The sequence below is a fragment of the Rutilus rutilus genome (assembly GCF_951802725.1).
Source record: "Rutilus rutilus genome assembly, chromosome: 1".
NCBI lineage: Eukaryota > Metazoa > Chordata > Actinopteri > Cypriniformes > Leuciscidae > Rutilus > Rutilus rutilus.
Window position 1 is genome coordinate 43,763,662 of NC_140209.1, and position 144,179 is coordinate 43,907,840.

Here is a 144,179-nt window from a genome sequence, read left to right on the forward strand (position 1 = left end):
GGGAACCAATGTCACATCTCCCCGGTTACCCTGGATACCGGAGTCTCTAAATGGCCCAACAATAACACAGATAACAATGGCAGCACTGTTTAAAGGAAAGCAGACAGGAGGAGGAGGAGGAGGAGGAGGACTGAGGAGAGGAAGATCAACAGCGAGAGAAGAGAGCGGAGGAGGAGGTGGAGGAGGAGTAAATACACAATTGGTGATCAGTGAAGTAGCATTAGCATTGTTCACACATCCCCAGCCAGCCTCATCTCTCCTTCTCCCCTCCTCCTCCCTCTCGCGGCCTCTCTTCCTTTCTTGCTGCAGCGTTACCATGGCGACCGAGAAATGTGGGAATACCTCTGTCCTTCAGAGAGAGGGAGCAAGAGGGAACGCGAGGCTCGGGAGAAAAGCGCGTGGGGGGTGAGAAACGGTTGAGGGGACCGTGAGCGAGAGAGATGCAAATAGACGCGGTCAGGGAAACGAGACCTGCCAACAGGCCGAAGAAGAACAGACGAAGTTGCGGGTCTCATCGCTCGCGCGCACGCAGAAAGAGAGTTGGAAGCGATGACATTTTGAGGAGAGTCATCGGCGTGACTCACGTAGGACACATTTTCTGAGCCCCAAAGCGCGCTGCTGCTATTTGTTTATCTCCCGTCACATTTCTCACACTACCTCCTCATGCTATGGCGAGGCTGTCGTTACTATGACGACTGGCGGCCTAAAATAGTTAGCGCTCACCCCCTGCTTTCTCTATGGCGCTGTTTTCTTCTCAGACATTCCCACCCCTCCAAACCTTCGCCGTACTGCTCACTTTACTGTGGGACGCAATTCCGGAGGGGCGCGCGCTTTCTCTCCCGTTCAGCCTCACTTTACCTTTCTCCTCCCTTCATCCCGTCTCTCCCTGCAAATATTGCGTTCAGATTCATTTTATTGGCAGCTTGAGTTTCCATGGCAACATCTTGAAACCATGGAAACTATTTGAACCGAGCCAAACGCTCTTTCAAAACTGCTGCATTCACCCCCCTCTCCCCCCCCCTCTCTCTCTCTCTCTCTCCGCGTCTAGTCAGCCAGTGAATGTGTATGCATGATGCGACTGAGGGTATAAATGAGCATGCGACTTGCATGTGAACGCTTGTTTCAATCTAACTTGTACGTGCAAACACATGCATGCAGAATCCACAGGTGCCACAATCGCGTCCCATGTGAACATACGCATGATAGGCTACAAGTGGAATTAGATTTAATATCATCAGGTGGGAAATGAGCAGTCATCCTTCTCTGAATGTGAACATTATCATCTAACAACATATGGCAGACATCGCACAGGTCAGAGTGGAAATTCAGTAGCTTCAGTAGTAAGACATTTCTAGGGTGGTTTATTCCCGCTCTGCGTTTGGGTGGACATTTATTCCAGGTTTAAATAATTTCCAGGTTAAAGGCATGTGCTATTTATCAGAACGATTAGGACGGTGATTAAGCAATCAATTTTTTTTTTTTTATATATATATATACTTTTTATTAAAACCACATCATATTTCCCCCCAAAAATAGTACATACAATAATACAGTAACAAAAGCATTACTGTATTTAAAATGATATTATTTTATTTTAATTTTTACTACTCTAACACTTTCCTAAAGCCAACAGATGTTCAGTAAACAATGTAATTAGGTTCTGCAGGCACTTTCCACCATTTTGAGCATCATTGTTATATTTAGTATTTTTTCCCTTTTTTGTACTATTAAATAGTTTATATTGTTGTTTAAAACAAATATTTTCTTCATTTTTGAAGTCTCCCTGAAGAAGCCACCGTAGGATTTACACGCATGTGTTTACCAGTTCTCATTTTGACGATGACCCAAAAGCCTGCAGTATGCATGTATGCAACCCTGTGTGTGTGTGTGTGTGTGTGTGCGTGTGGACATATCTGCTCACTCCTGTTGTTAATTACAGTTTGTGTAGTTTGTGTTTCTGTTTCAGCTCAGTCTGGATGTCTAGCGTTCATACATTGTACAGTCTCTGGAAAGATAAGAGGACCAGTAATGACCTTTCCACCTCTCTGCTAATTAGCATGTATGAACTCTTGCTCTTCTTCAGCATTAATGATTAAGCATGAATGTGTACTTGCTCACACTGTCCCAGAGCAGCAGGATAATGGATGGGGAACAAGAATGTCCCAAGAGCAATGTGTTTTGTTCTAGGACGATTACACAACCGTGTCTGAACTAACTAAATTTGGATTTTATAACTTCAAATATGTTGGAATGAAATGCACAGTTTGGTAAAGATCTCAGTTTCAGATTCATTTCAGGAATACATGGCCTCTCGGCCCATAGTTCCACAGAATCACGATAGCATGGCAGATGCTCTTTTCTTCATTCCATGGTATATATACAGTGCCAATCTCCATGCATACTCCAAATCACAAACATTCATTCAATATATCACATCAATATAAACATCACCAACAAGAGCGAGATCACCCAAATATTTCTTACGCAGATCCACATACAAAGAACAATCATACAAGAAATGCTTCTCGTCTTCAATCACAGAGGTATTCAAAGTTAACTTACAAGTTACAGATTCTCTCTGTCACTTGTATATTACTCCATCTGCCTGTTTCTAGCTAAATGATGACCTGAGCATCTGAACAGGAACAACGATCATACCAGCTGTACTGTATGTTATACACAGACGCAATGTAGCTCTCTTGTACCATCAAGGACTTGCATTGTGAATATATATTCAACTTATTGTTTTCTAGAACTGATGTGTACCATGCATTATGTGCTTTTTCTCTAAATCGCTGATTCAGAATAGATGTGAACGTTCTTAAATCACTGACACTTTGAGCCTCCTAGACACTTGAAAACCCATACAAATACAACAGAGCTGTAATGCAGGAAACTGAACATTTTCAATACACTTCACTAGCTGGTAAAGATCTCATTGAGTAATGAAGTGAAAAGTTGATTTGTGAATCTTGTCTTTTGTTAATAGGCTCACACCACTAATGGACTGTGCGCAGAGAAGATTCAGTGCAGATAAGCAGCTATATTTATTACTTCTTTTAAAAGAGAAATTGCAAATATAGATTTCTTTTTAACATCCCCTCATAGTATTTGCTCTGTGGGATAGTGTTCAGGGTGCTGAATGTTAAATACATTTGTTTTGCTGTGAAAGACTGCCCAATCATTCCAGATTAATAAATATTATTAAATTATTTCCAAAAAAGAAATAATCCAATTGCAGTAACTGATTAAAGGGTCGAGCACAACCATGGCTGCATCCGAAATCTTAAAGGAAGGCATCGAGGCTCGTCCGAATCCAATGTTAGCTTCGCTTCCCGTCTCCTGGTGGGATAACTTCATCTGATCGATTTTTGAAGGCAGCATAGATGTATCCTTCACTGCCTTAGAATGGAAAGCACAGGATTGTGGGATATCAGTGACAGTTTGCTAAAAAAAATAAAGATGGCGTCTGAAAGTTGCAGTTGGTGGTCAGTTTGTGTGTAAATGTAATTTTTTTTACCAATGTTTCCACTTCTGATGTCATTTCTAGTGAGAAATTAATTAAACATTCGCTTAGTGGTCACCAAAGATCATGCTATTTTGCTGTAGATCATTAAACCGTTTACGCAGGCTCAGAAGTCTGTTCGAAATCAGTTTTATGAGGTACCTTTGTGCGCAAACAAGTCAACTGCCTAAGCTTTCGGACGCATTCCCTGTTAATCTAGAAGTGTAACGAGCAAGTGTTAAAGGGATAGTTCACCCAAAAATGAAAATTCTGTCATTATTTACTCACCCTCAAGTTGTTCCAAACCTGTATGAGTTTCTTTGTTTTGCTGAACACAAAGGAAGATATTTGAAAGAATGTTTGTAATCAAACAGATCTCGGTCCCCATTGACTTCCATAGTAGGAAAAAGATATACTATGGTAGTCAATGGGGACCGAGATCTGTTTGGTTACAAACATTCTTCCAAATATCTTCCTTTGTGTTCAGCAGAACAAAGAAACTCATACAGGTTTGGAACAACTTGAGGGTGAGTAAATAATGACAGAATTTTCATTTTTGGGTGAACTATCCCTTTAACCAAGGGGTGACAAACTTGTATACAGATCCATATAAATCAGTTTAACATTTTTGAAAATAATGAATTCACCCTATTGAAATGTTTTAATGCTTTTTTGAGCTATATATTTTATTTTCAGGGCTTCAATAGACCCTCTATACTGTCAGCATAAAGAGATGTAATCAGTCTATTATAATGTTTAATTCAACTATCATACCTGGCTGAGGGTCTCCACATAGTCCTTTTTAATCTAAAGCAGTGATGGAAGTAGTGCAACAGACACATCTTCATCTGACATGTAATGACACATTTGTTTGTGAGTGAGTGGAATTGCTGAAACCAAAATAGACTCTCACAGCTGTAGTTGGTCTTCAAAACAGCCATGAGATAATGCATGAGTGGAAAGATGCAAATGCTTCCCTTTCTAACACACTGCCAGCATTTACAGCACAGTCCACATTTATAAATGGCCCATAAGAGCTGAAGAAATGTATTGCTCAGTGTAACGTGCTGAGATCAGTGAATGTTTGATCAAGAAAGCCAACCGTGTTTACTGGGACAAAAGTGAGCCAGAGAGACACTCATAAAGGATGTTAACTTGATGTTCTCTGTTTTCAGAGGTGGGGCACTCAAGATACATGACACAAATTTTAGGACTTGTGCCTCAGCTTGGTAGCACACAGCAAGTTTGCTGATCATGGTTGCATTCAAAACGGGAAAGCACTGGAAATCTCTATTCTGATTGGCTGAATTGACAGTCGTTCCAGGAGTCAAGACACACAGGCTATTTCATCGTCTTTATTAAAACAAAATCATGTTTACAGGTACCAGGTTGAGCACTTTTGAAAATCAATTAGTGGATCAGTGGATTTGCCAAAGTGTCTTTTGTTTGTAGCACATTAACTAGATCAGTGGTTCCCAACACTGGTCCTGTGATGCGTTCCACTCCAAATGTGTATGCCCTTCACTCGCAAACTTCCCTCCGTCTCGTGGAATGTGTGTCATTGCTTACGTTGCACGAGTGCCCACAACTGGCAGTACTCGTGCATAAGGTTTAAATGGAACGCACTAAGCCCTTGATCACTTGGAATTCACTATAGAGCTGATTTATTATTTAAACCCCTTTTTTACTTATGAATTTGTTTTATGCACCATTCTATATGCATACAAGTTGTTGGAGAAAATATATAAAATCCTATAGGTATATGAGCTGTCAGAGAAAAATAAAATAACTTTCAATAGTATAAGCTTTGACTGCAACATAACGTAGCTACAAGTATTATGCGATTAATTCTCAAAATAATTAATATATCATACACTTCAGTAAAGCATGATCTGCTGTGACGTCACAATCAAGTTGAATTGTGGGATATAGAGCTGCTTAAAGTGTATATCGGAGTAGTCTCGCTCCCTCAACGTCGAGGGGACAAGGGTCTATCCATATAAACTTCCCTCGTCCACTTCACGAAGTGGAATGCACTTCAAAATGGAAGTGCTTAGGGAAGTTTGCAGCCATAAAGGACCCCTAGATGTCTCCCTGATCAAACACACCTGATTCAACTCATCAGTTCATAAGTAAAGACTCCAAGACCTCAGATGGGTGTGTAAGATAAGAGAGACATAAAAAATGTGCAGTGTTGGAGATACTCCAGGACCCAGGGTTGGGAAACACTTAACTAGATTTCCACGAGTAGAATATTTCGCCCTCTCACAAAATTCCAGATTGCATGCATTCCTGGAATGACTGGATTTTGCCCATGAAAATCTGCTGAACAACAGTAAATGTGACCACCTAAAAAGTGTGCTATTCTTGGCCAGAATAAGCTTCTTAAGGGGAGGGGCTTACATGCACTTCTGTCAGGACCACTATCGTCAAATACGATTGACAATTAGCATACAGTTTGGATTGGCGGTATGGTTCCATTCTGGGTAAGAACTCCCTGTGCATCCATGCAGCCAAGCATGGATAAGAGCAGGGAGAGCAGCAATAACCCCCCTTAGGGTAAACAGAACAGAACCCAACATGACTGTATGCAGATATCATTAATTCAAGATTTTAATGTACAACATAATTCGAGAATTTATTCGGATTCAAGGGGAATCAGAATGCCAAATCCTGACTGATGAGAGGAGGAGCTGGGGATGGAGGAGGGTAATTAGCTCCTGAGAAACACGATAGCTGCTGATAATACTGAAGGAGCTTATATATGTATACAGTGATAGGCATCGTATTCGTATAGGTAGACGTGGATCAGCCGAAAGCTTGACTAACGTGACCTGCCAGAACTGACGCTACGCTTGATAAAATGCATAGCTTGAATTTTGCCTCACACTAAACAATTCATGAAAACAAAGATAAATCCAATCAATAATGTGTTTCTACATTATATTTTGTCATCTAATGCAATAAAATTAATCTTTCAAGTCTGGCTTCAGTTTTGAATTTTGTTAGGTTATATATATATTTCTATCATGACAACTCTGACAAGATTTTTAGCATGGTAATGGATATGCCAATGTTAATGTATTTGGTCTTGGCGGAAAGGATCTGCTACTCTGCTGCTGAATTGCTGCTGTTGATTATTTCTGCTGCTGCAGAGCAAGTACAGAAACTTGCTACTGTCAACACATACGCCAGTACGCTGCTGCAAGTAAGACATAGTGCTGCTGCACAAATACCATATTTCAGTAACCCATAGCAGATCTATACAGGTGGAGATGGGGAAGATGGAGGGTTTTAGAGGAACTCTGAAGCACTGCAACTGCTATAATGAATGTAACCAGCCATTTAAATGTGTTGAGCAAGAAGCTCATTGGCTGCAGATGCAACATGGATCAATCAGCTTGTGCCAAGTAGTTAACGCTGTAATTATCATTAGCTTGCATTAATGACCCATCAGTCGGCGCCATCTACAGTTTCATGACAGAACTGTGTATTTCTAGAAAGAGTTGTATTGATTTGTGTTTGTTTACTTCTACCTTCTAGAATTAGTAAGTTATCCACTAAGTTATCCAATGCTGACAGAATTAAATATTGTTTAAATATAAGTTTTCTTCTATTTCTAAGTTTATAAATATAAGTTTCCAGATAGTAATGTAATATAGAAGCAACATTAAGTTTCTTCTTAAATATATGTTATTCATTATTCAGAAAGTTCATAATTACTGGAGGGAAATTATAAACAACTACTGGTTTCTTTTTGGTACTTTGACTTAAATGACTCTTAGAGCACTATAGACTTGCTCGAGGTGACCGTGAGCCACTGACTTGACTTGTCTTGCTGGATTGATTGTGTTCCCTGCAAACCTAAGGACTTGAGACTTGCTTGTGACTTGCATATGTGCGACTCACTCCCACCTCTGTTTTCCCCACTGCGCCTGTGAGTGTGGATCTAAATTGGGTTCTGAGTCCCAGCATGATGCCGGCTGAAAATGAGGATGTGTTTGCCTGTCTCAGAGACATTTAAAGTTTTCCTTTTGTCTCTTAAAGCTGAGATAAAGTTATTTTATGTTTGTTCTGTTAAGACCAAGTCAGTGTACAATGCTGCCATCTCAAGAAAACAGAAATATAGATGATCCTCAGTGCATAAACAAACTTTTAGGTTGTAGAATTTGATCTTCCTTATAATCTATGGGGTAAATTAACCATAAATTGGATGTCAAGTCACTTGAGAGTAAAAATGTGCTTATGTGGTTATCTATTATCTTACAAAATAAAGAGCTCTGGGGTCCCAAGGATGTCAATGGATAACCATCAACAGCATATTTTCCCAACACACCTCTCTGTCTTAAGGCTTCCAGTGTGTGTTGTCTTTGTTCTCTACCATTTTCATCCAGAAATAAAAGGCTTTTTCCATCTCTCCCACAGCCACTAAACTGTAATTAGCGTAATTCTTTTAATTAAAAGACCTCAGAGCCTTTTTAGACAGTCTGTGATAGCAGATGAGCCCACACACCTACAGCAGAAGTGTCACTGACAATTAGCCAAACAGGGCAAAACCATGCAGTCTCCACAATTTGACGGCACTCAGATGGAAATTAAGAGGAATTTCATACGGCGGGTTGCGAAGCTTTTTCAATGGACCGATAAAAAATGACAGCCTTGCTCTATGTTAAATTTTAGATGTCTATAAGCTTAAAGTAACATTTCATGTATACCCAGTCAGTCTGTATTACTCTGAGATGAAATTAAGACTTATGTTATGAGTACACTCAATCTGATACAGTTAGCTCATTACACTGGTCATGAACAGAACAGCAGAGAGGATACAACACCACCACGCAGCAACCATCAAATATGTGGAAATTGTGTATTTACCTATTTTTTACAGTCTATGGTATTTACGCGTGTCGTAAATACAATCGTAACTATTTAATACTTTGGTGAATTCGTGGCTAAAGATGCAGTCATATTTACTGTTGCTGTACAAAATTTCACAGGCGAAAGTCATTCGAATAGGAATCTGCACACTTGGAAGATTTGAGTGAAGGCGAAAAAATCCCCCACACAGATTTCGCTGAAATTGTTTATGCGAATTTGCCGCCGTGACCACCGGAAAGCTACTTGGTTTGAAAGTGAATTCTGTATTAGCTGTGCTTCATACATCTCTACACTATTGCGAAATTATTGCGATTTTAACGGTAAAATACTGTAAAAATGCTATGGTAAAAAACAGTTAATTGGTTAAGATTAAGTTTCCTTACATACAGTGAATAACTATAATTGATCTAATATTAAATTTAATGTAATTTTACAGAAAAATACTGTTAAATTTAGTTTTTGGATTGTATATTGAAGGTGAATACTGTATTAGCTGTGCTTCATACATCTCTACGCTATTGACAATGGACATTTTTTAATTTCACTCATGTGAATGTAACTTTAATTCATATGAATTTGTAAGTTTTCGTATGATATGCTTTATGCCCTACTGATTAGGTTCAGGAAAGGTGTGAAGGGTGAAGCTTTATCCTTACTTTATTTTCGAAATATCACACATTTCTGAACAAATCACAGTATGAATTCACAGGAAAACACAGTTTTCTTATAAGATTGAGTTGGCGTGTCCATATTTGACTACAGACCGTTAAGAACAATTCGGTACATGCAAATGCAACACTCAAAAATTATTGTGATTTTAACGGTAAAATACTGTAAAAATGCTATGGTAAAAAACAGTTAATTGGTTAAGATTAAGTTTCCTTACATACAGTGAATAACTACAATTGATCTAATATTAAATTTAATGTAATTTTACAGAAAAATACTGTTAAATTTAGTTTTTGGATTGTATATTTAGTCATTGTATCATTTACAGTGAAAAAAACGTAAATTGCCATTCCCAGAATTCCCTGCGTGACATTTATTTTGCTTTATATTCGTTGAAAATCAGTTATGTACAACAAGGTTTTATGTTACATATAGATAACACATAACTTTAGTGTCATGTGTGTTACCATGATAGTGTTTTGTGTTTGTGTGAATGACACTGTGCGTGTTTTATATAGCCTATTTACCTTCTCAGTTTGTGGAAAAGCTATACTTGTGATGATCTTTGATTCCGGGTGACTTTCTCATCACCACCTGTTTTTGGTGGTTGTCTGTGTATTAAAGCAGATATTAGCACTTCAATAGGTAGGTTTATTAATATTATATCAGTTAAATACGCTTTTTTTACTGTAAATTTAAGATAAATCTGTAAATGTTGCTACCATATTTTTTACGGTAAAGTTCTGGCAACCACAGCTGCCGTTTTTTTTACCGTAAATTTCACTGAATTTTTACGGTGAAGAATATCTGTCTGTGTGCGATTGTTTGCCATAAATGAGGTTATGAGGTGGATAATGTTACAGAGTTTCACTCCTCTGCCTTCCCAAGTTTCTATACTGTAATTACATGCATGAAAATCTCCCTCTGTTCTCTCTCTCTCTCTCTCTCTCTCTCTCTCTCTCTCTCTCTCTCTCTCATGGAATTCATGCATAATTACTTGCATAATTATAGTTCTATCCATTCTGCCATTATGGTTTTGTCTTGCTCACCGTAGCTCTCTCTCTCTCTATTTCGCTCAGACTGAGAAACATATCGTAAAGGCTGTTGTATCGCTATGGTTATCGAGCGGCTCACAGTGCCTCTCCTGAGCACTGTCGAAATGGAGTATGTGAGAGGCCCTGCTGTGAAAAAGTGGCACACATTGCCTACTTGAACACTTGTACACAGTCCTTGTGCTCTGAAGTTAAAAGAGCTTGGTAAGAGAGACACAACTTTTCCCATTTAATTTTTATGAAGAGAATGAGAATGTGAATGTGACGTCCCAGCAGGTACAATCAGCAAGACTGATTAGAATGTCACTGATGAGGGAGTAAAAGAACATGGAAAATATAGTTGGCCAATATAGTGTTGGAGGTTTCACGCTTATGCGTGGCCTTGTGGCCAATCTTCACGGATTTCATATTCCATCAGTAAAAGCGGTGTGTGCAGGTTGAATTAGCAGAGCAATAGCACACGCTGTACATAAAATATTGCAATCCACACAACATAATGGGAGTTCAGAAGAGGACAAATTGTTGGTGCTCATCTCGCTAGCTCATCTGTGATTTGTGGTGTATCGAGAGCTATGGTATCCAGGGCAATGTCGGCATACCACCATCTAGGATGAACCCCATCCAACAGGAGTAACTGTCGACACAAGAGGAAGCTGTCTGAAAGGGATGTCCAGGTACTAACTCGGATTGTATCAAAAAAAAACACACAAAAAAACCACAGCTGCCCAACTCGATGCAGAATTAAATGCGCACATCAGCTCTCCCGTTTCCACCAAAACTGTACATCGGGAGTCAGTATTCATGCTCCGGCTGCTATAGCCAAAACTTTTGTCACTCATGCCGAGGTCAAATGTCGGTTTCAATGGTGCCAATAGTGCAAGTCTTGGGATGTGGACAATGTGAAACATGTATTGTTCACTGATGAGTGAGTCCACCTTTACTGTCTTTCCCACATCCATGGGAGTTACACAGTGTGGCGAAGCCCCAAAAAGGCTTAACACTCGGACTGCAGAGTGAAGCACGGGGGTGAAAATCGTGTATCAGCATTATTATGCACCAATACACACAACAAGACTTGTGACAGAATAGTATGATGGACATGAAAGTGAAGTTGAACATCTCCCATGGTCTGCACAGTCACCAGATCTAAATATTTTTGAGCCACTTTGTGGTATTTTGGAGGAGCGAGACAGAAACCGTTTTCCTCCACCTGAATCACATTAGTGACCTGCATTGTTCTGGAAGAAGAATGGCTCAAAGTCCCTCTGGCCAGTGGCCACTGTGCAGGACTTGTATCTCTCATTCCCAAGACAAATTGATGCTGTATATTGGCCGCAAAAGGAGGCCCTACACCATACTGACAAATTGTGGTCTAAAACCAGGTGTTTCAGTTTCATTGACCAACAGTGTATGTTTACACTGAAAATTTAAAAAAGAAATGTGCACTTAAAATACCCCAAATTATGCACTTTATTAACTGGGGAAAAAAAGAAGTGTTGGACACTTCATGCACTCAAAATCTGTCACAGCTTTTCATACTTAGCAGAGGGGGAGGGGCTATCAGACTCCACTGGATGACAAAATAATCTTAAAAAAATCATAAACTAGATGGTTTAGTACGTATAGTTCATAAGTGTATAGTGTATAATATGTCATTTGGGACACAACTCAAGCTAAAAGATAATTCAGATAGATAAGGGAGCAAAATATCTAAACAAAAAGATTAAAAATGCAACAATTTTTTTTTTTTTTTTATTATTTTAGTAGAATAGATGTGTTTATTAGGAGGAACAGCCAACAGAAACGGCTTAATAAACACTAAATAATGTATTGATGGAAACCTAAAAATGCAAAAATATGTGTGAGGGTTAAGTAGCCTAATAGCAATGTGATAGAAAATATAAAACAGTATCCTCTTAAATTCAATGCGTTTTCATTGCGACTTTCCTCGATTTATGAGATCACTGTACTGTAGCCTACATTATGTTCACATGTGAAAGATTGCGCATGTCTGTTGATGCTCTTATCATCACATCACACATTCTTTCTCAGCAAAGAGAAAGGCATGTAACACAGCGAGTGAGCCTTTAGTAGTAGAACCCTAAATGCTGTACTGTCAGCAAATTATTACAGCAAATCATTTGAATGTCCCGAAGCGATTGTTGAGTAAGTTAGGTGCGCTATCTGCTGGTCACTTCGAGAAGATTGTGTTAGTTTCGGTTGTTAGTTCAAAAACTTTCAAACTCTACGGTCTCCGCTTGTGTCCTCCTATAATAACGTGCGTGTTATTTTCCTTACGAAATTCATTTAATGTCTTTATGTTGCTGTTGAATACTGTTCAATTTTTAAGCCTACCTTCTGCCGCACGGATCATGGATTCAGAAACATTGTCCTGGATCGAGTGAACATCGGCGGGCAGCAGATTCTCCCAGCGGAGCTGCGGTGGTGTTTGTTTTACTGGTGTGTAAATTAGCCATAATTCGTTTGCTCAGTAATGACGTGGGAGAGAGCTAATTGGGGCAGTGTTGATGGGTGCGTAAATGAGTCTCTAGTGTGATATGCTAATGAGACCCTGATTCTCCAACTCTTCTGGATCAGCCAGCAGACATAGGGTATGAATGATATAATTTTCACAAACCTATAAACAAACGTTCATATGGTGGCTTTTACTTTAAATTAACTATAAAAGCATTAAAACATTTTAAGTTGTTTTCATGTGCTTTTATTTCAAGCAATTTAACTTGACATACAGACAAAGCATACTTGGAGAAGGAAAAAAACCCTACTTTATCACACTATATCTGATTACACTAACACAAAACAGTACAGGGATTACCATAGTTGTTTGTTTGGTGTTTTTAAGTGCCATGTAAATGCCAAGGTAAATGAGTGAGGGATATCCTTGAGTAGGCCTAACATCACAGTACTTTTTGTTAGTCAAAATGAAAAAGGCAGAGAAAGGACAGCGTTGTAACAATTGTGTTCTAATTTTAGTTTCAAATTTTGATTGCTTTTCGACACTCTCATGGTGTCTATATCCCTCTTTTACAGCCATCTTTAGGGCATCTTCATGCTTGTGCGTTCACTTCTTCACTTCCTCCTTTTCTGTTACAACTAAACAGGAAAAACAGAAAGTATTACATTTGGAAATAATTTTTATCTACAAACTAAATTGAGTTGTTTGAAATGGTGAGAGTGAGTTTAGGCATCTCAACATTATAATCTACAGTATGACAAAATTGGGATTTGTTAAAAATGACATCTATCAGTGTTATTAAGTGTTTTAGGACAGGCAAAGGTAATTGAAATGTAAAAATAGGGGAAATAATATCCACCATCAACAGATATCAGTATATTGTTCTTTCTAAAACATTGTTATAGTCAGTGTTGCACACTGGACAGGCTGGAGGCTTTTGGCCGTACCTCGAACTTCCAGCTTGCACTCCACTTCATCTGTTCCTAGGTCATTGATAGCTCTGCATGTATACTTCCCTCCATCAAACAAGCTGGGTTTACGGATGTTTAAAGTCAGCACACCCTGATTATTCTGCATGATAAACTTTGGATTGTCTCCAATAATCATCTTATTTTTCATCCATATAATTTTTGGCTGGGAGGAGAACAACAGAGAATGAGAAAGAGAGAACAATGTTGCTTAAATGGCTCAAAACAACTGCATTGGTAATTGCCATTGGTTTATATAGTCACGCAATACACTAACACGTACTTTAGGGAACCCACGGACAGCACAGCTGATGGCAGCGCTGTAACCTGCGACGACGGACCTGTCCACGAGAGGTGTGATGAATTTAGGAGAGCTGGTCATATCTTTTTCCTTGTAGGGTTGTGCTTTATTCTTAAGACCTAAGAGAAAGAGGCAGGAAGAGGATTACACATTACATATATCGCTTCAGCAGAGACACTCGTGCACTAATCGTCATGTAATGCAACATTAAGTGTTTCGAGATTAATTTTTAAACCGCCAGTATGCAGGTACCTGTTTTGCAGATGACAGCTGTGTTTTTGCTGATGCCAGCATCATCGCTCATGCCACAGATGTTCTCGCTGAACACACGGAAGGAGTACTCATTCCCCATCACCAGATCAGACACGGTGCAACTAGGTCTGCGATTGTGTTCAAGAACCGTGAACCACTCCTAAAACAAGTTAGAGACAGCAGCCATGCCAATTAAAGAACCTCTGAATTCAGAAACACTGAAGATACACCAAAAGTATTGTTGACAAACGAACAGTACATTTGTACGCTTGCTCTGTGCATTGCTTTCATGCTGTCATTGGCCTTGTGGGTAGATACAGACCTCCATTTCTCTATCCACCATCGGCTAGGATATCCCCTAAGTTGAATTTTAACACAAATGTTGTTTTATATATTTAATATAAACACATAATATTGCGAGATATTCCCTCGGTTTCACAGACAAGGCCTAGTCTCAGACTAAAATGCATGTTTGAGCTGTTTTATCTGAAAGCAACTTGCACTGATATATCTTAAAATATGTCAGTGCCATTGTTTTGTCTCAAGATGCACACCAGTAATGTTTTTTTTTCTAAGGCCCGTTTATAAAAGCTACTTAAAAATCCTAATTGAACTAAAACCTAATCCTGACTTAATATAAGCCCTGTCTGTGAAACCAGGCCATAGGGTATTCTTTTTTTTATCCATACTCTAGGCTACCTACAACCATTCAGGTGTGTTTATTTACTGATTTGAAACTTCTAACAGCCAAAAATATTTGGTGCAGGCTGGTCAAGTTCTTTTACACCAGACTATAAGCTCATTAAACCATTTCCTCATGGTGCTCGCGCTTTGTGTAGATGGAGCAGAAAACGGTCCTCTCTTAAACGATTGGAAATACACAATTCTCTATAATGTCACTGCATGCAATAGCATTAAGGTTTAGGGGCCTAATCAAACCTGCTAATTAGAAAGGAGTGTCCACATATATTTGGCCAAAACTTCCTGTTGCTGGTCTAGGTTTACCTTGGTTTTCATGTCAGCCTTTTGAATGGTATAGCCAGTGATCTCCGCGTTGCCATTGTCTTTTGGAGGCTTCCATTCCAAAGCAGCATTGAAACCCCAAACATCCGTTACAGTGACAGCCATCGGTGGCCCAGGCTTGTCTGTGAGTATGGGAATGAAAAGAAAAAAATGACTGTAGGTATTACTGTAGAGCTTGACACCGATACACTGTCCTAATTTTAACCATGAGACTAATTAATGTATGCTAATTGGAGAAGAAGCTACAAGTGAGTGAGCAGAGGAATGATAAAAATGAAAGAGGGATAAAATGAAATGGGGAAGAGGGTGAAAACATGAGCTTGAGGTAGAGATAGTGAGATCATGCTACAAAAAAAAGAGAAAAAAAGATTGAGAGCGGGAGAGTTCGAGTTTGCGGCTGGGAGCGGTTGGCATTAATCCTGGCCAAGCTGCTGGGATGCTGGCAGCAAACTGTGACTAAATGGCTGTCTGGCTCATCTGAAGGGTTTTTTCACTCTCATTAGCTTACCTCCCAGCGGGAACACCGAGTGAGTGTCCCCTAATCCTATCCTAATCCCGTTCAACACCAGGAATAATCCAAACAAAACCCTGCAGAATAATCCCTGCAACTGAACTGACCTATGACATCCTCAATTTTGATGAAAGTGTAAGTGTTTAATATGAAACCTTTCTGGCAGTTTAAGAGTTTGAAATTCAGCGTCACTTTTGAAAGTGATCCTCAAACAGTTTCCATGCGTTAACAAAATGAACCTGACTCACACTTCACTTCCGAAATGAACCTGACTCACACTTTGTAGGGAAATTAACTTTTTGAACAGTGCAGTTTAATCCTTTAATCTTATGTCATCACTGAATTTGTGGCCAACTGTGATGTTGATGTAAGTGATCTACAAATGAATTTGCAACATCTTCAACATCCTAAATAGTCAAGTAACCTATTAATATAGTGCTTTTATTCAATACAGATTGCTTGCTTTATAGCAGCTTCACAGTAATAAATAAGAAAATAACAATGAATTAAAAAATTTGCTGTAAAGCAGCTATACAGTCGTTATTCGGCTCGAGTTCAATGTTGATTCAATTCAGTTCAATGGTGTCAATGTTGCAAAATTCGTCAATTATGAAACAAAGACGATTTAGCGATAAAGCAGCTCTGCAAGAGTCAGTGGTATCATAAACCAGCTCAATTCAGTTTTATTCTCATCTGATAGTGTCAGTGCAGTCAAATCGACAATATAACTGAATATTAAGGGCCCTATTTTAACGATCTGAAACGCAAGTATCAAACAAACGCGAAACTCAAGTAACTTTGTGGGCGGATATCGACGCAAATCTAAAATGGGTTGGTCTGAAGTAGCTACATTACTCATAGGTGTGGTTTGGGCGTAACGTGCAATAAACCAATCAGAGCGTCATCTCACATTCCCTTTAAAAGCAGATGCGCTTGTTCCATGGCGGATTAATGGATCCATGGCTATTATAACGGCGGATTTGCCAGGCGCACGCCGGGAGCGGTTCACAGCCGAGGAGACCGACGTTCTCGTCAGGGCTGTAAAAGACAGAGAAGTGACATCGTATGGGGATGGGAGAAACCACTTTGTCAGGTGTCCTTATATACCTATGTGTCTTGCCACTATTGGTCAAACAGGTTTGATCTGTCATTACTACAATTAGCCTGAATAATTTGGGTAAATGTGTAAGCTAGATTTATGCCTTTTTTTTTACATCTTCATGGACACCACAATGATTTCCCTCGTGTGGTAATATTTTTCCTTGTAATTATGTATGGTTTGCAAAAATGGGAACTACTGCATCTGTGTAGATGAGAGAAGCAAAGTGTATGCGCGTTGTGCACATGCTACATTATGGCCAAGCATGCGCCCTTAAAATAGCATCTGAATAACGCGCCACTGACTTTAGACTAGGTTTTTCCTGGTCTGTGGTGGAATTGTTTTCTGAAACTGCAAAATAGCACCAGGGAACGTTTGCGCCGGAACACGCCTCCTCTTTTCGCTGAACCGTCCCCGTGAGCGCAAGTTCATTCCCTAATTTACTGACGTGCATCTGTGGAGGGAAAAGTCGGGTGCAAAACAGGAATGATATTGTACAAAGTCAATTGCACTGGGTGCAAGATAGGGCCCTAAGTGTCTTTTAAACCCCAGCTAAGCAAGCCAAAGGCGACAGTGGCAAGGAACCCAAACTCCATTAAGGTGTCAGAAATGGACAAAAATCCTTGGGAGAAACCAGCCTCAATACAACTTAAAAGTAGGAATGGCTCACCCAGATTTTTTTCTCATCTATTTTTGTATCTAAACTGTTGGCAAGGTAAAACACTCTGTGTCTTTAAATTCACCTTAATGTCACCTTTAAACCATCACCACTACTGCTATATACATTGTGACGGATGTCTTTAGCCATCGCATCACATCTCATGCTGTTTTTTGAGCATCGTGCCAAGAGCATTGCATCTTCATGACGGCATGTCAAGTTGAAAAAACTCAGAGAGAAGGCCTTGTGGGTATCACTCAACATAACTTTGGGAAGCTTGAGGTCATATCCCGATCCCATTCCACTTTCCCATCTCCTGCTGCTTTTCCTGTTTCTCCTCATGTGCTCTTATCAACTCAACTCAAAATTATCACAAATATAAAATTAATATTCATGTCTTTCAATTAAGACCAATTATTCAGGCAACCCACAACTCTCTAACTCTTGAATTTGAAATTATGTTGTTGTGCACATCCCTATTAAAACATTAACCAAATCACTTTGTTGGCACTAACCGACAATCTGGATTTCAATTGTGGCTTTCTCCTCCATGTTCTCAATCTGCACGGACAGGGTGTACTGGCCGGAGTGCTCTCTGACCGCCTGCCTGATAAACAGGATGGTGTCGACACCACTTGTGCGGATATTCACCAGCCCTGTGTCAAGAGGTCCGCCATCCTTGGACCAGGTCACCGTTGGACGTGGTTTGCCCTGATAACAGTTAACATGGTCTAAGTTAATAATTTTAACTGTTTGTAAAGACCAGTATCTGAATAGAAAAGTAGCACTACACAAGTACAGAGCAGAACAATGTACGTGCATGACTGACCTGGAAGGGAATGACAAGGTTGACCTTCTCACCCACTCGTTTGATGTACTTAGTCCTAAGCTGCCGAGGGAGGCGGATTTTAGGACGCTCTGAGAGGAGATTGAGAGGGGGAAAAGACAGAAGAAAACGTGCTGAAAATGACAACACACACAGTGGGGTGTTTATATACTTCATGCTCAGTGTGTCACAGACAAGTGTGTTGTGTCTGTGTTAAATCTGTATTTGAGTAGTTAAAGGGATAGTTCACCCAAAACTTAATATTCTCTCATCACTTACTCAAGAAGATCTTTTGAAAAATGTCTTTTTTTTTGTCCACACAATGAAAGTCAGTGAGATCCTATGTTGTTTTGAGCAAAATTTAGCTCAATTTTTTCTAAAGAAAGGAACTGTTTATTTTAAATGCATATATTTGGTTCATTTTCTCAATTTTCAGGAATTTGACATGAACTAAAAGCTACAAATGCCCATTGTGATTTCATTGAGCAATCTAGAGATACTCCTGAGAGTGTGTTGTATGTTGTTTGTGTATGTGTATGTATGTACGCGAGAGTCTCACCAACAATCTCCCGAATGGTGACAGCTTGCGCCAACACAGCTGGAGGGCTACGGCCAGCGATGTTCACAGCTGTCACCCTGAACAGCATCTTCTCTCCAACAGGCAGCCCTCTGACCCTGTAACTATTCTTCTCAACAGGGGTCTCGTTTGCCTGCACCCACTCAGTGGCTGTGAGTTCCACCAGGGGCAAAGTAAGCGGAAAACCAGCAAGATATGTAAACATGTCAAAAAATGATCAAAAAAGATTACTTCACTGTGATGGTTTGAAACTGAGATGGCACTCAATGTCAGCTCTATAGCAAAGTTGCGTTGTGCCTCACCTCCCTCAATGCAATATTCAATGATGTACCCGTCAATGCCACCAGCTCCAATCCTCTCAGGGGGAAGCCACTTTAAAGCACAGGTACCATCTGTAATGTCGTCCACCATCAGTCGTGTTGGTTCACTAGTTGGAGCTGTGAAGGAGTAGGAAAACAAAGAGAATGAATGCTGATTGAAATACGTTTGTTGAGAAAGCAGTACAATAAATCCAAAGTTGCAGCAGACAGTCTGATGAGAACTAACCAATGGGCATGAAAGGTTTGGAGTTGGCGCTGGGCTGGGAGATGCCAATGCCATTAACCGCAAACACCCTCATCTCATATAGCACGCCCTCAATCATCTTCTTAGCCTCATATGTTGTGGACTCGTGAATGTCAAAGTTCAGCTTTGTCCATCTAGAAGAGCCCTTTTTCTTCCTCTCCATTAGGTAACCTGGAAGTACAACTAAAGTAGTAAGTGGTATCCTACACATGTGAGAAGATTCATAACCTACTTAAATATTTTCTTATGTATTTCCAAGAAGCAAGACTGACAACATGTAATATTGGTAGGAATGCACAATATATCTGCCACCATATCGACATCGGCCGATATACATTCATTTAATTAATTAATTTAATTTGAGCGTTTCGGCCCGATAAGAAAATTTGCCCGATATCTTAAAGCCGATAGATAATGGATTATTTCCTTCAGCCGAGACACATCAGATGTGCACTGTTCGCCATAATGGTTTTGAATAGCTTGAAATATGATTGGAATCACTTCAAAAAGGAAAATACAGTTAAGTCTGTCATATAGGTTAAATGAAATTATAATGAGAACATTATAATTGTGAACTTGGGACATGGCTTTTAATGGTGAGACTTTTGTTTTTGTAATCAGGCTCTCAAAAATTATATAAAAATTTGGATTTAGATTTATCAGGCAATATATCAGTTATCGGCTTTCAAATATAAAGAATTATCGGTATTGGGCAAGATTTTCATATCAGTGCATCCCTAAATATTGCATGTCAAGTTCGAAAGAAACATAAATGGTAAGGATCGGTTTTACCTTTCACTGGAACTCCACCATCAAATTTGGGTGGATCCCACTGGATTGCAGCAGTGTCCTCACCCACTCCAGAGCATTTCACATTCTCAGGTGGATCAGGCACATCTGAACACAGCACAGAATAAATACAGGGATGAAGAGCCGTATGGAACAGATGGGACATAACAGATAGTGAGGACAGAAAGAAGAAGTTGCAGATGGTTAACATGTATGAACTCACCAACTATCTTAACCATGACATCAGCCTTGTCCTCTCCTGCTGGGTTGATTACAGTGATATGATAAAGGCCTTCATCGGATCTCTCTGCCCCTTCAATCACAAAGCAGCTTAGGCTCTTCCTGGTCTCCACTCTCACACGGCCTTCAGCCTCAGAGATCTCCTGCATCAAACAAACGTCATGTTTTCAAGCATGTGTAATATATTAGAGATGTTACATTTCAAAGTTGATTTTCATATCCTATGTGATGTAAGAAAATGAGAGAGAATGTGTTCCTGCTGGAAAGATCAGCCTGGATTTTGCTGGTCTATTTGAGTGAATGGGGTCATCCAGGATGGTCCTAATTAGCTATACTGGTTGACTATGGAAGTCTCGATGGTTAAGGTAGGCTAGTAGAGACTCAATTCGAAAAACATGCTGCTAGTCTTTTCAGCAGGGTTTTATCACTGAATCTGATATGAAAACAAGCCCATATGTGTTCTTGGCGTTGCTTCAGATGAGAGAATGTGACAGTTTGCCAGCAAGCTCTCACAGTATCTCCTTTTTTCCAGCAGACAGTGGGAGGTGGCTCCCCTGAAATGTCAACATCAAACCGGAGCTTGTTTCCTGCAACGACGATAATGGTGTTTTTGTTGACCATGCTGCCAGTAGTGTCCAGGTGGATTTTGGGTGGTTCTAGATGATAATAGAAAGAATTTTAAATAACATAACAAAACTGTCGCCTTACAAAACTTTAATGTTAAATTTGTTGATGCAGGTAAGACATTTACCTTGACGAGGAACATAATCAATCTTGATCTCTGGGAACAAAAATATAGATCTAGGTCAATGTTGAAATTTAAAGTCTGATTTAAAAAAAAATCTGATTCTCTCTCTTACCCAAAAAGTTGAGTTTGGCTGAAAGGGAAAGAGCGTATCCATCTGGTACGAAGGTGTAATCTCCTGCATCCTCAGGCTTCACATCATCTATCAACAGCTTGTGAGTCCTGAGATATCAGGATCAAAAATGTTACCACGACATAAGAAGTGTATGCCACATTATTGTCCCCCGAAAAAGCAATGATGGAGCAAAATGGACATTTCGATGACTAATCTGTTTTTGTGTCCAAACATAAAACAATATTAGTGAGGTCAGGGACAAGGTGAGCTTGCTTATGCATGAATCGATAAGGGTGACTGTCAGTGGACCAATATACCTGCCGATGTGTGTCATTTTGATGCGGTCACTGGGAATGACCTCCACCCCATCCTTGTACCACTTGCCAGTCACTTTCTCATCAGACACTTCACACTTGAAGACAGCCTGCTCTGCTGCCTTCACTGTTAGATCAGCTATACTCTGCAAAACCTCCAGTTCCTTCTCTATAATAGAGAAAAAGGGACCATGAGGCAATTAATACTAAAACTAAATACTGAAATATCAGCCAAACGGGGGAAGGGCTGAGAAGGGAGAGTTTTTACTCTTTCAAAAGAAGTACCTTCCACATCCAGCTCTCCCTTGGACTCCCCTCCGCTGGTGTACACATAGTATGTTCCTATGTCCTCTGTGGTCGCCTCATTGATGATGAGCCAGTGCTTTGTCCCATCTTTCTTAAAGCGATACTTTCCATCTCGGCTCAGTTCCACTCCATCCTTCATCCTGAGAGAGATGAAGAGAGACATTGGAAGAGCAAGACAGAGTGAGGCAAAGATGGAAATAATGTTCATAAGGAGAAACTGAGGAAGGCAATCTATGCCAAGATGACTGAAGATAAAATGGGAAAGATTGGGATGAGTACAAAGGAAACATGGATGGACAAAATGGGACATGACGGAAAGATGTACAGCAAGAAAAAAGAAACTTTGGATACAGCAGAAGACAGTAGTGATAAGAGGATCAATCTTGAAATATACTTATGATACTCATATTGTATCGAGAGGATTGATCCTTTTAGAGCTTTTATCATTTATTTAGCATGAGAACTTATTTACTATTAAACTTTAAAGTGGAGAAATTAATGTAGTGAAGAGTACAAGACTGGAAACCTTCCATCTGCTTGTCTGAACACGAGCAGAAATGTTGAAAAGCACAAGCAGTCAAAGACAGCGCTCAGCCACATTGCTCATTTAAACAGAGAGAGGTAATGACAGAGAAAAATGCATCATCTAAAACCAAATGTGCCATTTATTATAGGCTAATAGGTTTTTGTGGGGTTTGACATGACTATAATCATTGTTTAATTATTCATTGTGTTCTATAATTGTTGGTAATAAACTGAAAACAAAAAAAAATACAGTCAGATAATTTGCCGTTTAGTCCTATTTAATGTTAATAATAGCGTGTTAATACTAAATGACTATAATTAGCGATATTGACCTTGATAGTACTGGAATTAATTTAGTCAGCTAGTCATTTATTGAGCATTTCAAGTTGTGCAGCTGGCCAGTTTATTTGTAGGCCTGTTGACTGAACAAAATAAGCTGGTCACCGATTGACCAAGTCAGTGTCACCAGTTTGGTCCAGTATCTCACCATTTCACATTGGCTGCTTCTTCAGACACTTCAACCTCAAACTCCACCTTCTCCCCAACCACCACATGGATGTCATCCAACATCTTAGTGATGGTGACAGGGGGTTCTGGTCATATAAACACACAAATAAGTGGTTAATATATTCAAACACACAGTAGAACAAAAACACTTTTACAGCAGAATGAATATGAACCACATTACAGTTCTGTATCTGTATATTCTGTACAAGATAACAACAGGGGCAGATGGCAACTACAATCCATGAAGAAATCAAACAAAAAATTATACCTTACATGAAGTAAAATAGACAGAAGCAGAGACCTGGCTCAAAACAAATGGCTCGGTAAAAAAGGTAAGGACTGACAGAATAGACAGAGTTTTAAAATAATCAATAGGGCAGATGGCTACCACTCAAGGACAGACGGGACACAGGACGGCGACAGATAAGAAGACAGAACAAATGAGACAGCTGAATTTAAATAGAGGGGGTCTGCTAATGATCCCAGTGATGATGAAGAAGATGATGATTTTAATGACAGTGTACCTTGGACAAAGACCTCAGTGAAACTCTTCTCCTCTCCAACCACACATTCATACGCGGCATCATCAGCGAGGGTGCACTTGTTAATAGTGAGCTTACGGATACCACCCACACTCTCAAAGATATATCTAACAGGGAGAGAAATTCAACACAAACCTCATGTAAGGCATGGAGCGTCAACCTTCCCATCATGCCCTGCTGTGACATGCCCTGTCTTTTCCCCATCCTTACAATCATCATCAATGATGACCAGTGCTCCTTTTGGTCTCTCAAAGTGTTATACAAAATAGTAATTTTTTTAAACACACAAACACACAGGATCATACTTGGCTGAAGGTTTGATCTCCTGTCCATTTTTCAACCATTTGACTTGAGCGTTGGGGTCAGACAGCTCAACACTAAGCAGTATTCTCTTTCCTTTTTCCACAGAGTAAGCAGGTTCCATCTTCTTTAGAAAAGCTGAAACAGAAATAGCACTAACATATACAATCCTTACAATCCTCAACCACCAATTCCAAAACTTTTTTCCTTGGTTTGCCAACAAAATTATATATTAGGGTTATACTTGAACCCAGGGACCTTCGTATGTATGTATGTATGTATGTCTGTATGTCTGTGTGCATCCATCGGGTGTCTCACCATCACTCTTTTTGGGCTCCACCTTCCTCATCTTCTTAAGTCTTTTGAGCATGCCCCTGAGATCAGTGATGCCGTATTCAAAGGCGATCTTCTCATAGTCACATGGTTTGGCATTTTTCAGGATATCCCAGACATCCACATCCACCTCAGGCTCCTCCTTTTGCTTCCTCTCTCTGAAGTACATATGAATCAAAAATATGGTTAATCTTCACATTTGGTTGAGATTGACTGTTTTTATATTTGGAGTCCTAGTGACCCCAGTGATGCTGTGTTTCCTTCAAATTCTATTAATAAGTTCCTGTGAAACTTTGTTAATAATATGTTCTCATAAGATTTGGAATATTATTAAACCCCCATTGCAAATCAGGTTTATTGGCAAAATGTACAGACTTTCAGCTGTTTGCAGTGAACAAATCAAACAATAGTAATTGAAATAGCTCAACGTAAAACTGGTTGCAGCCGTTGATAGCTTTCTTTTTCTGCCCCGTCCAGGTAGTGTAACCACTGTTCCTTAAACTTTGAACGTGCAAACTATGCTTCCAATTGTGTCTCTAGGAACATTTAGTGCCTTCGCTATCTTTTTGCATCCTGTGCCTTGTTTGTGAAGGGCGATGATATCTTCTCTTTATCTTTGATAACTTTTTTTGACTTAGCCATATTTATAACATGCACTCAAACGTGACACTCAACAAACCTAGTCAGTTCAGATATTAGATGTGTTCTAGCCCAAGCACACCTGGTGCAACTAATGAAGCCCATGATTAGTTGCATCAGGTGTGCTTGAGACAACACCTGTTTTGCAGATTTGTGCTGTAGTGAGGGATTCTATTCAGGGGGTTGAATAATTTTGAGACTGCAGAAGCCAGTCGGACAAGACCATTAGCATCTCTCTCAAAAAAATGACCAAAGAGTTTCGATATTTTTCCTATTTAAAACTTGACTCTTCTGTAGTTACTAATGGTAATGATGCTAATGGTCTTGTCCGATTCAATGATCTATGCTAAGCTATGCTAAAAGTGGTACCGCCAGACCAGGAGTTCGGCTGAATGGATTCAAAAACGGTAAAACTCAACTGTTTAACTCTGGGGGAGTTGTAAAATGAGCCTATTTCCAAAAAAAGTGGAGTATCCCTTTAAGTTGAATTTGGGGTAACCAAATTGAAACATTTGTTGTGTTGAGTTATTTCAATTACTTTGTTTGATTTATATATGTGTGTGTGTGTGTGTACTTGTACAACTATCTTTGTGAGGACCAGTTTTGAGTTTTAGACCATTGGAGTGAGGACAAAGAGAGTAAAGTGAGGACATTTTGGCTGGTCCTCACTTTCTGAGACCCCTTTAAAGGCCTGTTTGAAGGTCAAGACTTGGTTTTAGGGATAAGGTTATAATTAGGTTAAGGGTAGGTTTAGGGTAAGGGTTCGGGTTAGGCACTTAGTTGGGATGGGTAAGGTTAGGGTAAGCGGCTATAGATTGCATTGTGTCAATGAATGTCCTCATAAAGATAGATGTACAAGAATGTGTGTGTGTGTGTGTGTGGTCTTACGTGGTCTTATAAGTTCTCTTACGACCTCAGACAGAACATAATGAATAAAGTTAAAATCTAAATCAGATTTCAACCGTGAATAAATGACACCATGCATCATGATGGTTAAAGTGAAAATTAATAACTTAATCTGCACATAAAGTAAACAGATTAAGATGAAAAAACATAGAGAGTCGAGAACATCGTACAAACCTTTTTTTGAGTAAACCACTGAAGTCCAGATCACCTGCATCCTCTCCTGCATCTCCCCTAGAGATGAACAAGATGCATACAGCATCTTAACCAACATTTAAATTTTTTTAATTTGGCAGACAGTTTTATCCAAAACAACTTTAAATTTTATAAATTGATCCCTGGGAGTCGAACCTATGACCTTGGTATTGCTAGCACCATGCTCAAATAGTAGATCAAGAAGTCTGGCTCAGGCCTAGGGCTAAACCTTTACCTCCCGGAGCTGGGACCTGGAACCAAACTCTCAGACATGAGGTAAAACACGTCTTAATCCATCTGTGAGATTATTACTGCTTAGAAGAGCAGCTTCTGGCAACAGACTGCTCCCTCAATCATATGCAAGAGCATATTATATTGCATGTATTAACATAAGGTGCATAAACCACTAAATCTGTAAGTACACTTACAGCAGTATCTAAACATAAAGTGACACTGACAATATGAACAAATATATGATAACAGTACATTGAAACAAATGTGAAATCAAGACATCTACAAGTTACTAATGAGTAAGAGACACATACATACAAACAAACTTACGATCGTTTGAATGCCTCCAAAATGTTTGTTTGCTTGGTCTCTTCAGCAGCTGAAGGAGGAGATGAAATTCATAATGATGATTAAAAACCATGTTTGATATGCTCCACAATCTGATTACTGTCAAAGCCAATAAATGTGTAGAGGTGATTTACTAAATGCTGCAAAACTAACAGGAGGATCTAATCAGCTAAATACCTACTGAATAATGAATCAGCTGTATAGACTTGACGTAAAGTCTGCTCACACACACCAGGTGTGTATAAACTGACTTTATTCATCTGAAAAAAGTATTATAAGCTTTATAAATGTCCAATGATGTACATGAGGATTTCCAACTCTCATTACCTAGAGGTACTAGACAGATTCACTGATAACTTGGGATTTTGTACCCATAACTGCGCAATATCCTACCGTCAACGGTGACTTCAAACGTGCAGACTTCACACTTGTCTTTAGATGTGACCTCACAACGATAACCTCCAGCATCCCCATCCACAGCCTTAACAATGGTCATCTCATAGGTGTATATCTGGTATCAAAAAATGTAAATAGTAACTCTGTGCTCTAGTAAACAAATCTCAAATAAAACACACTGTTCCTCACACACTTTAGTATTCCTATCGTAGGTTTCTTTGAACTGTAGGTGTTTTCCAGCCTTGCTGCCCAGATCCAACCATTTTCCCTTCAGCCACTTCATAGCTGGCTTCCTTAGCAACTGAGAGGAGTCCACCTTAGCCACAAATGTGACATTTTTCCCTGTTACCAATAAAATGAAGACATGAGTAACATTGCTGAACTAAATTATTCATTATTTATTATTCAATTATACATTAGTCATTATTACATTAATCTATATACAGTATGTATATAGTATATATGGTGTATGTGGACCATATATGTGACCATTTATGTTAATATATTAAGCAATATCACACAAGAAAGAGTACCACTGAGTATTGGTAATTTCAGCAAGATTGCATGTGATATTGTTTGTATATGACAGCTCAGTAATTAAGTAGTTAATAGTCTAAGACTAGTCTAGACATTAGACTACATATACATATTGCCAGTTACTTTGTGTATTTTTGCTCCATCAACAGAAATAGTTCCATAATAACTAAAAGCTGATCAACTGTTGGCCATCTCTGAGCAACACATAGCAGTAGCATTTTTTTCCAGAAGGAATGTTTATGAATGAATCGGTTGAGTGAATGATTACCTGATTTACCTGGACTGTGCCCTGCCTAACTCAACCCGAGCTGCTGAGTCTTTAGCCATTTTCAAGAAATTGCTGAAGACGCATTTCTTTTGGCAACACGTGACCCATTAATACTAACACTTACTATTCTATATATATAAAAATAAAAAATAACTTTGCTACGTGTACTGTGCTAGACTAACTGGGATTTATCACAGCACTTGCATATTGCTGCCCTATTGTTAGTTTGATTGCTTCTATTGCTCTCATTTGTAAGTCGCTTTGGATAAATATAAATGTAAAATGTAAATGATTAAATGACTCAATCATAATTAAAAGCTGGTTTCGTTCTCTAAAGCCCGGGACACAAAGCCGACATCAAAGAACAAGCACTGACGAAAGCTGACTGTGTTGTTGCCTCTCGTTGGCTGCGTCTCGGCCAAAAAACTGCGCTTGAACACACCAAAAGGACTAAAGGCTATACCGTCAACTAGCACGTGCATAGCGTCACGTGCATTTCGTCTGCATGTAAGTAAATATCTGTCTATATCAGCCGGTATCAATGGTACATTTTTGTCATTCAAAAAGGAAAACCGAAACTATGACTGTGCAACTAACAATGCAATGCCTGTTTATCATTTTGAATATCAATCACGCTGATTACTTTCTTCATTCCAATCGGCTCATGTTATTATGAAAATATCTGTGCGTTGAATGTTCATGTAAGATGAGAAAAATATAACAGCATTCTGTCTGTACCGTCTTGACTTCTTTGCTCTCTATCATCACTTTCGCTTATTCTCGTGCACTCGTTCTCTGAACGGCCAGAGTTTTCTCTCTCTCTCACGGACGGCGATTCAACAGCCAGAAACGGCCCAAAAAACCCAGATGGTGTCCGACTAGAGCCAACGTGCGGAACACACCGAAAGACCTAAGCCGACCGATGCTCAAAAACGGCCTGACATTGTCTGACGGCTGACCGTCGGCTTGGTGTGTCCCGGCCTTAAAAAGTCAGTTTTTTAAACAAATAAAATGAGTGAATGATTCAATGACACATTACCTACTGGCGTAACTGTTTAACCTGCAGAACAATTGACAAAAAAAAAAAAAAAAAATACCACTAATTTTCAATTTAAATTATAGACACAGCAGAGTGCATTCACCGGTGCAGATGTGGTTCAGAATCTCACCTTTATTGACAGTGACACTCTGAGGCTTCTCCACAAACAGGCCACTTGTCTCAGACATCTGAGGCTCTTCTCCTGGGACATGTTCTATCGGCAGAGTCAGAGAAACAGTGTAAACTGATATGAACTGCTGAAAGCTCACAGTAATGGACACTAAGACTGGCTAGTCAACGATGACTGACAAGAGGCTGAAAAGAGTAAATCAATTATGATATTTACTGTTCATATTGATGTGTAAGCAGCCTGGGGTAAAGCTTCCCTAAAACATTTAGCACCATCTAGCAAACCTATACCCATAATTACAAAACAAAAACAAAACAACTATTGATTATTGACTCTCACCTTTCAACCTTCCCAGATCCTTAAACCGATAGTTCACCCAAAAGTAAAACTTCTGTCATCATGTGTTTCCAAACTTTATGACTCTCTTTCTTTTGTGGAACAGTTTTTTTTAAGGAGGGTGAGTAAAAAAGGACAGAATTTTAATTGTTGTGTGAACTACAATTTTAGGATCTGCTCTGGGATGTGAAAGACACTTACAAAATTTCCTTTTGCATGAAAAATGAAGCAATTTTTTTTTTTCTCATGTATATGTCATTGACAATACATGCTAAAGGATTTGTGTGTCTTACCATCCTCAGGCAATTCTGTATTAAAGAAAAAGAGAGAGAAAGAGTGGGGGAAACCATTAGGAAGTTATATAGGGGACAACATCAGGGCTCTTCTAAGACATTCATATACACATACTATATAATAACACAAATACATGTAGAAACTGACATCCCTTTGTCCTTCAGTTTTTCAGAATGAAAAGGTGCATAGCTGTTATTTAAGTTATTTTCTCTACAAACCAGTCATTCCAATCCAAACAACTTAAGTGTCCTGAAACCCATTTTGATTGTAGTGGCACTGATGGGTGGGTGGGTTTTTTGGTCGGTTGATGCTGGTTAAACTCAAGTTATTTAGATTTGATGGCTGGTTATTTAAAACATATTTTGACATTCTTTTCCATCTTAACATCAGAATCAGTTAACATCTCTACAGAAAAGGCTGACATGAAACAGCAAATGGCCACATAAACTATCCATGGTGGGATCAGGCCCGGATGATGCATTTCCATTTCCATATATTCCAAAAAACCAGAGAACAAAACCATCACTCTCTGTTTTATGTTTATGCAAGTTATACCGAACAAGGATAAAAAGTCACAGTTCAATGCATAGTTTGGCTTATATTTCAAAACAGCATTGCATAAGGCTCTTACTGGAACTCTGGTTATATAGTTTAGACCCAACCATCCTTATAAAGATGATCTACCCATATACACTTAACCCAGATTAGATAGATGCAGAAATAGTATAACACCAATGTCAGTCACTAAACATACAGTGCTATGCATAAGTTTAGACACCCATACTAAAGTTGACTAAAAGGAGGAATAAAAAATCATCTTTTGGAAATTGAACTCAATGCCTTAATTAAAAAAAAATTGGAAAAATCCAACCTTTAAGGACACCAATTTTCTTTGTGAATGAATAATGTATCGTAAATAAATAAATGTTCTTCCTTAAAATACAGGGTGCATAAGTCTGGACACCCCTATGTTAAATTCCCATAGAGGCAGGCAGATTTTTATTTTTAAAGGCCAGTTACTTCATGGATCCAGGATACTATGCATCCTGATAAAGTTCCCTTGGCCTTTGGAAGTAAAATAGCCACACATCATCACATAGCCTTCACCATACCTAGAGATGGGCATGGTTTTATTTCAGTTAGCCTAATAGCTGGTTTGATTTGCATTGAGAGATGATCTTATGGAAAGTACTCTATGCCAATCTCTAGGTATGGTGAAGGCTATGTGATGATGTGGGGCTATTTTACTTCCAAAGGCCAAGGGAACTTTATCAGGATGCATAGTATCCTGGATCCATGAAGTAACTGGCCTTTAAAAATAAAAATCTGCCTGCCTCTATGGGAATTTAACATAGGGGTGTCCAGACTTATGCACCCTGTATTTTAAGGAAGAACATTTATTTATTTACGATACATTATTCATTCACAAAGAAAATTGGTGTCCTTAAAGGTTGGATTTTTCCTAATTTTTTAAATTAAGGCATTGAGTTCAATTTCCAAAAGATGATTTTTTATTCCTCTTTTTAGTTAACTTTAGCATGGGTGTATTCACTTATGCATAGCACTGTATACAACATTTACATTTTTACATTTATTCATTTAGCTGACGCTTTTATCCAAAGCGACTTACAATTGCTATATTTGTCAGAGGTCGCACGCCTCTGGAGCAACTAGGGTTAAGTGTCTTGCTCAGGGACACATTGGTGTCTCACAGTGGATTCGAACCCGGGTCTCTCACACCAAAGGCATGTGTCTTATCCATTGCGCCACACCACACCACCAGTGGAAACCACACAACAGTGGAAATGCTAGTCCAGCTCTGGGTGTCCTTACCTCATGTTGCTAAATGTCCTGATAATCACACTATCACACCCTAATGCTGGATCTCATACACAGATCCAGATATTTCCAATGATGAAACTTTTAGAGGGACAACCACTTCAGAGTATCAGTATACTGCATAACCTTGGCTTCTTGAACGGTCACCGAATTTCTATTCCAAGAGGTTAAATTAAAACAAGGTCGAAGACATCGAAGCAATGTCTGTCATCATAAATGATCCATAAAAGTAACACCAACCAAATTAGTGTGAATGAAATAGTATTACATTTCTTAAAATATAATGTAAAATGGTGGTCAGAGATTGAAATGAAATATCTTTTGGTTTATGCACTCAAGCACACATACACTGATATATACTCACTCTAATAAACAAAGTATATATCCAAATTTTCTCAAATTAACAACTAAGGGATATAGTTTAAGGTGCTGTAAACAATTTTAGCCACTCTGGAATTTTTTATGGACCTAACCTTTATGGAATTAGACGTTCCAAAACCCTGTTGAGACCAAAGAGCCAGCCACCCTCAGGTTGAGTCATCGCTGTCATTCCGTGCGGTATGTGGGCCAGAAGAATGTGGGAGATGTGGGCCACAACTGGGCCAGATGTCATTTGCTATCTGTGTAATACCTAAAGAAGCTATTCGCTAGCTTTTCCCCTTCAGTAGTGACCACCATCCTGAGCTGTGACATCAAGTCGATATCACACTTTTAAAAGACCTCCTAAAATGATGTGGCACTGGTAAAACATCTAAATTTACAACAATTAAATATTTTATTAAATATTTTTGAATGGTGGTCAATGGAGGAAGATGTTATTCGTAGCCAGGTGGCTGCAGGGCCATGCTAACTAGGTAAATCCTGACCGGTATTGGTGGCGTTAACTAAAACTAGAATTTCAGTATTTCAGTAATTGAAATAAAGCTGAAATAAAATATAAATATTTCATGAAAAACTTACACTGAACTGAAATTAGAAATATTGCTTTCCTACTTCCACTGGTTTGCCCTAAAAACACTCAAAATGTTTGACGTGAAGAAAGTAAAAAAAAGAACTTTAGTGATATCTGTCAGGTAATAGAGATTTATTTCCATTTGCCTAAAATCACTTACAGCACCTGCAGACGCTAAAATATTTATAACAAATTCTGGATGCCTTGGTGAAACAGACAACGGAGATTGTTTTCTGTTATTGTGAGTCTCGAAACACAATTTGTTCGCTAAAAGACTACTGACCAATGAATTAAAATGAATGAAAATCACTCTTGCTGGGATTCGCCAAGGCAATCTCAGATTCAAACCATTTGTTTGCTTGTTGGTCTTATTTTGGCCAGTCAGAACCCCTGTGACAGGCCTGTGGACCACCGACAGAGACAGTGACTGACATTTAGTCACATGCGCAGTCACAGATAAGCAACTAGCACATTGACAAATTTTCACACACACATAGCGAGCCAAGAGGAGTGTTTCTTTCCCTTACCGTCGCGGCCCTCATCATCTGAATTAAAAGAAACAATGGAAGCATAATGAGGTTAAGGCAGCACATACAAAGAGACGGGTTAAAACACCAACATTACTACAAACTACATCCGATGTCTTGTCCCTGGAGTCTAGAGCTGGAGAGAAAGTTTAAACAGAACTGGACAAATAAAAAAACAGCACCTGTAAACACTGCCAACAATTAATAAATGTCACCTGTTTTGATATTTAGTTGTATAAAGCAATGACATTTTAAGTGTCCACATACTATTTGGGGTCATTGTGGGCTGTTTGCACTGAAATATAAAACACATTTGAATAAAAAAGTGCCCTAATGACCACACATGTTAACACCATTAAACTGTGTACAGATCACATCTTTTTTGTACCCCAGTGCGGGTGTTAGTTTTAAGACGCCAAATGCACAATAACATGAACTGAGAAATGGAAACATGTACCATATATGCACATGTGCGCTGTGGTAATGGGCTGCATTATAATAATAGCCCACAATCAGATTCAGTGTTCAAAGGAATGCATACATTACATACACCAATAAATGCGCGCGTGTGCGCACACACACACACAAAATGCAGTCACACTTTTATCATAACGTATTTTGATCATAAATTAAATTCACTAACCAGTATAAATTATTTGATCTTCTGTCTTGTTTTCAAACTCACACTACAATTGTAAAAATAATAATAATTTTTCATAATATTTTTAATAATAATAATTTTTTTTATATATATATATATATATTTATATTGTCAAGTAGTATTACTTATATTTAAAGCAAATAGGAACCAGTAACAACACTGACACATTTCATGGTTATGTAGTTAGTGGTCAGTATAAAGGAAATAACAATGTTTATCACTGATATGAAGCATAATTCATAATTACTATCAAAAGTAGAATGACTGTAAATATTAATTCTAAGATCATATACTGTACTCTACTTACAGTTAAAAAGTGTTTTAAAACATTATTTTCCAGAGAAAACTGTTTACTGCATTCCCACATTCTGCCATCTAAACAGTAGTGACGGCATCTCCCACTCCCATTGGAAAAGGAGTCATATACGGTATATTTTCAAATAAATTGGCTTACATGTTTACTTAAAAAAAATTGCATGCAGCAAAGCAATAAGAAGTTGTCTTCTACAGCACAGCAAGCTCGGCTTTTGTTTCTAATGTATTTTCAGCAGTTAAGTATGCTATAATGTTATTTATGTATGTAGAAACAATATACTGTAATTTATGTAAATTGTATCATGTAGATACATAACAGTAAATAAATATGGTTCTGCATGTGAACATAGTTAGTTAAATTCACATTTATTAAAGCCGGCTGTGCTTCTACTTATAAAGGCAGGAGATCAAGTCAACCATATTAGTATGTCTTTATGCATTATGATGAATAATTATATTGTTGTTCGACTAAGCAATGCACTAGATACATGTGCCAATATGTAAGCAGAATGTTAAGTTAGAGCACTGCTAGTTGGTTTTAGGTATGATTCTTCATTGGCGTATTTGCTGTATCTAAAGATGAATTGGAACACATTCAATTGATGTGTAATTCAGCACACCTCTTACTTAATCCTAATCCTAACCCCCTGCAGCACTAGCACACACACACACACACACAGTCTGAGCAAAGCTCATCTGTAGAAGCAAAGCTACCCCTTGTACTCTTGGCAGACTGAATGAAGACATGGCGTTCATGACAAGATTCAGAGCAGTTCACCCACCTTCTGCAGGCTTATCTGTAAAATCAAAGATACCGAGAGTGAGCCCGACTGCTTTAAAATGACTCATTACATCAAAAAGATTACGAATATTTAGTAGAGTCAATGAAATGCATGTACAAACCAGCAGGGGGAGCTTCCTTCTCTCCCTTGGCACCTGAAAGAAATTACATTTATAATCACAGTATTCAATTGGGGTCATGTTAAAGTACAAGTTAAAACTCTTAAACTCATATTAGTTTTTGTAGATGTATATAACATGTAAATCATGAAACTGTCCGAGCAGGTTAACACCAAAAACTTCTACTTGACTTGAAATACACAGATTAGATATGCGCATACATCCTCATAACAAAACATTTTTAAAGTTGGCCAAACCTATTCTCAAGTCTTTTTTTTTTTTTTTTTTTCAGTATATTGAGTGAAGGCAGAAGGTATTTTGGAATACAGGCATCTGAGCCTCTCTGTCCGTTCCTCGGGTCAACGGTAGGTGTAAACAGCTTTGCTACATGGTACCACCGTCACCCTCCAAGTCACAATCTTGGCCTCGGATTGACTCCGAATCTGGAGGGTGCGGTAGGCTCTTCACTCTTTAGTGTTAAGGATATGAGACACCGAACTTGGCCTTGGTACTGAGGGTCAGATTGCGTGATCTGCTTGCATACTGAAGTTTTGACACGTCTATTTTTTGATTAGGTTTGTCTTTCAGAGCACAGTATGTTAATGGATCTCAGGCACTTCTGGTATATCTCCTCGTCCCAGAAGAGTTCGGTGGGGTACGGTGATCTGGCAAGTTATAAATGCTTTCCTTGCCTCAGGATCTAAGGAGCTGGCTGAGATGTTCTCCCAAAAAAGAACAGAGCACCGGGATCATCAGACAGCTGAAGGTCACGTCTATACACAAACAGGGACCTGTAACAACTCCACAGGGAAATGCTCAAATGCTCAGAGCAGCTCTCACCTTACCCATGATGAATTGGTCTGACGGCGTTAATTTGTTCAGCTGAAATGTAGTTAAAAATCTTTGCTGAGGTGAAGGACCCAGTCAGCTTTTTATTAAAATGGCTCTTTCCTCTTAAATCCATTGCTGAGCCAACTGCAATGCCGTGCAGGCAGTTTGCTGTCGCTATATGAAAACCAACATAATTCTCTTGCTCTCATCTTGAACCTCAAGTAAATATCTAATAATCATTGGTAAAATTCAGCTGATTAAGACAGTCTTGCTGGTTATGCTGGACATTCACTCACACATTTACATTGAGCAAAAACAGCATCCTAAAACATGTCCCAAAATTTGACTGAAGCTATATCATTTGTGTTATTGTTAAACAAAACTAAAGCTATTAAAATAGTTTTCATTAAACGAAACTTAAAAAAACTGAAATGTAAAATGAAAATGCTGCCTTGGCAGCTAAGTGAAAAAAGTACTAAAACTGAAATAAAAATAAAACAAAGCTAAATAGAATTAAAAAAACTGATGCACATGACAAAAGCATGTAACATAAAATTACTAAAATGAAAATGAAAACCGAACTTATAAAAATAAAAGCTAACACAAAGTATTAATAGATACTATAATAGTATATAAATGATCCTGATCTGTTGGGTCTTCTCTGGTTTCCAGTCGTCAGCACTCTCTCCGTCTTGCTAGTCTTGGTCCCTGTCACTGCTACATACAGCCACAGCGCAAAAAACTAACAGACACTCACTCACTCACAATCAACACACAAACACACGCGTTCTAAAAGTGTAGGTGTCATAAGAAGTCAAACGGAGGCCAGTGTAGCTCATGCTAAAACACTAATGCACAGAGATGTAACTAAACCGCCTTCACTGCCACAGTGTTATTATTGTTAAACCAAACCGTATTAACTTGTATTTGGTAGCTGAAATAAAGATATTATGAAAAAGTACAAATTGAAGTACACATTTTTTTATTAAAGCTAAATAGCTATAAATATATATAAAAAAATCTAATAATAATGACACAAAATGACTAAAACTTAAACTAAAATTAAAATGAAAACTGAAAATATAAAAATAAAAGCTAATTCAAAATATTAATAAATATTATAATAGTGTATAAATACTAAAATAACATTGCACATAACTAAGATAATTTTTTCTCTTTAAAAGGGATGTCGATAATGATATGTAGATGCCCATTTGGCAGCATATCAAAAAAAAAAATTTGTACCACTTTAGAAAAGTAAAATCTCACAATCTGACTGTATTTATTGCAGCTGCAACTTTATATCTCACAATTTGACTTTACTGATTATGTACAACTTTTTATTTTTTACTCTGAGGGAGGCAGAAATGGGCTTCCATAGAAGAGAGAAAGAGATCATGAGGTCAGTAAGAAGGACCCAGTTTAATGCGGTCATGTTAAATTAGCACGGAGAAGTCTCGGATATCTAAAAGTGCGTTGCATAAACATCATATGAGAAAAGTGTAAACGAGCGGTTTAATGCCCTCTCGTCTCCTATGCCTCTCTCTCTGTCGATAACGTGAATCCATTTCCATAAATACAACATCTATGATTACATATCTACTCCATATATAGGCTGGGGAATATTTCAGTTTTTACGTCCGTAATAGTTTCTGTCTGAAGGTCCTATTTTGCTAATCCATAGCTGTTTCAGATACGCCATCCCGCCCCCAGCCCTCAGGCAGCTATTCTGAAACCTAGAAAAAACAACCACACGATGCCCTGAAATTGAGTGCAGGCTGAAATGCCAGCATCAGCATTTGAAACTATATCATATACATGGCTGCACTCAGAATTTGCTCACTTTAGTTACATTAGCCTTCAGCGCTAGTACTCTCACGTTCACTTTGCTGACAAATCTCTTTCTACTCTCTGTTCCTCTCTCTTCGCTCCCTCACTCTGTTTGGCCGAGTCGAATGTTCACAAAGTTAATCTCTCATGACATTTACTCCACTACTTCTCTACATCTCTTTCATGTCAGTTACATGTCAGTTAATTTCCACCATTTTGACAGGCCAGTGGGGGGAGATTGTGAAGTCTCTCAGACACATCTCGGGATGTGATAACTGAAAGCGGGGGCCTCACTGCGTGTGGCCTTGAGTTAACATGTCTACCCACACCGCTATGCGTTAATGCCCTTCGCATATCACCACATATATGCTTCCAATGCACTCTGACCTGTCACATACAGTGTTGTACAAACAAAACCTAAAAGGATGTCTGAGTGTTTAGAGTCAAACTCAAATGTGTTTCGAGTGTGACAAAAAAAACCCCTCTGATCTCTGCCCTTGTATGTGTATGTGGCATACTGTTATGTCTGTCATGACAACTCGCAGAGAGATTGACATGGTAATGGATGTGGCACTGTTAATGTATTTGGTCTTGCTACTGTCAATACATTCACAGACACTGCTGTGAGCATGTAAGACATTCTGCTGCCTTACATATACATGAAATAACCTCCCGTAGCAGATCTATACAGGTGGAGCTGGGGAAGGTGGAGGGTTTCTGAAAGTGCGCTGCAGACTGCTAACAGCAAACAAAGTTTGAAATGTTCATATTTGAAATGTTGAGCAGCAGCTCATTGACCGCTGATGCCACAGCAACCAATCAGCCAGGGCTGCCAACTTTTGAGGTTAGCTTGGAGTGAGAATTATGGAGGGGGTGGGGGGTTGGGGGGGGGTATTGGATTGGGGATGTAAAAAAATGTCTTGCATCACAATAAGTGTATTGTGATTGTCAAAACATTTTAGTAACTAGAATTGTTTAGTGACAACGTGTTACAATGTTTACATGGTACAATTTCTGGTAAGCTATGGGTTTTTTTTTATTGCTTGACACAAATTTCACAATAAAGTTCAGATCTTGTGATTTGATTCAATATTGACTCAATCAGGCCTACACAAGATAGGCGTACATTTTTCTCAAGAAAAAAAAAACTCACCTAATGCTGTAAACATATAGAGAGCCCTATCTAGTTTTATTTAAGATTAAAAATAACTCAAATTAAATATAATGCGTTTTTTTTATTATAATAACAACCTTATTTAATGATATAAGTACAAATATAATAAATATGTAATAGTAGCCTACACATATTTAGCAAAATACTCTCTATAGCTCCTTTTTCTAGCTTAACTTTAACTAACGTGCTAGCCTATATTATGGTCATTAAATTGATTTCCTGAGGTAACTTAAATGTTATGTGACATAATTGTTCTCCAGCTGTTCAGTTGACCCTTTCCGCGGTTGAAAAACACTGATTGATCGATATTATGTATGAGGAAAATACATTTCGGTAAGTTGTAGGCTACTTTATCTTTCAATGTTGTTCATTCGTGTTTATTTACTATTAGCTAGTAGAGATGATCGTTCACGTGCCGCTAGGGATCTGTCACGTCACATTTACAAGCGCCAAAACGGTATTTATTGTTTGAATTTCGTAATAAAATTGACAGAATCTGAGAGCTGAGATTTTTTTATATCTTAAGTAACCTGCTCTGTCTAGTCTGTCGGTCTCCGTGTCTTTGCTTCGCGATTTTTCTGTGCGTGAGAAAATGTATGTGTGGCGTGAGAGCGTGTGAAAAGTGTCAATTGCGTGAGTCTCACGCTCAATGCGTGAGTTGGCAGCCCTGAATGTAGATAAGGATGTGATTGCTAACAGATTGAGTTAAGCAACTATCAGCCTGTGTCATCTAGAGTTTCATGACAGAACTTTGTATTCATTGTATACTGCCAATCCAGTATAATATTAATCAATACAAATAAGATGCATAATATTCAAAATGTATTGGTCTTGGGTCTGGGTCTCGGTTAATGTTCTCAGGCAAGAACAATTTTTCAACAATGCTAAATCTGACAGTGTAGTCGTAGCCTATTTACGCAGAAATGACTCTTCCAGTTCCTTTTAGCGAATCAAGAATAGAAAAGCACAACCAGTGCAGTTCCAGTGATAAAAACTTTATATGCGCTTTTTATGCGCATAAACCTTCTATGCGCTTTCATGGGAGTTTATAACTGAGTTTATCATTTTATTTATTTTTAGAGTATCATTTTTGACATTAGCTGAGAGATCAATTTCTTTCATGTGTAAGCAAAGTGGACATGATAACCGAAATTTGCCAAAATGAATTGATCAAAGTGAAACGGAATTGAATCAATTGGTTCGGAAAATCGTAAACAAACTGAGTCTGGAAATCTGTATCGATACCCAGTCCTACACTTTTCTGGGTCTTGCAGGGTCTGTGGTCTAGTTGCAACAAATGCGTTCAGTTAAGAAAACCTTCACTGTATTAATAACAAGGGTTTTTCTAATGTAAGGGGTCTGTTGCAACAGGCTGGTGGCCTCGACTTCAACTCTGATGTCTAATGAATTCCATTTAAAATATTTCAATTTTCTAAATAAACAGACACGGATGGGAACAGCCAAGTGATATATGTAGTGTTTCTAAGGATATCACACGAAAAAAAAGAGATGTGTTTTCCCCTCAGGCTTCATTCAGCTCCTCAGATCCAGATTGAAAGCAGCTATTTTTACAAGCTGTGTGTGTGATGGACTGACTTTGGCATTAGAAGCATTTGGAGTGGATACAAGTGCAGGGAGGGTCGGCCGCACATGATGAAGTTTCCCCATTTTATGAGGATGGAGAGAGTGATTCTTTTGGCAGCAAGAGGAAACACTTAAGAGAAACGTTACAATATCTATCAGTCTCATGCGTGACAGAACTGATGATTTGAGTTATGGATATAGATCGTAAATATCTCTCTCCTACATATATGGAAAGATGAGGGGGTGAGGATAAAAATGAAGATTAGGGAGATGGTGACTATGCATAAACAGTTTGATCATGATCATCTGATCTGAGAATAAAAATAAACTGGTTGCTATGGGTCATGCTGGGAATGTAATTACAACCTTTATAGTTTATAACAAGAATAGTTATAGTTTTACATGAATTACAATTAATTTTAATCTGAATATCACTTCAGCTTATTCAACAAAAATGATTTACATAAGCTGAAGTTCAAAACATGATTTAAAATGAAACATTTAATTAAAATGATTCTCTCCCCCAGTTTTTATTACGTAAAGACAGGGTATCATATATAATAACTGTCGAAAGGTGTGGTTTATGGTGTGATGATGTTGAGATTAATTATGGCCTCTTTACTTTCTGACAGTGATCTCTTTCTCTCTTCCACTCTCAGGATAGCACGTTGCATTTTTAATAAACCAAGCTAAATTTGAACTAATCTTGACAGGCAGTGATCACCATGAATTCTCCTTAAAAAAATAGTATTAGTAATTAGTAATTCTTTTTGTGTTTTTGTTATTTTTAATAGTTTTTGATTTTTTATATATATATATAGTCTCTTTCAAACTGGTCCCGGGCCAGTGGGCCATCCTTTTTGTTGAGCTATGCAAACACTTTCTTTATTACTTACAATACTCGCACATTTTAATTATTAAAGATAGACGGCATTTAAAATCACATCTAAACACGATCATTTGGTCACCTATACATCCTTATATAAAAAAAATCATACTGATGGAAGTGTATGTAAGATGATACAGTGGTCAATAAACATGTCAAGGTTGTAAACACAATTTTACACTGGTTTTTCCCAGTATTTTCCCCACCTTGTTTAAATGGACATGCCGCTTCTACGTGAATGGAAATGATTTATACTGCGGGTGCAGAGGAAGCAGGAGAAAAGGTTGACGTTTTAACACAATTAAATAAATACACATTAGCACAGTGGTTTTGACGGGGCGCTCGAGTAGATTTACCATCCTGCAGAGTTTAGTTAAAATCGAATCAAATACTCATGAACCAGCTAATCAAGGTCATTGGGTTCACTTGAATATTTCATGTCTCCAGATCTCCAGGAGGAGGACTGAGCGCAGCTGAGGTGTGCAATATGCAACAGCGGTTCATGAATACAGTCATAAAGCGATTTCAGGTCATGCAGTACATATCCCATTACGGTTAAGTTGGAGGACATATTCAGAAACACACCAAAAGTGAGCGCTCACACATCTGCGTGTAATCCATCATGAAGGAGATGCATGCCAAGGAGCGCGTTGTGATGTTAACGGTTATGAGGTAATGCTACACTATCCCAGCTGGAAATGAGACGTTGAATGTTAAGACACTGTCACTGTATGTGTGTGTGTGTGTGTGTCTGTGAGTGAGTGAGGGGATTACTTACTTTGAGCTATGCAAAACCTCCCTTTGGGAATGTCCAAGGATGCCCTCAGTTGGAAAAATAATTTATAGGCTACGTAAAATAAAGACTCTACACTATTATTTTTCATCGGATTATTCATTTTCTTTAACTGAATACCACGGTTAGACCTATACCTGGAAAAACTTAAAGCACTGTTTATTTCATTTGTATTTGTTATATTGTATTTTGTTTTAACCACTGGCCCAACTGGGCCAACAGAAAAAAATCTTTAGCCATGTATGGTAAAGTCTGTATGTGTTGCTCACATACAAACAAAATGGTAAAAAAAAAAAAAGAGGATAGAGCAAGAATCTGTCCATCCTGGACTGCAGAGTTCAAAGAGAGTGTTTGCGTCGTGATTTCTGTGCTCTGTTGTGGTGAAAATAGGGGGATTTGGGAAAAGGGGGCATCATGGTAATGACATTTCAGATGCCAAGTAAGAGGCTTAAACTTCACTAATACTCAATACTCTGGGTGTTTCATTAGTAGTGTTACAGGGAACCAAACTCTTGTTGTCCTGCCAGGACAGAAATGACATTATTACAGCATGGCAGGACATGCTTATAAAGAAGGAAAAGGAATCACAACATTGTCACAGAAGATGTTTAAACCACAACCAAATAATCAAAGAGCCATTTCAAAACATTTTAGGCCATTTTTAGAAATCCCAAGAAATCCTTCACCCATCTCAAACTGTCACAGGCCCGACATTTCCCTATTATGGTAAAGCTTGGATATTATATTAGACTCTTCGTAAAGTGATTTATATTAATGTGACATATCTCATAGGCTTTATTTCAGCCCCAATCCAATATTAATGCAAATGCACAATTTATAGCGCACAGCCTTGACTCACTATTACAGTACTATCATACAGAGTATGCATAATCATGGAGCAATATGCACAGACACACACTTCTCTGAACACTTTTCCACTGTCAACATGCCTGTTTGTAAAATTGCACACCCTCCTAAAAGCTGCTCGGGGCTATTCTGGAAGCTGTTTATTAAGGAATCGTGCTCTTTGCCAGTAACTAAGGCTTCAGGAGATCCAGACAGACTACAAGTGAGACTACACAAAGTGGCCCGTGTATGTGACTGGGGGACTTGAGTGGAGGGTGGTAAATCTGATCTTTAAGAAGCAATAAACTAAAAGAGGGGCTTTGTGTGTGGTCTGAAGTGTGAAGCTGGGATGAATGAGAAAACGAAAGGAGAGGGAGCAACAGATTACGCTCCAATAAAACGATCCAGTTATTTGACACTCGTGATGTCATGCTCTCAGACTGGGTTTAACACCAAGTCATGGGCCTGAGTTACAAGGAAAAACTGAATCATAACAGAGACAAGGCAGATCTCAAGAAGGCATGGTGACACTGATCTGACCTTGTGGTTTTTTTTTGAAAGGGTCGTTCCTTAGGAGACAGATTTGTTTGCTAAATGCGTTCCCATGACAAACAAATGATGTACTTAACTCAGTCACATTGTACAATGGTTTTAAATCTGTTTAATGTATAATGCAAAATAATAAAAATAAAACCTCTGTACATTTTAATGGGTTAGGCTATGTAAATATAAAATTTTAATTGTTTACTGCTATTGAAATCTCCATTTAAAATGCTCATGCAGACTTTTTATTTGTGTCAGTGCAATTAAACATGGTCAAATTATTTGTGCAAATTAGTTTTTAGTCAGTTTAACAAATAATTAAAATTAAAATAATATTTTATTTTTTAATTATTTTTATATTTTTAGCATAAATGGTTCCATTTCCTGAGAATGATTGTGGATTATTCCATCTTCCTACTTCTAAATATCTGTCATTTCCAGTTCCATTTCCAGTAATTACAAACATCCTGATCTGTTTTCCTTAACAGCGTCCACCGTTAAGCAGCTTAGCGCCACAATTACTTCCCTGTACATTAAATGCATTTTGAGACTATTACAGCATAAGTTTTGCTTATTATCCTGCTGTTGCTGGAGTAATGCCATTTCTGTGAGGATGACTTAGACTTCATCAGAGAAATTCAGCAGCAGCTCAAAACACTGCACAACCTTTGGTTTATTTTGCCCTCTTTCACCTGGAGATTTTTCAGGGTCTGTCAAATCTTTCAGATTTCTTTCTGTCTCAAGGCTGCGGACTCAACGGTGAAATTGAAGAAGGTCGTATTGCAGAACCCCAGTCAGATACACAAGTTCACAACATCACTACATAGATGAACATGGCTATCTTTTGACATCAACTTCTGATATTTGATGCTAATTCAATCCAATGCCTGCAATTATTCACTCCTTAAAAGCTCCATAAAAAGGTGTGGTAGCTAAAGCTTTTAGCTCTGTATCAGTGCCAGCAACTTAAATCACACTGTATGTTCAGAACTAACCCACTCCAAATATCAGCACTAATACTGTAAAGGACCACACACTTGATATGCTATTGATTTTAAATTGTGCACTACTTAAATCAATAGATTCATTTTCATAATGATCAGAATTTCACTTACAGGGTCCACTGAGCATTGAGCATTTGAATGAAGGTCTTTAAGAAAACATTCCTGCAGGCGAAACACCATATTCATGCAGTATTATGTGATATCCTCAGAGTATTCACATATAATGAGATTTGAATTTGATCATTTTTCCCTCTTGGAATGTGATTCTACCTCTCAGACGTTTACGTTTTGTTATAGGTGTATTGTCCACTGGTTGATGATTAGTGGTAAAAGGCTGGAATGCACTACACAAATATTTAATTTACAGTCTGGACGAGTGAATGCTAGATGTCGAAAGTCAGTCAGTCTGTAGATTTTGGGCAGTCAGAGTATTCCAGCCTTAGCAATCATCACCAAGACATATATAATTCAAACTGATGGGCATCAAGCTATAGAGTGTTTTCTCAGTCTACTCGTCTATACTGCCAAACCCCAAACTGAAAATTGACCTCTCACTCCTGCTGCTGCCAACCCAACCTCGAAAATTCATCTTTCAACACCTGTCACAGCCGAGGCGGTCTAAACGGCTCCTTACAATAATACATTCAGGCCTATGATTTACGTTTTAAGCAAAGAAAGCAATTTTTCTCCGCTTCAGCAGGTAGTTAGTTAGCTAACAAAAAGTGTGAGCCAATGATAAAGATTTATCTACTGATTGTCTTACACAGCTCGCTGAATGAAATGATCAACAAGTGGGTGTTATTATGAATGTTAAGTGTGGGCCAGACACTGATGCCTTCTGCCAGTCAGAGTATAAAAGCATCATTTACATTAACGTGTGAAATGACAAATTGCGATGATTAAAATATACACTGTAGGTTTAAATGTAAAATCGATGCTGAAAATGAACTTAAAGAAGCTTACCTGGCTTCTTCGGTTCAGGCATGGTGGTTTGTCATATGTCGGTCACCCTGACTTTTCTTTCTCCCACACTTTACTCATCTTTCATGCCTTTTATTCCCTCCTCCCTTGGCATGTCCTCCCCATCCTTGAGTAAGATAGAGAAGGGTGGGTGAGCAGAGAAAAAAGCGATACATGGAGAGAGAGCAACAGAACGAGTGTCACTTGAGACAACTTGGACAGGAGGAGCAGACGAAAGACAGCGACAAGGGTGAAAAAAGTTTAACATTATAACAAACATGGTGTCTCTATGGCAAACCTGTTAATTGGTAAACTTGTTAAAGCGTGCTGTAAACCAAGCTATTTGCTAATGGCATGATATATTTGTAGATAGATATTGATTGACAGCCTGTTTGAAGCATATTAAAGCGGAGCTGCTTGACATCTGTGATCATCTATGAAGTGATGGTTACCTCAGAAAATGAAAGAGAGACCTGGAAAGAACAGAATCAAGCCTGCTGATAGGCTGTCAGAGGTTAAGTACGTTTGACACGCTGACCTTTGACCTAACATCTCTCTAACCACCCCTATCTTTTCATCAAGTAAATGTGCTGACAATTCTGCTCATTCATTAGGCCAGTCATAAAGTCACACACTGAGTGTCAAAAGAAGTGTGACGTTTTACGAAGAACAAGGCTAAACTGTGAATGAAAGCGGTTAAACTTGAGCTAGTGGGTTAATTAACTCACCCAAACCCATTCGATACATGAGATAATTAGAACATAACTTAAAATCATAACTGCATCTGCACAAAATGACGTTGCATGCTAATCGGAATTTGCTCTTTCTGCAACAATGTGCTAAAACATGAAGAGTGAACAACTAAAACTTAACGAATTTACAACATTGAGAGTTTTTGCATGTTTTGCATAAGGGTTTAAATTAATACGATACCGTTCAAACACCGTTTGATGTCAGTAAGATTTTTTTAAATACTTTTATTCAGCAAGAATACATTAAATGGATCAAAATGTTTACATTGTTAGGGTCAAATAGGGTCAAATAAATTCTGTTCTTTTGGATTTTTTATTCATCAAAGAATCCTGAAAAATGTATAATTGTTTCCACAACAATATTAAGCAGCACAACTGTTTTTTTTTTATAGATAGTTGTAATAATATTTCACAATATTACTGATTTTACTGTAGCCATGGTGACTAAAAGAGATTCTTCTCAACTTTTGAATGGTAGTGTTTATAAAATGTTTGAATATCTGGCTTAAAATGACATTTTCCTCAACTAAACTTGCATGACATGTATGACAGTTTAATTAATATGACATGACATGACATGACATGACAAAACACTGAGTTAATAGGATATTTTGTTAAAAAAGTGTAACACTTCAATAAAGGTGTAAGACGTTGAACTCAACGGTCACAAGATGTCCGTTAAATAGCAAAATAGCAGAGATCAGAGTTTAGTCACGTCCCTGGTGTGAATGCTTGAAGTGTACCGTTCAATGACGCTCTGTTAAGCTTGACACACCAATAAACGCTCTTTTGAACTTTCATTTGGGGGAGAGAAGACTGGCCAGAGACTGTGCTATTTATAGAAAGTGCAACCTGAGAGGCAGGTGTCAAGGAGAAAAATGACACAATATTACGAAGGAGAGGATCGAGACAGAAGAGACTCGCGTACAGCCACAAGCACAAGACACATGCAGCAGAAGGGAAAGTGATATATTGAAGACAACAGCCAGGAAACAAGATACTTCATGCTTCACAGAGTGCTAATTTAATTTATTTGATTCAATTAAACGTAATATGGACTTGGTAAAGAAAATATAAATCATGTGTCACAATATAACAACTCTCATCATGAAATGTAAGCAGAAAATGTTATACTGCTTTATAATAAAATGTCACCCCTGGAGTTTAATGCCACATAGATGCCTTCACGGTGATGAGATGGCCAGGCTAATTATAGTTCTGCAGGGGTGTGGGGCTTCACTATTGTCTGGGGGCGTGATGACAGACAGCAATGACTTGATGGAAGAGATATATATTCATTTCAAAGTAGGAATGTCTTGGAAATCACATGGCAAGGGTGCATGGAAAACCCAAGCCCTTCTGCTGAAACAGTCCATTACTCACACAGGCTCTCTTAGCGATGTGTTCAGTTATGGAAATGCCAATACGCCACGCTGTATCACTTACCTCAGTGTCATCTGATTGATGTAATTGAAAGGGCGTGCGTCTGTTTGTTTTTTCTCATGCCTTGGATCTTAATGGCAGTCCATGGGGTCCCGTACTGAGTGGCGCAAATAGGTACACTATTGATTGGGGGGGAAAGAGTGTAAGATAATCAGTAACGTTGATTTACAGAACAATGTACAGGACAAAATGAGATTCTGGAACGCAAACACTGCGTGCTACTGTAATTGATTGTAATCGATCTAAGCTAAATTTGATTAACCTGAGGCCCTGATGGCCCATTCTGTTGTCGATGCGGTTATTATCATTATAGGCTCACTACAATGACAGATATTGAGGAAAAGGAGTAAGTTCTCAGGTGGTTGGGGAACATTGCAATATTTGCGTAGACATAACTTTGGTCATGTCTGTAACAGCTTAAACAGGAAAACATTTGATTGCATTATATGTCAGACCCAAGGACAACATCACAAATGATTACATTATACAGCAGAGTGTTTCTTTAATGGCCACTTCTGGCCCTGTGGACTTTTAGAAAATAAACTCTTTAAACATTTCCCACACTGCGACTAGTTTATTAAATTTGTCATTTTCCGCACTGCGACTGGATTATTATATTTATCATGTAAATATGCATCACTGAAGACTCCTTGTCATTTTTTCCCTGAAAGTTATGAACATTTTCACCACTCTGTGATTACTAACGCATCTCAAATTATGTAACGTGTTTAGCATTGAGTGGAGAAAATACATTTTTTTGGTCTAAATTAGACAGACAACGATTTTTTTTTAACACTTTCAGAGCTAGAATTGCATAAATACACACAATAAAATGTTTCACAATTTCTGCATGTTATATTTTCTTTGTTGTCTTCACACATTATATATCCCAAACATGCTCTTCACTGACACATCGCTGCCTGTAGGTTAACTTTTGGTGCCAAGTTGTTGGTTGGTTGTGATGGAATGCCATCATAACAGAGGGACAGTTATAATTTAGTAAAAAAAACTAACATATAATGAATATAAACGATACAAATTTATTTTTACTCTTTGTTAAGATTATTATAGTAATTGTTTTTGCCTATTTAAGATGGATTTTAATAGTTTAAGACAATCTGGGTCTGGTACAAGTAGGCTATAAGAAAATAAAATAAAATATATACCAAAAAAAAAAAAAAAAAGCATTAGAAAAGAAGGGTGGAAAGGGCGAGGTAAAACATTTTAATGGGAAAAAGTTTAAATCTGCGGTAAAATAAAAACCAAAGCTTTGGACATTAGGTGCCTCTGCTATTGAAGAAACACGCGTTTCAACATCTGAATATTGAAAATAAGGTAGTAGAATAAAATATTATAACAATAATGGTAAAGGTTTCATTGGTTGACATTAGTTAACTACTTAAGTTAACATGAACTAAGAATGAACAATACTACCACAGTCAAGTCACCTTCATTTTTAAAGCGCTTTTTACAATACAGATTGTTTCAATGGAGCTTTACAGTGATAATAGGAAGGTAATAGAACAACAGAGATTGTTTTGGCTGTACAGCAGCTCTAGAATAATTTATTAATCTTTGTTAATGTTAATTTCAACATTTACTAATACATTATTAAAAGCAAAAGTTGTTTTTGTTAACATTGGTTAATGCACCGTGAACTCACATGAACAAACCATGAACAACTGTATTTTTATTCATTTAACATTAACAAAGATTAGGCTAATAAATATGGTAGCAATTGTATTGCTCAATGTTAGTTCATACATTATCTAATGTTAACAAATTAGATCTTATTGTAAAGTGTTACCGTAATAATACTATGATTGGAGGCAGTTATTTGAGGTGAATATAAAGGTCTTGTTAACAATCAATTTAGCATGTGACTTGTGTTGAGCCATGTTAAAATTTGTTTTGTAGTGGGCACATTTTCCTGTTACTAAACTACTCTCTAGTGTCCAACTCCTGTCATTGCATTTTCTCTACTTGTGACAGCAGGTATAATGAAGTTAACCACAAACTTGTACACTGGCGCACACATTTACTGAACGTCAAGAGCTCTATGTCTTTCAAGCGTGTGTTTTTGTCCAGTTTACCCGTTAATGTCTTTTGGAAATCCGTCTTGGTCTCACAGTGAACCCTGTTGGTTGCAGACTCAATGTGATTAGTCAATCATACAGCGACATCTTTCCTAAAACACACAACAACAAAAACACTCAATTTGCAGAAAACTGGACCACTGAGTATGGATTAATTGTGGGGGAAAATCATTCTGTCATGAAATGAATTACAAAAATAAGCTGAAGATGGCGAACAGCGACTCCTATTGATTCAGTGATTCGTGTTGCACAAAATGCAGGTGTAATTCAAATTCGTAAACAGAGGGGGCAGTACATCATATATTTTCTGGGCACTATAATGGCACTAAAATGACCTTATTTTTGTCAAAAAATTTAAATTAATAGCATCCGTGAACATATTTTTTATTTTGGAGGCAGAAAATGTTTACTTCTGTACCCCCCAAAAAATTAAAAGTTCAACCAAAAAGGTTAATTTACAGCTATTCAATTAATTCAATTCAAATTTAAAATGAGAATCTGATAAAACACACAAAAGACTGAGTCCCGCTGTATTACTCAGGCTGCACTGCAGTGTCTATTCACAGGCGCGATCCCACTACTGATCGGCACGGGGGCTTTGACCTGCTCCGTCTCCGACCTGGGCCGGTTCACCCCTCCTTAGACGACCTGGTAGTCCCGGGCTCCCCCAGGAGCACCATATCGATACCGAACTTAGTGCGGACACCCGATCGGCATAGTCCACAGCAGCCCAGAACCCCTGAGCTCAAGCGGTCCGCCAGCCTCAGCCTCCCAGTAGCTTGGATTACAGGCGCACGCCACTGCACCCGGCGAGAGAAGAGCCGATTCTAGCAATACTTATACGTGACTGCGCTCCAGTGTGCAGCGCGCCCTCTAGTGGCTGCGAGGAGAAAATCATTCCAACGGCTAACCGAAACATAGCAAAAGTATCCGTTTTAGACATATATAGACATAATGATTTTAGAGCCTACATAAGACCGAGATAAATGAGGATAAAAAAAAATGTTTTAGTAAAGCAATAAAAAATAAATAAAATAAAAACTCTGAAGACTTTTAATGTGGTATCCAGTTGTATATTGTGAGAGACATATTAATGCTTTAAAAAGAAATACCACATAATGTTTTTATATGTTATATATATAATAAAAAAAAGATATATAATATATATATTTAGATGAATATACATTTCATAAGTGAATGGAGGAGTATCTTTAATGTTTTTACGACTTTTGTTTTGAAACGCCGTATTTCCGTTACACAGAGAGGAAGTCTCTCGTCTCAAGGCTTGCGACAAAATGGCCACGAAAAGAGTCTTGTCGCTTATTTTGTCCGTCCTGTCAACTGTTACGCTGTTATGGACACAATTTGGCGAATGCAATAATGGTCGAAGGGTAAGTTGAATATGTCCGTTAAACATCATTCTCGTCATGTGTATTCTGTGCGGATTTGCTGATTTCTTGCATGTGGAGCATGTTAGCATGTTAGGCTGCTGTCTGATGTGTCTGTATGCGGATTGAATGTAGGCTAAATGGTTTTGTTTGACAGTTAGGAGATGCGGTGGACACCGATTTTAGCGGATTCTCTGTGCCACTAGAGCACTCATTTGAAATAGGTGAGTATTAAGGTAAATATTTAATAGTTAGCCTGTCTATTAATGTGTCTTTTGGTAGTGTCGTGACTGCTTGGTTTTGTTTCAGATGATTTTCCCAGATTTCGCCTTCGTGGTGCCCTACAGTTCAGGGGTGGGAGGGAAAACGGTGTGTTTCTCGCACAAAACCAGCTCTCTGAGAAAGACAGGAATACAATGAAGGTGAGAACCTGCTTTATTTTTAGGAAAGCAAGGATATTTGTCATAAAGGATGAAATGTCGTAACCTTGTCCGCTGTCTCTCTGGCCTAAATGTGTATTTCTCTGCCTGTGTCCTTCAGGATGTGGCAGCAGTTGATGGTCTGTACAGGATCCGAGTGCCTAGAGTCTCTCTACAGGTGGACCGGCAGACAGAGAGACAGTCTGAAGGTTACATTACAGCGTTTGTTAGAGCTGTAAGTCAACCTCCTGCAAATATCAACATTAGATATATTTGAATTTAAATATCAGTATATACAGGGTCTGTAAGAATCTTATTTAAAGAAGTTAATTTATAATATTCGTTAAACTGATCAAAGTTGATTATAATGTCAAATACATGCTGTTCTTGTGCACTTATTATTCATCAAAGAATCCTGAAAAAAATGTATCATGGCTTCTACAAAATATCAAGGACAGCTGTTTTCAACATTGATAATATTAATAAATGTTTCTTGAGCAAATCAGCATATTAGAATGATTTCTGAAGGATCGTGTGAAACTGAAGACTGAAAATTCAGCTTTGCCATCCTAGGAATAAATTACATTTTATAATATATAAAAATAGAAAAAAAGTTATTTTAAATTGTACTATTCCACAGCGTATATTATATATTTTTATATAATATAAACTTTTATTAAAAATTAAATTTTTATAGATATTTTAGCTATAAATCTTGTCTCTGTCTTTCTTTTTTGCAGTGCTCGTTAGTGGAGTCCCACCTCAGTGATGTCATCACCCTTCACACTGATGTCAGTGGAAATGTCATCGGCATTTCCATAGTGACAATCCCCGGTTCATGTAGTGGAATAGAGGTGGAGGATGAGGTTGACCTGGAAGTTTTTAACACAACAATAAGTGTTGTGGCACCTGTCACTGCACCTGTGTGAGTGCACACACACACACACACACACACACACTCTTATGCTTTTACACTCAGACTGCTATTTCTGTTACCAGTGATTCTCAACATTTTTGACTCCAAAGTACCCCTTTTTTCCAAGACAATATTCAAATGCCCTCCTGTCTAAGCAGATATGTATCTCTGGTAAATCTGTATTAATATAATTAAATGATCTCAAAAATATGATGGCAGTTTAATGTTATACACTGAAATAATTGTAAGACATATTGGGCCCCTCTTGAAAGTCTGCAGGCCTCATAGTGGGTTGAGATCCACTGGTCTACACATTTACTTTATTATTTGAAGAGTATACAAACAGTGCACCCACAAATTGCACTGTATATGTTATTATCAGCTCCTTTGGAAATGAGTTTGTCTTGTGCCTCTTATTTAGACCCGAAACAGCACCCTACATTGAGAGGATGGAACAGGAAATGGAAAAGAAAGGCAAAAACCCACAAGAGCAGAAATCCTTCTTTGCCAAATATGTGAGTGTTTTTATTATATGTGTGAGACTGAAGACTCGTCACTGGTTTGAGTTGTGCCAGTTTTTACTTGACTTTTCTGTGAAAGTTAAGTTCACTCTAGTAATTGTGTTTGCATTTTGACTAATTATATCTAGGTCAGCGTTTCCCAACTGGGGGGTGCCGTTTGGCGAGAGCAGGGGTGTCCTGTAAAAACTCCATCAAACTTTTTTAAGTATTAAGAAGTATTATGTACCATCATTCTCGGATGTCTCTAATAACAACAAATAACGCACACAAATTTATAATAAAAAATGCTAATCTTAAGTTTCCGGCGGTCATTTGCGGGGGTAGCGCATGATTTCATTCCCCGTGCGTACACATAGAACGGCCTCTTTTTCATGGCTTGGTACGGTCAAATACACACGAAAATATTGTCACAACGTCCGCCTTGCCACTTAGCCTATTCACATAAACACATCGGTTATGTCCGTGCTGTCAATAGTAACGCATACGATGAATGTTTTTCAGTTTAACACGTTAAAAATATTTAACGCGATTAACGCAGCATCCGTTTTTATCTGTCATCCTTTGGCTGGCGTTACATTATATGATCACGTTCCTCTTCATGCAAAAGCTTTTAAACCATTCAAGCGCGACATGACAAAAGAGAACTTGAAAAAGTTCACTCTCAAAAGAGAGTGTGTGTCTGTGAATGACACACACGACGCACAGAACGACGCGCGCCAGAATAGACTTCTCTTTCGCGCTTGAACCAATAATAACACACAATTATGCCAAAATTTCCGTTTTGTTGAGTATCCTCATAAGAGCGGTCTTAAATTAGTTAAATAAAGTCTTAAATGAATGTAAAGAGTTGTGAGAAAAAGGGCACAGGTAAATATAACATTTATTATGGGCTTATGTGAAGATTGTTTTAACTTCACTTAAATTAAAAGTTGTTATTTTTTTGGAGCCTAATAAATGTTACAATTGATAGCTTTCAATTATACTGTAATGTTGAATGCCAATAATTAATGTTTAAAATAGAAAATAAATAAATAATTGAAGACATTTGGTATCAGTGATACCGGCCTTCATTCATTCAAAAGATGCCATTAAACAATTATTTAAAATAAACTGTCTTTATGTTGTTTCTACATTAATTTGGAGATTAACTGTCAAATTATTACATTATAAAATATATTAAAAACAAGCTATCTTGTGCAATTACAACAACATTATCCCAATATAAAAACACAAATACACTGAGTGAGCAAACATTTAGGTGAGATTTGCAATGGTAATTGAGTAATGTTTATATATATATGAATAAAAGCCTTATTAAATATGTCATCATATAAAGTGATCTCTTCAGAAGACTTTCAATGGATGGACAAAATGTGATAATATTAAAAATATGTATATGACAGTAGACGGCTCTTCCCTGTGGTATTGAAAATCGATACATTTCAAGGTATCGTATCGAAGTAGTTTCATAACAACACTAGTGTAGGGTGCCACAAATTTGAAAAAAGGGTGCCGTGGCTGAAAAAAGGTTGGGAAACACTGATCCAGGTAGTAAAAATGTGGAACCTTATGCACTATCATCACATTAATATTTTCTCATCTTTTATTTCACCTCCTTTTGTGTAATAACTCCTTTCCAAATGGCCTCTATTCCTGCTAATAGTTTTCTTTTTTTTTGTTCTACTGTGTCTCTTTAGAATTAGTTTGTGTATCAGTGGACTGCAATGCCCAAGATGATCGTTACTGTATTTCTTTTGCTGTATTTTGAGCTAACAGTCATTTCATGACTGAAGTTGCTGGTCTGTTCTGTCCTTTCCTAAATACAGCTACCAGTATTAATGTCCCTCTTTGTAACCGACCTCTAAACTCTCCTGCAGCGTGTGTCGTGGTTGGCTGTTCTGCATTCACAATGCTGTGACTGTGCTGTGTCTGTGTTGACTTTGTGCTGGTCTGTGCTGTGTTCCAGTGGTATTTGATTCTGGGAGGTGCAGTGTTCCTCATGGCCACCAGTTCAGCACAGACCCCACCAGGGGGCGCCAGAGAGCAGAGCTGATTTCCATTCATTTCAAGTACTGAAACTCATTTAAGCCTATTTGGTTACTCTGTCACTCCCGCTGCATTTCTCATTGTGTGTGTATATGGGTCTCTGAACAAGCACCCACATGCACACAAACTCAAATCCTCTGATCCTTCCTCTGTTTCAGCTTGGTGTTCAGTTGTTTGATGTGCTTTTTTCGTGTATGTTTCTTGCTGGGTCATGACCAAATCAGTGGTGTTTTGATCAAATAGGGTCTTTTGGCCAGTAATATTAGCAGGTGATGATAGTCTCAAGCTCAGAGATGTTCATGACCCACTCTGCTTGCTTCACTCTTTCCTGTTCTTTCAGTCTCATTTCTCCCTCATAGTGGAAAGTCATTTGTAAGAAGCAGTAAGTGGTGGAGGTTGGACAAAAAGAGAGCAAGGAAGGATGAAACTGAAAATGATTTGCTTAACTTGCCAATTAATCCAAAAGCCTGTGCCCTGCACCTAGTCATTGACTCCGGAGAGGAACCGTCATGTTGCATTTCAAACCGCTAACAGATATGTTTAAAACCTTCTTGTGTGTTTTTCTTTTCTCTTTCATCGCCAGTGGATGTATATTGTCCCTCTTGTTCTTTTCCTGATGATGTCTGGAGCTCAGGATCAGTCTGGAGGCGGAGCCGGAGGAGGGGCGGGCAATGGAGGAGGACGATGATCCCCGTGGCAGCAACAACTCCTGTGTTGTACATAATATTTTAAAGCAGATTTTGAGTTCACTGACACACATCATGACACGTACACATTTACAAACGAAGGATTGTTCTGGAGAAATAATAATTGAAAAGCTTAACTTATAACTGCATTCTTGGATTATGTTTTTACTACTGATTTAATAAAATAATTTGATGACCATTCGAAGTTGTCAGCATGGATGTTTACAAAAAGTACTGCCATTCATATTTATAAAACAAGCACTTCGAAAACTAAAGCCGCGTCACACTGGACTTTGAGCACGCTAAATTTCTACGGACAAAATGACATCCCATTCTGTGTTTTATTTTTTATTTTTTTAAAGACCGTACATCAAAAATGTCAAAATATGCAATCTAGTCCACTGTACTGCAATCTGCAGATTTAAAGTTTGCATCTTTTTACTGCAGCTAAAAAAAAATCACGTTATGGCATATCATTCTTCTACGGTGACGCATTGCTGCCACATACATATTATTTTTTCCCATCAATTATGTCGTAATAACGAGATCTTATGTCGTTTTAACGACATCTTTTCTCGTAATAACGAGATCTTATGTCGTTTTAACGACATCTTTTCTCGTAATAACGAGATCTTATGTCGTTAAAACATCTTTTTCTCGTAATAACGAGATCTTATGTCGTTAAAACGACATCTTTTTCTCGTAATAACGAGATCTTATGTCGTTAAAACGACATCTTTTTCTCGTAATAACGAGATGTTATGTCGTTAAAACGACATCTTTTTTTGCCCTTATAAGGACATGTGTAGTCATGTACAAAATATGCCTTTATCCACATAAAATTGACAGCCTATCGCGCCTTTATCACACGTTCAAAAAGCTTAAGCAAATATAGCAGCCCCCAATCATGCAAAATTAATCAATGAGGCCCTTTTTGGAAAATATTTTAAATAGGCCTATAAGTTTTTTTTTTGTATATATAATATATTATATATAAGATTTATTTTTGTTAATAGGCTATATCTTCATTCATTACCTAGAGATATAATTAACCAAAAAGTAGTCAAAACACAAAACAGAAAATTTTACAACATTGTGTTCTTATTTTGTTTAATTAACGAAATGTCGTCTTTATAACAGAAGATACAATACAATAAATACAAAAATCTTCAATATACAGCCTACAATATTCACATGTCACCTTATAAACAGTCCTTTGTGTGGTGGAATAAGCAATGCTATATAGAAATATATGGTTAGTATCTTAATTAAAATTTTATTTTATTATTTTATTAGTTCATTAATTATGCTAGCTCAACTAATTAAATGTGAAGAGCTGGATACTAATTACTAATGAAATAATGTCAAATATTAACTGTAGGCTATTGATTAGAGTTGCCATAGACTAAATGATTTTTCTAGACTAGTAGTCATTCATTTAAGCAATTAGGACTAATCGCACGTTTATATTCAATGCTGGGTGCATGTAGGTTATAGGCTATATTCCGCGCTCAAGCGCAAGCATTAAACTTGCCGCAAAAGTAGGCTAATGATATAATAAATGTAACCTATCTGAAAAAAATAACGAAGCATTTTAATTGTTTATTAATGAACTAGTCTTTTCAGTGTAGGCTGCCTGCACTGTATCTCCATACATCTCCGCTGTAATGTAGCCTAGATGCGCCTTTCATACAGACAGGATTACATTATCAGATGGTAGACTACCGTATTTGCTCCAATTCAGAGATCATGAAAGCGCGCCCTGTTTGTTTTATTTTATTTTACAAAAGCACACCGTTTTCTTGTTGTTGTGAGTTTACACAAATAAAAGTAGTTGCGACTGATGTATTATTATTTTCTGTATGACCAGAAATGATGGAGTATTTTAAGTTGTTTCCACTGTTGATAGGAAAATGCGAGTGATGGCACCGGCGCCTCCATCCATGTCATAGTGCGCGCTCCACACTCTGCACAAACACTCGGATATGCGCTTCATAATAGCAAACATTTATCTAGGTTAACGTTAGAGCGAGCGGCCATGCCAGACGGATAATCCTCTTCATGTTTAACTAATCAAATTTTGTTGCATTTTATTGCGGCAGTTTGAAAAGGGCGGCTGAAACTAGCCTATACAGATAAACGCCCAACGCTGGTGTTTTTCTTTAAACAAATTCATTTAGGCTTTAAAATAAATATTGTTTATGGGCTAATTAATGCCACAATAATTTGTTTATTTTATTGGCTACTTGTATTTTTCATTTTTGTTTTGCATTGAATACCATTGAATATTTGCATTGAATGCATTGAATATTTGCTATGCACCGCTATGCCATCCTCCCATAGAAAGACACGTTAAGAGCCACCTATTTTCTTTATAATAAAGGGTTTCTATGGAAGGAAAACGCTTAACGTATAATTAAATGCATTGCGTTCATATTCTTTATCACTGAAGCTTTTTCTTTATTATAAGGGTGTATTATTCCATTAAAAAATGACTGTTTATAAGGTGACAATCCGTTATCTTGAAGATTTTTGTATTGTATTGTATCTTCTGTTATAAAGACGAAGATTGACATTTCGTTAATTAAACAAAATAAGAACACAATGTTGTAAAAAATAAACAACTTAGGCTATGTTCTGTTAGATGTGTTTTGACTACTTTTTAATTATATCTCTAGGTAATGAAGATATAGCATATTAACAAAAATAAATCTTATTAGGCCTATATAATATATCATATTAAAAAAAACTTATATATAAAATATAAAACATCCTAGCCTATATAAAATATATTTTCAAAAAAGGGCCTCATTGATTAATTTTGCATGATTGGGGGCTTCTATATTTGCTTAAGCTTTTTGAACGTGTGATAAAGGCGCAATAGGCTGTCAATTTTATGTGGATAAAGGCATATTTTGTACATGACTACACATGTCCTTATAAGGGCAAAAAAATATGTTGTTTTAACGACATAACATCTCGTTATTACGAGAAAAAGATGTCGTTTTAACGACATAAGATCTCGTTATTACGAGAAAAGATGTCGTTAAAACGACATAAGATCTCGTTATTACGACATAAGATCTCGTTATTACGACATAAGATCTCGTTATTACGACATAATTGGGAGGAAAAAATAATATGTATGTGGCAGCAATGCGTCACCGTATTCTTCTGTTAGTCACACGTCTTCACGTGAAAGGAATTCGCTGGGCAGAGTTTCCCGAACTTGAACTTTGGAACACATCGACATATGCAAAAATGATTTGCTTGAGCTTGAGTTTCTTCTCTCCCTCATTCGCATGCGTATGAATGGAATTCAGTGGAATGAAGCGTGTAGTTTGTTCGCGCCTTAACAGGTGACCAGAGGATGGAGATCTTTACAACTCCATCTAATGCTCTTGTCTTTACCTCCTTTGTCTTGTATTCTGACCCAGTGCCATTTGGGTTTATTTTAAATGTTGATGCTGGAAATACCACTTCTCTTTGCACAATGATGCCATAAATAACTGAGCATAAGCCTGAGAAGTTTACTGGTAAAAAGTGAAGTGCGCTATGGGTTACAATGTATTCACAGTGTATATTACAGCTTCTTTATATATATATATATATATTTTAAAGAAATTAATACTTTTATTCAGCAAAGACACATTCAATTGAAATTAAAAAGACATGTATAATATTGCAAGAGATTCTGTTCTTTTGAACTTCATATTTATCCATCAGAGGTATTCCTTAAGCAGCACAACTGTTATCAACATTGATAATAAATGTTTCTTGGGCACCAAATCATCATATAAAAATAATTTCTGAAGGATCGTGTGACACTGAAGACTGGAGTAATGATGCTGAGGATTCAGCTTTACCATCACAGGAATAAAGTACACTTTAAAATATATAAAAAATATTTCACTTTATTTCCTGCTTGTACTGTATGTGTATTCACATAAATGTAGCAGTGGTAAACATAAGAAACTTCTCTCAAAAGCATGAAAAAATCCTACCAAACTTTTACTTTTGAATTATAATGTAGGTGATATGAAAGGGACTTTTTCCCCCCAGTTATATTCAGATAAAGGCAGCTCACGGCAACAGTTGGTTGAGATTAATCATCAAAGCTTGACTTTCAACAGACATGGCTCTTCTCTGAGATTTTATCCATTCTCTCATTGCTATTTCATAAGACGTTGCCAATGTGCGGCTAGTGGTTTGTTTGCTGTAAACAGAAGTGAACTTGGGGATAGAATGTTCTTGATCGACTCCCGCAGACCATATGCTCATGTCCCCTTTCTGTGGCTATCTTTGTCAGCTGTCAGTCATTCTCAGCTTGTGGGCCTGTTTGTCTTGGGTCCGTTCATGTATAACTTTGGCAGTGTGTGGTAAATCTGGATCTTACGAGGCTCAGCACAGACAACACTCTATCGTGTTCCCCTAAACCCTTGACCACACCACCCACCCATGTTCTCTGAAAGATTTTGTAGTCCCATGGAGCAGGAGAAGTCAATGACCTTAATCAATCACTGTCAGTCTCTTTGTGTCCAGGCCAAAGTCAAAGTCATGGTTAAACTCTGAAGCGAGCAAAACAGCTTGAATGAATTTTAAAGTCATTTGCAAGTAAAGGGATCTGCTGGTATGCCAAGGTCTGACATCTTTGTGCTTACTGGCCACTGTAAACAGCCCTGGTGGGCTCAAATGTACCAGGTAAACGACCAAGCAGGAGACCTTCATTTGTTTTCCCGGCTTTAACTGTTAAACCAATGAGAAGTAAAACATTGTACATTTGACTTTACAAATCTCAAGCGTTTAGCCCTCTCTAAATGTTTGGTATTAGGTAACTTGTGAATTTCTCTACAAATAGATCATTCAGTGAAGAACTATCATCACAGCCCTGATGAATGTGTGGATACCAAGAAGCACATGCTTGAAACTGAGACAGAACAGTAGTGTGTGTGGCGTCATAAGGGCATTTCTCTCTGGCTCACTCTTTCGCTCTCCGCCTGCCACTATTTGAACACACAGAGAAAGACACAAAAAGCCCAAAAAGAGAATAACAAACACAATTTGACATGCTAGTTTTAGTCAGTATTGCATTTAGGTCACAAAATATTTGTAAGTTATTCAGACTGAAATGTTGTTGTTGTTTATTCAGGGAATAAACATTTTGTTAATTTTTTCCCAGGAGAAATGTATCATGGTATGCGACTTGCTCAACTTTTGCTAATATAAAGTCTGATTCTGAACTCAATCCCACTTGAAATATGTCCACAAGAAGGACTGGCATATGAGAATAGAGCACATAAACATGGCAGGAAAAGGAAACAGAAACCTCTGTTTAGAAGAGGCCTCTGTCAGTGGACAGTCATAAATCTCACATCCTGTCACTGTCTGATCAGCTGTCGCCATGACTACCCATTACTCAGAGCGCCAGGGATGCTACTGTGATTTTAAGTATTCTGAGCTTGTGTTTACTGCAAAAGTTTAGTGAGGTCTCATCTCACGGTTTTGATTTTGCTATTGACACATTAACGTGATTATATATATATATATATATATATAAAGGTGACATTTAATCTGTGTATTTTACTTTATATTATATTATTTTAAATTATATTATATTAATCACAAATGGAATATTAAATGATATAAAATATTATAGTAATATATTCATAACTACTGAATAATATGTAATCATATATTTTGTATATATATATTTTTTATATTGTATATAACAATACACACACCTATATAATATGATATATCATATCATACTTAATATTGCATTTGTGCTACTATTTTTATTAGTTCTGTTATTATTGTTGTTAATTTATCTGTTCTGCTTAAACCACAAGTGTGTGTGTGTATATATATATATATATATATATATATATATATATATAATTGTCACACCTATTCAGTTGTGTTTGTTTTTAGTTTCGTTTCATAGACTTTTACTTTGTTTTCATTCATCACGTGTTCCTTTGTTTGAATTTCCCGCCACTCATCAGTTTCCATGGACACTATTCTTCACAGCTGTTTGTCATTTAGTTCATCACCATGTGTATTTAAGTTCCTCTCCTTCAGCCTGTGTGTGTTGGTTGATATTTATGTTTGCATTTGTTTAAAATTTTGTTTTGAATTTGTTTAAACACTCTGTATTTTACCAGAGTTTACATTATTAAGGACTTTTTATATTCGGCCCTGTGGAATCGTCTCCATCTTGTGACAGATCGACCAACCCAAAAGATTTCGCTGAAAACGTGTCGTCTTGTAGTGATGGGAAGTCCGTCTCTTTTCAAAGATTCGGCTCTTACGGCTCCCAAATGGCTCTTCATTTAGTATTACTCTGACTTCTATTTTAGCCTAATTTAGCAATTGTGAATGATTTTTATGTTGGTAAGCAATTTTTTTTTTATTCAGTGTTTTCATAAAAGCCTTTTTTATATATGTTTTTATATATATAAAAAAAAAAAAACAGTTCCTATTTAACATTTCAATAAAACTTCAATATCAGATGCCTCAGCTTGGATGGGCTGATGCGATTTCTCCTCTCTGTGACTATTTGTCCTGTTTTTGAGAAGTCTCCAATATCACTGAAGTGCAGCCAGATGCTGCTGCTTTTTCGGTTTTCGCTCAGTTCTTCACTTTCTCCCAACGCGGTTGCATTTATATCCGGCTCCCCTGCCTCTCTCTGTCGCTCTATGTACCTGGCTTGTACCACTATACTCGCTATGTTCGGAGCGTGTGTCCCCCTTCCTTCTTTCACATAATGGTATGATCCTAGTCTATCCTCCCATGTGATTGGCCACATGGTGTGCCCATCCAAAAAAAGTTGCGCCCCTGCCTGCGTCTGAAGATTCGGCTCTCCCCGAATGGGAGTCGGCTCTTCTCGTTTGGTACAAAGAACTGGCTCTTAGTGCCGACTCGTTCGAGAAAGACACATCACTGTCGTCTTGCCATCACCAGCCCCTTCGACGACAAGACCCTGAAGTCTTTGTTCTGGATCTGGGCTAACTACCTCTATACCATAGACCCCCCAGACACCTCTGGAATAAACTGGAGGGATGTCATCATCTGGTTTCTGGAGAGTGTCTACCCCCTGTCCAGAACACATCTGGATCCAGAGCCTGTTTCACCACCTGTGGCCATGGAGGAATCGTGAGCCCCCCTTAGACAGAGCTACCACCCGCTGCGATGCGTCAGCCAGAGCCCGATGATAAGTGGACAATGTTGACCCTCGCAAGAAAGAGGACCCTCCATCTGCTCAGCCAGTCCTCCAGCCCCGGCTCTGCTGGAAGTTTGCAGCCCTTCACCATGCATCTGTAAGGCAAAGCTGTGACGTCAAGCCTCAGGTCGAACAAACTCCATCAGTGCCTGAGCGAGAAGATTCTATGGGTCCACCCTCGGCCTTTCGACTCCACTGGGTTCCCTCGTCCCATCAGCTCCCCCTTGGTCAGTCGTCACCCCACCTCTGCCACGGACTTGCGGATCTTCCACTTCGCTCCTTTCCTCCAGCCCTATGGCTGCAGCGGGCTCCTGCTTCCCTTCGGGTATGCTTCAGTCCTCCATCACACCGGCATCGCCTCAGTCCTCGGGTAATCTGGCTCCACCTCAGATGCTCGTTGCCTATGCCAGTGATGCCGCTCTGCTCCATCGGCTCTCCTTCTGCGCCCTGTGATCCATCGGCTTTGCCTCCGGTCTTCCCCCAGTTGACGTCAGTCTCTACTCCACTTTGGCTCTTCCCTCCCTCGACTCCGCCGTGGGCTGTTGTGTCTCTAGGCTCTGGGTCTGTGCCATCGGATGTCCACCATCGCTGCCGGGGTCTCATCGCCGTCCTTCCATCACCATCCCTTCACCTCCTCCTCGTCCACCACGAGGTTGAGCCTTCCAGGATGGGGTGTTCTGTCGTGCTTATTCAGTTGCGTTTGTTCTTGGTTTCGCTTTCGTGAACTTTTAGTTTGTTTTCATTCATCACGTGTTCCTTTGTTTGAATTTCACACCACTAACCAGTTTCCATGGACACTAATCTTCACAGCTGTTTGTCATTTTAGTTCATGTGTATTTAATTCCTCTCCTTCACTTTGTTGGTCTGTTTGCGTTTAACGCACACCAGTTTACTATAATAATAATAAAAGACTTTTCGTATTGGAAACTGGAATCTTTATCTTGTGACAATATCTTTTGATAATAGTTACTTCTGATTTATGCAGAACAGACAAACATTGTGCTGGTTAACCTACATTGTCATTCCACCGACGCTATTTCGGTGGGAGGTATGGTTAGGGTGTCTCTTAAAGTGTCTTATACATTCACAAACCCACACAATGTACTGTGTTTTAGCTAAACATAGCTTACAGTTGCCACCTATTAAAATTCCACCGACTAACTTGCAGGTCTTCAAAGTGGAAGGGAAGCCGTTTTTTATTACCATGTTAAAGAGAACCGAGGTGCTAAGAGTGAAAAGAATGAGAGAGGAGGAATACACCTGTCTCATTTATCAGGAATGAAGATGGGCTAGATACTTACATAATCGACAGTCTGCTTTCAAGCATTAAAGTCGAAGATGAAGAAATGTCTCATTACGAAGCGATAATGTGCTGTAATACGGTTCAGTGGATCCACCTTAGATTAGTACATATTTGTTTTTTACGATCCTTTTGTTCCATTAAGGATATTATCGTTTTTGGTGGCCTTATATGAGGTGTGACAAGTTCTGCAGCCAAGTGTCAGCAATATCACTAAATCATTTATTTCAAACCGCATTGCTTTGAGGTGGTTTAAAGGTAAGATTAGTCTAAATCTTCGGCTTTTTATGACACCCTCCAGGTCCATTTGCAAGTCCAAAATCTCAGTATTGGCAAAGTTGCTGTGGATACATAACATTTCCCACAACATTTCGGGTTGCGTGTGAAGATGTCCTTCAGGCGTGACAGTAATGTGAGTGCAATGTCAGACGCCCTGCTGAATGCTGCGGTCAGAAAACCTTTTCTTTTCTTCTTTTTGTATAAACAAAAAAAAAGTAAACACTTTTTGCACAAAACACTTTCAGTGAAAGAAACTAAAATAACCTGCTATTTTCTTGAAACTTTTGCACTCTGCACTTTTTTTTCTGCTTCATATTCACAACTGTGTGTATGTGTGCGGTACTATATCCTTATATTGGCTCATTTCATGGTACACATGAACTACACATGGTTTAAGTGACAGGATCAACCTGGTGTTCACGACCTCGGCCACCTACAGACCCCCTCCCCATAGGCAGTGTCTTTTCCTCCCCCCTTTTTTCAGAGTGAATAAGAAGGGAACCCAGAGACTGAGAGACTCTGAGTCAAAAGACGCTCATCCACCCCTGCAATGCCCAGTAGTACCCCAAGCACCAACGGAATCATGCCTGAAGCAAAGAAATCAGGTAAGGACTGCTCTCATTGCCTCACCTATATCAATGTACTATTTTCCAAACAGGCTCACCTGTCTGCCAGGACACCTTGTTGTCACTTTCTGCCTCAATTAAGCTAAGAACTGTAACTTGCTACAAATGCACAATTGGATGTTGCTTGATATTTTTAATAATCTGGCACTCTAGAAGTAAATAAGTAAAACTTGTGCTTTAAATAAGTGAGAACAGAAGAAAATTAAGTTGCCTGAGGAAAAGCCCTAGTAAACAGTCTATATTTGTGGTTATGGTATAATTATATTTAGTTTGATAATTTTTTTTATTTTTTACGTTATTTAATTTATAAATATTTGTATTTATATATAATATAATATAATATAATATAATATAATATAATATAATATAATATAATATATATTATTGTGGTATATCACACAATTTAAAACATAAAATAACCTAACTGACAGGTATGATTGGAACAGAAGGGGAAAATTGTGTGTGTGCCTTAACCATTTTTGTGGACAACTTTGTAGTAAGCTAAATCTGACAACCTCCGTTTAGGGACGTCCTCATTTGTGTGTGTGTGACCGTAGTCTGAAATGTAAAGATAATAATTTATCTCAGACTATGGAATGCACCTGCATGCAAACACACATCATTCTAGACACTTCAAACCGAGTTTACATGCCTAGGACCTGCAGTATTTACAGCTCTGGTGACAGTACCCAAACTAAAAGTGTCACCACAATGCTGACTTGATGGAAGGTTATTCTGACAGTTTGTGTGAGTTGCATATACTCTGAGAAAGCCGAGATCATAGGTACACAAGAAAGACTAACGGTCGACAGCATGAGGAGAGGGCACCTTGGACATTATTGTCATACTGTTACTCTCCAGGCTCTTGTGCACAGCTTAACATCTCACAGTAAAATAATAATAGTCTTTACAGAGACAAAGAGTTTAGCAGCTGCTCTACTCAATCTTTCCACAACAAATTATAATAAGAGGAAAGATGCTCATACAAGACCACTCTCTCTCGGCCCCGCATATATTTTAAGATAAGCATGTTGTTAAAAATCCTCTAGACTCAAGCAGTCTTATCACTTACATACTATTTAAAGTGCTTTAAAGATGTCAAATGTGACATGTACACATAAACGAGGCTTTTACTCAGCATTTACAAATACTGTAAAGGTATACTGTGTATGCCCAACACTGTAAGTAAATAATTGCATCATAGGCTATATGTACAAAAGTAACCCGATCTGCATTCATCAGATGAATCTTCTTCAAAGTGTTAATATAGTTGCACGGTACCTCTTTCACCCTTCTACTTTAACACGTCGTCCTCATCTGTCATCTCAACAACTCTATCTCTTTCTCTTCCATCTTGCTCTTAATTTCATTTCAATTTTAGTTTGATTAAAATGTCTTGCTCATTTTAATTTGTAATATTTATATTGTATTAAAATGTAAAAATCTTATTCATCATTTTCAATTAAAACAATATAAAATAAGTAAACATGTCAAATTAAATATAATATAATATAATTTTTAGTATTGCCTTTCACCTTGTTAACACCTTATTAAAAGTTGAAAAGAGGCTTCCACTGATTTCTTAGGAACTTCTCAATGATGACATGCCGCCTTCTTGATCACAGGCGTAATGAAGTGTAAAACCCTCCACAGTAACTCATCTCCACCGCTCTACTGTCCTTGTATGCCTTCTGTGATTTAGCCAAGTTGGGTCTGACTTACTGGGCATGGCAATATTCGGCAAGATTAGTCACCACAAGCTCATGAGACACCATGAGCGTGTAATTCTCTGGAATCTAAGTCAGCATGGAAACCACCTCAATCAATGTTAAGAGAGATCTGATCTAACCAATACCCGAGAACGTCTCTTACCCAAGCGGGTAGAATGTCTTTCTCAGGACTGTAATGTGTCACACCTCCAAAATCTCCCTTTACAGACATTAATCCCTCTATTTGTGCATCTGTCTGTTCATGTTATTTTCCATCGGGCCTGTTTCAAGTAAGCAATCAACAGAAGGCCGACACTCAGCATGTGGTTTTCAACACTCGGGGGGCCACAAGATCATATCCATCGCCTTCCCTCTCAAATCATCATGCATAGCATCTCCTTGATCCATCCATCAAATATGAACCATCCCAGCATGCCCATAGTGGCTGGGTGCATGGAAGGGGTTGGCAAGACACGCTACGGACGTGTCCAACACAAACAACTCGCTTTCTGCACTGTCATCACCAACAAAAGACACCAAAGCCTAGCAAAGACCCTGAGGTCGACAACATAGCTGCTGATGCTAAGAAGAGGTGAAGCTCAAACTTACTCAACAGTAGAAGGTTGTTCCAGTTTATATGATGCCAGTTTTATTGTAAAGATTTAATAAAAGGACAAGGTTTCATGTAGTTTATAAATTATGTTGAAACTATAACATGGATGATATAGCAGGTTTTACCGTGATGCCATGCTCATGGTGTCCACAAGTGTGAATGACACAACCTTATCAATCTTCACTACTCTTACTACATGTTTGTAATTTCCTGTAATGCAAAGAAAAAAATCTTATTTTCCAGTTTTACAAAAAAATTGTGATTTTTCAAGTAAATGTATTATATTTTAAGAATATATATAAGTAGGCCTATATATAATACATTTACTTTAGAAGCACTATTTTTGTAAGACTGTTTAAGCTTTTTTTTTCACTATAGGCTACTGTCAAAAAGCAGCGTCCGTCGGATGAGACGTTAAACCGAAGTCTTCTCTGTGCTTTCACACTGGCAGTTTAGTTCGGAACGGGGCACGGTTTGCATGAAAAATCGCTAATGTGAACGCTGTCATGTGGACCCCGGTGCGCACTGGGGCACCGAACCCGAGACTACCTGGAAGAGGTGGTCTGAGGTCGGTTGCACTCGAACCGTGCCGCGGTTCGCGTGAATGTGAAAGCAACACGGACTCGGGTGCGCACTTGTTCTGAAAGTAAAGTAGCCTAACCCTGCGCATGCGTTTTAGCTGATTATGATGTATTTAATTAAATAAAACACAAGGGGTGATAGTGTTGATGATTTACCTTGGATACGAGCGAGAGTGAGCCTACAGTGTATTTGCGCATAGTATGGAATCAGGGCAACAAATTCCCAAATTCTCCTCAAAAGAGTCCGTTTGCAAGCAGCAGAAACCTTATGCGACACACACACACACACACACACACACACACACACACACACACACACACAAACATTGGCTTCATCACTCTGTCTCCTCTCCACCAGTAAGCTGGTGTGTGGTGAGCGTTCTGGCGCAATATGGCTGCCGTCCATCATCCAGGTGGATGCTGCACATTGGTGGTGGTTGAGGAGATTCCCCCCTTCCATATATGCTAAAGCACTCTGAATATCAATAAAAGCGCAATATATAGCCTACGTAACAAATTTATATAATTAGATATTGATTTTGCATATTTTACCCACATTTTGAATTAAGCATTGCATTCTGACGTAGGAAGTGGATCTTATCATCATAATATTAGCCTACCGCCCCCACTCATTTGGTTTTCGCAAGCGACAACATTGTAACCAGATATAACGCAATGGCAAAAGTTCGAGCAAAGCATGCAAATTGTTCTGTTGGCTGCACAGATGAGCACAGAACACATTTGACCAAAACATTTAACAGCTGTCTTATAAAGACCTCAGGGAACTGTGTCAACTCATGTAAAAGTTGAACATGACAGTACATTAAGTCAACGAGATGAATCAATTTAACTCCACTACAACTACATAAATTTGGCTATACACAAACCATTCAGAAACGTCCACAGGGCTGTTTCATAAAAGACGCTAAGAAAAGCGAGGATTAACTCCAACACCTGATTTGAATGAACATAAATAAATTTGGGCTAAAGCGGTTTCATAAAAGGGAATTGATATATGTGTGTGTGTATGTATGTATTTTTATGATAGCAATAACTGTAAAGGGACTATTGTAATGGGGCAAATCAAATGTAGGCTAATATACTGTTGGCCAATTACTAAGCTCAGATTAATCTTACTGGTTAAAATTTTGTATGTGCACATACTAAATTTTAACAAAAGCATGCTTTTGTAATTATTTATTTAATTTTGTGATTTTAACTTCTTTATAAAGCTTTTGTTAAAGATTGTAATGTTCTAATGTTCTTCTAATAACCATAAAAATGTACTACAGCTGCCAAACAAAACCAGAGAGGAATGTATTCATAAATCTTTAAAACAATCTAATTAAAACATGAGCACAAAAAATTTAACCAGTAAGGAAAGAACACCTGTAGGATGTATATGTATATGTATATGTATATGTATATGTATATGTATAAATGATAAATGATACAAGACTTACAAACGTGTTAAATTATATTGTATAATATCAATTGTCTATGGGAAAAAAAAATATTTATTTATTTATTTATTTATTTATTTATTTATTCATGTCTAAGTCAAATAATGGTATGAGAGTGTCAGTGGCAATATCATTGTGTTCCTGGTTGTCAGTGTTAGAGGAACGGTGTAACAACTCAGGCTTAGCCTGACAGTTAGCCTGCCCTGGACCAGGTTAGTTTCCCAACATAATTTGCCAGAGTAACTGAGTTTGAACTATTTTAAGTTTGCTTTATGAAACAGAATCCAACGACAATAAGTCTGACTAACCAAAATAAGCCTGGCTTGTATTCTAATCTTGTTTTATGGAACAGCCCTCAGGTTAGTTCCCCAGCATAAGTTGCCATATAACAACTTACTAATAACAATAACAAAACATGTGAATCTCACTCATCCAAAATCTTAGAAATAACCAGTAGCGGAGTGCAGCCTTACGGAGAGTTTCCGGAAGAGACTGCAACTTTTAGACGCACCAGAGGGCTGTTCCACAAAACAAGATTAGAATACAAGCCAGGCTTATTTTGGTTAGTCAGACTTACTGTCAGTTGATTCTGTTTCATAAAGCAAACTTATGGAGTGTTTTTGTGTGGGAAAATTTGACAAGCTATAATAAATGATCTGGGGGGTATTTTGAGCTGAAATTTCACAGACACATTCTTGGGACACTACAGATTCATATTATACCTTGTGAAAAGGGCATAATTTGTCACCTTTAATGGAAATGACCGTAAACTTGATGTCCGGGAAGAAAATGACCTTTTCCGGGGTTTTGTTGTTTATGTCTTCTGATCTGTGCCAAACCTTTCACAGCTGTGTGTTGATCTGGTGAAAGATGTGAATGAACGAAGCTTTCTGACCCCTCATTAGACATAAGGGATTTTGAAACAAGGTTGTCCCCCAGACCCCCTTAATGTACCTCTTGTTTACATAATTTTTCCACTCATGGTCGTTCTCCACCGAGTTACCACTCACAAAACACCAGGGTTGAATCTCACACCAGGGAGAAAACCCTAACTTGAAGAGCTGTCAGTGCGTCTTTAAATTGCGTGAACAGAGATTCACCGAGATCTTTCTGACTTGTTTTATTTTGGAGCTCTGCTTCATGACCATGGTTATAGTATAGTATGCTGGCTGTTCTGCTCGACCCCTCCCTCTTGTTCTTTCTGAGTCCCTCCATACCAGCCCCTATAAGGGAGAGGTCCCGAAGAGAGGGTGAAACAGGCTGTGACTGATGGAGTGAACTGTCAGCAGCAGTTGCTTATCTCTTGCCTTGATCCCTTTCAACCTCTGTTCCCTTCATTGCTCTACCATCCATTCCTCTATAACTGCCTCTTTAAGCCCAAAGTCATTGATGGAATTTATATGTGCACCTGGATTATTTCTAAGTTTCATTTCATGTGCTTAACATTAATAAGGATTAATGACTGCACCGCCATTTTTCATTATCCTCCATTTGTTCAAGCTTGTATCTCATAATTACTTGATGGCCTCAAGGGCCTGCTTGTGCATACAGCATGTTTGTCTTTGAGATGTATAACAATGATAATGTTGGCGATGATGGTGATTACTGAAATGATCTGTTTTCAGTGATTGTCAGCAAGATCACAAACAGTGGTGGGGGTCTTGAACAGGTGTACGGAAGTCCATGTCCTGTATGCATTGGTACACAGCTGACCCGATCATTTAGGGCTGCACGCTGTCACGAAGATCCATTATAGTGATGCCAGTCACCTCTGATGGTGATATCTGATGGTATCTGGTTTCGCTGAAAGTGAGACAAAAATTCTGCAAGGTGTCACTTTCAGACCTTTTTTTTTATCAGCCGACAGCAGAACCCTACACTGAAAATATGACATGGTTACATTTTATTTTAAGGTGTCCGTGTTACAGTGTAATTATACATTTAAATACTGAGTAATAATAATGAACTACATGTACTTACTATAGGGTTTGGTTGTAATTATATGCATATATAGTTATTATTACAGTAACTACATGTAATGTGTAACAAGGACATAGTAAAATAAAGTGTTAAAGTGTTAGTCTTTTGATGTACCGATATCTAAAAAATAAAGCATTCAAATATTTTAAAACATAAAAAAATATCTAAAATAAAATGGCTAAAAATATACCTTAAAATAAGATTCATTTATTTGAGAAGCAACACTGCAAACTGCATTCATATTTTAGTCAAAATCCAAGTGTATAGACTTTTTCACTAGTTTTGAAAAATTTTATACTTAAAAATGTATGTCAATGCAGTAAAACAAAGCACATTTGTATTTTGCCCAAATATTTTTTTTTTGTGGTAAAAGTGCAATTCTATAAAGATACATTCTCTGAAAACATAATACGCAGCCTTGCTTATTAAGTAAATTGATCTTCTCTTAAGAATTTGTAGATATTTAACTGAGGTCAGCGCTCTGACATACAACGCAACTGCGACTCCGCAGACCCGAGTTTGATTGCCAGCTCAAGGTCCTTTGCTGAACATGTGCCTCTTGCTCCACTATGTGGTTTCCTCTTTAATCTCTACTCTGTTCAGTCCAATGAAGCCATAAAAAGCCTAAATATAACCATATATATAGCCATGTAACTTTTTTTTAAAAAAGAGAGAGAGAGAATTGCAACTTGCAGGCCTCAAACCAGCAACCTTTCTGTTTTAACCACTACCACGCTCTTTTTCAGGACACTATGTGGAAGTCTAGTTGTACATTTCATTGTTACAGTGACCTTCTGGCCCTCTGGCACTTAACACTTAAACTGACAAACAAGTTGACCTAATACACTTAATGCCACTGAGCATTATGATAACCGAAGGGAGGGAGCAACTGATGTTAATGTCCACATTAACAAAAGAAGGCAAAAAATTTATGAGCCAGAAGACCTCAAATGGTTTTCTGAGAAGGTGCTTGTGAAAATCAACAATAGAGAGAAAAGTGTTAAACCCGCAAGCCCACTGCTGGACATAAACATGCCAACGCCACTAACACCATAGAAATGAAGTATTCTTAGAAACTGCTGTCAGAGCCTATGATGTGTGTCCATGGTGAATGTAAGTTTAGGTCTAGCATGCTTCTTAGATGTAACCTAAACCCTGACAGGCATGGGTAAACTATATGATTCAATGCTAACAACAGTGGGGGAAGATGAATGGCATACCATAGGCTGATAAATTGCACACAAGAGGTAAGGAAGGGGGATCAGAAAAGCAATGGATAGAAATGGAAGACTCTAGAAAATGCTTGTGTAGCGTCAGTGTAATGCTAAAACTGCCTATTGCTTCATTTAAAGTGGTTTGAGGTTAACCCCTGATGCTAATTGATGTCAATTTTCACTCCTACAGGAGGAAAAGGATCAAAAGCAGAAGCAAATCCTGCAGGTACTTGTGAACCATGCAATCCTACATTACTGTACTGTACTGTTTACTGTTAACTTCCATCACTTCATAAGAGCGCCCCCTATAGACCTTATTCAGAGTGGCGCCATGACAGGAATGAAAGGGAGACTGAGTGTGAGGGATAGACTCACAGGGTTTTTAATGGCATCTGCTGTAAAAATCTGTGTGACGCTCCTATCACTTATAATTTTCCACAGCACAAGTTGTTGGATCTTTTTTTTTTTTTTTGTCTAATGAAATTTCTTAAATATATTTTTGCAGTGCATGATTAGATTAGTTAGATTTCATGAGTGCTCACTAAAAACCATCTCACAAACAGATTGTTATTTCAGGTCTTTTAAAGTTTGGAGAACATTGTTTTCTTATAGTATAACAGATCTGGACACTCAGATCAAAATAGCATGTAAATCTGACAATATGATTTGCATATGTGATCATTACCGTGACATTTTCAAGGTGAGTTCTGCACAGCTGCTGTCTTTACACCTCTCTGTCTTAATTGTGTTAATGGGAGTGGATCATAATACAATGGAGATCACCTGAAGCCTGAGCCTCCATTAGACAGCTGACATTTAAGTAGGATTGTGCAGTCGTGGTAAATATTATAATGACCTCTTGCTCTTTCTTCTCCCTTCCATCACAGCAAAGGCACCACCGTATGAGCCCAACATCACCGAACCCAATACTAGAGCTGAGCTGATGAAGTGTACGCATCGGCATGGGACAGTCCTTTTATATATTCTTTATAGTACGTTTATAGCCGCTTGTCCTCTGAAATGTTATTTCCCTCTCAGATTGGATAAATCTTTCTCTGGATGACAGAACTTCTCAGAAAATGTTGTGGCTCTCAGAAGGTGGGACCAAAGTGTCACGTATGTCAGAGGAAGTGTGTCCTGTTCTGGACAGACCAGAGAGATATGAACATTCACCACAGGTATGTAAGTCAGTCTCCTCTATCTGTCTCTATGTTTTGTTGTTGTTGTTGTTGTTCAGATCTGTAGTATAATATAAAAATCAATTTTCTATCCACTCATGTAACTCTTTCTTTTAGTACTGTCTTTTTTATTTATGCTTTAAAAGGGCTTTGGTCACACAAAAATGTACATTTTGTCATCATTTAAGCCTCATGTCTTTCCAAACCTTTCATTCATCTTCAGAACAAAATGAACGTTCTCCCATTTTTTTTGTCCATCCATTACATAGTCAAAATGGTCAAGCTTCACATAGTACAGAAAGACATTGTAAAAGTAATTTATATGAATTTAGTGGTTTAATCCATTTCTTCTGAAGAGACACGATGTACACGATATATATACAATATGATTTGATCAGATTTAACTGAAGTGCTTATTTACATATAAACACTGATTAACGAAAAAACATGACTTAAAGTCATAATTATGACATAAAAGTTGAAATTATGAGATACTAAGTCATGATTATGAGAAAACTAGTCAGAATTATGACATATGAAATCAAAATTTACATTTTTTGTAAGAATTGTGACTGTCTCATAATGTTTTATGTTATAATTATTCTTTTTATTTCATAATTTTCATTTATTACTGAAATGCTATTTAAACTTTATTATTATTATTATCATTATTATTCTGAGACTAAAGTTTTCAACTCTTACTCCTCCTTGGGCTTTCAAGCTAGAACCACCAAACTCAGGCCAAACCTTCAGAGTGTTCTGACTTAGTGTGCTTCTTTTCTAACTGATCAAAACTAGGAAAAGTCCCATAGACTTTCATTCCGGGGGTCAAAACTTTTATACAAAACTCTAATAGAGTATTTAAGCTTCATCCACCAAATATCCATCACTAGCAAAAGCTAGCAACTACCTTAGGACATGCTAGTGACATGCTAAAAAATCCTAGCAACATGCTAATTCCTGCTAGCAATGTGCTAAAACATGCTAATTCGTGCTAGCAGTGTGTTAAAATACGCTATAGCAACATTAAACATTAAGCAGTAAGTCTGTCATCTATCTATCTATCTATCTATCTCTCTATGTCTGTTTTCTGTATTGCCTTCAAAACCTTCAACTTTAAGCTTTAAAATTACTTTAAACTTCAAACTACTTCAAATTGAAAACTCCAAAATCCAAGCTTTTAACACTTTTTCAAACTTTCAGGCTTTCTCAAGCCAACTTCAAAGTTTGTCTTGTTGTCAACTGTTTTTGTCATAATTATGACTTTTTCTCTCTCTCTTTTTTCATAATTACAATTTAATTCATAATTCAGTATATGTGATTGTATTGTGATTGTGAGTCTTATCTTTTCAATGAATCGGTCGATTTGCTTTACAAGACGAGTCTGAATGATCCGTTTGCAAATCAAACTGATCCAGTTCTCAAGTTCAACTCACAGTTCCACAGAAGAAAGAAAGTCATACGGGCTTGAAATGACATGAGGGTAACTAAATGATGACAGAATGTAATCTGTAAGACTGTCATGGTCAACATGCAGTAAGCATATAACTGACTTTGACAATATCCTCCTGAAGGTGCTGTGTAAGGAGGGTCTTCTGGGCAATCGTGGATACTGGGAGGTGGATTGTGAGGGCTGGGTGGTGATCGGGGCAGCGTGTGAAAGCGCAGGGAGAAAAGCTAAGGATGGCTCGTGTGGCCTGGGAGAGAATGACCTGTCATGGGGTGTTGGCTGGGCCGGATCCTGCTACCATGTCTGGCACAATGGAGAGAACACAGAATTCCAGGCTCCTCTCAGCCCCGTCATCGGCATCTACGCTGACCAGCCAGCTGGCATCATCAAGTTTTACCTTGTTGAAGAGGGAGAGAACGGCTCCAAGGAGGTCAAACTGGTTCATCGATTTACAGCCAAATTAAATGAGAAGCTCTTCCCTGGTTTCTGGGTAGGCAGGAACTCCTACTGCTGGATCCGAAAGAAGGACCAGTAAAGGGGGGAATACATGAAAAGAAGGAGAGGTTGGAAGAAAACAGGGTAAGGGTGGTGTAAGGAAAAGAAGAGGATAGCTATGCAGGAAAATGTTATTGGTAGGGAGTAAGAAGCAAAAAAAAAGGTCTCTAACTACAATAACGAAATAAAACTGTAAATGGAGATTTGCATTCTAAACCTGAATCTGCCTTTGTTACAAACCATTAGGTTGGTTAAAAAGTGTGCATCCTCATAATATATAATTTTAACCAGTAATTGAATTGGTGTAGCATTAATCTTTATACTAATGATTTTGAATAGTCACTGTTTTCATTTTATATTTCATGTGATGACAAATGCAGATTCTGTAGTGAATATTTATTTCCGTGCTCTAATAAACCAGTTCAAAATCATACTAATTTGTGTTTTATATGAGGGGTGTGTTGTTTTTATTGCTGACATGTCATTAAAACCAGGTACTGCCATTCAAACGTTTTTTTTTTTTGCTAGAAAAACAAACAAAAAATTCTATGTATGTGTTCTTATGGTACCATGCACCAGCCAGAGTAATTTACGCATTTATGTCTAACATTTTGTTTTACATTTGTTAAAGAAACTGTCAAGCAACTACCATTGAGATGAATGGGACTGACATTTGAAGTGGTAATGGGACTGCCTAAATTTATCAAAAGCCTAAATTGAATCTGTTCATTCGTCATATAAAGCGATCGAGTCTCTGCAGAAAATGCTGGACTAAACCGCTCAATTCATATGGATTCGTTTTAAGATCTCTTTATTAACTTTTTTAAGTGTCAATGTGGTAGTTGTGTAGCTGTCAATACAGGGACAGAAATCTCTCAAGATTTCGTCAAAAAGATCTTCATTTGTGTTCCGAAGATGAACGAAAGTCTTATGGGTTTGGAACAGCATGACGGTGAGTAATTAATGAACTTTAAAAAAAAAGAAAAGTGAATTGTCCCTTTAAGATGGATGGCTTTGTTGTATTAAGCCTGTTTTATACTTCTGCGTCGAACTGCCGCCGTAGCTACGTCGTAGGCTGTGTGTAGCGCGCGTACCCTTCGGCGTACCCTGACGTGCACCTCTCCAAAAATGTAACAACGCGTCAATTCTACGCGGACACAAGCGCTGTGATTGGTCTGCCAGAACCCCTCCCTCGGGGTTTCATGCTCCCCAGGTGCGCGTCAACGCGGACAACGACACAGAAGTATAAATTAAAACCAACACGTTGCCTACGGCGTATAGGCTCCGGCGTATGTCCGACGCAGAAGTATAATGAGGCCTTTAAGCCTGTTTTATGCTTCTGCGTCGAACTGCCGCCGTAGCTACGTCGTAGGCTGTGTGTAGCGCGCGTACCCTACGGCGTATCCTGACGTGCACCTCTCCAAAAATGTAACAACGCGTCAATTCTACGCGGACACAAGCGCTGTGATTGGTCTGCCAGAACCCCTCCCTCGGGGTTTCACACGCTCCCTAGGTTACGCGTCAACGCGGACAACGACACAGAAGTATAAATTAAAACCAACACGTTGCCTACGGCGTATAGGCTCCGGCGTAGGTCCGACGCAGAAGTATAATGAGGCCTTTAAGCCTGTTTTATGCTTCTGCGTCGAACTGCCGCCGTAGCTACGTCGTAGGCTGTGTGTAGCGCGCGTACCCTACGGCGTATCCTGACGTGCACCTCTCCAAAAATGTAACAACGCGTCAATTCTACGCGGACACAAGCGCTGTGATTGGTCTGCCAGAACCCCTCCCTCGGGGTTTCACACGCTCCCTAGGTTACGCGTCAACGCGGACAACGACACAGAAGTATAAATTAAAACCAACACGTTGCCTACGGCGTATAGGCTCCGGCGTAGGTCCGACGCAGAAGTATAATGAGGCCTTTAGGCTAAACTCATAAACGAACGCTAAGGATAGCTCGGAGTAACTGTGCACAACAAATATATGAAAAAGTCAACACCGCCCTCTGCTGGACACCGGAAGCATACCTTCCTCAGAGAGTATTCAGACTTCAGCTTACTCAACAACACCAAAACAAAAACTGAACTTTTAGAGGAAAATAAGACAAAAAAGGCAACAGGTTTCGACAACAAATAACTTTTATTCAAAACGGATTTACTTAACCATTGAACAGATGTGAAATGTTTAAGATGAACACAGCTGGTTGACATCTGTAGTGTTATAAACCCTCATTTTTGACATCCTTCAGTCTAGCAACATTTTTTTGAGAAGTTATCAAACTAATCAACAGTTATACAACACATATTCCTGCATTCATATCCATTATCAGCACATTAATCAGTTATAATGCAGAAACAAGTCATTTGTGGGTGAGAAATCCCAAACATTGGTGTTTTTTCAAAGCTTTGTCCTCTCATTGTCCTTTTGCTTTACAAAGCATTGATTTATAGAAAGTCTTCAGGACAGTATCGGAAATAAAAGTGAGCCCACACAGGCAGAGAATGACATCATTTGCAAGCATTCACATTAACATCTAGTCAGCTTTGGCAATCCTGCCATGGAATATACATTACTGAATTCACAGTAGTCTATATTTCCAAGAACATGTAGTGTTTGCTAATGTACAATGCTCCTCTGGTGATGGATGTGCGAGTGTCTCAGTGTGTAAATAGGCTCATATACTATCAGTAAATCCCACACTGCAGAGGACAGTTACAGGGCACGATTAGTAATGTAATGCAGTTATGACATTTGCTCTGTTAGTGTTTCTCAATGAAATGCACAAAAGTCTGCCACAACCATCATTCAAAGCCAGAAGAAACTCTTCAATTAAGACATGCTAATTAAATCCTCCTCCTCCTGCTGCAGATGTGAAGGTTTGGTAAAGGTTTTGCCACTTTCAACGCCATAGAAATACTAATGATATGCAGGAAAAGCTTCAGATTTGGCAACATCTTTGCTAAAAACATCCATCAAATCTTGTGTCTTTTAAACTCTCCAGTTCTGTTCAAATCACTTTCACACACAAACAAGCTCACGGCTCGTTCTCAAGCACGCTCAAACGCTCATACATACGCACACATTGGTCTTCTCTCAGTGCTTAAGAGAGAAGTCGCCCGTGTTAAGGCGAGGTCGCGGCAGTGCTCCAAACATCTCCGTTCCATCTGTCGCCCCTGGAACCAGCAGGGCTTTCATACTGGCAGCTATGTGGTCCAGATCGGCACAGCCCACCTAAAATAAAAGAGTCCTTTTAATCAAGCTGAACACAAATGTAAAAGTAATTATATATGACAAAAATATAAGAAGTGTAATAAACATTTTCTACAAAAGAAACCAAATATCTACGTGGATTTTATCACAATGTCAGCAAGGGTGGTAGTCAGAAAGGACCTGGCAACAAAACATTGTAACCATAACTAGGTCAATAATACAGTACAATAATATTGCACCCGTTTATGTTTAGTACATAGATTCAGCCCCCAAAATGTATTTAAATACAGCTTTAGTGAAAATTTTCCAGAGGGAAAATAAGTTTTCTGGCCGTTTTTTTTTTTTTTAAGGTAAAATTATCATAATACTACATAATAATATCCCTTCACCCCAAATGGGAAGTTGTCTAAATAAAATGGAGCCCAATAAGTGACTGATTTGTGACACTAAATAAAATGTTAGCATGTGGCAAAGCTAATGAGTCAATACAAAAATTTGTGGCACTGAAAATATTGGTTTACTATTGAAACAAACAAAACTATACTTATACTACCATTCAAAAGTTTAGGTCAGATAAAAATAAAATAAAATAAAAAAAGGCAAGGAAGGCATTCAATTTATCAATAGTAACAGTAAATACTTTTACATAGATAAATCTTTTGTAACATTCAAATAAATGCTCTTTCCAGAAAAATTTAAATGAAAAATCTCGCGTATGCGTCGTGGCACTTGCGTGAACTCACGTCAGAGGCCCACACGCCTTATTTTTTGGGGTTTTTGCACACAAAAAGTATTCTCGTCGCTTGATAAACTTAAGGTTGAGCCACTGTAGTCACTTGGACTATTTTAAACATTGTCTTTACTAACTTTCTGGGCTGGCAGATGCAATTACCAAGAAGCCTTTGAAGGAGTGAGCCAGCTCTCAGAGTTCATCAAAAATACCTTAATTTATGTTCCCAAGATGAACGAAAGTCTTACAGGGTTGGAACAACATGAGGGTGAGTAATTGCTGACAGAATTGTCATTTTTGGGTGAACTAACCCTTTAAGCAGCGCAACATTCATATAAAACATATTAAAATAGAAGTTATTTTAAATTCTAATAATATTTCACAATATTACTGTTTTCACTGTATCCTTGATTAAATAAATGCAGTTTTGATACACATTTCTTTCAAAAACATTAAAGGAATCTTACCAATCCCCAACCTTTGAAAGGTAGTGTATATTGGCAATAAACATTTCCTTCATCATTTTCCATTTTATATGAAATTGTTAAAAAATGGTGCATTGCATATTGGCCAAACGAGTTATCTAAGTTGGTGGCATAATTTTGCTACCTACAATTTAACACATATTTTGTACTAAAAGTGCATACATCATCTGCAAACAAATAAATAAAAAAAAGCTGTAGAAGAAGGGTATGTAGATGAGGGCATGTATGAAGCGGGTGTGTAACTGACCCGTTCTCCACTATGGGAGTCACCCTGATGGGCATGGTTGTTCCTGTAGCCCCACACAGGTACAGACACGGGCAGGGAACGAGCCATTGCCATGGGGTTAGACGAGCGAGATGCCAGGTGACCCATTGCCAAGCCACGGGGAGGGGGAGGGGCTTCTTCACTCAGAGAGCCTGACAGCAATAAAAACAGATATAAATGCATGAACAGCAATAAAAACACATTTATGTTCCAGTGTCAGACACAACTCAGATAATGATCTCTTTGAACAGCACTTAAAACATGGACAATCATTATATTTACTCACAGTTTCTCACACAGGGTTTCCATACTTTCCAATCGCATACATTACCAATCGCTTGTGATCACAGAATAAGGATTTTAAACTATGAATACATGTTATATTGGTAACATAGCCGGTTTTAGAGATTATAAGTCTCCTATGCTCAAGACTGTTCTTTGATCAAAAATACAGTAAAAACAGTAATATTGTGAAATATTACAATTTAAAATAAGTGTTTTCTATTTTAATATATTTTAAAAAGTCATTTATTCCTGTGATGGTAAAGCTGAATTTTCAGCATCTGAACTCCAGACTTCAGTCACATGATCCTTCAGAAATCATTATAAAATGCGGATTTGCTGCTTAAAAAAACTTTTCTTGTTCTTATTTAATGTTGAAACCAGTTGTGATGCTTAATATTTTTCTGTGAAAACTGTGATAAATTTGTATTCAGGATTCTTCGATGAAATTTTCTGTAACATTATAAATGTTTTATTGTCACTTTTGATTAATTTAATGTGTCCTTGCTGAATAAAAGTATTATTTTCTATTAAAAACAAAATGAGTACTGACACCAAACTTTTTAACTGTAGAGTTCCTGTATGAGCTGAAGATATTTTTGTGTATTATTTCCCCTATCTTTGCATTTAGATGACCTTCTAACACCCACTTAAAGTTAATCTTTTAAAACACCAATAATTAAATAACAAATCTATATTTAATGCTGCATATTATAATGCTGTAATGTCTAAACATGAGGAAATGTGCCATAACATGAAAGTTATTTTTGGCTTTTGTCAGAATTAGGTACATTCCCATTAAAATAATAATAATAAATAATAATAATAATAATTCACCATCAGTGCTCTCCTCCTCCCCATCAGACTCAAAGAAGGGCTCACAGTCCCGGGACAGAGAATCCTCATCCATTGAGAAGACACCTGAGGAATAGAGAGAGTTGTATTTGAATTCACAAATGACCTAAAGGAATGACAAACACCATCTCATCAACAGGTGAACTTACCTGCCGATTCATTCAGGTTACGTCTCCTTCCATCCAGATCTTCTTCCTCCTCCTCCTCCTCATCATCTTCATCATCATCATCCTCCTCCTCCTCTTCCTCTAAGTCCACAATTTCCGTTCTCTCTCTTGCCTTCTCACGTTCCTCCACCGCCGCTTTCTCCCTTTCACGCTCTCCATGCTGACCACCTGGCTGGCCAATGGCAGCAGCTGAGCTGTAGATGGACGGGTAGCTCTGAGAATAGAGCCTCATGTTGGGACTAACTGTCCCGACTCCATCTCCAGTCAAGCTCTTTGGAAAGAAGACACAGAAAGTCATGAGGTGTTGCAATCAAGGTGCACTTCTCGATGAAAGGTGCAACTCACCAGCCTGTCAGACGGCACATCCACGCCCAGTTTGGCTCCTACCTCCACTGTATTCAGGCGTTTGTGTCTCTGTGCCGTCAGTACAGTGGTGGAGTGCAGAACGGCGATGTCATCCATGTATCGCCGTGACGACTCAGCCAGTGCCCCTTGTCCCCAAACGTGATAGGCATAATCAAACTTTCTGCTTCCGGAAGTTCCGCCCCCGCCGTTATTCCTCGTTCCTTCCACTTCGATCCCGGAGGGACGGAACTTTTTATACGCGGTCAAAATAGCCAAATCACAACCGGACGTCTGGCTGTAAGCCTCAGCGGCAGCAAGCAGCGCCAGCCAGCTCTCCTTGTGATTATCAGGGATCTCGGGGTGAGAGGATTTGGTGACAGAGGCCATGATGCGTTTATGCAACAACCTATGGCTCTATTGAACGGTTTTTGGAATTCGTTGTTTTGGAATGCTGAAATGCTGGTGTGTGTGTGTGTGTGTTTATGAAATGTGTTTTTGTGGTAACAACTCTTTGGTAATGAGAACTTGGTTTAGTTGATGCTGACGGGACTGTTAGAAGAGGCACATTTGAAATGGGTGACGGTGTCTGCGAGCATGAGAGAACTAGGGGAGAGATGGAAGGACGCCACCACTTGCTGATGTTACCTAGAAAAGGAAAGATTATATGCATCAATCAAACATGCAATAAAAATATAGAATTATGCTTATTTAGGCAAAATAGACATGCATTTTTTATTTCGAATTGGCTCATCAAATGCTGTGCCACAAACCCCCCCACTCACTTTGAAGGGTACGCCTCCATTCACTCGCACGTGTAGCACACGTACTCGTCTGTTTGGGACGTTCTCGTTTAAACGAGGATCAGTCTTCGTGAAACGCAAAAAAATCATTTTCGAGGCCTGTTGTGCAGCTGCATGCAGCGGACTTGTCTGTCTCTCGCATTTTCTGGACAACATGACGTACAGCCAACCATTATTTCTGCTGCTTTCGTTTGTTTGTTTGTCACTGTAATATGTAACTGTCAAAATCTATGGCTAAAGAGCGGGGTATTTGCATTACGACATTAACTGATTTAGAGCTTGTTGATTAGTTCACTGGTAAGTGTCCAAGTGAAATACACAGACAGGCCAATGCGCTCCAGCGTTAGCAATGCAGCTAAAAATCTATTTAAACGTTTTGCATAATCAATCGGGTTGCTTCGAGGATAGAAATAAAATTAGTTGACTTACCCTCTTAATATCCTCCAGCCTCTGTCACAATCGTCCTTTACTTCCAACTTTATTCAGCCCTCTTTGTTCGGAGCCTATTACCCCTGTGCCTGCCTGTCTCTCTCTCTCTCTCTCCCCTAGACTCCAGTGCAGCGACGCGCACAGCGCTGTTTACAGTAGGAGCAGAACCGTGTTGCCAGATTGCGCATGAGAAACAAACAAATGGTCTGAAAAACATGCACAAAATAAGCGACCTATTTATTTTTACATGCGTTCTTTTCTTTGTCAATTAGCATAGAAAACTCAAAAAGTTTCTGACAATGACATTATTACATTTTTTACTCACTAGGCCTATTATGTATTATTTAAACTATTTATTTATCATTTATTCATCTTCATTTTATTACTGTATTCATAATTAAATTTTTAACGCTGTTTCTCTCTAGACTTTTCGACGGACCTTCTGGGAATAAGCCCCCCAAAACGCAATCCTCTACTTAATTTATCTGCAATCGCAAAGAACAATCCCCGGAATACTTGGGTGGACATGGCAACATTCGGAGCGAGATCATGCGTCAACACATAACGTGCAGAATGTACAAATAAATAAGAGAGCAGGTGTGACATTGAAGGAAGCTGATAATGATTTGAATGATGTATAATGATTTACCTGACTCAATGTGCAGTAATGCTTTTTGGCGCAGATTAAAGGACAACAGAGTTTAGCCTACTTATTTAAAATTCATAGTGGCACCCAGTAGGCCTATACAAAAATTAGTTAGTGTGTCATATCGCATAATCAACTTACAATTTTCATCAAAGCGAAAAAAAAAAATGATTGCAATTCTGGCATTACTCACTGACATGACTGTCTTTCTTAAAGATCATTCAGGACCTATTAGACCTTATTCAGAGCAGCGCCATGACAGGTGAGAGCGAGGCTGTGAGGGTGTTTTCTATGGAAGCAGAATAGTCTCAATTATAATTCACGCAAAAAACATGATTCACACATGCGTAGACAATTTCACATGCATGCAACCTAATTCACGTACACACAAAAAAAATTCACGTGCGTGAAAAAAATATACATTCACAAAAATCAATTCACATGCGCAAAATAAAAGTATATATTCATAAAATACATTTCACAAATGCAAAACATAATTTGTAGATATACAACTGTGTACAAAAACCTTTGAATGTTTAAAATGTACGAGTTTATCCTTGAACGTGAATGTACAAATCGTCATACACGTGTGAATCGCCTTGGATTTGTGTGTGTGTGTTTTTGAGACTTTCCTGGCAGCGAACTCCTCCTACACAGAGCAGTCGTACTCTTTAGCCAATCAGATTTAAGCTTATCAATCGACCAATCGGTATCACGTGAGGGCGGGCCTACCGGCATGTTACGTCATCAGCGTTCGACCAAGAAGAACCGGTTCGTGGCTGAGCAGAGGTAATGTATGTGCACTGCTGTTGATCGGTTCATTTCAGTGTTTACTGAAGTTAAAGTTGTTCGAGATCAGTTGAAGCAATAGTTTATGAACTATTAACTGATGTAAGCAAGTGCTGTGGTAATCAGATGTCCCATATCGTGTCAAAAATGAAGAAGAATGATAGGCCTACTTGTTTTGTTGTATTTTAGCCGCAGGTACAGACAGCTCTCTCAGCTACAACAATCACGCTAATGAGTGCAAAACAATCCTCTGTGGCCAATACCCACCTTAGCTCTCTTATCACTGGCCTCATCGAGATTGTTCTTTAAATAGTGAATATACCTATTTTAATGAGCACCCATTGTTTATTTGCCATTTGTGCAACTTGTGTATGTTGGTAAATTATTAAACACTTGTTGTTTCCCTGCATTTTTCAGGATTACTCCCCTTTGGCATGACATCTGGATAGCAGTCACAAACATCTTAATTCATGTTGTTTCTTTATTCTCTTTTATACTTTACTTTTTTTTTATTAATGTCTTAATTGGCGGTAACACTTTACAATAACATTTCATTAGTTAACATGAACTTATAATGAACTGCACGTATACAGTTTTGTTCATGTTAATTTCAACATTACTTCATAAAAATCTTAAAATTAGTTAATGCGCTGTGAACTAACAATGAACAGCTGTATTTTTAACTAACGTTAACAAAGATTTACAAACACAGCAACAAATGTATTGCATCATGGTTAGTTAATACATTAACTAATGTTAACTAATGAACCTTATTGTAAAGTGTTACCATTATATTCATCATTCATTTCCTTATGTTTTGTGCTGTATTGTCATCTCAAGTTTTTTAGTGTCACAGGACAATGTTGTGAAGCATTAATTTTATACAGGTATACATAGAGGCAATTAAGATTATGCAACTAAGATTACTCAGTAAACTCTATTCAAATACTATCACTTAGTCTCCCACGTCCTCTGTCCACACCTCTTGTACTATATAGGTTTTTACTATTTTAAATATCAGACCAAAATCTGATATGTCCTAACAGAGAGGTCTACTGATGACTGGATTGAACAATTAATTTGTTAACTTTTCATTTGATGTATTGCACTTATATTTATATACTTTAAAAGCAAAGAAGACTCTGACTGGATCTCATAACTCTGGAAGAGACGTATATTTATCTGTACTGAATGTTGTACTTCGTACTTAAGATTGTCAGTTCATGATCTTCATATGTAACAGGAACATTAATCATGATCAAGTCATTTTATATATATTTTATTCCCAAAGGATTCAGAAACTTTCAAATTAATAAAATGTCTACATAAAATGTAATTATGTATTTGAATCTTTTAATTCTGACAAGAACATTTAATAATGCATGCATAGCAGAGCTTTATTCATAGAGCATGTACATATAGTTCGCAGGAGACAAATGAATACAGTAACAATGCATCACTTTCAACCTCTTGTTGAAACAACTGTCAAAATGGATGGTTTGCAACATGACTGTTTTGAAAGAATTACAGTAGGAATGGTTAGATCACAATACTGGTTGTCTGCATCTTCATACATCATCTGTCTCGGAAATCTGAAACAATAATACTACATAATATATGCAGCTTAAAAAAAAGAGAGATGTCTCCATATGCACTTCATTTACATTATCATCAGTTGAATGTGTGGTGGACAGCACAGGACATGAAAATCCTTCAATACTAAAAATAAATGTTTATGTTCACATGTGGACTAAACAGCAGTTCATAAACTATTGCTTCAACTGATCTCGAACAACTTTAACTTCAGTAAACACTGAAATGAACCGATCAACAGCAGTGCACATACATTACCTCTGCTCAGCCACGATTCACGAACCGGTTCTTGGTCGAAAGCTGATGACGTAACATGCCAGTAGGCCCGCCCTCACGTGATACCGATTGGTCGATGATAAGCTTAAATCTGATTGGCTAAAGAGTACGACTGCTCTGTGTAGGAGGAGTTCGCTGCCAGGAAAGTCTCAAAAACACACACACACAAATCCAAGGCGATTCACACGTGAATGACGATTTGTACATTCACAATCAAGGATAGACTCGTACATTTTAAACATTCAAAGGTTTTTGTACACATTTGTATATCTACGAATTGTGTTTTGCATTTGTAAAACGTATTTTATGAATATATACTTTTATTTTGCGCATGTGAATTGCTTTTTGTGAATGTATATTTTTTTCACGCACGTGATTTTTTTTTGTGTGTACGTGAGTTAGGTTTCATGCATGTGAAATTGTCTACGCATTTGCGAATCATGTTTTTTGCGTGAATTATATTTGAGACTAATCTGCTTCCATAGTTTTCAAGCTAAGATCCTAGATCACTAATAATTTTCCACAGCTCATGTTATCTGGAGTTTTTTTTTTTTCTACTGAAATTACTTGGAAATATATATTTTTGCAGTGTTTCGTAAGCAGAACAATACAAAAAACACGTTAAATAGCTGAAGAGAGGCATGTCTGTCACTCAGCCTCGCTTTTATTCCCGTTAAGTTTGCACTGCCGTGAATAAGGTCTACCGTCTATGGATCACAAAATTGATCGAGACTGCTATCGGAGATTGCCTTATTATAGGGAGATGAGAGGGTCTGTATCTGTTACCATTGGAAAAAGCGTAACCGACCGGTTAACTTGGATCTTGTGAGGCACCTCAGCCTAGCCCGGGGGTCGGCAACCCGCGGCTCTTAAGCGCCGCCCTAGTGGCTCCCTGGAGCTTTATCAAAAATATGAAAATGGAAAAAATATTTTTTGTTTTAATATAATTTTTGTAGGAGGAAAACCATGACAAACATTTCGCACGTACGATCACATCGGTGTGATTAGAACGGTCAGTGCATGACGTGATCAACTGCTAAATTCAAATGTGCTCTCGCGCGCGTTGGCTGGCGCTGAGCCAGAGACAGGCGCGCTCAGAGCTGTCATATATCACAACTTTTCAGTGTTTTCAACCACATAATGTTTATTTTAGGTTTCAGACATATAAGTACTAAAAATACATTTAGAGTTTGTAAAATACACACTGATGTTAAAGGAAGAGGCAATAATAATCCTTTCCATTATAATTAGACACGTTTTATTCATATCAGATACACATTGTGTAAGTAACTTTAAAGTTTACTCTATTCTTCTCCCAGTTCACCAGCCACTTACTTTTATGTGTTGTAAATTCAACAGATCCGATTCTCTGAACTGCGTCTGCGGCACAAACTAAGATGGCGGCGCCCATCGCGCATACAGCTCAAATAAAGCGATCGTTATAAAGGTGTTTAAACAACAAAACACTTCCACTTGCATGTATTTGACAATCGGAATATCAGATATTTCATGCCATATCTAACAAATTTGTGAATATTTTGAATAGAAAAGGATAAATGACATAAAAGCAGATCATCATTCATTCAGCTCTGTTGTTGCTGCGGTGTGTCACGTGACACGCAATGACGCGTCACCATGGAAACCATAAAGTGATACATTCTAAATAACGGTCGCCTTGAAAAACGCTGGGGGGTCAGTCAGAATATTTTAAACTTACGTGTGAAAGGGTTAAAGTTTTTCAACGTTGTAAAAATAATACACGAATAAATAAAACGAAACATAATACATTAAAATTATAATGGAAGTTAAACTTAAAGCATGATCGTACAGCAGAGTAGTCACGTGGTGCGTCATTCTCTCCAGGATGCGCTTGCAGGGAAAATAAACATTTAATCATGAATGCTTATTATGTATTTATAGCCTACTTATCATTTTGATACTAGGGGGCTAATAAAGCTAATATAGACACTTACAGCATGTGTTGCCTTCATTATAAGGCTTATATAAGGCTTTTCATTTTTTGCGGCTCCAGACAGATTTATTTTTTTTTGGTCCAATATGGCTCTTTCAACATTTTGGGTTGCCGACCCCTGGCCTAGCCCATCAAATAATGGCAGTGACATCAGTGGCCAGAGTTTTATGACAGTCAGTTACAGTTTAGGTTACACACTGTTTCTTGAGGATTAGCGCGTTCGTCTTGTGAATGATGTTCTATATTTTGTTATATCGCTAGTAAACGTACAGTAGTAGCAGCCTACTGCAATGTTTGTGGAATATGTGCTTGACTGAAAAGAGCGCGAATTGCTCTGTTAGCTGCAGATTAGGCTACTTGGTCATATAGTGCGCATAAAACCACATTTAAGATTAGATTATTATTAGATTATAGATTACACAAAAAGTGTAATTTAGTTTATGGAAACCTGGAAACCATATAGAAAAAATAAATGTATTCATTAAAATCTTTCTATTTGTGTTTTTTACTACCTTCATTCGTTAAAAAGCGTTATCATTTTTATTAGGCATAGCCTACAGCAGACATAAAAAAATCATTACAATTAAAGTTTAATTTATTTGTTAAAACTTGGAAGCCATTGAGATAATTTTATTTATTAATTCATTAAACAACAACATAATACAATATTTATAATTACATTTTTTTTTCTATTTATTAATTAAAATGCACTATATCAACATAGTGCATGACAGTCGTAGTCATTGTAATAATAGTCCACTGAGGAGTCCACAGTTTTTTTAAACAAAATACAGATAAACAAAACAAGAAGATGACTAGAATTGGGCTTGACTAACATGAGCATAAACCCAGGGGCAGTTGCATAAACTGCTTAAGACTAGTCTTACAAGTTAGTCATCCAATTGTTTTTCTTAAGACTTTTAACTTTTTTTTGATACCGGACAGAAAGACTGATTACTAGTGATGGCAATTTCAAAACACTGCTTCATGAAGCAAATGTGTTTTTATGCATGTTTGGCCTGGGTTTTGTTGCATTTACACTGTTCTGACCACTAGGGGTCACCGTGGCAACGGGTGTCAGATTGTTTCGAAACCTATGGCACATTTGCTTCAACTGTTTCAGTGTTCCACGAAGCCTCGATGTGCCCACCACTGATTACGCCTAACTAATTGCTAGTTGGTCATACTTGTTCTTAAGACTCAGTTTTAACATAATGGCTATGTTTCTTCTTCTTCCTCTTCTTGCTTGTTTATGGCAGTTGGCATATGGCTGTTTATGCAACTGGCCCCTGAACATGACTCGATCTGACTCACCAAAAGCAGGTTGCAACAAATACAAAACTTGACAAGAGATTCTTCTTCTTCTTCTTTGGGTTTTTACGGCAGCTGGCATCCTTTGAGTTGCATTACTGCCACCTTTCGGTTTTATTTACCCTTTGTTTTCATTCATACTAAATCCGCCTATCTAATCCAGTCATCCTCAGAAAACCAAATATCCATTTCCTATACCCTCCACACTTTCTCCATACTCCAATAAACTTTTTACTGTATTATCTACCCGTCCTATTTTTTTTAACTGTGTTATCATTTCTTGTCTTTCCTGAGTAAATTTCCTGCATGTTGTAAGAATGTGTTCTACTGTTTCAGCCTCCTGACATTGTTCACACATTCCTGTAGGATGTTTTCCTGTAATTAAAAGTGTGCCGTTAAGATTGCTATGCCCAATTCTCAGCCTGCTTATTATCACCTGCTCTTTCCTTCTTGATATACCTACTTTGCTTTGGATTTCGTGTAAATGTCTCCCTTTTGTTGCATTATCCCAGCTCTGTTGCCATTGTTGATTTATACTTCTCCACACTATGCCTTTCCCCTCTGATTTTGATCATTTAATGTTGACTTCAACATCTCCTTTTTTAACTGCTTCTTTTGCCACCTTATCCGCTTTCTCATTTCCCTGAATTCCCGAGTGTGCAGGGACCCACAGAAATATGACATTTTCCCCCTGCCTAACTAATCTTGAGTTCGTAAATAACACTTCATACAGCAGGTCTAGGTGACTTCTAGTTGTACCTGTCTTCATGCTTATAAGAGCTGCCACAGAGTCACTATTAAGATTTCCTTCTGTCCATTCCAACGCCATCAATATGGCAAACAGTTCAACTGCAAACACACTCAGACAATCAGGTGTTCTTTTACTAAGTTCCACCTGATATCTAGGAACAACAACTGCAGATCCTGTTGCATCTGTTTGCATGTCCTTTGACCCATCTGTGAAAATCTGAATACTTTCCTTATACTTACTTCCCTATAGCTATAATATACACTAGTTAAATCATCACTCTTATTATTGCGTTTAATCTTAAGTAATTCCAAATCTACACATGGTATTTCTAATTCCCAGACAGGTCTAATAGGCCACACCACATTTGTGCCAAACTCTTTATCATATACCCCTGTATCCTTTGCCATTTGATCCCCTGTCCACCCAAAACCAGTTTTTTTGTGTGTTGTCCCTTATCTCCATGCCCTCTTCAATTGACCCAATAATTAGCCCCCAGCTGCTTCCTCCTCAACCACAATGGCATTTCACCTGCTTCAACTTGGAGAGCACATACTGGGGAGGTTCTAACCGCTCCTACGCACACTTTGTATTGTGTAGCCCGAGATTGTATAACATCCAAGTCTGCTAACACAGATTTAGCTGCTGAACCGTATACAATACGTCCGTAGTCTAACCTTGATCTTATAAGGCTACTGTTAGACTTTTCTGTAATTTCTACAGTTATTTACTTTAAATCCCCCAGTATTATACTGCTATTTCTCTTTACAGTAAATAACTGTGATTCCCATTGCATCATGGGAATTTTCTGTGACGTCTAACACCACATACAGAGACTTACTGTATTTTTTAAATTTGCTGTATACTACTGTATTTGAGGTAACAGCCTCTCTGGCTGGCACCATTCCACCGTGCTTTTTATTTCCTAATTTTTGCCTTACACCGCGTGTCTACAACGCTATAATAGCCAGAGGCTGTCTATATTGGACACATTGAAGCGACCGGACCTTTAAATGCAAACCTGTTTATCCCTTGTCAGAAATAGCGCGAGCGCTTGGACTCGTATCGGACTACGTCAGAAATATAACGGCCGCGGCGCATCACTACACTGTCTGGGATTTGTCGTGTCGCGTCAGAGCATCCATTGTAGGTAAATGGGGTCTGTCTTTTGTTGGATCGCGACGTTCGTGTCTGGCCCGGGGAAGAGACGGAATTCACTTCACCGAGAGAGAGATCAGCAAGCAAGGTAAAAAAAAAAAAAAAAAAAAAAACCTTCTGTGTGTGTTGACAGGATTGTGCCCAGTGTAACCTATGTTATAACGTTAACGTTAGCCTAACGTTACTGCTACTCATCGTCAACATGGCGGTAACGAACTTTACCATGGTAAACTAACGTTTCATTTTACACACTTTGTTAGATTATTGAATTGTCGAGTTAAAATATGCCAACGAGCAACGCGTTTACATTAACAATAAATGTGAATAAACTAATGTGAAATTCTGTTTATAGCCTAATGTTGGCCTACTGATGAAAACCTTTATAGTTTTAGCATTAGTTTGCAAACTATACCATATTATAGTTTTTATTTTTAATGGAATTTAATATTTACTTCCATTTTTGTGTTTAAAGGCAACTGCAACAAAGCGCCAATTCGCGCCAGTGACTTCTAGCAAGATTCCAGAGGTAGGCCATTTGTGATATATTTTGAGATAAGTTTGCTGAAATTGCTTTTGAGCCACTGGTGCAGACTAGGTAGCTTACAATATCTTATAAAATCTCTATAAAATTGGCTAACTTTATATCAAATAAGTGACCTTTGCATTATGTCTAACTTTATTACACAGCAAATGAACCAATCAGAAGATGGACCATTGTCTTTGTTCAGTCTCACCAGATTAAATGTATCCAGGTAAGCACTGCAGTAAAACTCTCACTAATTCATTCATACCAAATCTAGCATTCTAAACAACTTAAGTTTATATTTTTGCATTATTTTGATATTTTATTAGCCAGAAGACTCTACCATTGCAGTCCCACCTGACTAGGAAGGTCCTAATATCAGCGCACAGGTGGGTTAACTACTGTAGGAAGGAGAACGATCATCACACAGTGATTTCTTGCATGTATCTTACTGTGTATTTGTCTCAAACAGGTACTCCTTCACTGCAGATGAGCTGAAATGGGCTAAAATCATCGATTTCAGTCGTTCTTTCTATGGATCTCAGCATTTTTGGACAGAATTTAGGATTTGTAAGTATTAAAATTTAATCTGGCATAATTTAATTTAGTTCTTTTGTATGCTATTTATTGACAAAAGCTGTTTACAAATATATATTCTTAAGTTTTAGTGAAAATAATAATAAAAATTAACAAAAAAGGAGGTTAAAAATAATGTGACACTAATATTCTCTCTCTCTCTCTCTCTCTCTCTCTCTCTCTCATATAGTTTTGGAACCGGGATCTCCTCTGAAGGACTGAGTACATTAGGGTTTGTGGACACGCATGCAGACCAGGGAACATTCTGATGTTGTCAATCAAGTTCTGAACAGGAACCAATCTTTGGAGAAGTTCATTTATTTACAAAGGTGGACAAAAACATTGTGTTGGCTTTTTAAAGATTATTTTGATGATGACTTTTACTCCTATGCTGTAGAAAAGATGGAGTAGACAGTCAGACATTAATAATAATAAGAAATGTTTCTTGAGCATCAAAGAGACTTCTTTCAAAAACATTACGACACTTAAATACTTCTTTTGGCCACCAGTGTACATTAATCCAACAAATTTTTGGAAATAAGTGAAATTATTTTTAAGATGGGGTTATGTGTCATGTATTGTGAAAAGAACTATGTTTTGTCCTGTGTTGGACATTTCCTTTTTGAATGCTTAAAAATGTATTTATATTCTGCAGTTTTATGAATGTAATGGTTGATATTTCATTATAATATGTATAAGCTAAACAACCAATGACTCTACATTCATTTAGTCAAATGCTAATGTTTTGTTTATGATTTTATGTATGTTTTCAAAAATGTTTGCAGTGAAGGACAGCACATAATGTGTTAATTTAACACGTTTACACATCTTTGTGCTAACCTCTCTGACATATTTACTTTGTTAAAATCATTAACACAATAAATGAGTTAAAATTAACACAAAAATTTTTGTCTCTAAACTCACCCATTAATGTGTAAAAATTTCACACATCATTTCCAGCATTGGCATGTTTATTTTGTGATGAAATGTTTTAAATAAAAAAATGGTATTTTGTGATAACTTTGTCTAATTGGTTTGTATGAAAGTAGTACTTATGTAGGATAAAAATAAAATTAATCATATATCAAAATTATCAAATCTAATTTATATTTAGTACAAATAAAAATACAGTAGTGTACTGATTAGCTTCGTTTTTACAGTAATGCACTGTACTGATTAGCTTCGTTTTTACAGTAATGCACTGTATTACACAAAACTGAAATACGGTTTGGTACTGTAACTCTTAATTACAGTAACTTACTGGCAACAGTGTTGCCAGTAAGTTACTGTAAAAAACCCTTGAAAAGTCTAACAGTGTATATATATATATATATGTATTTCAGCAACGCTACCTCCGCTCCCCACCCCAATCCTGCAATACACCTCATGACATTTATAACTTTTTTACACTTATCAACTACATATCTAATATGCTCCCTCCATGTTAATCTCACATCAAAATACACTCCCAAAAAAAACTAAATCTTTCAACTCAACTCAAATACCATTCTCTGACTTTCTTTCTTGTAAAGAACATAACTTTTACTTGACAAGAGATGATGGTAACATGAGGGCTATACACAAGGACTAATGACTAACAAGAAACACCTGTGAACAATCAAACAATGAACCAATAAGAACATGACACATGAAACAAGGGAACCAATGAAAACAAGACACATGAACAGGGGAAGCACATGACACGAACTTGATCACACGAGGGCAAGGAACTAGGAAACATAACTATGAGGATTACAAAATAAAAGATATGAAAACGAAAAGTGTGTTCAACATCGGCTGCGGCTGGATGTAACCGATCAGCGAGAGTTGCCGCTTGCAGTCGGGGAGGAGCTAAAAACAGAGATTGGGCACGTTCAAGTTCAAAACGGTGCGCAACGTTTTGCTACGGTGTCCGGGTTGAACGTCATGTTTCCTGGAAACGGCGTGCACCGGTGTGGAACGGGGTTTGAGATACGTTTTCTCTTGTTTGGTGGGTGTGTCAGAACTGCAGTCCAATCAGCAGCAACGTGTATATAAAGCACGCGCATTAAAGTGAACTCGCACAATGGGTTCAAGGAAAGTTATTTACAAATGTGTTGGATGCAGCTCGGTATATGCAACAACTGAGGATATTAGAAGACATGTTTTATTGTAAAAATATAGGATATCAACATAATGATGTAGTTGTTTATATTTTTAGCTTCATTGCAAGTGTATGACATTTGGTATAGAAATAAACAATGGTAATTAAGTGCTTTTCCTAAAAATGAGAAAGAAAATCTGGGGAAAAAAAAGAAAATTTGTGTACAAAGAACACAAAGTATGGCCTTCTCAGCTGCCATAGTTGCAACTCTTGCGTCATCAGAACAGTGTGTTCAACGCATTACCGTTTCTGTTTAAAAAACGTTGTGCAACGTTTTGTCGGGTCTGAACGCAGCCCTGAAGTCGGACACTTTCTGCTTCCCTTACGCTCACATGGTGTTTGCATCGTCTGTTTGTAGCTACAAGAATAGGCTACATTTCAACATAAGCCCGTAGGCTAGGCTACTATTTAAATACCAGTGTAGCGGGGTCAACGTTTTTTTAATCAGTTTTATTTCGATATACATGACCAGATATAATATCGCAGCTACATGAAAAGTAAAAGCTACTGTTATAAAAATGCAGATTTGTGAGCGTTAGTGGAACTATAGGCTATATGAACTATATATGAACCATTTATTCAGCGCAGTGAAGCCTCTCCATTTATATAAAAAACCTACCTCTTGTCTCCATACTGCCACTGCTGGAACGTTAGCTTGTTATGCTTTTTTGGCTTAAGGTTGCAGGCAATTGCTTTCTAGTGGTTTTGCTCATAGACTGTTTTGCTGTTATCTCCAGAATAGCAGCCTCAGTTACTGCTTTAATTATTTTTTTCACACTGTTATTTATTTATGTATTATTTATTTATTTTAAATTCCAATGGTGACAGTTTAGGGTAGGCTACTTTTAACAACGATCATTTTATTCCATTTTATCCTCTCCACGATTTTAATATGATTCGCATTACATATCATTATATTATTTGTAAAATCAATATGCTATGAACATTATACTTATCCCAATCTTCAGAATAAGCACAACTAAACAATAGGCTACAACATGCACTTTGGAGCCAGGGGAGCAAAGAAAACACATACAAAAATGAATAAAAACTCACAAAAATACAAGACCTTTGTATCATTCAAAGATTTTGAAGACAGTACTCAAATGAACAGTCTAAATAGCTTTTCCAAATTCATTAGTCATTTTCAAATTCTTTAAGGACTACTGAGAAAAGGGGCTTTTTGTTAGAAAACTTACACTTATGAATGTGAAATTTGATTAATTTTACCACAAATTTGACCACATACTGTATCAGTTTAATTGCATATCAACCAATGACAACACATCTCTACATAAGGACTTTATTCCAGAATTGATTGCAGAAAATACAAGAGAAAATTCCTTGGCAGTCACAAGAAAATTAAAGTGCAAAAGAAACTCGTCATACGTCATAAGGTATCCTTGAGTGTTAAACAAATGACAAACTAAATCAATACCCTTATCAAACCAGCTTTTAAAAAAATACTTTTGTGTTTATTCAACTATACAATTAGCCTACAGTGGTGGTCAAAATTGATGGCACCCCTGATAAATATGATAAAAAATGGCTGTAAAAAATAAATCTGCATTGTTTATCCTTTTGATCTTTCCTTCAAAAAATTCGCAAAAATCTAACCTTTCACTGAAGTAAAAGAATTGAAATTGGGGGGTAAATCACATTATGAAATAAATGTTTTTCTCCAAAACACGCTGGCCATAATTGTTGGCACCCCTAGAATTTTTTATGAGAAAAATATCTCTGAAGTATATTCCCATTAATATTTACCTTTTTTAGCACACCAGGGGGACTAGGAACATGAAACTGTCCAGCTATGACTTCTTGTTTCACATGAGTTTAAATATGAGGAAACACAAAGGCCAAATTCCCTTGCTCATCCATCACAATGAGTAAAACCAAAGAATATAGTTCTGCAGCAAAAGATTGTTGAGCGTCACAAAATAGAAAGTGGCTGTAAGAAAATATCTAAAGAATTGAAAATCCCCATTTTGACCATCAGGGCAATAATTAAGACGTTCCAATCAACTAAAGATGTTACGAATCTGCCTGGAAGAGGACGTGTGTCTATATTGTTTTAATGGATGGTGAGGAGGAAAGTTTGAGTGTCCAAAGACTCTCCAAGGATCACAGATGGAGAATTGCAGAGATTAGTTGAGTCTTGGGGGTCAGAAAGCCTAAAAAAAAATATCAAACAACCCCTACATCCCCACATGTTGTTTGGGAGGGTTTCAAGAAAAATCCTCCTCGCTCCTCCAAAAGTAAACTCCAGCATATTCAGATGTCAGACACGACTGGATCTTCAAAAGGGACCGGATTCTGTGGTCAGATGAAACAAAAAAAGGGCTTTTTGGCAGCAAACCCAGCAGATGTGTTCGGTGCAAACAGGGATGAAGAGTACCCCATGTCTACGGTTAAATACACTGCTGGATCTTATATGTTGTGGGCCTATTTATTTGCTGGAGGTCCTGGACTTCTTGTTCAGATACATGGTATTATGGATTCTAGCAAATACAAACAGATAAAAAATCAAAACCTGACAGCCTCTGCTAGAAATCTTATAATGGGCCGTGGTCGGATCTTCCATCAGGACAATGGTCCAAAACAAACATCAAAATCAACACAAAAATGTGTAATTGAGCACAAAATGAAGCTTCTGCCATGACTGTCACAGTTCCCTGACCTGATGAGTGGAGTGAACTGAAGAGAAGAAGCACCAACATGAACTTGTGAATCTGAAGGATCTGGAGAGATTCTGTATGGAGGAATGGTCTCTGATCTCTTGTCAGGTGTTCTCCAAACTCATCAGGCATTATAGGAGAAAACTCAGATCTGTTATCTTGGCAAAAGGAGGTTGCAAAAAGTATTTAATAACAGGGTGCCAACAATTATGGCCATCGTGTTTTGGAGAAAAACATTTATTTTATAATGTGATTTACCCCCCACTTTCAATTCTTTTACTTCAATGAAAGGTTAGATTTTTGTGAATTTTTTGAATGAAAGATCAAAAGGATAACCAATGCAGATTTATTTTTTACAGCCATTTTTTATCATATTTATCAGGGGTGCCATCAATTTTGACCACCACTGTATATATTCCAAATAAAATAATGTTGTGGAGAAAAGTTGTGCTTGTAGATCAGTTTCCAAGCCAATAAAGCTGGCAATTTGTCAGTTTTATAATCACACGTGACATTAGGAAAGGCCCCCAAGTCGTCAAAAATTAATTTAGGAAAAAAATGCCACAAAGGTTTTTTCAAACAAAAATTTGACCAATTCATTTTGAGGGTTTTATTTAAAATAGAGAAATTTAGAAAATCAAGGCCACCATTTTTAAGCGAATTTAAAAAAAACAGATTTACGAATGTAGTGCACACGATTCTTCCATAGAAAAATAAATACAATATGATCGCACAAATAAACAAGTGGCTGTCACTGCAGCGCCAAAGATACGTCATGATTTCTGAGTCTCTGATTGGCTGATGAGGAGGTGGGCGGTGTCATCCAGAAAAAAAAAACGGAAGTGCGATTGTTTTGGTCAATCTACTTGAACACACAGGGGGAGGAATGGAGGCGAAGCAAGAGAGTCACAAGGTAAGTGGTGATAGTGTTTGTCAATAACCTCAAGTTTAGATCGACGATGTCACATGTGACATTATACTACCCAAAACTATATATACTGTTTTTACCTTTTCACGTATCTATTGTCACTGGATAGTTTTCCACAGCTGGAGCTAGTTAACGTTAGCGATAGCTCTGGCTGGTGACTGACTGACGCTGTTCGAGCCTGACGGTTTAGTCACTGTCATGTCTTTATGATGGACTGATTTCAAATACCACTGTCGCTCATTGGGTAACACGTTCAGCAAGGCAAATGTTTTGAAGGACGTTACTGGTTAAACCAGTTAACTGGAGAGATATGCTCATAACGAAAAACAATATTATAGATAGCTGAATTGACACTATTGCTGCTTTCTCCCTGTGATTATTATCTGTTGCTGATCTGACGTCTGAAATAAATAATTTGTAACACGCTGAATTATCAATCCATTTAAGTATATTAGGAAATGTACTCTCTCTCTCTCTCTCTCTCTCTATATATATATATATATATAATTTTTGTTGTTGTTGTGGTATTAGGGGGGGAAAAGCCAACCATTTAAATGATTTAAATCTGTTTATTGTTGTTGATATGATCAAAACTGTAGGATCGTATCTTAACATATTGTTTCTATCTATAGCTTTTGTTGGCATTCCTACTGTAAAAGTGTGATTATATTATGTCATTCATCAGCTGATCTTTGAGAAGGAGGGAGTTTACCTCCACACCAATGCCAAGAGGAGCAATCAGGACACAACCATCCCCGGCTTTATCCGGATAGTTGAGCGGGTATGACCAACAGACAGTATCAGGATTATCAAATGTTATTATTAAACGCATTTATTATTGTATAATATATTATTAATCTTGTTATATATTAATAAATACTTTTGTCTTTAGGAATATCTATTAACAACGTTTACAAAACCTGAGAGTATTTAAAGGCTGTTGTGACGGTTAAACTCTTACAGGATGGAGAGCCGGCACTAGAATGGAGCCCTGTTGAGGATGATGGGAGAAATGCTCCCGCTGTCTTCTACACCAAAAAGGTTGGTAAGAGAATGACTAGAGTGTTCTTCAAGCACAGGAACACTCACGCTGTGTCTGAAATCGCCTACTGTCTGAGTAGGTACTACATTTGGATTTGAACTTGGCGAATGGCGACCATTAAAAAGTATGTTCTATATATCTGCCATGTTACTGTCACGTGACGTACCAGCATCAATTGAGTTGCCTCGCTTCCATTCTTAAATCCTCTCCTGTGGCCTCATGGGATATTAAAGTATCTATCGAATGCACACTTTAGAATCTCGCCGAAAGTAGTAGGTCATCCTTTTCTCCTACTGTTTTTCGAATATGTTGCATTTGGACATACTACTCTGTTGGCAGACTGTTTTTCACGTCTTATATAGTGGGGAAGTTTGCTCTTCAGCCAGTTTGCTCTTCAAAGTTCAAAGATCACTTGTCACATGCTCAGTTAAGGTCAATATTGAACTTCATGTTCAAAGAAAAAAAACCAATGGGGAAATTTTTAAATCGTGATTTGCAGGCCTGAAAAAGTCATGGAAATAAAATCCTAAAGGGCATGAAAAACTGACGGAAATTAAAATGTTTTTGTCTTACTGGAAATATTTAAGTCTTTAAATCTCTATAAAAGTAAAAAAGTAAAATTGCCATCAAGAATAACTGTAAAAGTCATGAATATTTAACCACGAAAGTGGTGAAAGGCCTGAGAAATTATTAAAGTCCCCCTGTGGTGAAAATCAAGATTTTAACCTTGTTTATATGTCTATGTGGTGTTTTTAATGTGCTATAACACCATTGCTAAGTATTTTCTCCTTGAAACTGCGGTGAACCAAAGACAGTCTCAAAAATGCGGTTTGAAATCGCTGGTGTTTCTGCCGTCACAAACTACCTTGTAACCAATCACGTCAATCGTGATCGTCAACGAGTGGATCTCAGCTGGTGTGAGTGAGTGGAGGCGGGGCTAATTTACATATTCATAGAACTGCGTATACTAAATGAGGCAAGGGTGTAGAGTTGCAATTTAGCTATTTTAAAGGGGTGGTTGATTTATGATTTCATTTTTCTAACTTTAGTTAGTGTGTAATGTACACATACACACTCGGGACAACAGAGACTTATTTTACATATTGTAAAAAGGGGCATAATACCACCCCTTTAAGGCATGAATATTTTTTTTTCAAGGAAAATGCGTTGAAATGTGTCATTTTGGTGATCAGAGGTGAGTTTTAAGGGATACAATGATTGACTACAGGGGGTCTTTAACATGTACATTACCATTCAAAAGTTCGGGGTCAGTAAGGTTTTTTTTTGGGGGGGGGGGGTTGAAAGAAATGAATACTTTATTTTAGCACATTAACATATTAAATTGATAAAAAATGTGACCGTAACAAAAGATTTCAATTTAAAATAAAGGCTGTTCTTTTGATCTTTCTATTCATCAAAGAATATTGAAAAATTGCATCACGGTTTCTACAAGAATATTAAGCAGCACAACTGTTTTTAACATTGATAATAATAAGAAATGTTTCTTGAGTTTCAAATCATCATATTAGAATGATTTCTGAAGGATCATGTGACACTGAAGACTAGAGTAATTATGATGCTGAAATTCAGCTTATAAATTCCATTTTAAAATATATTCAAATATAAAAGTTCTTTTAAATTGTAATGTTTCACAGTATTACTCATGCCCGCGGGAACTAGGGGTGCTGAGGGTGCTGCAGCAGCCCCTGACGACAGCTGTTTCACTACATTGGCATTTAAGATGACATGACTTTAAATAACTTTTTGTTTTTCAACATGTTTTTAAGAACACCTTCTACCTTTAGAAAATTAATCTAAATATTATTTCGTTTTTTTTATGTTGTCGAATATGGTTTTATGACTCTGAAAGAAATTAATATATCAAAAGGCAAAAGCAGATCTCGCATGGAAGTGAGTGACGTGACACTGGTTGAGGACCAATCTCTAAGAACTCATTTGACACTTATTCAATGCATGTTCACTCAGACGTCGGTGAAAAGATTAAATGTAGATGTCTTGATTCTTTGGCATTAGGGGCTGTTCACACAGAACGTGTTTTTCTATTTCACTCTGCTACTTTTCCATTGTTTTTCAGTGTGAACGCACTAGCCGTGTTTAACTGTTGCGCTCGCGTCTCGCGCATGACACAGCGTTCTCAAAACGCAGCACTCAAGTTAAAATAATTTCAACTAAAACGCGCCTCGAGACCTTGCGTTTTCCCCCGTTCCACTCCCCGCGCTGGGCGTCTTGCGTTTTTGCTTTGAAAAATTATGCATTCTGTGTGAACCAACAGATTTTTGTGCTGTGTTTTTAAAATTTATCATGAGTTCTGAGCGTTCTCACATAACTCTGTCCTCATTCATTTGTATGTTCATCTTTTTGTGTGGGCTGTTTAATATTAGGATTTTGTTTAAAATGCTCTACCAGCACCACCCTGTAATATCAAGCCACGCCCCATTAAGCCCCACCCCCTGCACCCCCCCCGATAAAATATGTTCCCGCGGCTATGGTATTACTGTTCCTTTACAGTTTTTTGAATAAATAAAAAAATGCAGCCATGGCGAGCATAAGACACTTCTCTCAAAAACATGGAAAAATCTTACTAACCCAAAACTTTTCAATGGTATTCTGTGCCACCTAAACCTCTGTTTCTCTCTTAATCTCTCATTACATTCTGTTTCTTGAAAGGATGGCGAAGGAGGGGAAGAGGAAACTAAGTTTGACCCAGGCTATGAGCCAGACTGGGCCGTCATCAGTAGAGTCAAGCCGGACAGACGGCAGGAACTTCCACCGGTCAGAGAAACAGGTACTGTGCTAAACTGGTACTTGTCCGATGATGTACACTTGCATTTTAAACATGCTTTCACAAAAGTTGATGTCCTCCATCTTTTGGCAGGTCAGTGGGGCTCATTCTCTCTGCCCCTGTCGGAGCTGTACTCCCTTCGGCGGGCTCGCTTCTCTCTGGGAAGAAACTTCTTGGTTCTGACCAGCAGAGGGGGCGATCCCCTCCCACCCCTGCATTTCCGTCGAGGGGGCACTAGAGAGCTGCTAAAAGCCATGCAGCGTTACATCAGACTGGCCCCGTGAGTGGCATGCTAATATATCTTTTTGTAACCATCCCTTTTGCATTTTAGTACCTATGTATTTACATACTCATGTGACACATTCTGCCCTAAGGTCCCCGATGGATGGTAGGCTCTTCCTGGCATACCCACATGACTCTGGGGCTCTGTCGCAGTCGTTTGATGAGCTGCACCTATTTGATGATACCAGTGCAGACCTTGTGTCTGTAAGTCATATTTATTGTGTTTTTAGTGTGGCTAAAGCCATAAGCACGGGCCTGTAAACATGCCATCTGATTGGTTGTATCTACAGAGGTTTATTCAGGACCCTTATGCGACCACATTCGGGGGCTTCTCCAAAGTGACTAACTTCTTCCGGGGAACACTTAGACATCCAGAGTCGCCCCACAGTAACCGTTCACCTCAGGACGCCCATTTCCCTCATCTGGCTGATGAGGAGCCAGGCTTTGAGCTCATTACCTGCGTGAGTCTCAGTGGGTTCCGGCTGTCTATCTATAAATGTTGATTTTGTGTGTAAACATGAAAAAAAATATATATATATATTCCATCAGGGAGCGGAGCTCGGTCCCAGACCAGAGGTCAAAAGAGGTAAGCCTCTGGATGATTGGGATCAGTTTTTGGATCCAGAGGGCCGTGTCACAGATCCACAGAAGGTCAAGGAGCTAGTGTTTAGAGGGGTGTGTCTATGTTTCACTGATCTTTTCTTAATCCTGCTTACATGCCACAAACCAATGGAGTTTCCATTAAATAAAAACCTTTCTGCTTTTTCTAGGGCATTGTTCCATCTCTGCGGAAGGAGGTATGGAAGTTCTTACTGGGGTTCTACCCATGGAACAGCACAAGCAAAGAGAGAGAGGACATCCTTAGGGTCAAAACGTAAGCTGAACATGTTTTGTTTTTTTGTCTCAAAGCACAAAAATGCCCAAATTGACATGCTGTATTTGTTCTCTCAACCCAGTGTGAGCTATTTGCAGCTGTTGTGGTTTCCTGTGTCCTTTTTCTTTAGTATGCTCATGATCACTTTAGACCTAAGCTTAGCACAGGATATGCACACTGCTGCTCAAAAGTTTGGGGTTGGTAAGATTTTTTTTAAATGTTTTTGAAAGAAGGCTGTGCTCACTGCTCACTTGATCAAAAATAACAATTTAATATAACTGTTTTCTATTTTAATATTTCAACATGTAATTTTGACAAAGCTGAATTTTCAGCAGCATTACTCCAGTCTTCAGTGTCACATGATCCTTCAGAAAATCATTCTAATATGCTGATTTGCTGCTGAAGAAACATTTATTATAAATGCTGAAAACAGTCTTTCTGCTTAATATCGCTGTGGAAACTGATTTATTTTTTTTTACATTTTTTTTTTATAATTATTATTTTTTTAAATGTTACCTTATAAATGTCTACATGTAAAAATATGCATATACACCATTGTGTATATTATAAATATATTATATTTTACATATATATATATATATGTATATGTTTTAATACATATATTTTTAAAGAAATTAATACTTTTATTAAGTAAAGATGCATTAAATTTATGTTTGACATAAAACATTGTTTTGATCAATTTAATGCATCTTTACTTAATAAAAGTATTAATTTCTTTAAAAAAAAATTGTATTACTAAACCCAATCATTTGAACAATGGTGTATATGCATATTTTTACCACTTTGAACTTGTACCCTCTTTTCAAATATTTCTAACACCTCTAAAAATCTATGTAAATTATTCTATTAACTTTTATGAGATGTTTCCATTCGTTCTTTTCCTCTTCAGGGATGAATATTTCAGGATGAAGGTTCAGTGGAAATCAGTTAGTGAAGAGCAGGAGATGAGGAACTCTCTCTTCCGAGGATACCGAAGCCTCATAGGTACGTTCAGCTGTGTCATAAATCTCACAGCAAGTCTAACTGGTGACTTTCTACATCTGATTTGCTCCTACTCTCTGATATGACAGAACGGGATGTGAATCGAACAGACAGACAAAATTCCTTCTTTTCTGGGAACGAGAACCCAGGGCTTGCTCTGCTCAATGATGTGCTGATGACGTACTGCATGTATAACTTCGATCTAGGTATGTGCAATTCACTCATGTCGTTTTAATTCCACCTACCGACCACTAGAGGATGCTGCTATCTCACTTCATCACTCTCTCACTTTGCCCTGCAGGTTATGTCCAGGGGATGAGCGACCTTCTGTCTCCTCTCCTCTTTGTTACCCTGAATGAGGTGGAGTCCTTCTGGTGTTTGACAGGCTTCATGGATCTACTGGTCAGTAAACACTCTTGTTTTTCATTTGTGTGTTATTCAGTTCATGCATTAAGTCTTTCTCTGACTTCAGCACCAAAACTTTGAAGAATCTCAGGAGGCCATGAAACAGCAGCTCCTTCAGCTCAGCCTCCTACTGAGGGCACTCGATCCAGAGCTGTGTGACTACCTGGGTAAATACAAACACACATTCTCTATAAATGTAATTTTTGCCTGGTGGCTTCATGGTGGCATGATCTGTTTAATATTTGTTGTGGTTTTCTCTCCCAGACTCTCAGGACAGTGGTTCACTTTGTTTCTGTTTCCGATGGTTACTGATTTGGTTTAAGAGAGAATTCTCTTTTGAAGACATCTTGAGTCTTTGGGAGGTAAGATGAGATAAACGAGTTAATTGTATTTCTATGAATAATGTAGTAATTGACAAAGTTATAGTAGGTATAAAAGTGTTTTTCTACTGAGGTGTATGTTACACAATAAATATTGTCATGCACAAAAAACAACACCACATTATTAATGTTAAATTAGGGTAAAATTGCTCTTTTGTAAACTCAGATGATGTCACTGTCTCTTAAAGGTGCAATAGGTGATTCTCTACAGAATTTTTTTTTTGTTATGCTGGTTGAAAGTCTCCTCATATCCTGATACCAATCGCTATGTTAAACGGTCTAAATGTATTTTTATAAATGTATATCATCTATGGAAGGCGTAGGACCATATCATGTAAATCCAATTATTATATTTGGTCTGAAATGAAACGATACGATGTCCTACCTGCCTGTCAAAGTTCGTTTTTACATACCCTCACACAGCCTGTTCGCGCAGACATCATACGTCATCATCGCGCTTCATGCTATGCAGAATACAGGCAGCGTCGGTCATGGAGCACCACAAACAAACAGCAGCCACCGGTAGTTTCTCCAAAACAACAAGCTTATGCTGCGTTCACGCCATAACTACTCTTTAAAAATTGTCGTTTTAGACTTCTAATTCGTGACTGGTGTTTTGTTTTGCTCTCTCCTCTGCGCTTCTGCGGTCGTCATTACGTTATGCGTCAAGGTCAAGTGTTACTCTTTTGCTGTAAATCGATGTAAATGCTCTTCACCGAATAACGTTTTTGTAACTTTAATAAGGATTAACCTTTATTGAAATTGTACAGTGAAGATTATAAGCACTGATTATTTCATTTGTATCTTTGTTCTATTGTATTTATTTATTTGTATGATTGCTTGTAGTTTAATTATTTGTTCTTTTTTTATTTATTTTTGGACTTTTTGCTTGTTTTTAATAATCTTTGATATTATCTAATCTTAGTAGTTTTAGCTCTGGTATTGAAATTGGAATCGAGAATTGTTAAAAATACTATTTTATTTATGTATTACTTTGTGGTGGGGCCAGTGAAAATGGAATCATTGAAATCAGTGAATCGAATCAAAAATCAAATCGAATTGAGATCTTGTGACTCCGAATCGAATCGGGACATCTGAATCGATACCCAGCCCTCCCTTTAAGTATGTTCATATTCTACTATTTTTAGTAGTAAGAAAGGTGTGTTTCAGACAGCGCTCGAACACTGAATTGATTCCTCTTTCGCGTTTACTTTACTTACAAATGATGTCAAAATACCCATCTCCGCAAGTATTCTCTTGTTTATGTCATAAGTGAACAGTTGAGAAAGAAAGTGGATGTGTGTCAGTATATTCGGTCTGTGCATTCGGTCTTAAAGTGACAGCAGCTTAGTATTCCTGCTGTTGTCTGTGTCATTAATGTTAATAAAATAAAAAAAACGGCTTTAACAAAGATGAACCTATATTTCATTTCTACAGTGAACAAATAGTGTTATAGTAAGGAGAGCAGTCAGGAGGAAAGTAATGACGACAGCTTGAAGGATAAGTGTGCCACGTAAAGTGTGAGAACCAAGCAGCATCTCCAGGTGCTCCCTTGAGTACCAGACAATACCTTAGTACAAATAGTACAAATATTGTATATATCAATATTTTAAATGAGCTTTTAATGTGTAAGTATCATAATCTTTTGTTGATCATAGTTTATTTTTTGCAATAACTCTAAAGCCTATGAAAAAATCCTATTGGGTTTCTGTCGAGGGAACCAGTGTAATGCTAACTTCCGGGTTGGCCTATAAAAATACGTCATCGCTGCAGCTCTCTATAGTTTCAGTTCACAATAATGAGACTGTTTCCCATGCTTTGCAGGTCCTGTGGACTCGTCTGCCTTGTGAAAACTTCCACTTACTTATGGCCTGCTCCATTCTCGAGTCACAAAAAGGGGAGCTGATTGGTTCAAATCATGATTTTAACTCTATACTTAAGGTGTGTATGATAGCGTTTTAGCCCGTTGAGACATAAAGCGGAATCAGGAAAATGACATATGGAGTAAGGTTGTTGGTTTATTCTAAGTGTGTGTGTGTGTTTACAGCACATTAATGAGCTGACCATGAAGCTGGATCTGCAGACTGTACTCTGTGGAGCAGAGGCTATTTATTTGCAGCTGGCACACTGCAAGGTGAGATGGGACAGATATGACTGCTGCTGAAATGCTATGAAAAATAACCATTGTCATGGATGCTACATAATGCTTACTAACTGCTCCATTCTCAGGAGCTGCCTTCAAAGGTGCAAGAAGTTATTGGGCTGCGTGTCCCATCAAGCTCAGCAGAAGAGAGTCCCGACTCAGAGCCCGGAGCACAGGACACCCTTGTCGCTCATTCAGAGGCCAGAGGAGCCGCTTCCTGCCAGACACCACAGCGCCCGCCTCCTACGTACCCCTAATTCCACAAGTGGATCGGCAGAAGGGGAACAGATGATTTTAGCTGAAATATATTGATGAATATTCCAAAAATGATGATTGTATTTATAAAAGATGGTGGATGTAATTCAGAGATTGAAATCTAGATCCGCAGCAACCTAATAAAAAGGAGATCAGCTGACTGTTGCGAACTGTACTTTCCTAAGAAGGGCCGAGTATTTTCGACATGCTGTTCAAAGTGATGTGTGGATGACTTTGGGCACTGCAGACAAAGTCACAGAACAGAGAGAAATCTGCTTATAGTGTGCCTATTATAGTCGCAGCTCATATTTTATCGGTTAATATTTTATGCATTTATGAGCATCTAATTGTTTAATCCACTACTTGCAGTCCTGAATTCCATGTTATTCCTTATGTGTTGTATGATAATGTATATTTGTTCCTTTCTTGTAATGTTTTATTTGTCTCTCCCTCACTCACTTTTTCCTTTCTTTACTATTACTGTTCGCTCAGTGACAGCTAGAATATAATGCTTTGCACTACTAGTTTGCATGCAGTGTAGCAAGAGCTGTCATATTACTTATTTTGTTAGTTTTTAACATTACCCATTTTCATACAGCTAAAGCATCTATAAAATAAAATAAAACATTGAAATTGAGTTCATGATATTTGAGTTTGAAGTATTGTTCTTTGCCAATGCACATTTTATTCGTATTCCTTGCCCACTTATATTGGTTCAATATAAAATAGATAAAAAAAAAAAAAAAAAATTCCAAGAGATTTAAAAAAAAAACGTAATCACATATATATTACATTTATTTAAAATCTTTATTATTATGTATCTTAATACCAATGTTTATAACCCCTTACGTTTTTACCCACCTCTCTCGTTCAGATTCTCACCCGTATAAGCAGATACATCACACTTCATTATTTAGAGGATTACAACAGATCATCCAGTTAAAAAAAAAAAAAAAGAGGAGAGGAGAGAAATTAACTGAGAGATAAGAACTTGGAGTGCTTGTATTTAGAATTTATTAATACAAGAATTTATTAATAAACAAAAAATAAGTTATTTAGTTTAGTTAGTAAACCAAAAAATCAATGTTTAGAGTAAAACGATGAATTAATGAACCAGAAAATCTTTTATTTCAGCATATGTTTTTTTTTTAAACCATTTAAATTATGTCTGGCACAGAACCACCAGTGCTGTCGTCCTACAAACAAACACATTCACACACTCCATCAGCAGGTGTCTGACTGGGGTTAAAAGATCAGGGTAAATGGGGTCACTGTTGCCCACTGTCCTACCAAATGAGCTGGAAAATGAGGGGTGGAGAACCACGCCTCCTTCTCGCCGTCCTGCTCACTGCTCTTTCTGCTGGTCGTCCTCCTCTTTTCTCTGTCTGTCTCTCTCTCGCCCTCCCTCCATTTTCCCACTGTGTTTGTTTGAATACAGCTGCAACATATGAATTTAGCATGGCACTTAAACAGCCCCGCGATCTGCCACCCTTCTTTGTCTTGTACACACACTTTTACTCCTGAGACTCATCTTGTCCCTTTTACGGCCGGCATGACCTCGCTTTAGGGAACAGAAAAAAAGAAGAGTGCCTCATTCAAAATCAATCCGCTCTGAGTTAAGCTCTAGTTAGTTTTCAAGGACTAAAGCAGTTCAAGCAGCTCTATGGTGTCTGAGTGAAGTCACTCTTTGTACATTTGAGAACTTCATCGGTTTTTAGAGGGTTATTGTTGTGTGATTGTGCCAGTTTGGCCAATATCATTGGACTGAGTTATATTGGACTCCTGAAGTTTCCACATTGTTCTGTCCTCTTTTCACACAAATGAAGGTAGAGATGAATATGTTCTTGAGAAGTGAACTTGTGCTATTACTTTTCCAAATGTCTTGACTTTATAAAACAGCCAAAATAAGTCATATTTAGGAATATGTTTTTTTTTTTTTTTTACTTAATGAATGTAAGTTCATTTGACTTGGCCCAGGCTCATGTATACTCATGTTTAGAAAACCTCAACTTTTGCCATTTGAAATGTTCAGCCACCTGTAGACACGATGACAAATCCAGTCCACTTAAACGTGTCCTGCTGTGACTGTGAGGGCCATCCAGGAGTCGAGTGCGAGCGTGTGAAGTGTGTGTGAGTGAGTGGGAGCAGAAGGCCAGGCACTGGTGTCTGACAGTGATTTGTAAAGAGAGACAATACGGCTCATTGACCTGCCGGCTCCACTGTCTGTTGCACATACCTCGCCCAGCCCTCCCATGAGGACTCACCGCTCTATAAACAGGACACCAGATTGCCACAGGCCCAGGGAGGGGGCGAGTGTGTGTGTGTGTGTGTGTGTGTGATGGAGCGACATAATGGGAGACTAGTTGCTTTGACAATGAGATTCCACAGAAAACAGGGGGGTGACAGGGTGATTAGGTGGCACGTGAGTAAGTGTGACTTCAGTGCGACAAAAACAAAAGTTGTACACTCTCCAGTTCTAGCCATCAGTCTCAGTCTCTGTATCAGATTTCAAAAAGCTTCTCCATCTGCTCTGAGCCTGGTGTCATTTCAGACCTGGAAAATCAGGTGTTCTGGGTTATCAGTTTCACCGTTTCTTCAGTTTTGAGGCTTCATTACATATTCTAGACAAGACAAAGTAAGTTTTCACATGATACCAAAATCCAGAGCTAAAAACTGAACATGTTTTTAATGTCAGTAATTTTAATATTTGAGGCACTTCTGACAAATAGGGTACAAAATAGGGCCTGAAACTCATAAACCAGAGTTTCCCAAATTGAGCTTTGCAAACCCATGGGGGTTCATGAGTTGATGTAAAGTTAATAATTAATTGAATCATATAAATGTGCAGTTACACAAAATCTGAAATATTTTGATATTTTTTTTACCACCTGCATGTCATGTGACTAGCATCTGAGAACCATGAACATGTGCATGTGTTGTTGAATTATTAAAATATTAAATGAAAATCTCAAATTTATTTTTAGTAAATATTTTAGGTCAAAGGGGTATTGCAGACAAAAAGTTTTGGAATCCTATTAATATTATATAAGTTATATTTTCTATTAACTTGTTTGCTAATGTTTAACCCTTCAATACACTATTTTTAATAATATAATATAGGCTAATAATGTTATAAAAATCAAAAAGACAATTTAATTAAAAAAAATAAATAAAAGATTACTATAAGGTGGTTTGTAGTTATTGATAAACTTATATTTTCCATAATGTAAGAAAAACATGGGTAACTGGGTTAAATGGTTGAGCTTTGAGTTAATCATTCAAAATGGTGTTTTATTATAATTAACTTAATATCAATTCAATACATTATGTCAAAATTATGTGTGATGTCGATGTGGGACAGACCAAAATCACAATTCCCAAGAGATACAAACACATACAGATACATTTGATGTATTTCAAACTCGCTCTTCTTTACGCTAGGCTAACTTTATGGTAGACAATATTTTGCGCCTCTAATGCTAAAGTTATGAGACATTTAAGAATGTACCATATTTGTTGAATTCTTTAAAAACCATGACCTTCAACAACTAGCAGGAGTTTTTAGGAGTCAAATACATCAAAGTTCATGAATTACTGCATATATTTATTCGATATATAAATGTGTAAATTTAATCTTTATCTGATACCCTTCACTGTCACCAACATCACGTCTTATTGTTATTCATTCCCATTGTCACAGCATGGTGATGACCTCTTTCTCTCCCCTCTCTCTCGCTCTCTCTTTTCTTCGCTCACTGACGGTGACAAGCTGTTGCCGTGTCCCTCTGGGTGACTCCCTCTCCCTCTCTTTCTCTCTCTCTCTCTCTCCACCTGTTGATGCCATTGTTGCTCAGCCAGCATTGTGGTCGTTTAATTTTTTACTCCACTCATTTTACACACCCCTCTTTTATTCTTCACTTTATTCATCACCAGTCACCCTTTCACTCAGGGGATATATAAGCAGACTGAAGAGAGAAGGCGGCTGAGAACAACGCGAGAAACAGACACTCACCAGCACACATTTCAACTTAAGCACTTTACAGAGCACAAGGAAGTTGGCACTTACTCTTCTACTCGGGACCAAGACTGGTGAGACACACTTTGGACAACTTCAGTATTGGACCACAACTGCTGGCAGGAGTGATGTCGGTGTCTCTGTGGTGTGAGGAGGAAGAGGGCCAGGACAGGACTCAATCTTCAGTCCGAGCCCCATGGGACCCCAGCGCCTCCGGGCTGAGGGTTATTCAGAGACTTCTGCAGTCAGAGGAGAGATACCTGCCGTCTCCTCTCTACACCTCTCTCATCCAGAGAGAACCACAGCGCAGAGAGGAATTGGCCAAGTGGACCATGGAGGTAGTTCTTGCATGCTAAATACCTAAATCCAGTTCTTAAAAGACTAGAAAAGGTTCTATATAGAACCTTAAAGGGTTCTGTCAGGCGATTCATATATTGAACCTTTTATGGATTTAAACTGTTAAACATGAAAGCATTATGCAATCATTTAAGATATTTCTCCTTATTTAGAACCTTTTTGGCATAAAGGGTTCTTTAAAATTGAGTCAAGAACTCTGACTATGTAATACCAGTCATTATCTAAGCACTTTTCACAAGAAGGGTATAAAAGAGGGTCAGAAGCTCCAGGGTTTTCCAAATTGTGGTAATGGTTAGGTGAGTAAAAAGCTAATAATTAAACCAAAAATGTCAAATTAAAATAAGAACAATCAAAATAAAACACTTGTGAAACACTGGCCAAGTGGAACATGAAGGTAGATTTGGGGTTTTATGAAGATCTGTAAACTATTTAAAATGGTTTGAAATATTATTATTATTTTTTACAATTAAAGGGATGGCTCACCTAACAAATAACTCGAAAAAAAGATATTTTGAATTATGTTTCAAATGTTTTTGTCCAAATAATTAAAAAGTCACTGGGGTCCAAAACCACACTGGCCCCTATAGTGATATGGACAAAAAAAAAACTGCAACGGTTTTAGGAATATCTTCTAATAAAGAAAGTCATGGTTTGAAATGACATGCGTAATTTTTGTGTGATTCATCCCTTTAAGAAGAAATTATTTAGTTCTTCAGATCAAGATGAATGATACTAACAATAATGACAGGGACAAAGTTCTACAGTCCAAATGTTTTTTCAAGTCCGGGACCTGTTTGCTATGACTGAGGGTTTTTTTTATGTTGCTGTTGTTGTTTAAATCATCCATCCCTCTTTTAATAGGTGTGCTGTGAGTGTGACTGCGATGAGTCTGTATTTCCTCTGGCTGTCTCCCTGTTGGATCGATATCTGTCGGCCACTCTATCTCTGCCCGTCTCTCCATCCTGCCTGGCTGCGGCGTGTGTCCTGGTGGCCTCAAAACTGACAGAAAGTGACACAGTTAGTGCAGATACCCTCTGTGCAGCAGCAGAGTATGACTTTCTCTTATCAAATCTGCGGGTGAGTGTTTTCACCATTTTAAACTTTTTTTTAAAAATCAATCAAAAGTCACTAATGCTCAATACTATGCACAATGTCTCTAAAGTATGAAACAACAAAATAAAATATGTGAACCTGGACCACAAAACCAGTCACAAGTAGCACTGGTATATTTGTGGCAATAGCCAACAAAACATTGTATGGGTCAAAATTATAAATTTTTCTTTTATGCCAAAAATCATTAGGATATTAAGTAAAGATCATGTTCCATTAAGATATTTAGTACATTTTCTTCGCAAATAAATTATTTTTCGTGAGTGGATGCAGCAATATCACCAACAGAAATGGACAACTTTAAAGGCGATTTTCTTAATGTTTCGATTTTTTTGCACCCTCAGATTTTCAGATAGTTGTATCTCTGGCAGATCTATCTTAACAAACCATACATCAATGGAAAGCTTATTTATTCAGCTTTCAGATGATGTATAAATCTCAATTTCAAATAATTTACCCATAAGACTGGTTTTGTGGTGTGTATATAAAGAGAGACAGTATAAGACAGTATATACATGCTTATTCCAACAGGAAATGGAGCGTGTTGTCCTGGCGACTTTGCGATGGGATGTGGCAGCAGTGACCCCTCAGGACTTTATCCCACACTTCCTGCGCACTCTCGGGGAACTCAAGGATGGCGACGTGCGCACGGGAGACTTTCTCGCAACAATGCGGCGCCACAGCGACACACTTGTTGCCATGTGTGTGTGTGACTCGCGTTTTCTGGGGACACCTCCGTCACTGGTTGCTGCGGCTGCACTGAACTCTGCCCTTCGGGGTTTAAGGGCCAACAGTCCGGGAGAGTTGAGTGTCATGACCTCTGCCCTGGCCACACTCTGTCAGACTGACGTGGTAAGCAAAGATCGATCTGCTCTGCTTGTGTTGGTATGTGTGTCTGTCTGTGACTGTTGTTGACTGTCTGCGCTTCTGCCAACAGGCGGTGCTGCAGTGCTGCACTGAGCTGATAGAAGGAGCTCTCAGGGAGAGACTGAGAAACGGAGCACAGAGAGAGAAAGATGCTGCTGATAGCGAAGATGAAAGAGCCAGCACCCCCACAGACCTAAGAGAAATAGACTTTTAATACAGGGTTCATTTATGAGTCATATTTATTGCGTCTCGCTTCTATTGATCAGTAAAACTGATTTAAACACACTGTGACGTCTAGGCTATATCTTTTGTAACTTCTGAAGTGATCTAATTTATAATGATTTTTTTAATTTATTTGTTTAAGGGATTACGATTTACTTGTGCCATATTTATTACTTCTATTGCCATAACTGTAATTTTGACTTTTTATGTATTTCAGGTTTATCCTTTTCACTTTATGTATTACATTTCTACATTTTATAGTTGATTTATCATATTATTTATTGTGTGCACATTTTTATATTTAATTTATTTTGTTTGTCAGTGTTTCAGCCTGTATGTAATCAAAGTGTTGGATAAAAATGTATATCTATTTTTCGAAGTTATTGAAATAAAGTGTCTATGTTTGCACACTGTGGTGCATTTCTCAAACTCCATTTAACATGCGAGATGAAAAGAAACAAAGAAAACGTGCAAGATCTTGGTCCTTGCTCTTTTAGAAAGTTACTGGCATATTAATAATAATAATAAAATAATAGACACTATTATAGTAATATACACTATTGTTGTTATTAGTTATAATAAATAAAAATAATATAAGAAATAACTTTTTTTATTAATTATTTATTATTATTATTATTTTATTATTTTTTAACAAACGAATAACAGTTGATTTGTTACGCGATACTTACATTACATGGATGTCATGATTTTCCGAAAGGTTTGAATGAGCCTTTTTGGTAAACTGTCTTAATAGAATTATAGAAAAATGTATTACATTTATAATTTTAATAACAAACGGTGTTACTATACAAACAGCTTCATGTTTGCACCTTTTTTTTTTTTGTCTATGGTTTTCACGCAAGTAGCGTCGCGTTTGGATTGCGTCATAATCCATAGCCGCAGTTTTTTAAACAGCAGTGCTGAGTAATTTGTTGGCGTCATCACAGCATAGGATCACTCACCGCTCAAACAGGATCTGACCCTGTGGTAAGATACCTCGCTGTTTATTTGATATAGACTAAATAGGACCAAACGACACTACAGACAGCTGTAGATGTCTGGGTGGCGTGTTTTTTCCCCCACAAGTTGGTTCTGTTCTCAAACGTATTCTGTGTGTTTTCGCGAACTGCCATACAGACTTCCCTTATTTGGCTATTCTCTCTCGTCGTGATCGATGTGTTCTTAAACGTGTGCTTAAAGGGACAGTTCTCGCAACAGAAATATAAGCTAGCGATTCTGCAGTGTCGAGGTGTTCCTTTAGGGTGAAAGTGAAGGCTGTCTAATAAATGTCCATCTGTGCATTTTCAAGATATCCAAGGATGACAGGGGGGTTTAAAGGGTTGATTCTTCTGTCTCTCTGTCTGGTGGTGTGGGCAGTGCCAATAGATCGCAAACAAGACCCTCCTCAGGAGGAGAAACCAGAAGAGAATGCGGTAAGACTGGTCTCAGATCAAGAGCATGTCATGTGCGTTTGTCATTTAGTTCAGTATTGACATGCACTCTTGTTTATGCTGTATGTGTATGTTTCAGGACACTGGTCTGTACTATGACCGTTACCTCAGAGAGGTAATTGAGGTGTTGGAAACAGACCCTCACTTCAGAGAAAAACTCCAGACGGCCAACACAGAAGACATCAAGGTAAACCACACTCTCTGTAGAGCACAACAGTAAAAAGCCCATTCATCTTCTCCATAGAGTTATAAATATCAAGATAGATTTACCACGAGAACAGAGATTTAGGTAGGGTGACCATACGTCCTGTTTAACCTGGACATGTCTGGCCAGGATTTCGAGATCGCCCCCAAAATGCCCGGGATTCGGCTTTTGCTTTCTACAGTCACCATTCATTATGTTTACATTATTACATTATTTGACACTGACACGTACGTGCCAGCTTTGCAGGTCACGCATTCTGCTTCACACGGATCCCGATCGAGACAAAAACACAGGAATTTTCTTAGCAATGCTAAAACGCACATCAACCGACCACTTGTTTAGCGTTCATGTAAACACCACATTCAGATTCACCAATCGGAATTAATTCACTCCTACTGAATCAAAAGGTGTGCATGTAAACAAAATGAATGGCGACGAGAAAGCAAAAGCCGTATCCCGGATATTTTGAGCGATCTCGAAATCCCGGCCGGACGTGTCCTGGAATATGGTCACCCTAGATTTAGGCAATATCATATCTGCTTCTGTTGAAGTAAAGTTCAAACTAGTCGGACACTGTACTCTCACAACCAACTTCTGTTGGCTTATATTTTCTATATATTTTATTTTAGCTTAATAGCTTAAACCTATTGTATTTTATATTTATAATGTATTGTACTTCTATTATACAAGGGACAGTTCACCCAAAAATAATTTACTTACCCTCAAATTGTTTCAATCCTGTATGATTGGATAAGAAGATATTTTGAAAAATGTCAGTAATCAAACAGTTGAATGGCCCCATTGACTTTTTTCATACAATGGAAATCATCTGTCTGGTTACCCACATTCTTCAACATATCTTCTTATGTGTTCAGCAGAAGAAAGAAATTCATACAGGTCTGAAACAACTTGAGGGTGAGTAAATGATGACAGAACTAAATTTTTTGGGTGAACTATCCCTTAAAGTCAGTCATTTAAATGTTTTATGCAATTTGAAATGTGTAGGTTGTCATTACCTAATAAATAGTACACAGTCTTGTAACTTGCCTTTTTCTTAGAGTTTCATACTTTTTTTACTTGATGATGTGATTCATCTCAGCTCTGAAAAATCCCTCTGGAAAAAATGAATGGGGGAAAATACCAATGTAGCTGAAAATGTGTTGCGCTCTGTTACCTTTGTGCTTTGAAGTTTTATAATTTCATCTGTAGTTCGAGTCTTTAATGGAAAGATACTCAATTTTAGAACGGACGCCTCAGTAAGGAGTTGGATTTGGTGGGCCATCATGTGAGGACTCGACTGGATGAGCTGAAGAGGCAAGAGGTCTCGCGTCTCAGGATGTTGCTGAAGGCAAAATTGGACAGCACCAATACGCAGAGTATGTTTATGTATTACTCAAGTGATACTGATGAGCAAGAAAATCTGTTGATGTGACTCCCACGCTTATGCACACGCAAATATGTTATTGTGATTGCAGGTGTTCAGATGGATCACGTCTCTTTGTTGAAGCAGTTTGAACATCTGGATCCTCATAATCAGAACACATTTGAGGCCAAAGACCTGGAGCTGCTTATCGCCACAGTAATGCCCGTTACTTAACGCCATAATGTGAAACTGCAAAAGAACATTATGCTACAGTTGCACAGATAACAGACCCATTTGCCTCAAATTAATATTCCACAGTAAATTAGCAAAACCCTTACAAATTAAATAAATTAAAACTGTAACATAAAATACCTAGGAATAAAATGAGAACAGATTAATACATAACAATTAATCAAAAATAAACAATAAACACACATACTGTATTATTGTTCCAAATATAAGATGACCCTGATTATAAGATCCCCCCCTTTTTCAAGATGTGTTTGATAAAGAAAATGCTTTTATTTAAAAATAATTTTCATACTTCATGTGTTTCGTATTTAAATTTTTGTATTGAAAGTATGGTAAATACTGGTAAAATGTGCCAATGATCACATTTAAAAATGCTACGCATTCGTTTTGTGCTTTTGTCAGGCCACTAAAGATCTTGAGAATTACGATGCAGAGCGCCATGAGGAGTTTAAGCGCTACGAGATGCTGAAAGAACATGAGAGGAGGGAGTACCTGAAGAGTTTGGACCAAGAGAAGAGGGAGAAGGAGGAGAAGAGAATCGAAGAGCTGAAAGAAAAGCACCGGAAACATCCGAAAGTGAACGCTCCGGTGAGAGGGATGAAGAATGGGAGATGTATGGATAGATAGACTGAGAAGAGTTGTATCTGTTTCTGCTTACTTCACATTTGCTATTAGTAAAGCTTTCTTCTTTTATTCTTTCCTCACCATCCATTCAGGGTAGCGTGGATCAGTTACGGGAGGTCTGGGAAGAGACAGATGGGCTGGATCCACAGGAGTTCAATCCCAAGACTTTCTTTAAGCTCCACGGTTAGTCTTTTTGTCCTCGGTTAGACCATAAGCAGCCGTTTTGCAGGCAAAATTGATTGAATAGCTTTTTCTCTCCTAGATTCAAATGGCGATGGTGTGTTGGATGAGCAAGAGCTGGAGGCCCTCTTCGCAAAAGAGGTAATGTTTGACATTTGAGGTTGGTGAGTCGTGACAGTCTGTTATTGACGGTGACACAAGCCTCTTTTGTGCTGTGATCGAGTCAGCCGGTAAGGCTCTAGTGGCTGTCCTGAGTAAAACATCCTCAGCAGTGGAATCCATGATGACAATTTTTTTTGATAAAGCCATAAAAGCATAACAAGCAAATATCAATCATTGAATTGATCTTTTCTTTTCTTTTTTGCTGTCTTAGCTGGAGAAAGTGTATGATCCCAAGAATGAAGAGGATGACATGATGGAGATGGAGGAGGAAAGGCTGAGGATGCGAGAACATGTCATGCAAAACGTAAAATATTCACTTTCTTTCTCAATCACTCTTGTTGAGTGTGTTTGCATGTACAACAAAAACACTCAAAATGACCAAATTCAGCCATAAAAGCCTTAACGCTATGTAAACTTATTTGGAAATTTGATACATTTCTTTGATTTTGCTGTTTAAAATGTAAACATTCAATAAGCCGCCGAAATGTCAGTGCAAAATTGTGTTCAAACTATTTATAACTTTTATCTGATAAAAGAAACACTGTTCAGAATTGCTTTCTAGGTTGACAGTTTAAGCGTAACTGGTGTAATAGCATGTGTGTAAATGCACTCGTTCTCTGTCTTTGCCTTTATCGGCCATTCTCAGACTCTCCTTCAGCTTTTTGACACTTTCCCAATGTGTGGAGCAGCAGTGACTCCATCTGTCCTGTTCCTTCAGGGTACATGAGATGAAGAAATAGTCATTCTTTTATCTGGCTTAAAATACTCAGTGCCCTAATGTCTTATTTTTTTAATTAGTTTCTTCAGTTGGCTTTTAAATACCTGACTATAACTGCTGAAATAGGCTCCCCCCCCCCCTCCTCTCTCTCTCTGCTTCCTCACACTGCAGGTAGATATCAATCATGATAGGCTGGTCAGCCTGGAAGAGTTCCTCAAATCTACAGAGAAGAAAGAGTTTAATGATGAAAAGGAATGGCAGGTTAGAGCCAGATTTAGATGTATGTCTGGATTTATTATACTGTTTTTACATGGCAGTGTTTTGTGACAACTTTCTACACTCTTTATGACTCAATTTAAGACGCTGGATGATACAAAGCCAGTGTACACAGAAGAGGAGCTGCAGCGCTTCGAGGTAGAACTTCGGGATAAGGAGGTGGAGCTTGGCAGAAAGGCAGAGACATTACGACAGGAGCAGGAACTTCTCAAAGAGAGAAGCAAAGCTCTAGAAGCACAGAAACGAGAATATCAGCAGGTAGGTCGTTTTATATGTAATTTAAGTTCATATTGTCAAATTCCTTGTTTTTTTTTGTTTTTTTTTATGCGTTTGTGTAAAAAATACATTAAAAAAATCACATGTTGTAAGTGAAAGACAAAAAACCTTACTGTTGAGCCATACCATACTAAACTTTTTTTTGTAAATGGATCTTAATACGTTTACAACATCAACATCTTTACTTCTAATCAGGCAGTAATGGAGATGTCACAAAAACAAAAGGAGCAACAGGCAGTGAATAGACAGCCTCCCTCGGGTCCTAATGGAGAGCTCCAGTTTCAAAATGAAATCCAGAAACTAGCAAATGAAGACAGTCAAGGTGAGAAGAATGAAATTAATAGTCCATGATTCAAGCCTTTGGTTATAACCTTAATATATATATATATATATTTTTTTTTTAACTGATTATATTAACCCTTTCAGGGTAAAAGTTTCATCACAGTAAACATGGCCTGTTTTGTCTTTTAGTGGTGAAAGTCCCAGTCGATCAGAATGGAGATGTTAAGAATAACCTGCCAGCTGAGCCACCACAGAATCTGCCTCAGCACACCTCCTAACACACACACACACACACACACACACACACACACACACACACACACACACACACACACACACACACACACACACCTAACTGATTTGAACTTATCTAGAACTTGCCTTTTAATTGTCCATTGCACATACACAAACAAACCTACTGGCTTATCCTAATCTGAAACTCGGCATAACATAACCAGACCAGACCAACACATATGAACAGTATACACTCCTCAAATACATACTAATGGTGTTTTCTGTTTCATCCTCAACCAAATATGCTCAAATCCCTAATACACTGCTATCATAGAGCGTTCGCATGTTCCCTTCTAAAGAATGGCATATTAATATTGGATGTGTGGTTTAGTTTTGTGGTAGTCAGGTTTTTTTCCCCCTTAAATATTGTTACGGTTGCCCTGGTTTCAAGGTTTACGGCCTTGTTTGCTTTTGGTATCTTTGTAGACTCTTTTGAAAAAATGTGGTTCTTTTCTGTGTCAGTAAAACAAGGCTTTCTGATTTTATGGACTGAGACGAGCGCAGACCTGTAAACCAAACATATTAAGAGACAGCAATGTGCAATGAATCTGCATTTTTGTTAATGTAATATAAAATCCCAATTATTTTATGACAGTGTTTTATTTCTTTCATTTAATAAAGAATATTTAAAAAATATGCTACTGTTGTCAGATTTTAAATCCTGCAATCTATTGCAAAGAAAATGTGGTTTTCTTAAAGGGATATTTCAGCCAAAAATTTACTCAGATGAACATTTTGTCGAACGCGCACGCACACACAAACACAAAAATATATTTTGAACAAATTTAATAGTTAAACAAGATTGGGCCCTTATTGACTTTCACTGTATAGCCAAAAAACATGGTGACATTTTTTCAAAATGGTTTGGATTGACAGAATTGTCTTTTTTGGGGGGGTAAACTAACTCTTACTCAACAGATACTTTGAGACTGTAGTGTTGTGCTTTCTTTTATATCATGTTTAGATCACTGTGATCTCCAACAAATACCATCAAAAGCATCCACAGGATGACTCGACCCATATGTTTCCAAACTGAAACTGGCCAAATGTCAGTTTCAGCTGTTCTGCATTTCTCCTCCAGTAAATCAGTTTGCACCTCTCTTGTTGTGACATCGGCATTGTTCTGAAGTATTCACTGATCTGCGTTGAATGTCGTTTGCTCGCACTCCTTGCCACATGGCACATACTTGCTGTAAATTCCATTCCAATTCTGTCAGACTCTCTCTCTCTAACCCCAGTGACCTCGTTGCTCCGCCTCTTCTGCTGCAGCTGTCACCTTTCAGTTACACTCACTAGTGATGCTACATAGATATGTAAATAATGTCCTTCCACTCAAACATCACTACGCCGCTCTGAAACTTAAGTGCTGTCCACATATTTAAACTGTTCTCTTGTTTACTTGAGAGGTTTTGCGCCAAGAGATTTCCTCATTTATTCTCTGTTCCAGACCTGTATGAATTACTTTCTGTGAAACATAAAAGATCCATTTGTTAACATTAGTTAGGTTAACTACATAAATTAACATGAGCTAACAATAAAAAAGAAATACTCCTAAATAATGGATTATTCTTAGTTGATGCTAATTTGATACTTTATTAAAATCAAAAGTTGCATCTGGTAATATTTAATAGAACTGAGCTGTCACTAATAATTGTCATTTTATTAACGTTAACAAAAGATTAAATACTAAAACAAATGTATTGTTCATTCTTAATGTAAGTAAATGCACTCATTAACGTTAACTAATGGGACTTTATTGTGTGGTGTTGCTAAAAATATTTTGAAAATGTTTTTTTCTTCATAAAATAAAAATCAGTGGGCTTTATATGGATAGAAACATTCTAAAAAATTATTATTCTGTGATCTGCAGGAGAATTTAAGTCATACAGGTTTGGAATGAGTAAAGCAAGTCATTTATGCTGAGTAAATTATCTCTTGAAGTCGACATGAAATTGTGTTAGGAACCCATTTTACATTTATAATGGGTTTTTCCATTGAAATAATGAATCTAGCGAGATTATTGTTGTTATTGTTAACTAAAACTATTACCAATCGTTAATTGAAGCAAAGCATCATAAAAAATAAAGTTAATGTACTAATATGACTAAGATAAAGGGTAGCCTAACTCAAAATATGAATAGGCCTACTATAATAAATAATACTAGAATAACACTGATGGAGATTAATCAAAATAAGACTAGGATGCGTTGAGAAAGTAAATGGAGTAGCCTAGATTATGATTAGATTTTTTCTTTGGTTTGATGTCATTTCGCAAGGACAGGGAACTCTGTGTTAACCAGCAAACAGAGGAAGGAATTATTTGTTGAATGCTGTAGCCTGTAAAAGACAAGAGGAATGAAATAAAGAGCCAAGAAAGATGACTCAAAGACTGTGGGAAGAGAGTCTGATGAAACGAGTACTTGCTTTGGATAGTGTGAAAGAGGGCTTCTGTTCGAGTCATTTGCATCACTGAGTGGGCTGACTGCTGCTGAATCATCCACTTTTCACAATGCCCCTCTTTTTTTTATAATATCAACCCTCATGAAGTCAGTATACTGTACAGAAGTCTCTGAAGTATTGACAGTCTGGTTTCCACATCCTGTTTCTCGCATTTGCTTATGTTAGGGGCACATCTCAACTTTTGTTCTACTCTCAACATCTATATCTGCAAAAACCGGTAACGAATTTTTTTTTTTTTTTTTTTTTTTGAGACAGGTTTCTTAAAGGATTAGTCCACACACACAAAAAAATCTCTCCTATTCACTCACCCTTAGATCGTTTTTCATCGCCATACTATGTAAGTGAATGGTGTATGAGGCTGACGTTTTGTGAAGAAGAATGGCAGCCAGAGTGAGTAAATTATGACAGACTTCTTATTTTTAGGTGAACTGTCCCTTTAAAATCGGAAGTTCTTGTGTATTAGTTTTTTTTTTAGCAGAAACAGATCTGAGGCAGATGTATTGGTCCTTTCTATAGGAAAGCGGTCACTAGAATGGCACAATAGCTGATTTCTTATTGGACAACCAGGTATTTGATACTCTCTCTTGACGTTCTCTCATTCACATTTCCTGTCTCTACCCTTGATCTTTCTCTCTCCCTGTCTTTTCTCAGCCTGTGAGGTTTGAGTGATGATAAGAGACAACTAAGCATTTAACACAGAGCACTATTATTCAACACTACAGCACCTCTTGTGTTTGTATCTGGGCCATATTGCAATAGCCTTGATGGACAGAAGAGGGAGCTATGAGCTAATAAAACTTCCCACTGCACTTCTAGACGTGTGCCAAACATAGTGTCATCTCCTATATCATGATATCCACATATGAGCCATTTCTGCTGCTTCTGCACCATTATGCAGTATCTATTGTTCTCTGTGCTGCTGTATGGTCAGGCAGCGGTGAAAATGCAGACAATGGATTGCAGTCTGAGCGTGAAACATTGGTCCTGATGTACTTTCTGATAATGCTCGGGTGTTTTTTGGGTCATCACTTTGCTATTGACAGAAGCAAACTGTCCTGCACTTCAGGCCACCAGCACACACACACACACAGAGAGAGAGAGAGAGAGAGAGAGAGAATATAAATGTGCTGAGTTCACAGGGACAGACAACAGTCTCCCTCTGCGATTTTTATCTCTAGTCATTTGCAGGACATGGAGACAAGAGTAGGCTATAGTACGGCATGAATAATCTAACGTGCAAAAATTGTATAGATAGTTTAAATGTTAAAAAAAGCACGTTGATTGTATGAATCTGCTGTTTGGGTCCTGGAGCAGCACATAAATTGACATCTGCGCACTCGTAAAAATAAAGGTTTCAAAAGAGGGTTTTTGCAGCGATGCCACAGAAGAACCATTTTGGGTCCCCAAATTATCTTTCAGTCAACAGTTCTTAAAAGAACCTTTTTTTTTTTTTCTTGGTGTGAAGAACATTTTAATCATCTAAGAAACTTTTTTCACTATAAAGAACTTGTTGCGGAATTGAAAGGTTCTATAGATTTCTTCAAGGTTCTTCAAGGAACCATGCCAATAAAGAACCTTTCTAATTAAGAGTGTGTCAGTTGCAACAAACATCTTAAAGGGATAGTTTACCCCAAAAAAGAAAATTCTGTCATCATCTCCACGTTCCATGGAATATAAAAGATGTTGTGAGAAATATATCTGGGTTTTCTTCTCCATTTGATGGAAATCAATGGTAAGTAACCATAACTGTTTGGTTGCCAACTTTCTTCAAAATCTTTTGTGTGATCTACAGAAGAAGATAAAGTTATACAAGTTTGGAACAACAAAATGGTGAGTAAATGATTACAGAATGCCCATTTTTGGGTAAACTTATCCTTTAAATAAAAGTAAACAAAACCCTCAGTTATAATTGTAATGGTAGTATCGCTCAAGGTTTTCTTCTGAGCTGAGGCTTTTTTTGTGACCTGCTGCTCATCCTGAACTTTTCCTGAACCTGTGAGGACTAGGGTTGGTTACGTCCCAGTGTTCCTCAACAGTGTCCTCTCCTTTTCTCCTTTCCTAAGCGCTCACTGGCCTGGAAAGCTCTGATGCTGCAGCTCCAAAAGATACTCTGATAAACACCATGTTGCCTCTGTTGCCATGGTTACTGGCAGCAGTGCATGGGTAGAGATGCTAGTACTACAAGCTATGCAAGTTACAGATACATGTAATGCATTAGAGTAGTGTGTTATGTTTAAGACTCGCGTGCATTTTGGCACCTTGTTATACTTGGGGGTGTTGTGTAAAACTGGCATATGATTTGGGGTTCTCAAAGTGAGAAGTGGAAAAACTGCTTTGAAAATATCACGTGAGGTCGTTTTATTTCGACTAATGTAAAGCTGACATCCACCACATTGTTCTCGTGCAGTACTTGCTCCAGCTGCAAGTTGTACCAAAGCACAGCTGTGTCTTTAAATCTTCTCCTTGTGCACAACGATGACATCATCCTCTAAAAACACATTACGTCATCCCTTTCGGGACTCTTCTCATAGCTCCACCCTATTCTACCCTTGTTTTATTGGCGTTTATCAAAGTAGAAGCTCTCCTCACCGTTTGTTTTATTGGTGGAGATGTCACCGGTGTCTATTTTATATTGGCTTATTGCATTCATGTCTGTTGCATCCACCACTGAAAGGGGATTCTCGGCGCAAGACGTGTCGCGGGCAATTTAAAGGCATTTCGGACCTGCAAAAAGCATTTACATGACCGTAGAACGCGTAATTACAAGACTCGTAATATCGTAGACTCGTAATATTCTGAGAGCTACGGTTTGTAGCCTACCACGTGACCGCTGTACTACGCGACCACGCAGATTAATTTTGTAATTAATAGTGAGAAACGTATAAAACCTTACCAGAGGACGCGAGCAGCTCCAAGTACAGCATCACTTGTTGTCATCTCTTATTTACGGTAATTACGACATGGTGTGACCGCAGCATGATTTTCCGCAAGCGCTCGTCATACGGATATAGCTTTTTATTATTTTATGGCTGGTTATAAAAATAGGCTATGTGATAGATAGGCTATATACATCACAAATTATTAGCTTTTTTTATGAGAAAGGTTGTGGGGTGTCTGAGGCGGCTAATGAACTTTCTCAAATTCTGTCAAAGTAAGATTATGGGTGTTACAAACAGGCTTCTATTTTACTATATAAAATATTGATGTTTTAACTGTAACAGCGTTTAAACCAACAGAAGTTATATTAAGTTTATTGAAATTAAATATGAATATGAAAAGACGTTACGTTTGTCTGAGGAGGAAACCATAGCGACAGTAGTAGGCAACTCAGCTCGTGCGCTTTCAGTTCGAAATCTGACGGAAAAATAACAAAACTACCTCCTAAAAGTTTTAAATATAAATTGTACTTTGCCAATAAATTGTAAGTTTTATCAGGCGTTCAGTTCTTAAGTATTCAAATTCCAAATAACGTTAGATAAAACAAATAGAGGAGTTATTTTTAATGTAAAAAAAAAAAACTGCTTCATAGAGCGATTCGTGTGACTGGAAAATATTTAGGAAAGACAAGTGGACTGACGGATTTCGAAAAGGATTTGCCTATGCAAAATATTATTTTACTCAAACACAGTTATCATAAAATTACCGTTTTAAACACAATAAAAACCCCTCTTGAGTGACGATGCAATGAGAATCTGAAAAATTAGGTGATAATTGCTAACAAGTGCGGATGGTTTGAGAGGCGCAATACCGAAAGTGACCGGTAGAGGGAGTGGATGTGGCGAGTGGACAGACTGCTCAAGTTCTCAGTGGTACCCTGAGCTGACCATTTGGACCTTTCGCCCATGAATGCTCAAGCATTGCTCTTAAAATAACACGTTAGTCTTCTTATGTGAGGTGGCGGATCGTGTATTTCACAGACATGATATCATACAGTTACAGTAGCCCTAGCAACAGCTCGTGTCTGTGATTACTGTGGTGGTGAAGCAGGCGCGAGTGTTTCTTTAAGAGCCAGCACCTTTACATCGAGAGGGAGGGAGGGAAGGGGGAGAGAGAGAGATAGAGAGAGAGAGAGGAAGAGAGAGAGAGAGAGAGAGACTGTGGTTAGGTGTAACGTTTGCTTGCTCGGTGCCGTCGTTACATGTGTGAGGAAGAGGGAAGGGGGGAGGCTGATAACTGGGCAAATTCGGCACCCGAAAGCGCTGCGCTCCGATGGGGTCGACGGGGATGAAATGATGATGATGATGTCTAGCGTTTACTCTTCGACGATGACAACGGTGAGCGGTGCATATGTCAGCATCGCATGTATTTTCTTATATATGCATGTTTGTATGTGTGTGATATCGCCCAGCTGTGGAGATGAGGAGGGGGATGGAGGACTTGGGAGGAGGGGGCGAGGCGAAAGGATGGGAGGAAGAGAATAAAATAGCAACATTTGAAGAAATGACACGATGCGTTATTCATAAGACTATAGTTTAAATGTAATCATTTCATTTCGACACGGCATGTCCAGTCGCGTCTCTGCAGGAGAAAGACGGCATATATATATATATATATATATATATACACATCATGGTGGAGCGAGCGGCAGAGGAATACGTCAACACATACATTCAGCCTTTTACACTATGAAACTGAGCGTCGTTTGGGCGAAACGGAGCGGTGCTTATTTTTGATCATTCTCTTCATGTTAGTACGGAATAAACAAGATCAGCAGCTTCCAATCACGCACTGGTTCCCTTAAAACGACACCCGTTTCTTCCTTCCTGCGTTTCGACAACGTCCATGGACACACAAAAAGCGCTGCCCGGCTACATGATCGTTACACATCATGAATTTCATTTCCGTATATCATGCGCAACCATTAGCCTGATGACTAATAGGATCTACAAAGCCCATCTAGCAGATATACCAAAGGAATATATATAGGAATATAACCGAACGGAAAATAAAAGCGGTGAGATGTGGTATTAGGAAACGGCTGCTGTCTATATTGAAGGGAATCTGAAATAGGTGTGTGTCGGAGGAAGAGAGAGGGAGGGAAGCAGAGAGACGGATGGACCGACAGACAGAGAGACAAAACAAATGGAATTGGGTGTTGATTTGAATGTTCTGCATGACAGTCGCGGAAACGAGGCTGATACATTGTCTTCATTCGCCTCGACGTCGTTAACATTGAAGACGGAGTATTTAACACGATTTGTGGCCTGTGCGAGGCATCACTGCTCTGTTGATTCTTCCAAATTCCTGTGTCCACATTCACTGGAACAGGACGCTCTTTCATGCTATTCCCAGATTTCTGTAATGGGGAAACCCGATGGTTACAATGTTATTTTTAGTTTGATGCTCCCCAATGTGTCTGCCACCATCTAGTGCTGACTCCTGAGTCGAAGAACCGAGTGATTTCAGTCCATGTCTCTCACTCAGCGCAAGAATATTCTGAAATTGAACAGAAATTGGTCATATTGTGATAAGGATACGGGTCATGCGAACACTGCCATAGCCAGAATAAGCCAGTTTTTTTGGTTTCTAGAAATCTGAATTAGATGGCATGTTTGTGTATGAATACGATTTTTGGGTTATATTCAGAATATCCACCGTTACCGAACAATCTTTATATGTGCATATGTCCAAGCAAAGGTAATTCGTGGGGATATTCGATATAAACAGCTAAAAAAATGCTGAGACACTGGAGACTCTATTTCTGTTCTTGCAAAGATTTTATGAAATTAAAAGCAACATCATGGCCTATATTTGTAACAGTCTCATGACCTACATGTTGCAATTCATAGCCTGTGTGTTATTGTTAGGGATATGAATGATATTTCATGTGTTGTTTAAATGACTAAAATGTATGATGGACTATAAATGGCACAAGCAAACAAAAACATGTGCATATCTTATTCATTTCACCCATATGCTGATTACATATAAAAATGAGTAATATGTCAAAAGCTCTGGCACATATGAAAGTCTGTTTTCAGAATAAAGTCTTACACAGAATATGGGCCGTAATCAGGAAGTTACAGTATGTGCATGTAAATGTTTTCACCATCAATATTGGCAGATAACTTTTAAGCATTAGTGTTTTCCATTCAATGTTTTAATGGTGTCCGTGATCACAATATGTTTTATGTTCACAAAGATTTAAATGACAGCTGATAGTAATCCAACAGCACAGATGCTGCCCTTTCCCAGTGTTACCTGACAGCTTGTATTGCAACATTTAATGCATTGAAAGCATGTTTTATCAGTAATTGCAAGAGTAAGATATCCTAAAAGTTTTCTATCACCTCTTGCTGTCCGAATGCTTTTTGGTTTTGTCTACTGTGTTATTTTCTCCCTATTTACTGTCTTGTTTTTCCTTTTTTTATCAATAAAAACACTATTGCAAAATACCGAAAGTAATTTGGGACACTTACTGCTTTGAAAATGAAACATCAACCCATCAGATTTACTTTCTAAGTCTGGTTTACTGAGAGATTGAGAATTCACTGGATTTGATCTATAACGCTTGATTTCTTCATGACTTGCCCGGCTTTGACCATTTGTGCTAATGTCACTCTCCTTTATTTCCCTCTTCAGCTCTCCTTTACTTGAAGTTCGAACCCATTGGGTAGAAGACTCTCCTCCATGCCCACCCTTCCTTTCACCCAATCCAGTCCCTGCGACCCAGCGACTTTCCCCTCCAACTTTCTCCTGCCACTTTTGTTCCACCTGAGACCACACCCTGCTGCTCAACCCAAACACACCCAAGCCAAGGATTTTGAACAGCACATACTAAGAGCCAATCAGGAGCCTTGAAGCCATTCAGGAAATAGCAACACAACTCATGAATCTACCTGAGTACTGAGGAAAAATAAAGGAAAAGACAGTGGATAATAAGCTCAAAAAGAAGACCTCTCAGATAAACTGGCAGTACTGGTCCACCCTTGAAGAAGAGCACAGCAATTAGGATATTCCACCAAGAAAGCTTGAATAGAGGGTGAAAACAAACAGACACTAACTGAGGGACAAGATATAGAGGAAAAGTAAGAGAGAACAACTGTACGCATAATATATCTGCAATACTCCACACAACACACATTCCCACACACATTACACAGACTGTTACTGCACACATTCTTACCACAGTCCTCACGTTACTCCATCCTAGACATCCGCATATGAATGACAAGTTGTTTTTCTGTTTGCCGTAGGCTCTCTGGCACGCAAATACTGTCAGATTTGCGGTCCCACACAGTGATTCTCTCAAATTCCTCTTTGCAAACTTGTAAGGCCACCACATACACACACTCACCTTTAACCTCCCTCACGCTATCAGATAACGAACTCTCACACCTGTTCACGGCCTCAAGATGATGTGTGAGGTGATGCCCACCATCTCGGAGGACGGGCGGGGTGGTGGTGGAGGAGGCTCGTCCTCTCCTGCCGGAGGCGGTGGGGGTATGGGAGGCGGTGCAGGGGGCATGGGTGGTGGCTATGGGAGCCGAGAGGCCCGTGGTGGAGACGAGGGGGGGAGCACTGGAAATCTGGAGTCTCTAATGGTGAACATGCTGACGGAGCGAGAGCGGCTGCTAGAGAGTCTCCGAGAGACCCAGGACAGTCTCGGCACGGCACAGCTACGTCTGCGAGAGCTGGGTCATGAGAAGGACTCGCTACAGAGACAACTCTCCATCGCACTGCCACAGGTACGCTTAGGGGGTTCTGTATGTGTGTTTAAAACCTTATTTTAAATTGCATGATAAAGATATGTTATGCACCTTGTGTCTTAACGTCCAAATTGTCATCTTGGCCTTGGAGTAACATGTTTTAAAATAATATCCAGGGTTAATAATATGCATGTAAGCTTAATTGACAGCATTTGTTGGACTGGCATAATGTTGATTACCACAAAAACATAATTTTCTTAAAAAAACAAAGCAAAAACCTGGGTTACAGTGAGACACTTAGAATGGAAGCGAACGAGGCCAATCTGTAAACATTAAGAAAAACCTCACCGTTTCAAAAGTTATATCCATTCTTACAATGTTGTTGCCATGACAGCGCAACAGCATAAACCCTAAAATGACTATAAAAAATTGGATTTACATTACTGTTCAAATAATACACACGTTTTAACAGAAGAATCGATGTACATGCTTTTACAAAATGATAACCTCACATTTCTGCTTCAAATTCTTCAAAACTGGCCCCATTGTCTTCCATTGTAAGTTTATCACCGTAACAGAGATTTTTTTTTTTAGATTAGGGTCAAAATAGTTTTTTTGTGATAATCAATCAACATTATACCACAAATGCTGTCAATTCAGCATGAAGGGGTAATTCACCACTGACAAGGCTTTTAATAGAACTTGGCTGTCTATGCAGTAGAAATATGAAGAAAGAAAATTAAATCAGTGCTATATTACTAGAGAAAAAAGAAGAAAAGGGCTGTGATGTCCCCTTTTGCCAAAAACTGCCAAAACACCCATAATGCACTTTTGATTTTAGCACCGCACCTCTTTTGATTCGACTGTCTGTGGGCAGACAGGCAAATTGCAGAAGTTCAACCTGTAGTTTTAACAAAAGCCCCAGCATCCGGCAAACTTTTGCAGACAGATAAATGGGGATATCCTGGGTGCCGGGAACATGGAGGAAGAGTACTGAGTAATGTTCATTTGCATATACTACTGTCATTGTAACAATACTAGGCTGGTTGAAAATTGGCGAACATATTCTTTAACATATATTGAACTTGGAATATTCCTGTAAAGGGATAGTTCACCCCCAAATAAAAATTCTGTCATTAATTACTCACCCTCATGTCGTTCCAAACCCATAAGACTTTAGTTCATTTTCGAAACACAAATGAAGATATTTTTAATGAAATCTGAAAGATTTCTGTCCCTCCATAGACAACTACTCAACTACCACTTTGACGCTTTGACACAGATTAAAATTTGTATTTTATTGACATAGACATCGAGCAGCGAAAATAAACAGAAGCTGGACCAAACCTGCTTGACGTGCGAAAACAAACCTCTTGCTGAAGCAAACGTGCTGCGTAACACAAGAATAAACCTCATTGGTTCTTGCTGAAGCTCAAACGTTCTGTGTAACACACAAGAATGAACCTCATTGGTTCTTGCTGAAGATCAAACGTTCTGCGTAACACACAAGAATGAACCTCATTGGTTCTTGCTGAAGATCAAACGTTCTGCGTAACACGAGAATGAACCTCATTGGTTCTTGCTGAAGCTCAAACGTGCTGCGTAACACGAGAATGAACCTCATTGGTTCTTGCTGAAGATCAAATGTTCTGCGTAACAGGAGAATGAACCTCATTGGTTCTTGCTAAAGATCAAACGTGCTGCGTAACACGAGAATGAACCTCATTGGTTCTTGCTTAAGATCAAACGTGCTGTGTAACACGAGAATTAACCTCATTGGTTCTTGCTGAAGCTCAAATGTGCTGTGTAACACACAAGAATGAACCTTATTGGTTCTTGCTGAAGATCAAACGTTCTGCGTAACACAGAAGAATGAACCTCATTGGTTCTTGCTGAAGATCAAACGTGCTGCGTAACACGAGAATGAACCTCATTGGTTCTTGCTGAAGCTCAAACGTTCTGCGTAACACGAGAATGAACCTCATTGGTTCTTGCTGAAGATCAAACGTTCTGCGTAACACGAGAATGAACCTCATTGGTTCTTGCTGAAGCTCAAATGTTCTGCGTAACACGAGAATGAACCTCATTGGTTCTTGCTGAAGCTCAAACGTGCTGCGTAAAACAAGAATGAACCTCATTGGTTCTTGCTGAAGCTCAAACGTGCTGCGTAACACGAGAATGAACCTCATTGGTTCTTGAGGAAGCTCAAACGTGCTGCGTAAAACAAGAATGAACCTCATTGGTTCTTGCTGAAGCTCAAACGTGCTGCGTAAAACAAGAATGAACCTCATTGGTTCTTGAGGAAGCTCAAACGTGCTGCGTAAAACAAGAATGAACCTCATTGGTTCTTGAGGAAGCTCAAACGTGCTGCGTAACACGAGAATGAACCTCATTGGTTCTTGAGGAAGCTCAAACGTGCTGCGTAACACAAGAATGAACCTCATTGGTTCTTGCTGAAGATCAAACGTGCTGCGTAACACGAGAATGAACCTCATTTGTTCTTGCTGAAGCTCAAACGTGCTGCGTAACACGAGAATGAACCTCATTGGTTCTTGCTGAAGATCAAACGTGCTGCGTAACACAAGAATGAACCTCATTGGTTCTTGCTGAAGATCAAACGTGCTGCGTAACACGAGAATGAACCTCATTGGTTCTTGAGGAAGCTCAAACGTGCTGCGTAACACAAGAATGAACCTCATTGGTTCTTGCTGAAGATCAAACGTGCTGCGTAACACAAGAATGAACCTCATTGGTTCTTGCTGAAGATCAAACGTGCTGCGTAACACGAGAATGAACCTCATTGGTTCTTGCTGAAGATCAAACGTGCTGCGTAACACGAGAATGAACCTCATTGGTTCTTGCTAAAGATCAAACGTGCTGCGTAACACAAGAATGAACCTCATTGGTTCTTGCTGAAGATCAAACGTGCTGCGTAACACGAGAATGAACCTCATTGGTTCTTGCTGAAGATCAAACGTGCTGCGTAACACGAGAATGAACCTCATTGGTTCTTGCTAAAGATCAAACGTGCTGTGTAACACGAGAATTAACCTCATTGGTTCTTGCTGAAGATCAAACGTGCTGTGTAACACACAGGAATGAACCTTATTGGTTCTTGCTAAAGATCAAACGTGCTGTGTAACACGAGAATTAACCTCATTGGTTCTTGCTGAAGATCAAACGTGCTGTGTAACACACAAGAATGAACCTTATTGGTTCTTGCTGAAGATCAAACGTTCTGCGTAACACACAAGAATGAACCTCATTGGTTCTTGCTGAAGATCAAACGTGCTGCGTAACACGAGAATGAACCTCATTGGTTCTTGCTGAAGCTCAAATGTTCTGCGTAACAGGAGAATGAACCTCATTGGTTCTTGCTGAAGCTCAAACGTGCTGCGTAACACGAGAATGAACCTCATTGGTTCTTGCTGAAGCTCAAATGTTCTGCGTAACAGGAGAATGAACCTCATTGGTTCTTGCTGAAGCTCAAACGTGCTGCGTAACACGAGAATGAACCTCATTGGTTCTTGCTGAAGCTCAAACGTTCTGCGTAACACGAGAATGAACCTCATTGGTTCTTGCTGAAGCTCAAACGTTCTGCGTAACACGAGAATGAACCTCATTGGTTCTTGCTGAAGCTCAAACGTTCTGCGTAACACGAGAATGAACCTCATTGGTTCTTGAGGAAGCTCAAACGTGCTGCGTAACACAAGAATGAACCTCATTGGTTCTTGCTGAAGATCAAACGTGCTGCGTAACACGAGAATGAACCTCATTGGTTCTTGCTGAAGCTCAAATGTTCTGCGTAACAGGAGAATGAACCTCATTGGTTCTTGCTGAAGCTCAAACGTGCTGCGTAACACGAGAATGAACCTCATTGGTTCTTGCTGAAGCTCAAACGTTCTGCGTAACACGAGAATGAACCTCATTGGTTCTTGCTGAAGCTCAAACGTTCTGCGTAACACGAGAATGAACCTCATTGGTTCTTGCTGAAGCTCAAACGTTCTGCGTAACACGAGAATGAACCTCATTGGTTCTTGAGGAAGCTCAAACGTGCTGCGTAACACGAGAATGAACCTCATTGGTTCTTGAGGAAGCTCAAACGTGCTGCGTAACACGAGAATGAACCTCATTGGTTCTTGAGGAAGCTCAAACGTGCTGCGTAACACAAGAATGAACCTCATTGGTTCTTGCTGAAGATCAAACGTGCTGCGTAACACGAGAATGAACCTCATTGGTTCTCGCATGTCAGGTGAACATGCTTGAGCTTCTGTTTACCACAACTGATGTGTGAGTTGATGAATGTTTATGTGAATAAAAGCCTAAATTCAATCTGTTCAACATATGAAGCGATCGTGTCTCTTCAGAAAATTTGGACTGAACCGCTCAATTCACATGGATTAGTTTTACAATCTCTTTATGAACTTGTTGAAGTGTTAAAGTGTCAGTTGCATAGATGTCTATGGAGGGACAGAAATGTCTCAGATTTCATCAAAAAGATATTTATTTTTTGTGTGAAGATAAACGAAAGTCTTATGGGTTTGGAACGACATGACGGCGAGTAATTAATTTTGGGTGAGCTATCCCTTTAAGAATGTCTTGTGCTGAATAGTTTGGAAAAACAGGTCATTGAGATGAACCATGTCTTCAGGAAGGATAAGCTGCCAGTGAAGTATAAGTAATGTTACATACAGACAGATTTAAAGAATCTAGAAAGAGATGGTCAGAACTAAGCTTGTCTGGTTTGTATTATTTCCTTTGTCTGAATTGAACAGTCTGTATACCTGTCTGATTTGGCTAACATTCAAGCTAATCTTTATCTTCCAGGCTTGTTGGCTGTTCTGGTCCTTTTTGCATCGGGTCTTGAACTGTTTTCTCTCCTCTGATCTAATTTAAGGTGTTCTACATATCTTTTTGAGATTATCTGCTTATCTACAATTAGGGCGCTACTTTTTTTTTTTATATATAATCTTTTGAACAGTCCTGGTTGTTTCATTGGTAGATTTGGTCAATTAATGAGTTTAAACTCTTTAATGACATCATAGCAGCTTAAGGTGATGTAATATGATGGGCATTGCAGATGTATTTAGGATCAGAACAGTATTAAAATAAATATATATTCACAATTTGCAATTCACTAATGCGTAAACCTAATTCGCAAAATATAAATGTGTGTTCATGAGTTATATTTATATTTAAATAGAAATAGATTGTTGAATCCAGCATTTGCAAATCTTTATACATTTGACTTCACCTTAGATTTGTGTTTAGATATTTTGAGATTTTTACCTCTTATTTTCATTCACAAATACATTTCACAAAGTTTGTACTCTCTGCCGATCAGACTGTCAGGCCAATCATAGAACAGTTTTGTTCAGCTCTGTAACTCATGTAATAGCATGTCTTTTTAGGAAGAGTTGTGTTATGTTTAAATGTTACAATTACACGTTAATACTTTTAGTTTTTGCAATTTAAGTCACTTACTACCTCTCTGTCATCCTTGCTGCCTGTTTGTCATATTATAGTGCTAAAGAACATACAGGTACACAATATTCTGCAAGCTGCAACCACTTTTATTTGCAGAAGTGAATCTTTTAAGTAATTTGTGTACAGAATAATGGAGTCACTCTTAATATCCCAAACTCTTTGAACCACACTGTATGAGTTACCTAACTGAGAAAGTAGCTGGTCTTTCTCTGCACACAATGTGGATTTCATTTTTCATCAAATTTGTTGCCACTATATGAATTTGGTTGTGATGTCATACGAGTTTTGTTCCTGTGTAACTGTAACATTTCAGCATTACATCTCACCCTAAGAGACACAACACGATACTGCTTGAGTCAAAGAGTCGAACATAAATATTGTGATTGACTGCATTGCTAAATGTTTTCTCTATTTGTCATTTTACAGAACGTCAATCATATTTCCTACTGCATTCGTGTTTTTTCTTTTATCAGTGTAAAATTGAACAAAGTATGTTACTTGTTTTGTTACATTTATGCTACAAATGAAGAAAAAAACTGCAAGGTAATTCATCACCTGTATATACCATTTGTTTTGTTTTTTTCTATTAAATGAATCTTGGTTTAAGAATGTTCAGTTGTTTTAAAAATGTAAATAAGACAAAATTACTGATGAACAAAACATTTTTTTATTTATTTTTTGCAGTCTAAAGAGACAGCAATGTACTTATAAAATGAATTTGTGATTCAAAACCTGTCAGAAAAGTCACAATTCAAAACTGACCCACAAATGTGTGACAATTTGCAAATGCTGATTAACCAATAAATAATTAAATGCAAAAAACATTGAACAATTTGTATACCAAACTAATAATCAATTTACGTAGCACTGGAAATTTTTTGGAGCCACCCGCCACTGACATGTGGCTTGAAATAGCATGTATCAGAGAGACCCATTTTCTGGGAGAATGTATTTAAGGGGCACAGAGAAGAGGGGAATCAATATCCAACACACATACACAAAAACATATGCAAACACTCTCTGAAATAAGCAGACTCATATTCAGAGCAGTGATACATTAAGCAGAGTTCATTCGGTGCATCCCATCAGCGTTGGGCGTATGAGATAAAAACGAATCGAGAAATACTGAAAAAAGAGGATGTAAATCCATTGTTGAGGTCCTTTGTGTCAGTGGAACTGTTGTAGGAGTCTGAATGAGAGAAAGAAATAAGGCAGGACATTATCACGCAATTGTGTTTGGCATACTTGTGCCAAACATAATTCTAGTCCAATCTCAGCAAGGTACATTTCCAGAATGCCAAAGTCCTATGGGCCCACTGAGTTACCATCTGTGTACCACTATACCACTCCTAAGCTTAGCCCCCCTACTCCTCCTTCTTTTCCTTTCCTCTCCTAATTCTTGATCCAGCTTCTTTCCCCTATTTTTGCTTGTTGGCAGAAAGTGAGGCAGTTAGATATAGACGGGATGGATGGAGACATGACCCACCAAATACGTTCATCATGAAGGAAAGGGAACATGATTGTCCGATTTGAGCTCAGAAGGAACATGCGACATGATTGGTCTAGAATTGGGCTTTGCTTGGTAAATGCCTTTTGATTGGGGTTTCGTTTGCATTACAGAGTGAATGTGTTTGCTTAGAAAGATTGGCTCAGATTTACTTTTGTTTATGTCCAAAGACTTGCTGACTTGATTGAACAGGATTTGATTCACTTTGTTATTGGTGGTTCTTTACTTGCGAACGTTTGCCATGTCATCTCGCACGCATATTTCAACATTGTCTAATAAAAATCCCAATATCTACTGCGCATTGAAGTAAATGAATAGACAAAGTACATACTTCCACGTGCACGTGGCGATTCTATCTACGTAAGACCGGGAAGGCGTGTCATGCGTGATTCCTGATGAAGGCACCCGGTCACATATAGGTAGCTAGAAAAAGATGGTGTGGCTTTAGGCTCGCAGTGGCAGCCATGTGAGGCCATATGTCATCTTACACAACATGGTGCTATGAAGACCTTACACCCGAGAGTTGCTCATCGGAGTGTTCAGAATGTGGACTTTGTCATCTGTTCACACAGAAGCAAAAAAGTAACGGACTCTGATTCAGTCTCACATGTACGATACCAAGATTTTGGCATTTATGAAACCAGCCTCTGTTACAAATCAACAGCCTTAGACAACCGATGAAACGACACTGGGCTGTCAATAAATGAAATTGTTTAATGTTGATAGTTTGTGGTTAATCTCATGTTTTTTAGGTCAATGCATTAACACATTCAGTTGTTGGGATCGGCGATTTGTTTGCAGAATGTATGCACATAGAAAAAGAGCAGGTAAAGAGATCAATGTATGCAACACTGCTCGTACACAAAAACACGTAACTGTGACAAAACACACGGGAAGTGCAAACAAGCTTTGGTTTCAGTGTAAATGTGCAATAATTGAATAATCTTTTCTACACTTTTGGAACAAAGATTTCTTGCTGCTGTCGTCTGATGGTCTTCCCAATGATGGAGAAATAATTTTTACTTGTTAACTTTTGAAGACCATTAAATTCTCTACGCAAAGAGTATAAATTACTACTTCCTATCTGGATTGGTTTATACACATTAATTACATTTATAGATATATAAACTATACTATTAAATAGTTCAAGTATTTAATAAACTATTTAAAAAAATGTCATGTAAAGCAGTGGTTCTCAAACTTTTTGACCTGAGGGCCCTCCATATAGGCCAAGATATTTCCTCTATCATTTCTGTAATTATGACAATGCTACTTGTTTTCAAACCTTTCGTTATTAACCGAAACCGTTGAATGAATTAAACATGATTCTGTGATTCAAGATTTTTAATAAAAATAATAGTTATTGAGGTGGAAAAGGAAATACGATTTCAGTTTACATCAAGTTTTTTTTAGCATTTTGAAGTTTGCTGAGGCCCCCGCACCCTGGATAAGAACAACTGATTTAAAGAATCTCAAATGTCATCCCATGAGATGTTGATTAATTCACATCTCACTGCTTGAACTGTTGAACTGTTGTGTTCATTTGCTTTTGACACAACCACTTGCTTTCATTTAAAGTTTTCTTATGTGTAAATATAATTAGGGATTCAGCGATCATGATTTTTCATGGCTGATTCTGATTGGGTCGATTCTGATACTGGTTGCTTTTTTTTGTTTTTCTTATTTATTTGCTCTATTACAGGCCAAACTGGCCTTAAACAAACCAAAAAATATATGTGTTTGGAGCAAAAACCGCCTGTATTCGGAAAACAGTAGGCGAAAAGTACCCAGATGACCTGCTATTTCCTGCGACATTCTGAAGTGCACATGTGATGGACACTTTACTTTCCCATGAGGCCACGGGAGAGGATTTATGAATGGCAGTTAAGCAACGCAACTGATGCTAGTGGATCACATGACTGTAACAACATGACTGATATAGTATGTCTGAATTTCATTCATATTACATTGAACATAGGCCTACTTTTTTAATGGTTGTCAAATGTAGTACCTGCTCAGACAGTGTGCGATTTCAGACACACCCTTACGAAAAAGAAGTATACTTCAAGTTCATTTTATGAAGTATACTTAGGCTAAGTAATGTTCAAGTATATTTTTAAGTATACTTTATGTAGTAAGTATACTAATTTCAATGTGTACTTGTAGTAAACTTGTGTACTATTTCAATACTGCTTGGGACTAAATTGGCCCACTTTTAGTATATAAAAGTATACGTTTAAGTGTACTATAAGTGTAACAGTAGTAAACTACTTAGTTTACTATTTTAATACTAGTAGTACATTTTTAGTTGATGAAAGTACACACTTAAGTGTACTCTCAGTAAACTACTAGTTTAGTAGTTTATACTGCAAGTATACTTGAAAGTTTTCTTTTAAGTGAACATAACATTATACTTATAGTTTACTACTTGCAGTATACTACTATGTTCAAATGTAGATATTATCCAACACCCCCAAAGCTTCACAGTCGTTTTCTCTTCATGGGTTACGCTTCATTTCATTTGGTAATATTAAGCAGTTTTGATTTACACGCTGTTTAATGTTTGACGATCACGTTATTTTACATTTGAGTGAGCAATCTTCTATCACTTGTTTTAGCTTGTTTTATAACAGTGAAAACATGGATAACTGGAAAATTCAATCAATGGTGGGGAAAGAGTAGCCTGGGTTTCCCCATGCTGCCTTGCCCGCAGCGCGATTTTATTCATGCTGCTAGGCAGCCTGGACACCATGGACCAGATTTTCCCCTCAAAAAGGGAACCAATCACAGAACGGGGATGGAGCAGCAAGACGATGACGACGTCTATGCGACACACCGAAGCAGTTTGTTTATATCTATGGATCCAACATGGCAGCAGACGCGAAGTTACCTTTCGATGCAGCCTTAGATAGTGTTCTGAGTAGTTTAGAACGCAAGTTTATTTCGTCTTCTTCCTCGTCGAATTTCTGTCGCTCTACATACGTCATCTGGTATAATTGAAACGATTGGCTATGAGCTACGTACAGGCGCATTTGATAGACATTCGTAGCGCCCAATAAACGGCTCTGGGCATTCGTAAACCACGCCTCAAATACGAGAAAATGAACATGTGGTTCCCAGACCACGTCTCAATGAGACGAGGTCTGACGTTAGCCAGGCTAGGGAAAGAGTAGAATTAGAGTAAATTCCTTTACACTACCAGTGGACTAGCCTACACAAAAGTTCAGATATATATAGAAATATATCTGTTTTATATCAATGTTCTAATCAATATTTTCAAACAATGTAAGTTTCACAAGACTGTATATGAAAAAGTATATTTAATAGGCTACTCGATCAAAAGAGTTAACACAACTACAAGCCAAGTATACTTTGAATACTTCATTATACTTTTAAGTATATCTCGATCAAAAGATTGAGTACAAGTACAGGCCAAATATACTTGGACTTTTCTCTCAGTATAAGTCAAGTACACTTAAGTGTAATTTAAAGGTATATTTCTGAGAAGTACATAAAGTACACTTTTTAATTTTTTAGTTTAAAAGAAGTATACTAATAGAACACTTGAATAAACTACTCTTTAGTAAGGGCACTCTTACATCTGGTGAAGTCAGCGAATCAGATAAGATCTTGCCAGATGGAGAAAGTGCATTTCAGTTGTGTGTAATGCCTCAGATGGTCAGTGAGTCGTGGGTGGTCCGTGGGCATGCTGTCTGAAGCCCAGACACAGTGGACACATGTATATGGTGTATGTGTTTATTTCTACATTATGTGTGTGTGGTTTGAGTGATCTGTAAATATATTTCAAGCTGACCACAGCACTGGATACACACTCTGGATTATTTGTGTTGATTGTAAAGAGCCTGTAAAGATCAGAACAGAGCTCATTTTCTGTTGTTGTGTGTGTGTTTGTGTGTGAGCAGGAGTTTGCGGTGTTGACCAAAGAGCTGAATGTATGTCGGGAGCAGCTGCTGGAGAGAGAAGAGGAGATTGCTGAGCTCAAGGCGGAGAGGAACAATACACGGGTCAGTAACCCCATAACCATAATCTGCGTGTGTGAAACAGACATCATATCCTTTCCATATCGCGTGTTTGTGTTTGTGGTTTTCTGTTTAGGGTGTTTGTTTTTGATGAAATGTTTTGGCTGGGGTGCAATATCCTACTCTTGCAGGGACGTTTCCACCCAGGAGGCAAGGGAGGCATTTTTTAAGTGCCTCTTAAAAAATGGACAATAATCCACTGTAGAAAAAATAAAACAATGCAACTATTTCAAAATATGCCATTAAAAAGTGTATAAATAATACGTGTATAATCAAAATGTTGACACTGTCCAACAGCGACATGAGCGGTTAAAGTTATGAAGCAGCGCTCTCTTGCCTCCCCTGAGCCCATTGAGTTTTAATGTTTCTTATGGTGGTTAGTTTCGGGATAAATGTAAAAAAGATGAGAAAACCTGATGAGAAATATACTTTGTTTTATTAAATACAACAATATTTTCACTGTTAAAGGGATAGTTCGGCCAAAAATGATATTTAACCCATGATTTACTCACCCTCAAGCTGTTTGAGATGCATATGTCAATCTTTTTTCAGACGAACACATTTTCAGTTATTTTAGAAAATGTCTTAGATCTTTCAGTGGTTATAGTATGAAGCTACGGGGTCCACCTCCTTCAAGTCCCAAAATGTGCATGCATCCTTCACAAAAGTAGTCCATCCGGCTCCAGGGGGATAAACGAAGGCCTTCTGAGGGTAATCCGTGCGGTTTTGTCGTAAAAATATACATATTTAAAACTTTATAAATGAAAATAACTGGCTTCCGGTAGCGGTCGACGCGCGTTCATGGAGATGGATGCTGGCGTATGACGTAGGACGCAGCGTAGGAAGCGGCGTGACGTAGAACGAACGTGACAGCGCAGCCAGAGAGCAGAGCAAAACAAAACTCTACGTTCGTTCTATGTCACGACGCTTCCTACGCTACGTCCTACGTCATACGCCAGCATCCATCTCCGTGAACGCGCGTCGACCGCTACCGCTACCGCTACTGCACATTTTGGGACTTGAAGGAGGTGGACCCCATTGCTTCATACTATAACCACTGAAAGATCTAAGACATTTTCTAAAATAACTGAAAATGTGTTCGTCTGAAAAAAGATTGACATATGCATCTCGAACGGCTTGAGGGTGAGTAAATCATGGGTTAAATATCATTTTTGGCCGAACTATCCCTTTAATGTAAAAATACAAAGTAGAATTGCTTTGTTTGTTGTTGTTTCAATTTACCTTAAAGGGTTAGTTCACCCAAAAATGAAATTTCTGTCATTAATTACCTCATGTCGTTCCAAACAAAAAAACTTTTGAGTGGTTGTGTAGCTTAAAGTCTTGGCTACAGAAAAGCTACTGAATATTTTTACCATTATTGCGCAGGACAAAACATTCACTTCCCAAGTAGACCTTTTGTACACAATAGCAATATTAAAGGGTTAGTTCACCCAAAAATAACATTTCTGTCATTACCATAATTACTCACCCTCATGTCGTTCCAACTTCAGAACACAAATTAAGATATTTTTGATGAAATCCGAGAGCTTTCTGACCCCTCCATAAACTGCAACGTTATTCAAGGCCCAGAAATGTAGTAAAGACTTAAATAGTTTGGTTCAACCTTAATGTTGTGAAGCGGCGAGAATACTACGTCTTCAACAATTTGCGCACAAAAAGTATTCTCGTCACTTCATAACACTAAGGTTGAACCACTGTAGTCACATGGACTATTCTAACGATGTCTTTACTACCTTTCTGGGCCTTGAATAACGTTGCAGTCTATGGAGGGGTCAGACAGCTCTCAGACTTCATAAAAAATATCTTTGGGTTTGGAACAACATGAGGGTGAGTAATTAATGACAGAAATTTCATTTTTGGGTGAACTAACCCTTTAATATTGCTATTGTGTACAAAAGGTTTACTTGTGAAGTGAATGTTTTGTCCTGGCCTGGGCAATAATGGTAAAAATATTCAGTAGCTTTTCTGTAGCCAAGACTTTAAGGTACACAACCATTCAAAAGTTTATTTTTTTCAGCAAGAATGAATTAAATTGATCAAAAGTGACAGAAATGACTTTATAGTGTTACAAAAGATATCTATTTCAAAGAAATCCTGTTTTTTAAAACTTTATTCATCAAAGAATCCTAAAAAAAAAGTATTACGATTAAATACATTAATTGCATTTTAAAATAGTGTGACGTCATGCACTTTCCCAGAGAAACAGACAGGAGACGAAGATCCGGTTTTTAAGCACCAAACGGCTGAGGTTTATTTCCTGAACGTGTACAACCTAAACACGGGTATCAGGAGGTGTCATAACTGTCCCCAAAAACAGAGATGTCACAGAGATGAACACCCCAAAAAGAGATGTCACGTTCGACTAACTTTTCTCCGCCCCGCTCACAGTTCCCCCGTAAATCCGCCCTTACATCCCTAAGCCCCTCCCTCTTAACCATTTCCCTCCCGGACACCTCCCCCCAACAGTAAGTGAATCAAGTAAGCATATTTATAACAGAGAATAAACAGTGTCAGCACCACAATATATTAAAATAGAAAACAATGTATTATGTTTTTTTTTTTTAATAATCTATCACAATATTACTGTTTTTACTTTATTTCTGATCAAATAAATGCAGCCTTGGTGAGCATTAGAGACTTCTTTCAAAAACGTAAAAAATCTTACCGACTCCCAAATTTTGAATGGTTGTGTATGTGACTAATCTGATCCTACCCTAGGAAATGTTCACTATAGTAACAAATGGGTAATAACTAGTCCCCGTCTCCCCAATTGAAACTGACTTTCTCTGTTTCTTTCCCGTGCCATCTAGCTCCTGCTGGAGCATCTGGAGTGTCTGGTGTCTCGTCACGAGC

The 144,179-nt window shown here is 38.1% G+C and overlaps 8 protein-coding genes and 1 long non-coding RNA gene across 18 annotated transcripts in view; 7 read left to right on the top strand and 2 right to left on the bottom strand.

The window, feature by feature from the left end:
- Positions 1-12,806: 12,806 nt before the first annotated feature.
- Positions 12,807-45,479, bottom strand: mybpc2a (myosin binding protein Ca). Of its 6 annotated transcripts, XM_084401898.1 has the most exons (31): positions 45,040-45,155; positions 34,589-34,621; positions 34,468-34,482; positions 32,710-32,727; positions 29,391-29,405; positions 28,762-28,845; positions 26,981-27,129; positions 26,785-26,902; positions 26,374-26,422; positions 25,795-25,851; positions 24,061-24,233; positions 23,748-23,880; positions 23,425-23,549; positions 22,881-22,986; positions 21,848-22,008; positions 21,566-21,731; positions 21,249-21,355; positions 21,140-21,169; positions 20,902-21,044; positions 20,372-20,531; positions 20,152-20,256; positions 19,342-19,530; positions 19,098-19,232; positions 18,778-18,945; positions 18,222-18,310; positions 17,908-18,103; positions 15,107-15,246; positions 14,102-14,261; positions 13,832-13,968; positions 13,528-13,714; positions 12,807-13,218 (listed from the first exon to the last, which is right to left on the bottom strand). In XM_084401898.1, the coding sequence occupies exons 1-31, from the start codon at positions 45,059-45,061 to the stop codon at positions 13,187-13,189; spliced, it is 3,402 nt and encodes a 1,133-aa protein (XP_084258024.1). In that variant the 5' UTR covers positions 45,062-45,155; the 3' UTR covers positions 12,807-13,186. The 6 variants fall into 6 exon arrangements, with proteins under 6 accessions (XP_084258024.1, XP_084258028.1, XP_084258025.1 ...); XM_084401902.1 differs by lacking the exons at positions 32,710-32,727; positions 34,468-34,482 and adding an exon at positions 45,335-45,479 and having other exon boundaries at positions 34,552-34,621; positions 45,040-45,163; XM_084401899.1 differs by lacking the exon at positions 32,710-32,727.
- Positions 45,480-50,588: 5,109 nt separating this feature from the next.
- On the top strand, positions 50,589-55,504 carry emc10 (ER membrane protein complex subunit 10). 2 transcript variants are annotated; one of them, XM_084424822.1, is made up of 8 exons: positions 50,589-50,718; positions 50,873-50,939; positions 51,025-51,137; positions 51,256-51,369; positions 51,875-52,059; positions 52,472-52,565; positions 54,538-54,640; positions 55,201-55,504. In XM_084424822.1, exons 1-7 carry the CDS (start codon positions 50,623-50,625, stop codon positions 54,622-54,624), a joined length of 756 nt encoding a protein of 251 aa, XP_084280948.1. In that variant the 5' UTR covers positions 50,589-50,622; the 3' UTR covers positions 54,625-54,640; positions 55,201-55,504. The 2 variants fall into 2 exon arrangements, with proteins under 2 accessions (XP_084280948.1, XP_084280947.1); XM_084424821.1 differs by lacking the exon at positions 54,538-54,640.
- Positions 55,505-64,624: 9,120 nt separating this feature from the next.
- On the top strand, positions 64,625-75,914 carry LOC311276591 (tripartite motif-containing protein 16-like protein). The gene is made up of 5 exons (XM_084386354.1): positions 64,625-64,709; positions 72,481-72,516; positions 73,178-73,240; positions 73,329-73,468; positions 75,043-75,914. Exons 1-5 carry the CDS (start codon positions 64,655-64,657, stop codon positions 75,451-75,453), a joined length of 705 nt encoding a protein of 234 aa, XP_084242480.1. The 5' UTR covers positions 64,625-64,654; the 3' UTR covers positions 75,454-75,914.
- Positions 75,915-77,533: 1,619 nt separating this feature from the next.
- akt1s1 (AKT1 substrate 1 (proline-rich)) lies at positions 77,534-83,187 on the bottom strand. Its single transcript, XM_084429960.1, has 6 exons — positions 82,982-83,187; positions 81,753-82,397; positions 81,390-81,678; positions 81,223-81,306; positions 80,086-80,255; positions 77,534-78,644 (listed from the first exon to the last, which is right to left on the bottom strand). The coding sequence occupies exons 2-6, from the start codon at positions 82,137-82,139 to the stop codon at positions 78,507-78,509; spliced, it is 1,068 nt and encodes a 355-aa protein (XP_084286086.1). The 5' UTR covers positions 82,140-82,397; positions 82,982-83,187; the 3' UTR covers positions 77,534-78,506.
- Positions 83,188-91,188: 8,001 nt separating this feature from the next.
- On the top strand, positions 91,189-92,379 carry LOC311303917. Its single transcript, XR_014629846.1, has 3 exons — positions 91,189-91,562; positions 91,947-92,000; positions 92,162-92,379. It is a non-coding gene; the product is annotated as an uncharacterized lncRNA (long non-coding RNA).
- A 5,848-nt stretch (positions 92,380-98,227) lies between these two features.
- On the top strand, positions 98,228-108,155 carry tbc1d17 (TBC1 domain family, member 17). Its single transcript, XM_084407248.1, has 17 exons — positions 98,228-98,307; positions 99,008-99,103; positions 99,286-99,363; positions 102,053-102,170; positions 102,261-102,447; positions 102,542-102,653; positions 102,740-102,910; positions 102,999-103,124; positions 103,220-103,323; positions 104,234-104,328; positions 104,415-104,531; positions 104,627-104,727; positions 104,798-104,897; positions 104,995-105,092; positions 106,935-107,051; positions 107,158-107,244; positions 107,340-108,155. Exons 1-17 carry the CDS (start codon positions 98,281-98,283, stop codon positions 107,508-107,510), a joined length of 1,905 nt encoding a protein of 634 aa, XP_084263374.1. The 5' UTR covers positions 98,228-98,280; the 3' UTR covers positions 107,511-108,155.
- Positions 108,156-111,651: 3,496 nt separating this feature from the next.
- ccndx (cyclin Dx) lies at positions 111,652-114,486 on the top strand (the record flags this gene model as incomplete). The annotated part of the gene is made up of 4 exons (XM_084425991.1): positions 111,652-111,861; positions 112,742-112,957; positions 113,522-113,842; positions 113,928-114,486. 4 exons carry the CDS (start codon positions 111,652-111,654, stop codon positions 114,069-114,071), a joined length of 891 nt encoding a protein of 296 aa, XP_084282117.1. The 3' UTR covers positions 114,072-114,486.
- Positions 114,487-114,956: 470 nt separating this feature from the next.
- On the top strand, positions 114,957-120,798 carry nucb1 (nucleobindin 1). Of its 2 annotated transcripts, XM_084412349.1 has the most exons (14): positions 114,957-115,066; positions 115,389-115,512; positions 115,610-115,717; positions 116,979-117,111; positions 117,211-117,314; positions 117,753-117,938; positions 118,067-118,157; positions 118,237-118,295; positions 118,528-118,620; positions 119,206-119,295; positions 119,395-119,568; positions 119,782-119,908; positions 120,058-120,145; positions 120,200-120,798. In XM_084412349.1, coding segments are annotated over exons 2-14 (1,368 nt in total). In that variant the 5' UTR covers positions 114,957-115,066; positions 115,389-115,398; the 3' UTR covers positions 120,201-120,798. The 2 variants fall into 2 exon arrangements, with proteins under 2 accessions (XP_084268475.1, XP_084268474.1); XM_084412348.1 differs by having other exon boundaries at positions 120,058-120,798.
- A 5,898-nt stretch (positions 120,799-126,696) lies between these two features.
- ppfia3 (PTPRF interacting protein alpha 3) overlaps positions 126,697-144,179 on the top strand; it is a 40,527-nt gene continuing 23,044 nt past the window's right edge. For all 3 annotated transcript variants that reach the window (XR_014629465.1, XM_084426594.1, XM_084426595.1), the window contains exons 1-4: positions 126,697-126,896; positions 129,205-130,310; positions 141,189-141,290; positions 144,137-144,179. The exon at positions 144,137-144,179 is cut by the window's right edge and continues 122 nt beyond it. Coding sequence is in view for 2 of the 3 variants with exons in the window: in XM_084426594.1 (XP_084282720.1) it covers positions 129,978-130,310; positions 141,189-141,290; positions 144,137-144,179 (478 nt within the window). In the remaining variant the exon portion in view is untranslated. The remainder of the gene's footprint in view (positions 126,897-129,204; positions 130,311-141,188; positions 141,291-144,136) is intronic.

Coding starts and splice junctions, on each gene's coding strand:
- mybpc2a (XM_084401898.1), bottom strand. CDS start 45,061: ATGCCTGAACCGAAGAAGCCAG. Junction 23,550..23,747: donor GAGATCAAACCTTCAGCCAA/GTATGATCCTGT, acceptor TCTCCCTGTTAG/ATATATCTTTGAGAGTGTGG. Junction 15,247..17,907: donor AATTGAAATCCAGATTGTCG/GTTAGTGCCAAC, acceptor CCATACTCACAG/ACAAGCCTGGGCCACCGATG.
- emc10 (XM_084424821.1), top strand. CDS start 50,623: ATGGCCACGAAAAGAGTCTTGTCGCTTATTTTGTCCGTCCTGTCAACT. Junction 50,940..51,024: donor AGAGCACTCATTTGAAATAG/GTGAGTATTAAG, acceptor GTTTTGTTTCAG/ATGATTTTCCCAGATTTCGC. Junction 52,060..52,471: donor GCACCTGTCACTGCACCTGT/GTGAGTGCACAC, acceptor CCTCTTATTTAG/ACCCGAAACAGCACCCTACA.
- LOC311276591 (XM_084386354.1), top strand. CDS start 64,655: ATGCCCAGTAGTACCCCAAGCACCAACGGAATCATGCCTGAAGCAAAG. Junction 64,710..72,480: donor GCCTGAAGCAAAGAAATCAG/GTAAGGACTGCT, acceptor TCACTCCTACAG/GAGGAAAAGGATCAAAAGCA. Junction 73,469..75,042: donor GATATGAACATTCACCACAG/GTATGTAAGTCA, acceptor ATCCTCCTGAAG/GTGCTGTGTAAGGAGGGTCT.
- akt1s1 (XM_084429960.1), bottom strand. CDS start 82,139: ATGGCCTCTGTCACCAAATCCTCTCACCCCGAGATCCCTGATAATCAC. Junction 81,679..81,752: donor ATGTGCCGTCTGACAGGCTG/GTGAGTTGCACC, acceptor TTCTTTCCAAAG/AGCTTGACTGGAGATGGAGT. Junction 81,307..81,389: donor TAACCTGAATGAATCGGCAG/GTAAGTTCACCT, acceptor TCTATTCCTCAG/GTGTCTTCTCAATGGATGAG.
- tbc1d17 (XM_084407248.1), top strand. CDS start 98,281: ATGGAGGCGAAGCAAGAGAGTCACAAG. Junction 103,324..104,233: donor GACATCCTTAGGGTCAAAAC/GTAAGCTGAACA, acceptor TTTCCTCTTCAG/GGATGAATATTTCAGGATGA. Junction 107,245..107,339: donor TGCAGCTGGCACACTGCAAG/GTGAGATGGGAC, acceptor CTCCATTCTCAG/GAGCTGCCTTCAAAGGTGCA.
- nucb1 (XM_084412348.1), top strand. CDS start 115,399: ATGACAGGGGGGTTTAAAGGGTTGATTCTTCTGTCTCTCTGTCTGGTG. Junction 117,939..118,066: donor ATCCGAAAGTGAACGCTCCG/GTGAGAGGGATG, acceptor CCATCCATTCAG/GGTAGCGTGGATCAGTTACG. Junction 118,621..119,205: donor GAGAACATGTCATGCAAAAC/GTAAAATATTCA, acceptor CTCACACTGCAG/GTAGATATCAATCATGATAG.